The 137,602-nt window shown below is 34.2% G+C and overlaps 1 protein-coding gene and 1 long non-coding RNA gene across 4 annotated transcripts; one reads left to right on the top strand and one right to left on the bottom strand.

The window, feature by feature from the left end:
- Window positions 1-16,001: 16,001 nt before the first annotated feature.
- LOC139703685 (uncharacterized) lies at window positions 16,002-62,886 on the bottom strand. The gene is made up of 4 exons (XR_011705794.1): window positions 62,772-62,886; window positions 62,179-62,256; window positions 16,427-16,489; window positions 16,002-16,085 (listed from the first exon to the last, which is right to left on the bottom strand). It is a non-coding gene; the product is annotated as an uncharacterized lncRNA (long non-coding RNA).
- A 132-nt stretch (window positions 62,887-63,018) lies between these two features.
- On the top strand, window positions 63,019-128,058 carry LOC114103590 (serum response factor-binding protein 1). Of its 3 annotated transcripts, XM_071607153.1 has the most exons (9): window positions 63,019-63,150; window positions 77,016-77,126; window positions 83,444-83,532; window positions 84,278-84,350; window positions 110,724-110,795; window positions 117,146-117,227; window positions 117,931-118,642; window positions 126,785-126,825; window positions 127,316-128,058. In XM_071607153.1, exons 3-9 carry the CDS (start codon window positions 83,453-83,455, stop codon window positions 127,498-127,500), a joined length of 1,245 nt encoding a protein of 414 aa, XP_071463254.1. In that variant the 5' UTR covers window positions 63,019-63,150; window positions 77,016-77,126; window positions 83,444-83,452; the 3' UTR covers window positions 127,501-128,058. The 3 variants fall into 3 exon arrangements, with proteins under 3 accessions (XP_071463254.1, XP_027805135.1, XP_027805137.1); XM_027949334.2 differs by lacking the exon at window positions 77,016-77,126 and having other exon boundaries at window positions 127,316-128,057; XM_027949336.2 differs by lacking the exons at window positions 77,016-77,126; window positions 83,444-83,532 and having other exon boundaries at window positions 127,316-128,057.
- The last annotated feature ends 9,544 nt before the right edge of the window (window positions 128,059-137,602 follow it).

Here is a 137,602-nt window from a genome sequence, read left to right as displayed (position 1 = left end):
GTTTTGTAGCTACTTATTATTTTGAAATTTTGAATGGGAACTTCATAATTACCATGTGAGAAAGTTTCACGGTGGTAACAATATCAATAACAATAAAATATCCACTCGATGTATGTTTTAATGACACAGATTTCAGATTTTGCCATACCTCAGTATTTGCTGTTGTTATATTCTCCAGATTTTCAGTACTGGAAAGAGTCTGCCATCGCACCATATATGCTGGAAGCGGCAGGAGAGAATTCATCTGATTCAGAATATTTCAGCTGTCTCTCCCCTCCGAGCAAAACCCTTCCTACTGATGAGTATGGTAAGACAGATGGAAAGGTGGGGTTGAGCCTCAGGCAGGAGGTACTGCTGAAGTGCTAGTCCAACCCTTGCTCACTTTCCTATTCTTCTGAATATGGGGGAAGGGATTCAGGGCAGAGGCATTAATACTCTGAGGCCTCTTGTGAGAAACAAAGAGTGAATGTGCCTTCAAAATATGACAGAGTTCTTCAGCACAGTCCTGCATGTGAACATTGGGGCACTTGTGGGGGAAATGAAACATGCTGAGGTGTGTGGGAATTTGTTCAGAAACTTTCCCGTTAGACAGCACAACTAAACCTCACAAAATAACCTGCTAGAAACCTTCATACTAGATATGTCCCCATTTCTCCTTCCTTTACTTATTCTATAGTACAGTTTTCCCTCTTTTGTCCATCCATCTTTCCTCTATTACCATTATAGTGGTGCTCTCATGGCCAATCATTCTTACAAATAATCAGTGTTATATTCATTGCTTTCCACATTAATCCAATAAATGCACCACATCCCTTCACCCAGATAACTTGTTTTAATCTTGCAATGCTAGGCCAAGAACTAGAAAAAGTTTGTCCTTAAAAAGTAGCATTTTCATATGTAGATATTATCACCCAAATGTCCATACTTGATGAGTATTTCTGTGTTTTGTAGACCAGCACACACTTACATGTATTTTGTACTCTCATAATAGAAAACAGAAACACATGTGTTATAACACACACATAATTACACTCATACACAAAAAAGTACATATCTCTCTATACACACACACTCACTCATCAACACACACATTCACTCATCAACATCCCTCTTTTGTAGCACTGAATTTATTCATAATAAAACATACATATAATTTCATGAAGCCTACCACCATCTCATTGTCCAGAGATGTACAATGTACACACCTCAAATAAAAGAGAATTTTCATATGCATGTACCCCCGTTTTTAATGCCTAATCACAGGCAATTTATCTCCTTATATCTGAAATTTTCTTCCCAGATATTTATAAAGTATATCAATGTTTTACATGTCTTCTATCCCCTGAGATAACCTTTTTCAATAGTTGGAGCAAATGGAGATTTCCTCTACCTTTCCACATTTCTGGTTTTCAATGTTATTGGCCAAGGCGCCCTGTACATCCTCAGTGCATATGAACAAAGAAGGAGTCATAAAGGTGTAGTATATGAATATTCAAATGAAAATAAGGTTTCTGTGTCATGGATTAGAGAAGGCAAGAGTACAAAAGGCATGAATATAAACAATCAACTTTCATGTGAAGACACCTGAAGAGGTAAACCTCTCACATGTGTTTACTTTTGTAAACATCCCCAAATTGACAGTGCATTCAGCTTGGACAATGTGGTCTAAGAGGAAGGGAGGTTGAAAGCCCAGTAAAACTCACTCATTGGAGGAGAGTTCCAGGGATAAAGCCCGAATAGCTGCCAGCCATGGACATATGAACTCAGATATTGTACATATATATGCATACATACACACACACATATACATAATATATGTTTATGTATACTGATAACATAACAGAAATAGTTAATTAATAAACTTAATGACTACTTACTATATTTGTGATAAGGTTTGGTTTCCAATATTATGTGAATTTTTAAAAAATATCACATTCAAGATTTCCAATCACAGTGACATTTAACACACACACTATTAATAAATACTATTTGTTTCAAAATTTTGAATGGTAAACATATCATAATTAGCATTCATGGTGGTAACAACACCTGAAAAAATATCCACTTATTGTATTTATTTTTGAATAACACAGAACCTGCATTATGCTATGAGTCAGTATTTCTTGTTTTTTTCATCCTCCAGATTTCCAGAAAAGGAAAGGCATTGCTACTGAACCATTTATACTGGAAGCAACCAGAACTCAGGCAGCAGAAGAGAATTCATGTGATTCAAAATATTTCACCTGTCTCTCCACTTCCAGCAAACTCATTCCTCCTGAGGAGTGTGGTAAGACAGATACAAAAATCTCCCCCCTCAGATGGCAAAACTACAGCTCAGCTCACACACTAATGTTACACTTCAAACTATGTATGGCCACACTTCTCCTTCCTTGCATTTTTTCTGCAGTTCAGTTTTCCCTCTTTCCCCATCCCTCTTTCCTTTAGTACCATTAATTATGTAAACCCTTGCTCCTTTCTTCCTACAAACAACCATTCCTAGATTCACTTTTTTCTAGATTAATCCCATAAATGCTTCAAATCCCTCCACACAGATAACTTATGTTAATTTTGTAATGGTAAACCAAGAACTAGAAAATGTGTATTTCATGAAAAAGAAGCATTTTCATACATAGATTTTTCTCACCCAAATGTCTATGGATGATGGTGATTTCTGTTCTTCTTAAACCACCTCCTAAGTATGTATACTATGTATTCTCATAAAGAAGAATGCAAACATGCACACACACACACATACATAATCACACACATTCACAATCATACATCCATACATATAGACACACAAACATACACTCATCACTATCTCCAAACGTATTTACCTGAAATGTAACAAAATATACATACAATTGCATAAACCTTCCACCCTCTCATGTACCATGTACACACCTCAGATGAAAGACATGACAGAATTCTAAAACATTCCAGATACATGCACCCATTTTTTTATGCTTATACACAGGTAATTTTGTCTCATTATATTGAAATTTGCTTTCCAAGAAACTGACAAATTACATCATTCTGTTACATGGCTTCTTTCCCCTAAGATGCATCTAGAACACTATTGAGAGGAAATGGAGAATTCCTCCCCCTTTTCACATGCAAAATTTTCACTGCTTTTGGGCCAAGGAGTTCTGTAAAATCTCAGTGCATATGAAGAATGAAAGAATAGTGAAAGCTTAGCATATGTGTGTTAAAATTGAAGGGGGAGTTTCTGAATTATGGGGAACAGAAGAAGGTGGAAATTCCTCCAAAGTATGCAAAAATAGGAACAATCATCTTTCCTGACAAGATCCCTACAGAGGTAAACCTCTCTCATGTACCTACAAAAGATCTTCTAATGAACAGTGAGTTCAGAATGGTTCACAGCACCCTGGCAGAAATGAAGAAGTCAGACAACTTCTTCCTCTCTATGAGAGTTCTAGGGTGAGAACTCATGAAAGCTACTGACCTGGGATGAACATGCATACTCATATACTTAATACATATTTATAAATATCTATATAGTTAGATATAAAAAATGTCAAGATGAATGGTTCTTTATACAACTTTTCCTTCATAACCATTATTTGTACAATTTTCTTTGGAGAAATTCAGCTAATAATAATACCCAATCTTTAGTGATTGCATATAATATTTTGGCTATGGTTCAGTTTCTGAAAATATGTATACATTTCCTAAAATATCACATTAAAAATATTCTACCACAGTGACACCTACCCCATGTAAAAATTTTATAAATGTTGTTTGCTTTCATTTTGGAATTTTCAATGGGAAAGTCACCTTAATTCATTTGAGAGGAAGTTTCAGTAGTGATAACAAAGACTGAAACAAAATATTCACTGAATATATCTGTTTATGGATGACACAGAACCAAGATTATCCCATATTTCAATATTCGTTGTTGTAATTATTTTCCAGAATTCAAGAAGTGTCAAGAAATTGCTCCTGCACCATGTAGCATCACCAAGATTCAGACAACAGGAGAGAATTCATCTTTCTCAGAATATTTCACCTGTCTCTCGTCTCTCAGCAAACACATTCCTACAGATGAGCTTGGTAAGGCAGATGCAAATGTGGGATCTGAACTCAGACTAGTTCAACTCTTCCTCACTTCACTATCCTTCTGAATATAGGAAAGGGATTAGGGGCAGAGGGAGGCCTCTTCAACATTGAGACCTCTTTAGAGGAGCAAATAAGAAATGTGCCTTCAAAATACGACAAAGTTCCTCAGCACAAAACTGCATGTAAACCCTGGGGCAGCTTTAGGTGAGAGCAAACAGTACAAGACGTGGATGGGAATTTCATCATACCTTCCTTTTCAGATTGCACAATTCACATGATTTATTCCTTTTAACTAAGCATGGCTTCATTTCTTCTTCATTTTGCTTGTTCTCTCATGCAATTTCTTCTTTCTCTATCCATCTTTCACATTCTCCGATAGTATTACATAAGTACTCCTGTATACCCTCAATCTCACATATAATCATTCTGAGATTCACTGGTTTAAACATTAATTGCATAAATACCTCACATCCCCTCAAACAGATAACTTGTTTCATATCTGTAATGCTAGATCAAAATCTGGAAAATTCATGTCCCAAGAAAAAAAAGGCCTTTTATATGCACATTTTCTCTTTGAAATGTACATTGATGACCATGCTTTCAGCCCTTCATAGACCTGCATCTGTTCGTATGTACTATGTATTGCAAATCATAAAACACACAAAAACATGTACATACCCACATACCCTCATCAATATCCCCATTTCACCAGCACCATAACCTTAACCAGCTATATACCAGAACAGACATGATTCCAAAAAACCTACCACCATCTCATTTTCCATATCAGTGTACCAAGAAAATGTCCCAGATAACAAAAATACCACAAAGAGAATTCTGCAAAAATCACATAAACACACAATCCCATTTCACAGACCACACACAGGTCATCTCATTCTATTCAATTTTTTTTTCCTAGAAATCAATAAATATCATCAAAGTGTGCCATGTACTTTACCCTCTGAGATGCTCTAGTAAAGAACTTGGAAGACTTGGAGACTTTATCCCCCTTTCCACATGCCAAATTTCAAATGCATCTGGGTATGCGTACCCTCAGTGCATATGAAGAAGGAGAGTCATGAAAATTTAGTTCATGTATATTTGAAAGAAAAGGAGAATGGCTCCCTATAGGATACAAAAGTAGGAGGAAAGACTGTCCCACCAAAAGACAAGAATGCAAACAATTGCCTCTCTTAAGAAGATCCCAATAGGAATAACCCCTCCTGTATGTCTACAAAAGAACTCCTTATAGTGAGTTCAGCTTTGATACAGTAACCCAAGAGAAAAGGGAGTCATCTGGCAGCTCATCAGAATTTCTGATTCTTGAGACTTCCAGGGCCAGAGGCCTGAACTCTTGGTATTCCTGAACATATATATTTAGATAGATGATAGGTAGGTGATAGATAGATAGATAGAAAAAATGAACTAGGTCATTATAGTTGTTTTTAAAATTCATACTCCATGTCCTATAAATGAACAATTTCTAATGAGAAATTTAGATAATAATAATAATGATAATAACTTCTAGTGAGTATATGTCATATTTTATGTATGGTTTAGTTTTCAAAAATCTGTATAAATTTCCAAAAATATTGGGTTGCAGTTGTAGCTCAGTTGTAGAGCAATTGCCTAGTATGCATGAGGCATTACATATTCAATCCTTAGCACCACATAAAAATAAATAAAGTTATTGTGTCCATCTACAACTAATTTTTTTTTTAATTTCCAAAAATATCACATCCAGGATATCCAATTTCAATGATATCTACCACACATAATGTCAATAACTATTGTTTGTTTTTGTTTTGGAAATTTCAATGGGAAAACCATCTTACTGATTGTGAGAATTAGTTTTATGGACAGTTAACAATGCCTGAAATATCTTGTTCACTGAGCATATCTGTTTCTGAATGAAACAGAGCCTAGATTGTGGCGTGTCTTAATGTTTCTTGTTATTTTGTTTTCCAGGATTGCAGAAGTTTCAAGAAATTGTTCCTAAGTCATATATGCTGGAACCAGTCAGGGATCAGGCAACAGGAGATAATTCATCTTCCTCAGATTATTTCACCTGCATCTCCTTTGACAGCAAACTGATCCCTAATGATAAGCAGGGTAAGACAGATTCCAGGTTATCTGAGATCAGAGAGGGACCCCAGTTGCTTCTCCAACACTGCTCACTTCACTACTTTCGAAATACAAAAGAAGGATTCATTCCAAAGGACCTAACACCAAGCCTTGTGAGGAGGGTTGAATGGGGAATGTGCCTTCAAGAATAGGACTGAATCAGAACCTCAGCACAATGCTGCATGTGAACACTGGGGTAGCAGTGGGTGAGATGGGATAGTGCTGAGATGTGTATGGTAATTTAATCAGAAACTTCCCCCTCAGATGCCACAACTAAAACATACTCATATGTTATAAATATTCATACTAAGCTGGCCCCATCTCCTCTTCCTTTACTTATTTTCGCATACAATACTCTTTTTTTTCTCTACCCATTTTTTTCTATTCTCCATTAACATTGCCTATATACTTCCTTTCACCCTCATTTTTCCATACAACCATTCTCATTTCATTGATTTACATTTTAATTTATTAAATGTTTCATATATTTCCAGACAACCTGTTTTAACTCTGCAATGCTAGACCAATATCTAGGAAAGTTAAGAAAACTCATATGTCTTGAAAATAAAGCACTTTCTTATACCAATTTTCTCACACAAATATCCAATGATAGATATGCTTTCAGCCATTCAAAAACCCATACCTGACCATGTACACTCTGTACTGTCATTTAGCATGCACACGCACGCGCACACACACACACACACACACACACACAATCATCACCACCCCCTTTTGACAACATCAAAAATAATCACCAGATATTTACCAGAATATAATTCAACATGTTGTTACAAAAATCTCATTTTCCACACAGGTGTAACATGTACAAACTTGGGTTGACATATAACACACAAAGAATTCTGAAGCATCACTGATATATGTACCCCCCATTTCGCATGCCTACATACAAGAACATTCTTATAGTAATGTTATTTTCTTTTATTTGGATTTTTTTTCTAGAAACCAGTGAATTACATTCATATGTTTCCTATCCTGAACCACATAGTATGCCTGTAGAACGCAAGTTGGAAGAATCAGAATATGCTTCGCCATTGGCATATAACCAATTACCAATTGACTTGGACAATAATCCCTGTACATCCTCAAAGAAGAGGAAAAGGGAAAGAATAATGAAAGTGTACTATATGCATGTTAGAATGAAGAGGGGGGTGGCTGCCTTAGAGGATACAGAAGACGAAAGGCAGCCTCCATGCAAAAAGACAAAAATGAAAACCATTGCATATCCTGAGACAATCCATACAGAAGACAAGCTCTCTGTCGTATCCAAAAAAGAACTCCTAACTGAGAGTGATCTCAGCTTTGATGATGTAGTCCAAGAGGCATCAGAAGATAATGACAGACCGATATATCTTCCACCTCTGGAGACAAGTTCCAGAGCTAAAACACCAGAATGGCTTGTGGCCCATGACAGTGGCTACAGGTGCATGGCCTGCTGCCGAGTTTTCCCCTCCTTGGAGATTCTACAGGACCATGTGAAGAATGGTATTAAAGAGGGATTTAGCTGTCATTCTTTTCATGTAGCCCTTAACTTGCTTAGAAGTAAGAACAGAAATAGAAAAAAGAAGTAAACGAAGAGGAGGAAAACAAAGTCAAAAAGAGCTGGACAAAAGGCAAAAGTATCCAGTGTGACAACATAACTAGGCACATAAGAGACTTCTTTCACAATAACCATTGATAGCATCATGACCACCAGCACAACTATCACCACCATCAAAAGCCCCAGCACCACCATTATTACTACCATCAACAATACAACAACAATGGCCACCACTATGACTACTACAACCATTGCCACTGTCAATAACATCACCATCAACAGCAGCAGCAACAAGCACCATCATCACTATCTTATCATCACAGCCATCACTACTATCAAGAGTATCACCACTACAATCATAATTAGCACCACCATCAACAGCACCACTACAATTACCACCTTCACCGGCACTACCAGCACCACCATCAACAGTACTATCTGCAGCACCATCACCACCATACCATGACCATCACAACCATTGCCACTGTTAACAGCACCATCAATAGCAGTGCCATCTCTACCATCACCACCAATAGCACTACCATCAACAGTACCATTACCAACATCATAATCATCATTAACAGCACCATCACCTCAGCCATCACTGACATCAACAATGTTATCACCAGCACAATAGTCATCACCACCATTGACAGTACCACCAGTAGCACATTAGCAGCAGCATCACCACTATTATCAGCAACATGGCTAGCACCACCATCACTAGCCCATAACCACCACAACCATCAATACCATAAATAATAGCACCAGTACTGCTAACACCACTGTCAACAGCTCCACCTTCAACAGCACCACCATCTACAGGACTACTATTATCATCATCCCAGCACCATGATCACCACCACCAGGGCCACCAGCACCAATATGGACAGTAGCACTTGTACCACAAGTAGGATTAGAGAAGCCCTTTAGATAATATTCCCCAGAAGAAAAAACAAGTTTGTAGACCACATCAAGCTATAAAGCAAAAATGTCCTCAGGCAAACTAAAGAGCAATGAATACCAGTATATCATCTTTATCACTGGAAGAAATTCATTTGAAATAGAAACTGCTATGGACTGGACTTAGAAGAAGAGGCGAGGTTCCCAGGGGTAAGTAAATATGCCCCAAATTGGAAATTTGGGGTTTTAAGAAATGGTGGGAACAATAGCAGAGAAGTCTCATGAGAAATACCTCCTATGGTGAAGGATTTCTTTCTAAAGAAATTATGCATGGGGCTGGTGTTGTAGCTCAGTTGGTAGAGAGTTTGTTTTCATGTGTGAGACATTAGGTTTGATCCTCAGCACCACATAATTATGCATGAACACTGGGTTAAAGACAAAGGAAGTAGAATGGGTCCCACTAATGACTTCTGAGGAGACATGAGCAAAGGCCTGTCTCCCAGTTCTGAAAAACAGAAGATACTGGGCCCAACATTCTTAGATCAATCTCACCATTTGTTCCTTGGCCTGGCTTCCTTCTGAAAAGCACAGGACAAGGAAAAGAAGTCTTTATCCATGAGAAAGGGTTGATATGCAGGCCTGTCATGGTTGTGATTGAAATTCATGGCCTTATTGTGATTTTCATGCCTGGAAGAAGACTGTACAGGAGTTTCACCCACTCAAAGGGACTGTAATGACTTGAATGTGTTTATTTTTTTTATTTTTCCCCCTAGGAAAACATTTATGTTCTCTGTACCAGAAACTGGAAATGAAGGTGTCTAGTGTCTATGGGGAAGGGTAGCAAAGGTTCTGCTTGGACTCTTCTGACAACTTTGCACATGGATTTCTTTCTAGATGTCCTTCATATTCTGTAATGGAACTTCATGATTCTGACATCTTATTCTTTCTTTTTTCTTCTAGCACCAAGAATCTGGTTCTATATAATCAACAGAGAGGAGATAAACATGGACAAAGCTGAGAAGACTTTGCAAAGCCAGGTGCACGCTGCTATAGCGGAGAGTGTCATTTTTAGTTAGAAGGAAAATCAGACTTGTCTTCAATATTTCTAAAGTCAAAGAATCAAAACAGAAGTTGTCCTGAGATTAGCTGAAGACTTGTCTCTATGATAAGAACTACCTTCCTGACTTAAAGGTGTTCTTTTTTATTTTGCTTATCTCACAGCAAAAAATGGTATGGATTATACAAGGAAGGAGTTTCTCTTCACCAAGCTGTCAGCACTTAAGAACTGAGAAAATACAAGAATAAATAATTTTTTATTAATCTATTTTATAGTACAGTAAAATATATTATAGAAATTTTCTTTAATAATGTGGATTAATATTAAAGTAGAACTATTTGTTATTGAATGTACCCACTGAAGGAAAATCAAGGAACGAGAGATGGGTAAGAGAGAAATATATTATAGAATAAAATATATTATAGAAATTATTTACTAAAATATATTATAGAAATTTTCTTTAATAATGTGGATTAATATTAAAGTAGAACTATTTGTTATTGAATGTACCCACTGAAGGAAAAGCAAGGAATGAGAGATGGATAAGAGAGAAATGAAAGAGATACACAGGAGAGTAGAGATACACAGGAGAGTTTATTTGTCAGAGCTGACAAATAAAGGCCATCTCTCTATAGGAGAGAGAGGCAAAACAGGCTGAGTTCTGGGACTTTTATGAGGGAGGCTCAGGAATCAGAGCTGGGCAAGTCCTTATGCTTTAAGGATTGGGTTGATATGACTGAGTGGAGTGGCTTTCTCAGAAACACTGTTGGGTGGGAAAGTGAAACTTTTTCCTTAAAATGGAGGTTGTCACTTAAGGTGGCCATCAAGATGCTAATCACAAGGACCTTAAACCCACTATATCTATATCTTCCTATTTTCAAAGTCAAACTCAGAAATATAGAATAATATTCTAATAAAACTCCAAGTTTTAACCTCCTCCACATTTATGGGAAGAAGGTTTTTCAGATAACAGCTCAATTGTTTTGGAGTAGTAGTTACCACGGTAACTTTTGTAATAGAACTATAGACCATTGCCTTAGCAATCAAGGATTGATTACTCATTTTGGAGAAAAACAGGGGAAAGGAACAGTAGACTCTAACCTGTTTCCTTTCTTTATTCTTTTAGCTTTGTCATTATTATGCTAAATAAAGGCAGTACTATGTCCCTTTTGAATGTAAGTGTACTAATTGCTCTAAAGTTTCTCACAGTGAGTAAAAACCTTGAACAAATAATAAAGTCCATTTCACACCATCACTCTCACCCAGAAGTCACAGTCATTTCATCTATGGAAGAGATACTGAATACCATTTTAGGAAGCAAGATAAAGTAGCACAAGGGGATAGACCTTGACAGACTCTAGGGGGAAGAAAGACTCTTTTCCAAATGGTGGAATGTAACAATGGAAAAAGGAGGGCCCAGAGGAGTATAAAGGTCAGATATTGGTGTTCCTGATTCCTTCACTCACATTTTGAAGGGAGAAAAATGTGTGATTTAATTAACCAATAATTTTCAGATTCTCATACATATGGGTAGATAAGACTGGGAGTTTGGGATTTAGAATCGGAGGCTGGAGTTTCTCTAGATTTCAGTTACTTCTCTTCTTCATTCAATAGAATATGCAAATGATTTTGCTTGATTTTAGTCAAGCCTGGTGTGTAGGCGATGAGCAGTAATTCATTTATATATTGGGGTTGTAAATTTCTTTGAATTTTCTAAATTTTAAAAAACTTGTGCATATGTCATATCATATTCATAAATGTATATTTTCACATTACCATCCTAGAAGGCTAAGTATTTTTAAGTACTTCTCTAACTGCATTGATTGACTGTTAGGCATCTCTACCAGTGATATCTGAAATAACTTATTTTACCAGTCTCACCAAAAGGGAACATAGTCAAACTTTCAGAATTGTTTCCACTCACAGAGGTGATAATGATACATCTATACTATTAATTCATTAAAACTATTAGATATAGGGCTTGGGATGTGACTCAGCGGTAGAGCGCTCGCCTCGCACGTGCAAGATCCTGGGTTCAATCCTCAGTATCACATAAAAATAAATAAGTGAAATAAAGGTATTGTGTCCAACTACAACTAAAAAATAAATATTTTTTTTAAAAAACTATTAGATTATAGTGTATTTTCATATGTTTCACAGCCATTTGTGTTTGCCTTTTTTTGACTTCTGAGTATCTTTTGCCCAATCTTCTCAGATTTGTACCCAAGTTGTTTCTGTCTATTGACTTTGGTTATGGTTAATTCACTCTGAACAGAACTGTTACAAACTTGCAGAACTGGCTTTTAAGTCATAATTGGAAAGGATTCTTTTCTTCAAATCGACAGACCCTTAGCCATGCTAGCGAAGAGAAGAAGAGAGAGAACTCAAATTACTAGCATACGGGATGAAAAAGGCAATATCACAACAGACACTTCAGAAATACAGAAGATAATCAAAAATTATTTTGAATCCTTATACTCCAATAAATTAGAAGATAGTGAAGGCATCAATAAATTTCTGAAGTCATATGATCTGCCCAGATTGAGTCAGGAGGATATAGACAACCTAAACAGACCAATACCAATCGAGGAAATAGAAGAAACCATCAAAAGACTACCAACTAAGAAAAGCCCAGGACCGGATGGGTATACAGCAGAATTTTACAAAACCTTTAAAGAGGAACTAATACCAATACTTTTCAAGCTACTTCAGGAAATAGAAAAAGCGGGAGAACTTCCAAATTCATTCTACGAGGCCAACATCACCCTGATACCTAAACCAGACAAAGACACTTCAAAGAAAGAAAACTTCAGACCAATATCTCTAATGAACCTAGATGCAAAAATCCTCAATAAAATTCTGGCGAATCAGATACAAAAACATATCAAAAAAAATTGTGCACCATGATCAAGAAGGATTCATCCCTGGGATGCAAGGCTGGTTCAATATACGGAAATCAATAAATGTTATTCACCACATCAATAGACTTAAAAATAAGAACCATATGATCATCTCGATAGATGCGGAAAAAGCATTCGACAAAGTACAGCATCCCTTTATGTTCAAAACTCTAGAAAAACTAGGGATAACAGGAACATACCTCAATATTGTAAAAGCAATCTATGCTAAGCCTCAGGCTAGCATCATTCTGAATGGAGAAAAATTGAAGGCATTCTCTCTAAAATCTGGAAAAAGACAGGGATGCCCTCTCTCACCACTTCTGTTCAACATAGTTCTCGAAACACTGGCCAGAGCAATTAGACAGACGAAAGAAATTAAAGGCATAAATATAGGAAAAGAAGAACTTAAATTGTCACTATTTGCAGATGATATGATTCTATACCTAGCAGACCCAAAAGGCTCTACAAAGAAACTATTAGAGCTAATAAATGAATTCAGCAAAGTGGCAGGATATAAAATCAACACGCATAAATCAAAGGCATTCCTGTATATCAGCGACAAATCCTCTGAAATGGAAATGAGGACAACCACTCCATTCACAATATCTTCAAAAAAAATAAAATACTTGGGAATCAACCTAACAAAAGAGGTGAAAGACTTATACAATGAAAGCTACAGAACCCTAAAGAGAGAAAGAGAAGAAGATCTTAGAAGATGGAAAAATATACCCTGTTCATGGATAGGCAGAACTAACATCATCAAAATGGCGATATTACCAAAAGTTCTCTATAGGTTTAATGCAATGCCAATCAAAATCCCAACGGCATTTCTTGCAGAAATAGAGAAAGCAATCATGATATTCATATGGAAAAATAAAAGACCTAGAATAGCAAAAACAATGCTAAGCAGGAAGTGTGAATCAGGCAGTATAGCGATACCAGACTTCAAACTATACTACAGAGCAATAGTAACAAAAACAGCATGGTACTGGTACCAAAACAGGCGGGTGGACCAATGGTACAGAATAGAGGACACAGAAACCAATCCACAAAACTACAACTATCTTATATTTGATAAAGGGGCCAAAAGCATGCAATGGAGGAAGGATAGCATCTTCACCAAATGGTGCTGGGAAAACTGGAAATCCATATGCAACAAAATGAAACTGAATCCCTTTCTCTCGCCATGCAAAAAAGTTAACTCAAAATGGATCAAGGAGCTTGATATCAAATCAGAGACACGGCGTCTGATAGAAGAAAAAGTTGGCTACGATCTACATACTGTGGGGTCAGGCTCCAAATTCCTCAATAGGACACCCATAGCACAAAAGTTAATAACTAGAATCAACAAATGGGACTTACTCAAACTAAAAAGTTTTTTCTCAGCTAAAGAAACAATAAGAGAGGTAAATAGAGAGCCTACATCCTGGGAACAAATCTTACTCCTCACACTTCAGATAGAGCCCTAATATCCAGAGTATACAAAGAACTCCAAAAATTAGACAATAAGATAACAAACAACCCAATCAACAAATGGGCCAAGGACCTGAACAGACACTTCTCAGAGGAGGACATACAATCAATCAACAAGTACATGAAAAAATGCTCACCATCTCTAGCAGTCAGAGAAATGCAAATCAAAACCACCCTAAGATACCATCTCACTCCAGTAAGATTGGCAGCCATTATGAAGTCAAACAACAACAAGTGCTGGCGAGGATGTGGGGAAAAGGGTACACTTGTACATTGCTGGCAGGACTGCAAATTGGTGCAGCCAATTTGGAAAGCAGTATGGAGATTTCTTGGAAAGCTGGGAATGGAACCACCATTTGACCCAGCTATTCCCCTTCTCGGTCTATTCCCTAAAGACCTAAAAAGAGCATGCTACAGGGACACTGCTACATCGATGTTCATAGCAGCACAATTCACAACAGCAAGACTGTGGAACCAACCTAGATGCCCTTCAATAGACGAATGGATAAAAAAAATGTGGCATTTATACACAATGGAGTATTACTCTGCATTAAAAAATGACAAAATCATAGAATTTGCAGGGAAATGGATGGCATTAGAGCAGATTATGCTAAGTGAAGCTGACCAATCCCTAAAAAACAAATGCCAAATGTCTTCTTTGGTATAAGGAGAGTAACTAAGAACAGAGTAGGGACGAAGAGCATGAGAAGAAGATTAACATTAAACTGGGATGAGAGTTGGGAGGGAAAGGGAGAGAGAAGGGAAGTTGCATGGAAATGGAAGGAGACCCTCAGGGTTATACAAAATTTCATACAAGAGGAAGTGAGGGGAAAGGGGAAAATAATACAAGGGGGAGAAATGAATGACAGTAGATGGGGTAGAGAGAGAAGAGGGGAGGGGAGGGGAGGGGATGGGGGATAGTAGAGGATAGGAAAGGCAGCCGAATACAACAGACACTTGTATAGCAATATGTAAATCAATGGATGTGTAACTGATGTGATTCTGCAATTTGTATATGGGGTAAAAATGGGAGTTCATAACCCACTTGAATCAAAGTGTGAAATATGATATATCAAGAACTATGTAATGTTTTGAACAACCAACAATAAAAAAATTAAAAAAAAACATGATTAAATCTTTTTTTTTTTTTAAAAAAATGGGCCAATAATCTGAAAAGACATTCATAAAAAAGAACACCAGTGGCCAACAGGTAGGTTTTTAAAATCCTCAGAATCACTAATCATCATAGAAATGCAAATCAAAACATCACCAGAGATCACCTCATATCTGTTAGGATGGCTTGTATAAAAATGGCCAGAGATAAGTATTAGAAAGGATGTGGAGAAAAGGAAACCCTTACATGCTGTTAGTAAAAACACAAATTGATGCAAAGATTATGAAAACATTATAGAGATTCTTCCACATATTAAACTTAGACCTACCATATAAAAATTCAGCCACCTCTCTTCTGGGTATATACCCAAAGGGAATGATACCTCCCTTCAGAGATACCTTCATATAACACCTGCATTACAGTATTGGGAGGGGGGGGAGTAATTATAATACTACATATTTCTTTTTATCTGAAATAAAGGTCTTTTTTTTTCAATATTTTAACTAACAAATTAGAAAGGCTCAACATGGCAAATTTCAAGCTGGATACAGTGATGCATACTTGTAATCCCAGCTACCAGAAAGCTAAGGCAGGAGGATCGTTCAATCCCAGACTGAGAAACATAGCAAGACCTAGTCTCAATAATACACAAAAATACAAAATTCAAACATCAATAAGTTTTCACTATTTGAATCCAAGCTGCTGGACCTATGATTTATTCTTGTGCCTGCCCATCATCAACTGCAGTGATAAATAACTCAGATCGTAAGGTTGGAAAATTGGTTTCATTGGTTACTCCTTCTTCTTTCATTTTCACAAGAAATGTTACATGAATTTTGTCTTATTACCTTTCTCTTCTCTCAGTTCCTGGATCTAGAAATACAAAAGAACAAAGGGAATCTCATCATAAGACAAAGAAGGATAACCCACATTTATGTTCATGATAAAAAGATTGCTGTAGCTGAGTATTGAAAAGGGACAAAGGATAGCGGTGCTAATTGACCCTATCGCATCACATCCTGTAAGACACCAGCTGCACTGAATAACTGAGGGATGCTGAAGAAGAAAAGTGTTCTACTCCTAATAATCTTTCAGAATTTAACTTCCTTCACTGCTATTATAGCTTGTGGTTATATTAGTATTTAATGGTTACAATACATGCGTCTCCTGCCACCATTAAACATTTCTTTAGTCATTAATTTGCAGTGACTAACCTTTTATATATTGTGACAAAACATTAAATCTGTCATTGACATGGCATCTTCTCCTTCGTCATCCTAGAGAGATAAAAAATAAACTTTTTAGTTTCAAAATTTTTAAGATAAAATTGCAATATTTGGTATTTTGGAGAATACATTGTGGTTTTGTAAGGTGCTTCACTGATTTTATAGTCTCTAATTAAACACCAGAAAACACCACCCACTGTATAGTGTGTAGAAAGTCTCCATCATTCTTGGTTTCAACTTTGTGTGGTTTATACCAATTGGTGTCAGTTCAAGACTCACACTGGTTATTCTCAAACTATGAGGCAAGGGTGAGTATGTCATTCTGGTTTTTGTTAAGTGATTTTTTTTCTTTATGATGCATGATAGAAAAAGTGTTTCATTTAAAAAAAAAGAGTCAAGGCAGTCAAGCAATAGTTCAGCTCATGTATTAACTAACTAGTTATTTTTTTCTTCAAATGGAATATATTGAGGTGACAATTAAAATTGTTATGATTGTTAGTCTGTTGAGGTTCAATTGATACTGTTCATATATTATTTTAAATTCTATTTTCATTTTACTTGAACTCAGGTCTTTGTGAGGTAAAAATTAAACTATGTAATTTTTATAAGACACCAGCTTTATGGTGAGGATTTTGCATAGCCTTTGGGAGAAAAGACAGTTGCTGACTGTATGTAAAGGATTTGCCAAGCAGTACTGAGGGTACACTTGATGATACTGCTGATGCTGGGGAACATACATATTTGTGACACTAATTCTGACAGATCTGTAATTGTTTCTGGCACTACTTAGCAACCCATGTTTAAAAGCTTAATTGTGTTAATAAAACACAATGTAACCAAGAGTTAATTGTATTTATTTTTAAAAAAAAAACAGTCAATTCAACTCTACTTTACTGCTTGGATACTTGATTACTTCCCTGCTTGAATTCCTTCTCTCTCTCTCTCTCTCTCTCTCTCTCTCTCTCTCTCTCTCTCTCTCTCTCCATTGCTTGCTGAATAGATAAAATTCTTAGTTTAATATTCAATACATACACCAAGACCCCATGCAAACACATTTTTCTTCATCCCATTTCACTCTTAGCAATGATTATTTTCCATTCTGCTTTTTACATTCTGAACTGACAATTCCATAGAGAACCCATTGTATTCTAGCTTTTATAACTTTACCCATGATTTTCTCTTCCTGTAACTTCCACATCTCATATATTATCATGACACTATCATTTATTTCACAACATGTGAGGAAATCCCCAATGGTTTGAAAGTTCGTAGGATTATTATTGTTACTCAAGGCTAATATTTATCCAAAATAATATCCATAAAGCCACTGTGAAGCCTAAGTCACACTATCATCAGGCTATTTTGTTTTTAATCTTACTTTACAAGTGAGTAAACAGGGGCTAAAAGTGATTCCATTGTTTGTCAACTACAGTGGAATTCTGTAGTATTGTCAAGTTAGTATTGCTGGAACTCTCTTTCATTGATTTTTCTTAACTGTGTTAGGGTTGGGAGTGAGCTTTAAGATAAATTTGTGTTAACAGAGACTAGTGTTGACTCCTGTCATACACAGCTAAATCAGATAAAATATGTCTAACATACTTTTTAGACTTTCTGAGACAGAGATCCTTGAGAGAAAGAAAAATGAAGTCATTTTCATATATTTCTCAACTGATCTTCTGAGAAGAGTTGTATGCTTTGCACTTTAAACACCCCATCACTGAGATGCATCCTCTAATCCCTGATAATGCTCTTAAAGTAGGTTACAAAGGTGAAAATCAGGATGATCAAGCTACATAAGACATGCAGGACAGCATATGAGTCAAAAGAGGACAGCACCGAGAGACAACTTTGGAGATGTGCAGTGTTTTACTTGTATCTTCAGTGTAGTAATGATTGGTGCATTTGTATGAGTTGACTGAACGAAACAGAGAATGAAGTGGTAAAATAATCAGTAAATTTCATACAGGGCTCTTATAATCAGAGTGAAAAGTGTCTTCCTATGTGTGGGGCAACACACTCAGAAGAACAGTGGTGGAAAAAACTAGTGCTAGATAAAAGTCCAATATAACACAGCCTGAAAACACTAAAGACTAAAAGACTAAAACTCTTGTAACTTGATTTCATTGTAGACCAAAGCATAGACATAGTAAAAGGAATAAAAATTGTTCAATTCCCAGTAAGGTAATTGCAGCATAGTCTCCTCCACAAAATTTAAATGTTGAAAGCTGATATCCAAGATGTTATTTTTGGGAGGTAGGGCCTTTGGAGATATGTATGGGGTTATTGCCTTTACAAAAGAGGCTCCAGAGAGCTCCCTTGGTCTCCTCCACCATGGAGGATACAGTGAGAAGAGAGTCATCTATGAAATGGGAAGTGGAGCCTCATCAAACACCAGATCTACTGGCATATTTATCTTAGACTTTTCAGCCCTAGAACTGTGATAAATAAATGTTTCTTGCATAGGACTCACGTTTTTTATATTTTGTTGTAGCAGCATGAACAGAACACAACCATGAATTTCAGACTCCATTGTATGCTTAAAAGAACCATGCATGGTGGGTGGGAAAATACCACCATAATAAAGAGAAAAGTTGATTAATAGAAAGTGACCCAGGGATAACACAGATAATGAAATTATTGGAGGACTAATAATAGAGGTAAAATTAGATGGATACCTAAAAGTTCATATAAATTCTATGCTTTATTTTCAAAAAGGCAGAAAAGAGACTGGGCATGTTAGGCATGGAAGATACAAAAGCAACCCAGCTTGAAATTCAAGAGATGAAATTTTTATTTACTAGAAAGAAAAAAAAACTGGCTGGGTTTAACAGCAGATAAAACATTTAAGATGAAAAGATTAAGGAATTTGAAGAGACTGGGGCAGAAAACATCCAAAAGAAAACACAAGAAGAAAAAAAATCTATAAAAAAAAATTTGAGCAGTGTGTCACACCCCACCCTTTATACTGGGTGCACTTTCCCACTGAGTTACATTCCAGCCCCTTTAATTTTGAGACAATGTCTCACTTAATTGCCCAAGGTAACTTTGTAATTGTGATCCTCCTGTAGTCCAGTAGCTGGGATTTATATGTACCCAACACTGCCCTGGCTGAGTAGTGTATTAACTTAAAAATATGAGCACAACTTACTTACTTCACCCTCTCCAAAAGGTGGAACTTAATTGTCTTCCCCTTGAGTGTGGGCTGTACTAAATGAATTGTTCCTAATGACTGCAATACACCATGACTTCTAAGATTAGACCATTAAAAAGTATTATACCTTCCTCCCTGCTGTCACTACTGTATCACTTTCTCTGAGGAAAGTACCTATTTGGTCACAAAGGCACTACTTAAAAAACCCCATGGCAAGTTACGCATGGAACAGAATTAGGACTTACACCAAAAAGCCACATTCACCAGGTACATAAATGAGCCACCTCAGAAGCACAAGATTCATTCAAGTTTTGTAATAACTGAATCTCAGCCAATATGTGGCCTACAACCATATACATCAACAAGAATATTCAGCTAATCTGTTTACAGAAGCCTGAATTCCCATGCAATTTGAATTTAATGATTTTGGATAATGAATATTATTTTTATTATCGTAAAAATCTGAGTATTTTTCTGGGATACAGTTAGTTACTTGAAATAATTTGTCCCTTCAGGTATTATTTTAACATGTGTAAAATAGAACAGTGTCCTACTTCTAGTCCCCAGGGTTGCTTAATTTTCATTGTTGGGGCAAGAAAATTCTGAAGTATTCTTTTGAATAAAGAGATTTTCCAGAGTGCCTACTTGGGACAGACACAGTCTCTGACCACATAACCTCCAGAAATTGTTCCCTTTCATCTTTTCAGTTGGTTTTTACATTGTTGCTGGGCATTCTTTACATATATGTACTATTCTGGGTTCTGCCAAATATGGGAGAGGAAAACACAGGAGATACTGTGTTGTTTTTTTTTTCTGAGTAGCTCTCTCCACTCTGATACCCTGCCCCATTATGTCTACCCACCTTGATTTCCACAGTTTCAGCTCTGAGCATCAAATCTGCCTGAGTTTCCTCCTCCTTTTACTGAAAACTTAGTAAGGTGGGTAATTGTGGTCCATTGTGAAGATCACTCCATTAGTTTTCCATTTCTGTGGGAAGACTCTAATTTCCCAAACATGTTTGTTTCATACATAGTTGAAATTCTTTTAATGGTTCTGTACAGTCCCTTTTACTTTACCTTAGCCTAAAGTGATGTCTCTTAATGCAAGTGAATGCATTGGAAAAAAACAGAAAAAAAAAAAACTCTCAACAAAGAAATCTCCAGGTACAGATTGCATTACTAGAAATTTTTATTAAAACTGTGATGAAAGAAATCATACAAATTTAGCACAAATTCTTACACAAAAAGAAATGTTTTGTTTTTTTTTTAAATCACATTTTGAGACCAACATTACCTCAACACAAAGAGAAACCCCTCAGACTAGCAGACTACCACGAGAGGCCAAGCCCGGCAGCCCAGATACACCCACACTGGCCTGAGCAGGACCCAGGCTCACAGTAGGCCTGGGTCCACCCCTACACCAGCAAGCAACCACCCAAGCCAGCCTCTGTCAGAGGACCACCCCTTCTGACCAACAGACTACCACCAGAGCCCAGCCCCAACCCAGATATCTCCACACCAACCTGTATGGGACCCATGCTCACAGTAGGCCTAGGTCCAACCTTCCTCCAGCAGGTATCTGCTCGAGCCCAGCCTCTAGCACAGAACCACTCCTTTTGACCAGCAGACTACAGTGGGAGGTCAAGCCCAGCAGCCTGTATCTGCCCACACCAGCATGCCAGTGACCCAGACTGACAACTACCATGGGAACCCAGGCACTTCCCAGATCCACCCACACCAATTTGAGCAGGACCCAGGTCCAGGGTAGGTCTGAGTTTGCCCCTAAACACCTGGGAGCCTAAGCCTAAACCACTTCCATCTTGGGGCACTGAAGTCACTGCTATAGCCATCCCCACAAAGTAGTCCCTAACTTTTTAACAATAGACAGAGCCTAGAAGAAGCTGCATCCCAGAGCAGGCATCACACAGAGAGTGTGAGGCCCACCCTTTCAGCCCCATCTCTGTAAGACATTGCTTCAATTTGGGGACACCTCAACTATTATCTCAAGTTACCTCAGCTATTGCTGCCACCACCTTTAGATGCAGTAGCATACATTGAGGGCCACCAGCAGGGTCTGGAAGCCCAACATCAAGGTAAGGTACAGACAATCTGCACAGGTACTACAAAAATATAGGGTAGAAACTTTAATATATCAGATCCACCCTGCAAGAAAGGAAGACACATAGACAACATGAAAAGACAAGGGAGGAAAGTGCCAAAACAGGATACTACAATAACAGAACCCATGGACAGCAAAGTTGATGAAATATCAGAGAAGGAGTTCAGAAGATTCATAATTAAAATGATCTATGAATTAAATAATGACCTAAATGAGCAAATACAGGCAAAAAAAATGATCACTCCAACAAAGATACAAGAGAGCAAATCCAGATAGCAAAAGATTCCTTCAAGAGAGAGACAGAGACACAGAAAAAAAAAGAAAAGAAAAGAAATCCTTGACAAGAAGGCAACAATAAATCAAATAAAAAAACTCAATAGAAAGCATAACAAAAGATTAAGTCACTTAAGAGAAAGAACATCAGATAATAAAGACAAACTGTACAATCTGGAAAATAAAGTTGATCACACAGTGAAGAGAATAAGAAACCATAAACAGAACATCCAAAAATATGGGACAGCACCAAAAGACCAAATCTAAGAGATTTGGGATAGAGGAATATCTATAGATATTGGGATAGAGGAAGGTACACAGTTTTAAGCCAAAGGAATGCACAATTTTTTCAATGAGATAATAGCAGAAAATTTCCAAACATGAAGAACAAGTTGGAAAACCAAATAAAAGAGGTTTACAGAACACCAAATGTACAAAATTGCAACAGATCTACACCAAGGCACATTATAATAAAAATGCCTAACATACAGAATAAGGATAGAATTTTAAAAGCCACAAGAGAGAGAAATTAGATCAAATATAAGGGGAGACCAATTCGTATCTCCCCAGACTTTTCAACTCAGACCCTCAAAGCCAGGAGATCATGGAACAACAGATACCAAGATCCGGAAAAAAAAAAAAAAAAAAGATGCCAAACAATACTCTTATATCCATCAAAATTAAGCTTTAGATTTTCTAAGTAAAAACCTTTCATGACAAACAAATGTTAAAAGAATTTACAACTAGAAATACTACACTACAGAACATCCTCAGCAAAATATTTCATAAAGAGAAAATGAAAAACAGTGATGAAAATCAGCAGAGGGAGGTATTACACTAAAGGCAAATATAATCAGAGGAGAAACCAAGCCATATTAAATACCAAAAAATAAACAAAAATGGCTGGGAATACAAATTATGTCTCAATAGTAATTCTGAATGTTAATGGCTTAAGATATAGACTAGCAGATTGGATAAAAAAAAAAAGACCCAACTAAGTGCTGCCTCCAATAGACTCATCTCATAAGAAAAGACATTCACAGACTGAAGGTGAAAGGTAGGGAAAAAAATTGTACAACTCACATGGACTGCAGAAGCAAGCAGGGGTTTCCATCCTCATATCAATTAAAAATTAAAGTACACTTCAAGCAGAAGTCAATCAAAAAGGATAAAGAAGGACACTACATACTGCTCAAGGGAACCATACACCAACAAGACTTAACTATTATAAATATATATGCCCCAAACAATGGAGTATCTACGTTCAAGTTAGAATCAAATGGATCCCAACACAATAATTTGGGGTGACTTTAACACATCTCTTTCATCACTACATAGATCTTCCAAATGAAAGCTGAACAAAGAAACTATTGAACTCAATAACACAATGAATATCATAGACTTAACTAACCTATATAGAATATTTCATCCTTCAACAAGCGAATACAGTTTTTTTCAGCAGCACATGGATCCTTCTCCAAAATAGATTATATATTATGTGACAAAGCAACTCTGAGCAAATATAAAAGTATATACTACCCTGCATTCTATCAAATCATAATGGAATGAAATTAGAAATTGATGATAAAATAAGAAATAAAAGCTACTCCAACACATGAAGACTAAATAATATCCTACTGAATGAATAAAGTGTTGCAGAAGACATCAAGAAGAAGTTTAAACAATTTTTAAAAGTGAATGAGAACACAGATACAACATATTGAAATCTCAGGAACATTATGAAAGCAGTTCTAAGAGCAAAGTTCATTACATGAAGTTCATTCCTTAAAAGAAGAAAAAGTCAATAAATAAATTATTTAACATTTCATCTCAAAGCTCTAGAAAAGAGAAGAGCAAACCAACACTAAAAGCAGCAGAAGGTGGTTGAAATAATGAAACTGAAACAAAAGAAACAATTGAAAAAATTGACAGAAAAAAGTTGGTTATTTGAAAAAATAAATAAATAAAATTGACAGACCCTTAGCCATGCTAATGAAGAGAAAGAGAGAGAAAACTCAAATTACAAACATATGTGATGAAAAAGGAAATATCTTGACAGACAGTACAGAAATACAGAAGATAATTAGAAATTATTTTGAAAATTTGTACTCCAATAAATTGAAGGCATCTACAAATTTATAGAGTCATATAATTTGCGCAAATTGAGTCACGATGATATACACAATTTAAACAGATCAATTTCAAGTGACAAAAGAGAAGATGCCATCAGAAATCTACCAACCAAAAAAAAGCACAGAACTGGATGAATACACAGCCAAGTTCCACAAGATCTTAAAAAAAAACGAATACCAATACTCTTCAATTTACTTCAATTTATTTTATTTATTTGTTATTATAGGAAATAGAAAAAGAAGGAGCACTTCAAAACTTATTCTGTGAGGCCAATATCACCCTGATTCCAAAACCAGGCAAAGACACATCAAAGAAAGAAAACTTCAGACTAATATCTGTAATGAACATAGATGCAAAAATTTTCAAGAAAATTCTGGCAAATCAAATACAAAAACATATCACAAAAATTGTGCACCACAATCAAGAGGAATTCATCCATGGGTTGCAAGGTTTGTTCAATATACAGAAATCAATAAATATAATTCATCACATCAATAGACTTAAAGATAAGAATCATATGATCATCTCAATAGATGCAGAAAAAGCATTTGGAAAAAAATACAGCACATCTTCATGTTCAAAACATTAGAAAAATTAGGAATAATAGGAACATATCTCAATATCTTAAAGGCTATCTATGCTAAACCCCAGGCCAACATCATTCTAAATGGAGAAAAATTGAAGGCATTCTCTCTAAAAACTGGAACAAACAAGGATGCCTTCTTTCACCACTCCTATTTAACATAGTTCTTGAAACACTGGCCAGAGCAATTAGACAGATGAAAAAAAATAAAGGAATACACATAGGAAAAGAAGAACTCAAATTGGCACTATTTGCTGATGATATGATTCTATACCTCGAAGACCCTAAAATTTCCTCCATAAAACTTCTAGAACTAGTAATTAATTCAGCAAAATAGCAAGATATAAAATCAACACCCATAAATCAAATGCATTTCTGTATATCAGTGACAAGTCCTCACAAAGAGAAATGAGAAAAACTACCCTATTTATAATAGCCTCAAAAAATTAAATACTTGGGAATAAACTTAATTAAAGAGGTGAAAGATATATATAATGAAAATTACAAAACCCCAAAGAAAGAAATAAGAGAAGACCTTAGAAGATGGAAAGATCTACCTTGCTCTTGGATAGGCAGAATTAAGATTGTCAAAATGACCATACTACCATAAGCACTATAACTATTTAATGCAATTCCAATAAAAATCCTAATAGCATTCCTCATAGAAATAGAAAAAGCAATCATGAAATTCATCTGGAAAAATAAGAGACCCAGAATAACTAAAGTAATCCTTAGCAGTAAGAGTGAAGCAGGTGGTATCACTATCCAGACCTTAAACTAAACTACAGAGCAATAGTAACAAAAACAGCATGGCATTGGCACCAAAACAGACTGGTAGACCAAAGGTACAGAATAGAGGACACAGAGACTAACCCACAAAATTACAATTATCTTATATTAGTCAAAGGTGCCAAAAACATGCATTGGAGAAATAATAGCCTCTTCAACAAATGGTGCTGGGAAAACTGTAAATCTATATGCAACAAAATGAAATTAAATCCCTGTCTCTCACCATGCACAAAACTCAACTCAAAATGGATCAAGGACATAGGAATAAAACCAGAGGCCCTGAGTCTAATAGAAGAAAACATAGGCCCTAATCTTCATCATGTGGGATTAGGCCCCAACTTCCTTAATAAGAATACTTACACACAAGAATTAAAATCAACAATCAATAAATGAGATGAACTCAAACTAGAAAGTTTCTTCTCAGGAAAATGAAACAATCTGTGAGGTGAATAGAGAGCCTATTTCATGGGAGAAAATCTTTAGCCCTCACACATCAGATAGAGCACTAATCACTAGGGTATATAAATAACTAAAAAACCTAAGCACCAAAAAAGCAAATAACACAATCAATAAATGGACCAAGGACCCAAACAGACACTTCTCAGAAGATGATATATAGTCAATCAACAAATACATGAAAAAATGTTCATCCTTGCTAGCAATTAGAGAGATGCAAATCAAAAGTACTCTAATTTTTCATCTCACTCCAGTCAGATGACAGCTATTCTGAAGACAAACCACAATAAGTGTTGGGGGGATGAGAGGGAGAATGTTCATTCATAACTGCTGTGGGACTGCAAATTGGTGCAGTCAATATGGAAAGCAGTATGGAGATTTCTTGGAAAATTGGGAATAGAACCACCATTTGACACAGCTGTCCCTCTCCTTGATCTATACCCAAATGACTATAGGGACACAGCCACATCAATATTTATAGCAGCACAATTCACAACTGATAAAATGTGGAATCAAACTAGATGCCCTTCGATAGATGAATGGATAAAAAAAGTGGCATATATACATAATGGAATATTACTCAGCAATAAAAGAATAAAATCTTGGCATTTGCATAGAGATGAAGATTGTAAATGAATGGAGTTAAAGAAGATAACTCTAAGTGAAGTTAGCCAATCCCCAAAAAACAAATGCTGGATATTTTCTCTGATATAAGATTCATGTAATCTTTCTTATTCTGATTCATAGTGTGGTAGGGAGTGGGAACATGGGAAGAATAGATAAACTATAGATAGGGTACAGGAGTGAGAGGGGAAGGGAGGGGGCATGGGGTTAGAAATGATGGTGTAAAGTGATGAACATTATTATCCAAAGTACATTTATGAAGACACAAATTGGTGTGAATATATGCTGTATACAACCAGAGATATGAAAAATTTTGCTCTATATGTGTAATAAGAATTGTAATGCATTCTGATGTCATAGATAAATAAAAAATTAATAAAAAAGAGAAATACCTCAAATAAGAGATAACATACTAATATTCTTATTTCTATAGACAAAGAACTTTAACATAATATTAGTAAATCAATGAAGTAATATAATCTTCATAGCCAAATTGATAGCTTATACCAATTATGTTACCCTAAATTTTAGCATAATAAAGTAATCATTTATTTATCACAATTCATGTGAAAAAGTATGACAATATTCAATAGTTGTACATTATAAAAACTATCAATATAGAGGAACTTTCTATACCCGATAAATGATATTTACCAAAAACCTATAGCAAATATTAATAGTCAAACAGAACCTTTACTCACCCCTGAAATGGGGAAAAAGTCAAGTATATTTTCTCATTGAACAAGAGCCAATGTAAAGTAGCAAGGAAAATAAATGGTATAGAAATTAGAGCCAAGGTAAAACTGTCTTTCTTCACAAGTAATGATTGGCTATGTAAACAATTCCAAAGTAGCCACATAACACTACTAGATTTATTAAGTAAGTTTAAGAAAGATTAGAAAAGAAAAGCTAAAAATATCACTGTAGTTTTGCCTATTAGCAATAAATATTAAAATTAAATGACAAATCATTTATAATTTCTACAAAACCATAAAATTATATATATATATTCAATATATATTCAATATATATTCAATATATATTCAATATATATTCAATATATATATATTTTTTCAATGGACTATTACTTAGTCTTAAATAAGAATGAAATTATGGCATTTGCCAGTAAATGAATGGAGTTGGAGAATATCATGCTAAGCAAAATAAGCCAATCCCCAAAAACCAAAGGCTGAATGTTTTCTCTAATATGTGGGTACTAATTCACACTAAGGAGAGGGGATACTAGAGAAGAATAGTTACCTTAGATTAGGTAGAGGAAGTGAAGGGATGGGAGGGGATGTGGAGATACGAAGGATAGTAGAATAAAACAGACATTATTATTTTACATATATATGTGTGTATATACATATGTATGTATATGTGTGTGTGTGTACACACACACACACACACACACACACACATATTGGGATATCTCACAAGTGCTCAGATATGAGTCTAGTCAGTTATATATGACTGCATGACCAATGTGGTTCTACAACATGTACCACATGTACACATCAGAAAAATGAAAAATTATTTCCCATATGTGTATATCAAAATGCATAAATGCATTCTACTGCCACATATAACTAATTGAAACAATTTTTTTAAAAGTAGAATGAGAATTGTCAACTTGTGCCAGGCATTCTGTAGAACTTAGGTTTACTATCCTTCTATAGGTACTGAGGGATAGTAAGACTCATTTCCTTGATTACATATCAAGATGATTCCCACATCCCTAAGAAAGATAATCCTGGGTTGTAAAACTGTCAGGAGCCCTTTTAAAAGATTTATATCTTAAAGGAGTTATGAAAGGGTTTATAATTAAATATTTTCTAAAGTACATGCCCGAAGAAAAGGGACCTAAAAGGGACCTAAATTCAGGAATATGCTTGTCATAACAAGAGAAGTTAGGTATGAATTTTTCTTGATATTCTTACTATACTAAGTTTGAAAAATATACATTGCTAGATATACTAATCCAAGGAGAACACACTTCTCAGAGGGAACCAGTTTATTATTTTTTTGTTTCCAAAAGTGTATATGGACTGAAAAGCAGATCAAGAAAGGGCACATTTGATGCTGTGTTCCCTGGATATTGCTCTTTGAAATAACAAATCATCATAATCCTAAAATTCGACCACAAACAATAAATTGGCAAATATTAATATTTTTCATTTTTTAAATATTTTAAATTATATAAAATGTGTGCACACTGGAAAGATTTTATATATAATCTGATTATGTGTGTATATTCATGGGTGTATATATGCATGTGTGTGTGTTTCTCCAACTATTTAATCTAGTTTCATTATTTCCCATATCTAATCAGCCAGTAAGTTAAAAAAAATTACATTATATTGCTCTTTGGTATGGCTTTCTCCAGCAAATATCCTTTTGTTATATCTCACAAGTGCTCAGATATGAGTCTAGTCAGTTATTTCCTGACATATTTCTACATAACTTCTACCACTGAGCCTTCCTCTCACTACAGGTGGACTGGGCAACAAACAGGATGTTGCTCAGCATCCACTGGGTGCCATTGTTATTTCTCCCAGACACTGCAGTCTTAACCGGGGCCTTTGATATTAATGTACTAGTGTTTTCAAGGTGGTGTCTCTATTTGTTTCCATAAAGCTATTTTATAAAATTATGAATCATTTGCTACATGTGTTCTTATATGTTACAAAGTTGTGGGATAACATTTTCATATTTATTGATATTTCTAGTTAGGATGCTCAACATTTCCCTCTTCTATCCTTGAGGTTTTATGAGTGTGTCATGCTTATTATTTCTGGCTTTTTCTCCTTTAAGCATGAGTTCTTTTCCAGAGTCTAATTAGGTACTCTTTTACACAGATTTCTGATAGAACTACTCTACATACTTTCTTGACCACTCTCAAAAACACCTGATTTACACTTTACCTTAATCTGGATTCTATAGCATTCAATTTTGGAGGTATTGATTCTTTCGCTCACTTGATTCTTTTCTTTCTCATTCAAATTCCATTAATTGAAGTATGTCAATTTGTACTTCACTGTAATGCTCTTCCTCACCACAGATCCACAACAATAGAGTCAAATGACAATGGATTGAAACCATAAACCAAAATAAATCATTCCTCCTTTAAATTGATTGTCTCTGGTATTTGTCACAGTGAACAAAAGCAAACACATTGGCTCTACCCAACCAATCTTTCCGTAAGCACAACAATGAAAGGGGATAGTAGTATTCTGTTTTTAAGTCTCTTGGGTATAGACCTAGGAGAGGGATAGCTGGGTCAAATGGTGGTTCCATTCCCAGATTTCCAAGGAATCTCCATACTGCTTTCCATATTGGCTGCACCAATTTGCAGTCCCACCAGCAATGTATGAGTGTACTTTTTCCCCATATCTTCGCCAACACTATTGTTTGTCTTCATAATAGCTGCCATTCTGACTGGAGTGGCATATATACACAATGGAATTTTACTCAGCAATAAAAGAAAATAAAATCATGGCATTTGCAGGTATATGGATGGTGTTGGAGAAGACAATGCCAAGTGAAGTTAGCCAATCCCCAAAAAAAGCCACAAATGCCAAATGTTTTCTCTGATATAAGGAGGCTGACTCATAGTATGGTAGGGAGGAGGAGCATGAGAAGAATAAATAAATTCTAGATAGGGCAGAGAGGTGGGAGGGAAAGGGAGGGGGCAGGGAATTAGTAAGGATGGTGGAATGTGATAGACATCATTATCCAAAGTATATGTATGAAGACACTAATTGGTGTCAACATACTTTATATACAACCAGATATATGAAAAAATGTGCTGTATATGTGTAATAAGAATTATAATGCATTCCGTTGTCATTTATTTTTTTAAAAAATCCATTAAAAAAAAGAAACTAGTTACCCACAATCTAACTACTCAGAGAAAATATCATAGTAATTTTGTATATTTTGCTTTGGGTTCTATTTAAACTTGTTTACACATGTAAACATAATTTAAAGTATAAGAGACCTAGGAAGCTTATACTCTTGCTTTGCTCATTAATATTGTACTGTAAATATTTTTTAAAATAATTGCTCTATAACTGTACAGGTTGTAAAAAAGATTTTTCAACATCTATATATGTTAAATATTTAGTTTGCTTTCAGTTGACTATATTATTTATATATATGTTTACTTAAATACTGTTTTAAAAAATTCAATTTTGGGGGAGAATATTTATTGAGACTGTCAGAATATGAGTTTTCAGAAAGTTTTTTAGAAATACTACCAAATTCTTTTGAAAAACACAAAGAGTTAATGCCATCAACAATATACAGATGTGCTCATATAATCATATTGATCAAATTTGAGTAAGACTAGAAGAAAATTACTAACCAAACTTTTACTGTCTCCAGTCTACAAATATGACAGTATTTTAAATTTTGGAAGAATATTTGAAACATAATTATATGTTCATTAATATGGGAATAAAATTCAGGGTTAAATAACCTAAATAATGAAGTATTTAAAGAACTATTAGTATATTTCTGGTAGGGGCAAATATATGTCTCAGCAATAATTAATTAATATGTTACCAATTATATTTAGTATTGTATAAACCAGTTCACTACCTCAAACTGTGTAATCTGAATTTAGTCCCATATTTCATCTTTTACTTGTGTATTAACCAGTACTGTTTCTCAATCATGCAAAGAACTAAATTTTGGCTGCATTTATTGTCTATTTTCTTTTACACTTCTGCATATTTTCTTATTAGTTTCTTCCTTTTACTTCCATTGGTCTTATTCTGATTCTTTTTCTTAAGATACTTAGCTTATTAATATTATCTTCCATTCTAATGTAGATATTTAAGACTATAGATATCCTTCTAAATACCACATTTATAGCAAACTAGCAAAAATATTTATGTAGTAGTTTTAAGTAGTCTTTTTTGTTTAAGTCATAATTAGGAGCAACAAGTTCTGGTATCTATTGCCCATTCAAGTGACTATAAAAAAACAATAACTTACTGCATATTTCAAAAAGTTGGGAAAAAAGCTCTTATTTTTTTATTTTGAGACAGGGTCTCCCTGAATTGCTAAGGAACTCACTAGATTGCTGAGGCTGACCTTGAACATGGCATCTTCCTGTCTCAGCCTTCTGAAACTCTGCAATTAAATATGTGTGCCACTGAACCCAGAGAATTTTAGTAGTCTTTACTACTATAAATATTTCAATTTAGACTGAGGCTAGATGCTACCAAAGGTAGGAAATTTAATGATTATTTTTCTATGTTTTACCAATGTCCAGTCCTTTAGTTTCTCTTAAATACCATAAATTAGGCATTTTCTTATTATTTCATAAGGCCACTTACTCTGAATGTCTAGTCATTTTTCATTATCTTTGTTCTTTTCTTACCTTTTTTAATCCTATATTGATTACTTTCTTTTGTAGCAGCCTTTTAATATATTTAAAACATTTTCAATATGTAATTTAGCATTTTTAGTTATTTTAACCTGGAGGGATTTCCCGAGTAATGAGTCTGCTATTTTCCTGAAAGTTTTTCTTTAGTTATCTTCCATTATATATAAAAATTTTAGTTTAAAACTGCACTTGAATATTTAATATATTGTTTGGTTCAATTAACTAATATATCATCAAAGACTTTGCATTTGTTTGTAATTAGAATTGGTCTAGTTGTGCCAAATAATACAATTATATCTAGTTTTGCTACTAAATTTTACTAGCCTCAAAATATACTGCCTCCTTTTCCTTTCTTGAGCATATTATTTGATTTAGTTAGAAAGAACCATACAAACCTAAAATATGAAGGCAAAGGAAGGATAAGTAGAAATTTCAGTGGGGCAGAGCTTGAGGATCAGCAGTTTAAATAATGCTAGGACACAGAAATGAGCCATTACTTGGAGATTATATATATATATATATATATATATATATATATATATATATAATATGTATATATATTATATATATATTATAATATATATATATATATATTACTTGGAGATTATATATAATATATATATAATATATATATATTATATATATATTCTATTGCAATTCTCAGTATAATGTTCCTGCATCAGAAAATATGATCTCTTCTAATATGCCAACTCTTTAGCAATATTAAATAATCAATAATAGATATACTTGCCAAGAACATTTAATATTGAGCATATGAGGAAAGAATACTGAAATTTCTGCTTGGCTTCATATGTTTGAATTGAAATACAAATTGTTGGAAAACAGACAGTAGGTAGCATTTCCACTTCTTAAGAAAAAAGTATCAAACTAGTTCTTAGAAGAGTTCTGAAACATCCAGGTGGTATTCACAAAGGCTTTATTTAGGATAGTATTCTCTTTTCCTGGTTCTGGCATATCTATCAAATGAGAGTTACTATCATTCAAATAAGTTTATTGGAAGAAACTACTTTATAATTTCTACTATAATAATATTCTAGGCATATTAGTACTCAATCATCCTCTGCCTCTTTTTTCCAGAGACCAGAAAAAAATGTTTCCTTAACTTCAGGTTTTCCTAATGCAAATAAATAAATAAAACTCCTTGGTCATATGGCAATATATAATAACTCACTCATTATTTTTAGATCATAATCAATTAGTTTGGCATAATGTGATTTCACAGAAGTAGTTCTGTTGGCACTGATGAACACAGATACAAAATTATGATTGTGATAATAACATTTCTTCATGATCAAAAATGTCTATAAGGGAAAACAATGAGAGTTTAGTTATCTATATATTAAATTGCTTTAAAATATTTTCTTATTCTCATAGAACAGAAAAGTGATTTTAGAATAACATGGTTAATTATGATGAAGAGCAAAAATGACCAAAGAAAATATAGCTGTCTAAATAGTAGATAGAAAACTCACAGTAACTTAGAAGAGATCCTGAAACTGTCTGGTAACTTTAATTCTGATTTTGTTTCCCAAATAACCTTCTTTAGATAAGTAGAAAATAAAACTTAGGTGGAAGTATATCAAAACATTTTAAAAATTTGCCATCAGGCAATTCCTGAATAAGTAAAGTTGCATTAGGAAAAAGAAGAAAAAAAAAAAATAAAGACTGATTATGTGCCTAAGTACCTCCTCCTGAGTAATAACTATGTTATACACTTAAGAACCAAAGATGAATATTACTAATAGTGACTTGGAATTAATGTAATTGACTCTCAATAAAAGGAAATCCTAAAATCGATCTCTATTTGAGCTAGAAATAAGCATTCTTCCTCTTACTCCCAATCAACAAAGTATTGAGCCCATAAATAAGACACATTGAAAATTTTCACTTACTACATTTAGTCACATAATTTAGTCACTGAACCTTTTCTAAATTAAATCATTGTTTTAACTATTTTTTGTTTATAGATGTAAACATGGACCAAAAGTAATACCAATGTCTATGATTATGTGCCCAAATTAAAACATATGCTTAGAATAATATTTGGCACTTAGTAAACAAATGATGCTATTTCATTACAACTATAATAATTATTATTTTTTACTACTGAATAAAATTATTGTTCTCTATTATTATTATACCTGATCTTTAATTATTTTCCCTTTTTCATCCTTGCTAATTTACAGAAATATTAACAAAATGAGGTTTTTATTTCTGTAGTGATTCTGAAATAATTTATATTGTCTAATTCTCTTTGTATCATATAAGAAGTTCATTTATTAAAGTGAGAAAAATAAAATGTAATAAATATTAAAAAAGCATGTAGTTAATCTGTCACAACTAATTTTTAGTACAAAAACCACTGTCAAGTTATATTACTACAGTTCATCACTGTCCTATATTTGCTGAAAAACTGGAGAGGTTTCCTTGACTAAGATAGCTTTACAGGACATATTTGTAGTTCCTAAGGATAAATATGAAATGTCAAAGACATATTATTACTAGATATTTTAGCACCTAAATGAGACTCTTTCATTCTCCTTTCTACAGCTCTATTGCCTTTCCCTTATGGTCCTCAATTGCTTATTACTTTGGCAACATTACATAATGGTACTGATGTGACTCATACAATCTCTAGATTAGAACTTAAATTCTTTAGCTAGCAATAAAAACCATTAAAAACTGGTTGTAACAAAAATATTTAATCTTTTCTACCACTTCTTTCCTCTAAGGACTCTTTGTTATACACTAAATATAGCACCTCCAATCCTAACCAGGAACTCAATTTATAATTATGAGCAAAAGCAAAAAATTGTGCACTTAGAAAACATGAACTGAGCTAACATACTTGATATCAACTACTTTGGGAATTAAATTAATATATCTATGGATAGTGCCTAACATAGTATTTGAGAAAATGTTGTCTTTTAAAATTATTTTGTTTTTTGAATTTCTTTGAAAATCTCACTTTTGTGTTTTTGTGTCTATTTTTTAATATCTTCCAGCTCTCGAAAATTGCATCTATCTTTTTAGCCAACTCACATGTCATATACTTAAATTCCTAACATCATTATTAAAGAATTTATCTATTTATTTATTTATTTATTTGAGGTTACTGACAACTTGTCAAACTTTCTAAAACAGTAAGGGAGTTAAACAATGTGGGAACTCAAATACTTTTTGAATGAACAATTTAAAATTGGGTGGTGAGTTCAGATGTGGGGTCAGTGGTACTGGCATTCAACTTGTTCTGGGTATAAGTCAAATAGACTATATCAAAAGTAAATCAAGTCTCTAATATCAAAGAGGGCAGGTACACAATAAAAATCACAAACTTTTGATTATTTCTGGGAGTTCTCTGCTTAAACTTTTAACTGTTGAAAGTAAAACCAGTGCTAGAAATTAGTATTAAAAAGCAACAGCACATGATCTTCATAATGTCACTTTGTTTTTTTTCTCCAAAAGCTTTCTATTGTTCTGAAAGGTATCTATTTAAATTGTGAAATATCATTTATACCTAACAAAATTTCCTAGAAGGACCTGAAGGAATTTCAAGCTTCATATCCACATAATTATGGTGGCCAAGAATCCTAGCTTCACCAGAACCATTCCAATTTACAAAATAAATACCCCACATTTGCTACTGGCAAAATACACTGCAGGAACTCAGGATTTCACTATATTTTCTAATAAAATATCCTTACTAGAGAGCAATTGGTAACTTTTAGTATTTTTTTTTCTATTTTCTTACTTATAATAACAATATTATTGCAAAGAAATAAAACAATATATTATAAACTTCTTAGTTATAGTTAAGACCGCTAATTTATCTTATACTATCTATAATCTTATATATAATGCTTAAAATTTAAACACCACTGGCAATCCTAGTATCCTTCCCCATTTTAGAGATAACCACTAGTATTATTTTGATATGAAACCATCTAGAAATTTTTGTATGCAATGTATTTACCTATATACTTATGCAATAGTCTAAAATAAGTATTGGTTTCTAATTGAGGAGAATGTATATATAAATTCTATCACAGAGTTAAACAAATATTTCTACTCCCTTTTTTTCTTCATTCAATACTTCAAAAAATTTGTTTTCCTTAAATATACATGACAGTAGGGTATATTCTGACATATTATATGTACATGGAGTATAACTTATTCTAATTAGGTTCCCATTCTTGCAGTACTACATGATAAGGAGTTTCATAGGTTGTGTATTCATATATGCACACAGAAAAATACTGTCCAATTCATTCTATTGTTTTCCTATTCCACCCCCCTCAGTTCCCTTCCTTCCTCTTTGTCTACTCAAATGAACTTGTATTCTTTCCTCCCCCTCACCCATCATTGTGTGGCAGCATTCATATATCAGAGAGAATATTCAAACTTTGGTTTCTTGGGATTGGCGTTTTTCACTTATCATGATAGTCTCCAATTCCATCCACTTACTGGTAAATACCTTAATTTCATTCTTCTTTATGGCTGAGTAATATTTCATTGTGTATATATACCATACTTTCTCAATTCATTCATCTGTTGAAGGGCATATAGTTGGTTCCATAGCTTAACTATTGTGAATTGAGCTACTATAGACATTGATGTGGCTGTGTCACTGTAATATACTGATTTTAAATCCTTTGGGTATAAACCAAGGAGTGGGATAACTAGGTGAAATGGTGGTTCCATTCCAAGTTTCCCGAGGAATATCCATACTGCTTTCAAGAGTGGTTGCACCAATTTGCAGTAGCACAGGTAATGTATAAGTGTACCTTTTTGTCTACATCCTTGACAACATTTATTGTTGCTTGTACTCTTGAAAATTGCCATTCTGACTGGAGTGAGATGGAATCTCAGTGTAGTTTTAATTTGCATTTCTCTAACAGCTAGTGATGTTGAAATATATTTTTTCATATATTTGTTAACTGACTGTATTTCTTCTGAGAAGTGTCTTTTCAGTTCCTTAGCCATTTATTGATGGGGTTATTTGTGTTTTTTTGGTATTAAGTTTTTTGAGTTCTCTATATATCCTGGAAATTAATGTTCTATCTCAGGCATTGGAGTAAAGATTTTTTTCCCATTCTGTAGGCTCTCTCTTCATGTTCTTGATTGATTCCTTTGCTGTGAAGAATCTTTTTATTTGATACTGCCCCATTTAATGATTCTTTTTTATAAAAATATTTTTAATTGTAGATGGACACAATATCTTTCTTTTATTTATTTATTTTTTTATTTGGTACTGAAAATCAAACCCAGTGCCTCGCATGTGCTAGGAAAGTGCTCTGCCACTGAGCCACAACCCCTGACTCCCCATTTATTGATTGATGATTTTACTGATTGTACTTTAGGAATCTTGAAGAAGAAGTTGGTTCTTAAGTTGACATGATCGAGAGTTGGGCCTATATATTCTTCTAGTAGGCACAAGGGTATCTGGTCTAATGCCTAGGCCCTACATCCACTTTGAGTTCAGTTTTTTGCAGGGAGAAAAATAAGGGTTTAATTTCATTTTGCTACATGTGGATTTCCAGTTTTCCCAGCACCATTTGTTGAAGAGGCTATCTTTTCTCCAATGTACATTTATGGCACATTTGTCTAGTATGAGAAACTGTGCTTATGTGGGTTCGTCTCTGTGTCTTCAATTCTCTACCATTGGTCTTCACATCTGTTTTGGTAGTTTGAACTCTTTTCTTATTTGTATCCCTTTAATTTCTTTCTTTGGTCTAATTGCTCTGGCCAGGGTTTCAAGGACTATATTGAATATAATTGGTGAAGGAAGGTATCCCTGTCTTGTTCCAGTATTTAGAGGAAATGCTTTCAATTTTTCTTCATTAGAATGTTGGCCTTGAGCTTAACTTGTCTAGCTTTGACAATGTTGAAGTATCTTCCTATTATCCCTAGTTTTTCTAGTGTTTGAGCATGAATGGATGCTGAACTTTGTCAAATGCTTTTTCTGCATCTATTGAAATAATCATGTGATTCTTGTCAATTAAGTCTGTTGATGTGATGGAATTATGTTTATTGATTTCTGTATGTTGAACAAACATTGGACCCATGGGATGAACCCCACTTGATCATGGTACACTATCTTTTTAATATGTCTTTGTATGCAATTTGCCAATATTTAATTAAGAATTTTTGCATCTGTTCATTAGGGATATTGGTCTGAAAGTTTTCTTTCTTTGATGCATCTTTACCTATTTTTTGTATCGGTGTAATACAAGCTTCATAGAATGAGTTAGGAAGGGTTCCCTCCTTCTCTCTTTTATGGAATAATCGGGGGAGTAATTGTGCAATTTATTTTTTGAAGGTCTAATAGAACTCAGCTGAGAATATCAATCTGGTCCTCGGCTTTTCTTTGTTAGGCTTTTTATGGCTTCTTCAATTTCAATGCTTGAAATTGATCTGTTCAAATTTTTATGTCCTCCTGATTTGATTTTGGTGGGTCAGATATCTCTAGAAATTTGTTGATGTCTTCATGATTTTCTATTTTGTTGGAGTTTCAAAATAGTTTCTGGTTATTGTCTGTACTTCATTAGTGTCCATGGTGATATTTCCTTTTTCATAACATATTTTAGAAATTTGAAATTTCTCTGTCTTCATAAGCTTGGCTAAGGACTCGTCAATTTTATTTATTTTTAAAGAACCAACTTTTTGTTTAGGTAATTAAAAAAAATTTTTTTTGGTCTCAATTTCATTCATTTCAGTTCCGTTTTAATTTTTTCCTTTCTTCTACTGATTTTGGTGTTCATTTGTTCTTCTTTTTCTAAGGATTTTTTTTTAATTTTTTATTGTTGGTTGTTCAAAACATTACAAATTTCTTGACATATCATATTCCACACTTTGATTCAAGTGGGTTATGAACTCCCACCTTCACCCCATACACAGATTGCAGAATCACATCAATTACACATCCATTGATTTACATATTGCCATACTTGTGTCTGTTGTGCTCCGCTGCCTTTCCCATCCTCCACCCTCCCCCCTCCCCACCTCTCCCCTCCCCTCCCCTCCTCTCTCTCTACCCCCTCCTTTTTCTAAGGATTTAAGGTGTAATTTTAGGTTACTTATGTGGTGACTTTCTATTCTCTTAAAGAATGTGCTCAGTGCAAGCAACTTTCCTCTTAAAACTGCATTCATAGTGTTCCAGAGATTTTGATTTCTTGTGTTAGTATTCTCATTTACCTCTAATTTTTTTTTTTATTTCATCCCTGACTTCTTCAACTATGCATTGGTCAATTAACAGTGTATTATTCAGTCTCCAGGTGTTCTGCTCCTAGTTTTATTTTATCATTGATTTCTGCTGAGGGCCACAACCAAGTCAAGATGGCACCTGGCAGTTTGTCAGGAGGAGTGGTTTGTGAGGCAACGCCACCGAGCCATTAAGATGCTGAGGATTCCTTATTGGCTGACTACTGTATCTAGATGATGCTAATTGAGACAAGCTGTGTGTAATCAGTAAGGTATATATACCTCTGCTGTACCGCAATAAAGCCGCTCCTGCTACCTTGGGTGCCTGCTACCTTGAGTTCCCGCTCAGTTTCCCAGCAATAAAGCAGTTCCCGCTTCAACCTTCAAGTTGCTTGTCACCTCCCGGTTATTTGCCCAGCTGAACTGAGGCAGATTTCTAACTTCATTCCACTATGATTCAATAGAATGAAAGAAATTATCTTTATTTTTTTTTGTATTTGCTAAGAGTTGTGTTGTGGCCTAGCATGTTGTATTTAGAAAACAGTCCATGTACTGCTGAAAAGAAACTGTATTCAGTAATTGATGAATGAAATATTTACATGTGTCTGTTAAATTTAAATATCAATTGTAGTTTCTAGTTCTATAGTTTCTTAGTTTTTGCTTAGAGGTTCTATCCAGTGCTGACAGAGGTGTGTTAATGTCAACCAGTATTATTGTGTGGTGGTCTGATTCTTAAAATTGATGAGCGTTTGTTTGACATATGTAGATGCTCATTCTTTGGGGCATACATGTTTACAATTGTTATATCTTGTTGATGCATAATTCCCTTAAGCAGTATGTAATTGCCTTCTCTATCCTTTTTGATTAACTTTGGCTTGAAGTCCACTTTATCTGGTATGAGGCTATAATCCCATGTTTACGAGATCCATGTGAATAATATGTTTTTTCCCATGCTTTCAACTTCAGTCTGTGAATGTCTTTGCTTATGAGGTAAATCTCATGGAGATGGCATATTGTTGGGCCTTGTTTTTAATCCTATCTGCCAGCCTATGTCTTTTGATTGATGAGTTTAGGCCATTTACATTCAATGTTATTGAAATATGATTTTTATTTCCTGTCATTTTTATTTATTTTTTTTAAATTTGAGTTACTTTCTCTTTTACTGTTTTTCACTTTTATTTTTCATTTCTTCTTCATGAAATATCTTATTGAGTATGCTTTGTAGTATAGGCTTTCTAGTTGTGAAATCTTTTAACTTTTATCATGGAAGGCTTTTATTTTCTCATCAATTCGGAAGCCTAAATTTGCTGGGTATAGTATTCTTTGTTGGTATCAATTTTCATTCAGAGCTTTGTATATATTATTTTAAAACCTTCTATCTTTGAGTGAGTTGAGAGATCATCTGTGATGCAGATTGGTTTCCTTCTAAATGTAACCTGTCATTTGTTTTCTGGCCTCCTCATAATATTAATAGTCTTGGTGTGGGTCTGTTATAATTTTGTATATTTTGAGTCTTATATGCCTCTAGTATTTGATTTTCCAAGGTTCAGATTTTATTTCTTTGACAATATTGTGCATTCCTTTTGTTTGTATCTTTGAGCCTTCATCCATTCTGATTAGTCTGATGTTTGGCCTTCATGTTTTCCCATATTTCTCAGAAATTCTATTCATGGTTTCTTACCATCTTTTCTCCATGGAAAACTTTATTTTCAAGATCATTTTGTCTTCATTACCTGAAACTCTGGTATAGTCTGCTGTTGATACTTTCCAGTGAATTTTTGATTTGGTTTATTGATTCTTTTTTTTCAAGTGTTTTTTTTTTCTTCAGAATCTCCCTTTATTAAAGTGATCGTGCATTTCCTGTATTTTCCCTAAAGTCACTGCTTACATCATCTTTTACATTGCAGATCAATTTAACTATGAATGTTCTAAACTATTTCTCTGAAATTTCTTCTATTCTGGAGATGATGGATTCTGTTATTGAATTATTTTTGTTTGTTGGTGGTGATTTCTTCCCTCACTTTTTCATGGTGTTTGTGAGTCTTCCCACTTTTCAGTATGTTTTTGAGGCAGCAGAATTTCTACCCTGTGGACTTATAGTGTCCCTGAAACTTTCCACTAAATCACAGTTTGGAGGGAGACAGACAATAATAACAACCAATGCAAACAATTTACAGCATTACATCAATAATTTCTGCTTTGGCATCTGTTAATTGGCACATTAAACAGAAATGATATTATCAATTATTGCCCATGGTAAAAAAAAAGTAAGTTTACATAAATGTTTACAGTTTTCAGTGGTGAGCAAGTATAGAAAAAAAGTGATGGAAAATGTGATGATTATCAGGAAAGAGAACAGAAAGTAGAAGTAAAAAATAAAGGAAGACTAAATGAGATTACAATGAAGATAGGCTTTTAGAATAGGAAAAGAAAGAGAATCAAGAGAAACAGATAAGTGAGGGAAAAAAGTGTGTAAATTAGAAATTTACAAATTGGTAAAAAAAAAAAATAAAAATGTACAAGAACAAACATGATATAGTCTAATCAAACATCTTAGTCCTCAAAATATTGATATAAAAAAAACTGCCTTCAAAAAATGCTAGGAATGCAAAAAAAGAAACAGGTATGAATATGTATAAGTGTTCTTGAACCATTCAGGTCACAATTGGACAGAAAGAAAAAAACAAAAACAAAAACAAAAGGTGGATCTTAATGAAAAGTTAAAGAATTTAACTTAAATTTTCCGTTGGAGTTCAAAAGATTCTCAGCTTTGTTTCTCAGGTGTGTTAGGTGGGATTGCTGGAGTGTGAAAGGGAAATCCTATAGGTGGGACTCCTGGGGGCAGTATTTAGACTTAGGTAGCCTCCATTTTCTTCCATGTAGTTGTTCAATTTAAAATTTTAAATCAATGCACCTTCTGGCTTGTTGGACCACACTGGGAGACTGTACCCCAGGAAAAGTCCCTGGATTTCAGTTGTCTGGTAGAGGAGCCAATCCTTGTTCCCTTCAGTCACTTGTGAACTTTGTGTGTTTTGTATTCCTGGGTTAAGACATCAAATTCAACCAATGCCTACACCTCTCTTTCAAATTCCTGGCTGGGCCTGTCTCTCCCAGCTGATCTTTCAAGCAGCTGGTCTAGAGGGGGAGGAGGGAAGCTGGGTGTGTTTCCCCAACCAGTATTCCTTATTTAAACTCCTTTCCATGTTTGATTGTTCTCCTAGTCAGTTAGGCACAACTCTGCATTGCAATGTGGGTTGCCAGACCTTTATTTCGAGTTGGGCACAGTTGTCAGTATTCAATTCCCCCAGCAGCTAGTCCCTCATGCTAGAGCTGTAAAATGGTTCCTTCCTCTGACTTCCCTGGCAGCCAGGAGACAAGAGGCTTCTTTCTCTATTAAGAATATTGTGCATGACACCTTTCAACTTAGGCGGGCAGTGTCAGATCTCTGATCTCTCCATATGCAGACAGCCCTCACACCTCCTAAAAATACAGGTTCCTTTGATTGCTGTGTCTCTGCACTATTTTAGAACAGAGGAGATTGCATCTGCTTGTGCCACTACCTGCAGTAGCAGTACTGGGGTTTCTTCTTTATTTTGTTATAGCCAATCATCTAAGTCCCCACTCTGGTTTGAATGTCCAGAATTAATTCTCAGAAATTTCCCCCTTTTCATCTTGCTGAGAAACTCATGTCTGAATTCTCAGTTTCATGCCATGGAACAATCAGGAAAGCAACCTTTTCTAATCTACCATTTTAACAATCTTTTCCTTATCTCTCCCTTTCATTCATTTTATTTTATTTTATTTTTTTTTTTTTGGTAGGGCAGGGAATACAACCCAAAGCCTTACACATGTTAAGACAGACACTAAGCACTTTTCCATTGAGCCACACCCTAAAATCTCTATTTACCATTTTTTAAATAATTATTGAGGTAAAGGAAAGTGATTAATTATATCTTCCTATCCTGATGAACTCTCCCATACATATTAACAGTTCATTAATCTATACATTTTCCTTCTTACATAATTTTGAACAATTACATAAGCACAGAAATTTGCCATTTCGTCTAGATGTAATAAAGTGTTTAGATAAATTTGAATCACCTCTGTATCTATATTGCCTAATGTTATATATTAATCTTTAATGTACATACATAGACTACTGAAGAAGTTATTTGCGTTTTCTGCTTTCTTCTCAATCATTATCAAAGATTCTTTTAATTATTTTCAAGGAAATAATAATAGAATTTATAATGAAATCTTCTGTGATCTTTATTTGTATTTTAAATATTTTTTATTTTTGTTAAATAAAGTTTAGTTATAATTCCTCCTAATTTGGGTAGAAGTCTATTTCCTTGCATTCATTTTTAGTCTACTGAGTTAAAGTCTATTTCATTTTTCCTTCAATACTTCTTGTTTATATTTGTCATAAACATTTTGAGCATTCTGCTTTAGCCACAACTACATGTTTTGATAAATGAGGCAAGTACAATTATTCAAATCATGAACAATTTGTATTTATAAAAAATTCCTTTTGAACACATAAGACTTAGTGATGCATTTTTCTAGTTGTATGATTTTTTTGACGATTGACATATAATAACATTGTGATCAGAAAATGTGTTTTACTCCAGGTTAACAATTTTTTATATTTATTAAGATTTACTCCAAGGTCTAAAAAAGAATTTTGAGAAATACTTTTGTGTTATTTTATGTATTCTATATTTGGGGAATAGTAAATTCATACAATTCTATTAAAATCTAGTATTTGAGGCTATGATATTAATCTAATCCATCCTTAGGGATGACTATTAAAATTCCCTGCTATCAGTGCAAATTTTTTATTTAGGCAATTATAAGCATTATGTAGTTTGGGTTCCTTTTATAAAAAAAGATGAGCATAAGAGAAACAATTTTTTTAACTTGTCCTTTTTTAGGCAAAATTATTTACAGTTTTTCACAATTTGAAAACAAATCAGATAGAATAGATTACCTACACATATCTGAATATGTGTGTGTGCATACCCTTATAAAGTGTATCTAGAAACAAAAGTCGTTCTTGACATAAACGTGCTGAAACAAAAGGTATAACATTGCACATTTTAATACATATCACTAAATTTCTCCAAAAATTATTAGAATACTAGAGTATTACACCTCTACTATGAATCCTGGATGTCTGCCCATATTGTCAACAACAACCAATAAGACAATAAACATATAAATGTTGGTTTTAAGTATTATCAGAAGACTCCAATGGAAACAGTCTGTCTCTCCTTAGAACAACAAAAATAGCAGGACAAAAAGGAGTAAAAATGCTGACAGGAGATGTCCATGACAATAAAAAATAAGGATGCTTCTAAATATCGACTAAATTTTTACCTAAATTTTTACATCAATTCACCAGTTTAAGCTTTGCTATTTTACCTCAATGAACAAACTATACACTTCAAGATTAAAATAAGAATTCTAGTGATGTTCCATTTTCTTTCATTTTAATAGAAAGGAGTGACTCAGTAGCAACGAAATTATAGTAAACTTACAAAACCAAACTGATGACCACCACTTACCTGGGTTCTTCGAACTCTCATTTAATTAACATACTCTTTAATGATGACAGTTATACAAGCTTACTGAGAAAGCTTAAGAAATATAATGATGAAACTGAAAAAGTATTAAAGGAAACCATCTGGACATTTAGTCTCTCAATCCATACACTAATTATATTCACTTTATGTTTTTAAAATGCATGTATAAACAATTTGGAGAGGCAATATTGCAATACCAGGTGTACTTCACAAGCTGATTATGAAACAGATGGTTAATGATCACATTTCTGTCTTAAAAGGTGTTATCATATAAGTTTCCTATTTGTGACACATACTTCTTGTTTAGAATGGTGTCATTCCATTAAAGCATCTCCTTTCTTTGTATCTGTTCAGAAAGTATACTGCATATCAGCAGAAGGGATAAGACATCCAATTATATCATTGGAAGAATGGATATTTCACAGTCCTAATTTTCTTATTAACATGATGGTACCCATACCACTTATACTATAGGCAACCATGGGAAAATCAACACACATGTCTAAAAGCTATGTTGGGTCACATCAGTTTATTAAATATCTGATCCATTTAACCTAACAGGATTTGATATGTACATTTTATTCCTTATTGGTATCTCTCTACAATATACAATACAGTTTGTTTATCTAAGTTCAAGGGTACAACATCATCTAAAAGTAATTTTGTATTAAGAGACTATAACCAAGATTATTCTCAGCATGCTAAAGTAATAATAATATAGAACATAATAACAATATTATATATTTAATCATAATAGAAAATAAATGTGACTACCAAAATAGTCTTTGCTCTTCTAAAGAAGCAATTAAGCATTATGCTTTCTGCTGATGTAGGAAATTCCAATTTTTTAAAACTTCTTTAGAATATAGTAAAATATAAGAAAAGATCTCAGGAAAAGACTGCCTTGTCTATAAACTCAATCTAAGTATAAAGATACCCTGACACTATTCTCTCTATGATTTGTGGAAGTAACTTAATTTTGGATTTGAGTGATCTAGTGGGAATGATTCTATAATCTGAATTAACTAGATTAATGCTATTATGAGAAGATCCCCACATTCATTCAATTAGCATTTATTTATTCTCTACTACAAGCTCCTAGGCTAGCCACTGGGTATACAAATACAAGTGGAACATTGTATACACCTTCATGAGGACCATACTCCAGTGGTAAGTTAGGCATACAAAATAGTTATATACGTATACATGTGTGTAGGGATGTGTGTGTATACTTAGAGAGAATACATATTATAATATTCATATAATTGTACATATAAATAAAAGCTTATAATGACATGAAATACAATTATATGTTTTTATATATCAGAGTGAATTTCTATTATTATGATCAAGTATTAACACATGTACTTTATTTTGTTCATTCAGAGATATAAAAGGAAAAGCTTACTGATGTCTGAATCTACTTTGAAATGCACTCAAGATAAGATGGATTGATGATAAAGAGACAAATGGACAATAGATAGAAATGTAGGTGGTTTGATAGTGGACAGATAATGTAGTAAAGCAGATATAATGAAAATATTGATAGAATCCATATGCTAGATATACATATGCTTATCTCTAAAAATTATAAAAATGTTTATGTATGTTGGAAAACATTTTAAAACAAAATTATGAATAAGAAAAAATATGAAGATCAGTTGGCTGTGGGAGAGTGAAAATATATAGTATATGGAGGAAAACTAAGGACTTGAGAAAACAAGCCAGGGAACTGTAAGGTTTCTTTACTTAAATCCATATGAATATTAAAATAATGAAATTTTATACTTATTGTAGTAGAGATAGTAACAATAAGTGACATTTATATTCAAGAGTTGAGAGTCTGACCATGGTTCAATTAAAAAGAATCAATAATAAGAAGTGGGAGCTGGGGAAATAGCACAGTTAATAGAGTGCTTGCCTAACATGCACAAAGCCCTGGGTTCAATACCCAGCACCATCATAAAAAAAAAAAAAAAAAAAAAAAACAGAATAAGAAGTGACAGAAACTGGTGTCAGAATCTTCAATGCCAGATACTTTTAGAAGGAGAGAGGGAGAATATTGACAGAACAAGGAAACAAAAATGACATTTATTTCAATTCCAGTCTCAGGAGCATAAGGACCAGGGGAGAAAAAATAATGACTTTCTGAGAAAGCAATATGAACAATAGCGTGATAAGGGTACTTCCATTTGGTTAGAGCACAAAGATAATGGAAATGCTTTTATTAAAATGTTTGAAGATATAAATTAAGTACAAATCACAAATTCCCGTGAGTGTACTTGAAGAGTTTAGGGAACAAAACTGGGCATAAAGGTGTAAAATGGAGTCAGATACAGTTATATACAAGCTATATATGTATAAGAGTCCTGGACTTCCTGTGAAAAAATAAAATAAATAGACATAAAAGTTCTGATGAGAATAGTCCCAGGGGTCTCATAGACCATATGGGGTGATAAAGGTCTGAATGATGAAAGGAAAGAGGAGAATCTTGACAGAAGCAGGTCAAAGAGTAAATATTTATCAGACAGGGAAAGGGCTTTCCAACTAGTAGGTTCTCAACATTAAGGAATAAAATGCAAGAATGGGGGAAAGATGAAGAAAGGATGATTGATGAGTACTAAGTAACAGGAGCAAGAAGCCCTGGTATACTGTTCCACAGTAAGGAAACTATACATAACAAAATGTACTGTACATTTTAGAAAGCTAGAAGCAAGGATTTTGAAAGGTTTCATGATAAAGAAATGACCAATGCCTAAGGAGATAAATATGTTTAAGCTGATTTAAACATTATCCAATGTATACATGTATGTCATATATCATGGTATCACATTAATCTGTACAACTTTTTTTTAGTTGTAGATGGACACAATATCCTTATTTTTTATTTATTTATTTTTATGTGGCGCTGAGGATTGAACCCATTGCCTCACACATGTGAGGCAAGCACTCCACCACTGAGCTACAACCCCAGCCCTAATATGTACAACTTTTATCTTCTATATATCAATTAAAAAATAAATTCAAATAAGATAAAAATGGAAGGCTGGGAATAGATGATGCTATATGGGGAAGGAAGGTGTTACAATAAAGGGGTTTAAAATTTATCTTGTAAGCAGTGGGAAACTGTTGACGAATTCTTTAAGGAATGTAATATGATCACATATGATACAACAATTACTCTTGATAATAGCATTTATCTTGAATTTCCTGGTTCCATTTTATAAGCAGAAAGGCCAGCGAACAAGATCATCCCAAGGGCAAGTGAAAGATGATGAACAGCTCAGACAGAAACATGGCAGGAGGGATAGAGTGGCCTGAAGAGATATGAGATATGTTTAGGAAATATGACTAAGTCTTAAGTAATTGGTGTGAAAGCTGAGATAAAAGGGAAAAATTCACATCACTATCAGGTTTGTGGAATAATCTTGAAGTCAATCACTACAGAAGTAATAGGAATTGAGAGGGCTTAGAATAGGGGAGATAATGCAAATTGCCTTTATGACACGAGGAGGAATATCTGTGTAAACTTGTCTAGTAAAACTCTAGATTATATTATTGGGGTATGAAATACATTTTAGCAGTTTTACATATTGAACAAAAATCTGATCATTCCTTGCATATCTACATTACATTAAAGTAATGAAAAAGAGAAGGAGAGAAGCATGGAAATCAAGAAAAATTTATACCAGGAATATATTATACTACTTTCTTACTTAAAAAAAAGTAACACAATATCAGCTGAAATGTAAAAGTAGCTAGGAAAGTGTAGTTTTGATTATTATTTCAATATTTTTTCACTTAATAATACTTTTAAGAGCTATAACACTATAATTATAAACTGGTTACTATTGTAAAAGCCTAGTAATTCATGGTATCCACAAAACTGGAAACATAGCTTTTAGCATAACAACAGAGTGGAGTCCAACAAAGCTTGAAGTTGTGGGAACAAGTGCATGGGGTACTGCATAGGTGGCATACATTAAGGGCACCTGAGTGACAAACTACTCTCCTTGTGCTAGATGCATGAGTGGCAAACCACTCACCCCGTAGGCATAGCCCTGGGCATAGAACTACGTGTTGCAGTCATAGCACTTGCTCCATGGCTGCTCCTTGATTGGTTGCTGCAAGGACAGTTGGCAAGAAATTGTTTTGGTGGCTGCCTATAATCTGCTTAATTACTACTGCCTGAGTATGCATGCGTGCGTGTGTGTGTGTGTGTGTGTGTGTGTATAAAATAACTACGCAATAAAATCAGACCTACTTCCAGCTTGGTCTCTGGAGGTCTTGATTCGTGACTCCACAGCCACACTGTCCTTTACTCTGTTCCGTGGACCTCCTCACTGGACAAGAGAGAGCCCATGCAGAAGTGATTCTAATATTTTTACATACATAAACCTAGTAACTCTCACAGTTCCTTTATTCTACCAGCAGGGGTAACCTTATTTCTTTGGATTTGGTACTAGTAGCTATACCATTAAGAAAATATCAATATAAAGCAAAAGAAAAATGGACTCAAACCCTAGTAAATATAGTAAATATACATGATCATAGGAAATATTTTCCTTTTTCAAAGTTACAAATTATTTCATAATTGCATTTTTATATTTGGTATTATATTCTAATACCTTGAGGTAATAATTTCTCTGATTAGTGGACCTATGTAGAGATAATTTTTCACTAAGAATATGGAACCACAACATTTATATTAACTCCTAAATTCAAAAAGAGTAATAATGAGGTTTTCTCATGTTAAATATGATAATATGGATATTAGAAGTTCACACTCTAAAAACTGAAAAATAATGTTCCACTTATTTCAAAGGGAAAGATAGGTTTCTTCAAATTAGGGAAGATATCTTGCAAAAAATCTCTATTATAAATAATGTAAAATTAAAATGTAAAAATATAGCTTTGAGTTTCTTTTGTCTGACCCCAAATTATTATAGATATTAATTCATCATCTCAACTAGTTCATGGTCAATTTTTCCTATTACTACTTAGATACAGAAATGTAGAATGGGTGGACATGAAAACAATTTAATGTTACACTGTAAAATATAATCAAAACATATTTTAAGCCGGGTGCAGTGGAACATACCTTTAATCCCAGTGGCTCTGGAGGCTGAGGGAGGAGGATTATGAGTTCAGAGCCAGCCTCAGCAAAAAGTGCCACACAACTCAGTAAGACCCTTTATTTAAATAAAATACAAAATAGGGTTGGAAATGTGACTCAGAGATTGAGTGCTGAGTTTAATCGCCAGTACAAAAAAATTTTTCATGATTTCTATTTAGTTTTGTTTCACCTGTTCAACATTGCTATTTTCACTGAAATGAAGCTTATTCATTCAATTGCTCCCTTGCATCCAATTTTCAGGGCTTTTATTTTATTTTGTTGCAATTTATTTATTAGTCTTTTTATGGTAATGCCAGAATGTATGCTAAAATATGTATAATTATTTTTTAACTATAGACAAGATATTAATAATCAAGGCAATTCTAAGATGGAATTTTAGCAGCTTCATTCACTTACAGTTCACTTGAAGCCTGTATTAATGGGGCTGCATTAATGTTGAAAATAAAGAAGGAACTTGGTGTCATGAGAAATATATACTGTTATCAAGCAATTATTATCCTTCCAGCTAGGATTTCTTACAAGAAAATTATGATTGCTTAATTTATGCATTATTAAATTGTCTCCTATATCAACCAAATAATAAATATTGTATCAACTCCATTTAAAACTGATTTCCATTCTGCTAAAAATATATAGAGCATTTTGCTGGAGAGGATGTGAAAAAAAGAAACACTTCTACACCATTGGTGGAGATATAAATTAGTACAACCACTACAGGAATCAATATGGAGGCTCCTCAAAAGACTAGGAATAGAACCACCATATTACCCAGCTATACTATTCTTTGGTACTTATCTTGAAGAATTAAAGTCAGGATACTATTCATGCATGCCCATGTTATAACAGCATAATTAACAGTAGCCAAACTATGAAACCACCTTAAGTATCAATAGATTAAAGAATAAAGAAAATGTGGTATACATACAGAATTTAATTTTATTCTGTCACAAATAAGAATGAAATTATGTCATTTGCAGGAACATGGATGGAACTTGAGAACATTATGTTAAGTGAAAGAAATCAAATTCAGAAGGTCAAGTGTTATATGTTTTCTCTCATGTGGAATCTGGGGAAGAAAAAGGAAAAGAAAGGTGGTAGAGGAATCTCATGAAAATAAGTAGAGTACAGAATGGGGCAATGGGGAGGGAGAAGAAGAAAGAATGGGGAAATACTGTAGAATTATATTGGCCAAATTATATTCTTATATTGTGTGCATATAAGAGTATACAACATAAACATACATTGGTGAAAAGATAGCCTCTGGAAACCCATATGTAGCAAAATGAAATTAGACTCTATCTCTTACCCTGCACAAAACTGAGTTCAAAGTGGACCAAGGACCTAGACATTAAAACACAGACCCTGTACCTACTAGAAGAAAAAGCAGGCCCAAATCTCCATCATGTTGGCTTAGGAGATGAATTCCTCAACAAGACTCCTAAAGCACCAGAAGTAAAATCAAGAATCAATAAATGAGATGGTATCAAAAAAAAAAAAAAAAAAAGCTTATTCACACCAAAAGAAACAACCAAGAACATAAAGAGAGAGCCTACAGAATGGGATAAAATCTTTGCCACCTGCACCTCAGATAGAGAATTAATCTCCAGGATATTTATATAACAGTTATTTATATAACGCAAAACACTTAACACCAAAAATATAAATAACCCAATCAATGAATGGGAAAAGGAATTGAACACATACTTCACAGAAGGAAAAATATAATTGATCAACAAATATATAGAAAAATGTTCAACATCACTAGCAATTAGAGAAATGCAAATTTAAAACTATACTGAGATTTCATCTCACTCCAGTCAGAATAATAGTTATCAAGAATATAAGTAATAAATGTTGGCAAGGATGTGGGACAAAAGGTACACATACATTTCTGATAGAACTGCAAAGTGGTATAATCACTCTGAAAAGCAGTATAGAGATTCCTCAGAAAACTTGGAATTGGTTCACCATTTGATCCAGTTATCTTACTCCTCAGCATATACCCAAAGGACTTAAAATCAGCATACTTACAATGATGCAGCCATATCAATGTTTATAACAGCTCAATTCATAATAGCTAACTATGGAACCAACCCATATGCCCTTTAACAGATGAATGGATAAAGAAAATGTGGTGTATGCCATAAAGAAGAATGAAATTAAGGCATTTGCTGGCAAATGGATGGAATTAGAGACTATCAGGCTAAGTGAAATAAGCCAATCCCCCAAAAAAACCAGAGGTCAAATATTCTGATATGTGGATGCTGACTCACAATAGGTTGGGGGAAGGGAGAAATGGAAGTTCACCGGATTGGACATGGGGTATGGGGTTGGGAAATGGGAATGAGAAAGACAATAGAATTAATGGGACATAACATTCCTATGCTCATATATGAATACAGGACCAGTGTAACTCCATGTCATGTACAACCACAAGAATGAAAAGTTATACTACATGTATGTATGTCAAAATACATTCTACTGTCATGTATAACTAAAAATAAAAAAATTAAAAAGAATATGTACCAGTATGTACAACTATAATGAACCAATTAAAAATGGAAAAATAGAGAACATTTTATTTATATATTTTTTCAGAGATTTTTGATACTTTTATTTTTGATGAGTCAGCAAGACATTCTCATGGTTCAAATTATAAAAGATAAACAAGCATATATAATAAAATAAAATCACTATTACTCAGGCATCCAGTTCCCTACCCCCAGAGGCTACCCCACTTCAAATACTTTTATTTGTTCTTTTTAGTTATACATGACAGTATATTTTGACGTATCATACATATATGTAGTATAATTTTTTATTCTTGTGGTTGTACATACATGGAGTTACACTGGTCATGTATTCAAATATGAACATGGGAATGTTATGTCTGGTTCATTCCACTTTCTTTCCCTATCACATCCCCTCTCCTTCCCCTTACTCCCTCTTGTCCAATCTGGTGAGCCTTCACTCCCCCCTTTCCCCCTGGTCTATTTTGAGTGAGTATCCACATATCAGAGAGAACATAGGGCTTCTGTTTTGGGGGGTATTGGCTTATTTTACTTAGCATGATGGTCTCGGTTCCATCCATTTACCAGCAAATGCCATATTTATAGAGAGCATTTTAAAGTATATAATCAAACATAAATAACCAACCACCTCTACAAAGTTTGAAATTAATTAGGGCAGCTCAGGAATAATTTAAGGAGGAACACTGCAGAATTTTAGAATTTCTTCTTTGCAAAACTTCCCTTTGTTCTAGGCTTTTGTAAATGATTCAATGGCACTTATTAAATAGTTGGATTCTCCAACATTTTAAACCAATTATTTTAGGCCCTTTGACTTTACCATTGAACTGCCCCCCTCTGTGAAGGAACACCTGTGGAGAAAGCCTGTGAGGAGGCTCACAAAAGAACAGACACAGACACAGACACAAGGTATAAGTAGGCAGACAGAGGTGGAGTGTAGAGGAATGAAGTGAAGAAGTGAAGGAGAAGTGGTGTCTGCTCCTCCTTCCTGCTGAGTTTATTAACTCAAAAAAGGTTATATATTACCCATCACACCTGACTACACTCTAACCAGTATTCCTTTAACCTTGAGTGCTAGCTAACTGAGATAAGGTACAGGTTAATACAAACACAGAGCTTCTCACACCCAAGGACGTTACTATGGAAACCAGGTAGTACACAGCATAGTTATCTTAATAGCCTCAGAGGGAAACTGCTGGGCATTGCAATCAGGGTGCCAGTTACCCCTGGGAGTTTGCTCATGAGGGGAACACTTCCCTGTCTATTTCCACAGTAAGAATACCTACACCCTTCAAACTAGGTCCTATGAAGCCTTAGACATTCTTCCCTTTGCCTCCAGTTTCCAGCTCTGCAATCCCTTCTTGAATTTAGAATAAATTTGGAAGCCTGGCTCTTTCTATACTGGTTCACTCAGGAAATCAATATAGCTGATCTAATTGAAGCCTAACCATAGGATCTCTCAACAATTTGGCATCACTCTGATTGATTTGTGATTCCCCACATCAGATAAAATCATTGCTAAAATCATTTAGGAACAAATAAAGTTTCAACATATTTATTATTTTCACTTTTTTACTCATAGATAGAAATGAAAATATCAAATAATATATATTTCAGAGGTATACTCATTCATCAGCTGAAACTGTATCTTGGATAGGAATTAAGAACTTAGGAAAAATCAATGAAAGCATTCTATGAGAATCAATTTGCTCTATAAATTCATAGTAAAGAATATTATATTTTAGCACTATTTGTAAATTATATGATACATCTTCTATACCAACAAAATGTACTACGAAAAAAACACAAATTTTTTCGTATAGAACAGATTATTATTATAGACATGAGCATAAGTCAGGGATTTTGAACCTTAGTGCCTACTGACAGTGGAGCTGGATAATTCTCTGTAGAATCAATAATGTCAATGTAATAGAGACTAGGTATGAAAAAAGTATAGTATGTGGCACCCTACTATCAGGCAAGCTTTCTAGATTAGACAATGAGACACATGGAAAGACAGAAGAGAAAAAGGGTCACTAGATCAACCAACACTTTTATGTTATTCATTCCTGGCAAATGACCAAGATGATAATTTTGTACCTAGAACAGTCTAAAATCCAGTTCTGTAACTAAATAGTCACTGGTGACTTTGACAAGCAGAGTTTCAGTGGAGTTAGGGAAAGTTATCTCAGTATAGCACTGAATAGCTGAAAAATGACAAAGTAGATAATGCATGACTAGAAATTGAACAAAATAGCAGAGATTCTTTTTCTAACTCTACTCCTGACTAGAGAAACAACACTGAATTCCCACAAGGAATAGTTCAGACCTGCTAACTCCTAGGCTATCCTTCCTGCCTCTCTTTCTTGGTTTAGATGGACAGCTGGCCCAACGGATTTGTTATAAAATCCTTGTTCCTTGATGGTCAGGTTCAAATTTAATTTTTTTTTCTGAACAGGCTTTTACACTATCAGCTCAGTCTCTCCCAAATTTCCACCTTTGGTGATTAAATAAAATGCAGCAAAAAATTCATCAAAGATTACTTAGTCATTTACAAATCCATAAATTCCAAGGTACTTTGAGATACATGTCTGCCATTTTAATAAGATTCATGAATTTTGTTTTTATCAAAAAGATTGAATTCATTTTTTTTCAAAAATTTCAATAAATAAGGGAACTGCTATTTTTAGTAGGAATATATGAGAAATATATTTAAGAAAAAAATTAAAAATTAGTTTCTATGCCTAACAATGTTTTGGGAAACATTTAAGTATTTATGAAAAGTCCTTTAGAATCTTTAAGATTATTTTAAATCATTATTCTATGTATGATACACTTTTACTACCTGTTTTTTATTTAATTAATTTATCCTGCTAGTAATTTTATCCTTATTCCAAAGCTTGCTATTGAGGGGCTACTCTTCCTTCAAGACTGAACTCAAATCCAGCCTCCTCTATGAAGCCTTCTAGTCAAATTGTTCTCTCATTCCTCTATAATACTTCATTAGTACTTTATACTACTATAGCATTTTAGTGCAGTCTGTCTCGGTGTTAGAATTACTCAATAATGTCTTTATCATTTTTTTTATATCCTATTGAGCCCAGCATAGTTTTGTAAAACAAATGCTAAAAAATATTTACTGAAATGAATCAAAGAAAATCACTATATTAAAAATAAATCTGAACCGAGTTTAAATGTTTTCTGAACTTTGTTTAAATTATAAGCTTTGTTGAAATAATCATGAGCCTATCTTGGTTATCTGGCAAATAAATCACATGTATGAAAAGATTTATAAAGTACACTGGTTCACTAATTATTGAATAATCAATAAATAATTAGGCAAATGGTAAAGAATGGAATGGTGATTACAAATTATTGACATATCATTACAAACTATTGACATATCAAAGCACTGTTATAGAACTGCCACCAATAATTTTATGTCAAGAGACTTGAACCACCTCTCTTATTATTTCCATGACCTTAGGCATGTTTGTTATTCATAAGACATAAATTCCTCATATATAGCATGCCTATAAATATCAAACACAAAAATTAAAATACTAACAAGTTAAACTACTGAGAGGTAAATATTCATCAAAAGATATTTGCTGTGTTTTCATTTAATTATTACAAAATATTAATTATCATTCTCACAAATAAATCTTGGCATAGAGAAACTACATAATTTTCTTAAGGGGCGTATAGCTATTATAAGTTAGAATTGGAGGGCTGGGGTTGTGGCTCAGCAGTAGAGTGCTCTCCTAGCCTTGGATACAATCCTTACCACCGCACAAAAATAAATAAAATAAAGGTACTGTGTCCAACTATAACTATAAAAAATATATTTAAAAAGAAGAGTTATAATTGGAATTTGGTATCAATTTAATTCCAAAGTCAAAGATCTTGGCCAAAACTCTGAAATGCTAAGTGTTACTTTCATCACTTCAAACTTTATAAAACATGAATATATGACACTAACTAGCTATTTCTTTTCTCTCTTTTTTGATACAGGGTACTGAACCCAGGAGTACCTATCTACTAAGCCACATGCCCAGCGTTTCTTACATTTTATTTAGAGACCCCGTCTCCCTGGGTTGCTTAGGGCCTAAGTTGCTAAGGCTGTCTTTCAACTCCCAATTGTCCTGCCTCAGCTCTGGAGCCACTGCCATTACAGTGTGTGTCACTACACCCAGCTTAGTTATTTCAATATTAAGATTTACAAACCCTAAAATAGAATGTATTAAAGTTTCCTAGATGATATAAAGTAATATACCTAATCAGAGCACTCTATTAAAATTAATATGAAGTGTAGGCAAAAAAGGTTAGAGGATTGATTTAGTATTTATTAGCTTAATCACTTGCTAATTGCCTGTTTCTAATATATTAGCTAGTTGCATTCTCAAATATAAATATAAAAAAATCGAATTAGAAATAAGTCCTATAGTGTTTCACTTAAAAATTGTACTATTGTTTTGTTACTTAAAATTTGGAACCTTAAGCATTAAAGAAGTATAAGACCTGGAAGAGCCATCTATTTTCCTTCCTTTTATTCAGAAAATGCTCTATCACATGCCATCTTTTGGGTTGCTTTCTTCACTTTACAATTTCTGACAAATGTGCAATTCACAAAACAACACTGCCACCCTGGGGATAGAGGATTGAAAGTGCACAGCAAGGATGAAAAATTCATTCCACTGGACTGATTTATGGATGAGAGAGATACTTTTATCATATTGTAACCTGTTGTAAATTAAATTACTAGTAACTGTTCAAGTACTGAAAGCTGTAAAGAATATGCTTAAGAAAAATGACAGAATTATCAATAGTAACTTCTCTTTTACCCAAAAATTCAAGTAAAAGAGAAAGGTGTAGAGTTCCAACCACTTTCTTGGTAAAAGTCCATAATTTCTAGCAGCTTCAATAGAATTAGAATATTTATGGGAAAATGCCTTAAAGGGAAAAAACTTCATTGAAGCAATCAAAATTGAAAATGTAAATGAGAAGATTTAGTAACCATTTACTCAGAGAAAACATCTAGGAAAATAAAACTTCCTGACTAAACTATTCATTATAACAAATATCAAATATAATTTCAAATGGTCTCATTTTGAATTTATTTACAGCCACATCAAGAACAAACATGCAAACATTGTTTTTAACATTGTTTTGGAAGTTCTAGCAAAATAATAATACAAATAAAGTGTCATAAACACTGAGAAATAGAGGTTATCTTCTGGGTTATACTTCTTTCTGCACATTTTAAAAAGAATCCCTTCCTCTCAAAGAAAAATACTAGAAAAAAATAACAAGTATGCCAAAAAATCATAGTTGTCTGTACTGGTAATAATAAGTTAAAATAGAACATATTTCACTCATGGTTACAACAAAAATCACAATAATATGTTTTAAATTCTGATGAAAAAAGTAGTATTACACAGCACAAAACTCAAAGTAGACAAGAAACATGGTAGAAGCACTTTACACATATGCCACAGTCACTGATTTACCCTCAAAATAACAAAGATTCTATACAAGCAAGTAAATGTGCTGTCTGTGTGTACACATATTCTTTTTTGTTTATTCTAATTTGTTATATATGACAGCAGAATGCAATTCAAATCATGTTACACACATAGATCACAATTTTTCATGTCTTTGGTTGTACAAAAGTAGAGTCATAACATTTGTTTGAAAGAAGAATATGTCATATCACATATTCTTCTTCCAAACACACATAATAGCGTACTCCAGTATAGTTCCACTTGACTTATTCATTAAAAAATACATAAATTCATCCATTCCAGTAAACAAAGAGTCAATATTCTTTTTAATAGGTCCTTAACCTGATCATTCTGCATAGATGGATAAATTTCCTCTATTTTTTTATTTCATTTAGATAACAGTTTTACATATACATCATTGACTTGTAGCAGTATTACTATAGTTTTGTGCTAAAAGTAGAACTTTTGATTTAATAGTAGGAATATTTAAGTTTTAATGAGGTTGCTGCACAAAACTAATGTTTGACATATGTATACACTTACCAAAAACAAAATCATGGACATGTTAATCCACTCTAAAAGTTTCTTCAGGATCCTTTGTCATTTCTCCCTTCTACATGTCCAACCATTCTCTAATACTTCCTCAAACAATCATTGATCTTTTTTTCCTACTTCACAGTAGTTTGCATTTCCTAGACTTAGTATAATTGAGTTTTACATAAATGGAATAGTATATATTCTTTTTGTCTGGATTCTCTCACTTAGCATAACTATTTTAAAATTTACCCATGTTGAAGTATATATCATTCTTTTTTATTGTTGAGTGGTGTTGTATTTTGTGTGTGTGTGTGCATGCTTGCATATGTGTCATAGTATATCCCTGTTGAATGGAATTTTAGATTGTTTTTATATTTTAACTGCTCCAAATAAAGTTGCTCTGAGGATTAATACACAATTCTTTGAAAGGATACCTAATTCCATTTTTCTATTGATTCAAGAAAAAAATCTTACATCGTATGGCTGGTGGATGCATAAATTCTTAAAAACTTGCCAGACTATTTCTAACATGGCTGTACCACTTTACACCACCACTAGTGACAGAAGAGGGTTCTAGGTCCTTCATATCCTAGCTAGCGCTTGGTATGATAAGACTTAATTTTATACTCTACTAGGTGTATAATGGTATGACACTATGTTTTTAATTTGCACTTCCCTGATGACTAATGGTTTTGAATATTTTCATTTGCTATCCACATACCTTTTGTTTTTAATTAGTTAATTTATTTATTTATTGGTACTGGAGATTAAATCAAGGGACTCAACAACTGAGCCAAATTTCCAGCCCTTTATTTTTTTACTTTTTATTTGCTAAGTTGCTATGGGTCTCACTAAGTTGTTAAGACTGATCTCAAACTTGTGATCTTCCTGCCTCAGCCTCCCAAGTTTCTAAGAATACAGGCATGTGCCACCACACTCAGCTCTCCAAATATCTTTTAAAGTGTAGTATCTGCTAATATTGTTTTGCTTTTTTATTGTATTATTTGTTTCCTTATTGATTCTAGAGCTTCTTAATGTATTCTAGATAAAAATCCCTTATAAAATATGCGATTTGTAAAAATTCTCTCTCCATGTATTGTTTCTCTTTTTTACTTTCTTAATACTGTCTAATGGGAGATAGAAGTTTTCTTACTGATTAGGTGCTATTTATCAATATATTTTTATATGGATTCTGCTTTTGATTTTATATATCCAAGAAACCTTCGCATAACCAAAAGTCAAAGTTTTTGTCCAACATTATCTTCTAGAACTTTAGCTTTCAAACCTACATGTATGAACCATCTTGTATTGCTTTTTCATGTGGCATGATGTACAAGTCAAAGTAGTTTTTTGTTTTTCACATAGATATTCAATTGTTCAGTCATAATTTGTTGAAAAGACAATCTTTTCCCCATTGAATTCCCTTCACAATTTTGACAAATCACTTGTCCAAAAATGAATCTATTTTTCAATTCTATTATGATTGATAAACAACCATGTTTAGTTGTGATCCATTAATGGATGACTACTATTTATGGAAATAAAAAATGACAGAAATGGCAGCAATAAGGCATTAAAATGAGAAGAAGATTATTTTCTTTGAGGTAATATGGAAGGATTCTCAAAAAATGTAAGTATATTAGACTGAATTGTGCCTCCACTCAAATTCATATGTTGAAGCCCCAATGTGACATGATTTGGAGATAAAGTCTTTAATGATGTAATTATTTTAAATGAGCTCATAGTTGTGGCATCCTAATCCAACAGAATTGTTGTCTTTATAAGAACAGGCAGACATATTAGAGATTTCTCTCTCTACATGTGCACAGAGGGAAAAGCCTTGTGAGGATATAACCATAAAGAGAAGGCAGCCATCTGTAAGTCAAGAAGAGATCCTTCACCAGAAATTAACTGTTAGTTATTAGGGAAATGTAAATTAAAACTACAGTATCATATCATTATATGCCTATAAGAGTTGCTACTTAATCTTGGATTTCTAGACTCCAGAACTGTAAAAAACTAAATTTCTGTTGTATAAACTACCCAATTTGTGGTGCTTTGTTATACCAGCCCAAATAGACTAATACAGAGGAATTTGAGAAGCTCTTAAAGAACCAGAAGTGGAAAAATGTAAGTTTCTAGTGAATGTGTTTGTGGATCCTTAGTTCCACTAATTGGACCACTGTTCTAAAGAATAAAAGGTCTCAAACAAGTTTTTTTTAATGATAAGAACTTTGTCATTTCATAAGCCTTATATAATTAATTGAGCCCAGTCATCCTTTCAGGAATAAAAGAGTGAAAAGGTTTGATGTGTTGTTTTCAAGAAAAATTTGTAGTCTCATTAAGTAATTATTATTATTACTAGAGGAAATGTGCATAGCTTTAAGAGAGCAGGTTAGTAAAATCACCTTTATAAACAAACCAAACAATTTTTATATTGTTGCATTAAAGTAAGATGTATTGATTTTGAAGTAGTATATATATGAAACAAATAATTTTACATGGATATTGTGAAAATGGAAAAAGAAACGTCTCTGCAAAAATGGAGGATTTAAGGCTGCTGAGTACTTAATTCTAATATTTAAAAATGACAGTTCACAGGAAATTTCAAATTAAGGTAGACAATTATAAATACTATAAAAATTGATGGTGAGAAAAATTAACTTTTTAGAGGAGGCTATGAAAAGAACTCTTAAACGGATAGAAGGAATTTAGCCTGGTCTCCAAAGTGGTTTTTACAAAAGTAGGTTGTGAGGAGCATAATATGCAAATGAGAGAGCATGGGCTAAGCAATGGAGAAAAAAAGTACTGAGCCTCAGTAAGCTCTGGTGGCCAGAGAAATAAGGTAGGTGTTGAGATGATCATGAGAATTAGATACAAAGCCTTTAAGATCTACAGATGAATTTTATATTAAAATATACCTTCTGAAGCATTACAGGATCATAATACATTGCTATCCCAAAATAGAAGACATAATTTCCTTAAAGCTCTACATTTCTCTTCATTACTTTTTTCCACGTATTTAAAATTGATGTTTCTACTACCCACACGATGCTGAAAATGCTCCTACACACCAGAAATTCAGCTTTAATAAAGAAAGACAATCAAAATTCAGTGTATGATATAGTAAAACTGCTTTCATGCAAACAGGAATTCAGCAGTTAAACATTTGTGCCCAGGTCCACATAAAAAATGAGAATATAAAATCCAAATACAAGTCTAAGCTATTCAAGAGGAATTAGGAGAAGTGACTCTGGACAATACTATGTCACATGGACAAATGCTTAGATGTGGGCCATGGTTAAGCATGCTTTGGTCATCATTTTGAAATTAATAATTACATCTATGAATTTCAGTTTAGTAAGTGAAATCCAGTGGGGAAAAAAGGAACATATACCAAGGGCTCTCACTCTTTGTGTTATGTACTGTCCTGTCCAGTCCCAACCTTCCTGCTCCCAGGTCCCCACATAGCCACAGTTGCCACCTTGCTTGAGCACAGTGTCCAAGTCTTGGAGCAGGGATCTCGGGCATCTTTAAGGGTCTGCACTGATACCTCACTAGTCTTGCACTTGAGGGAGGGTCATTTTAAATCGTAAATAAACAGCATGATAAGTTCAGATAGTGTGGGAGAACAATTTTTGAGCTTTTTGAATGAAGGTTCTGTATTTTCATTTTACGTTGGACCCCACACACTATGTTGTGGTACCTTAAGTCTTGTAGCAGTAAACCGTTCCAGCAGATGACTGAACAACACACTTGTCTTCTCTAAGGTCCGTTTCCATACCTGTGAAATAAGAACACCAATTCCTATCTCATTGGGTTTCTGTGACGATTTTGATGCTAAGTCATGTAAAGTGATTTGACTCATTTTAACTGTCAATATTAAATTGTTAATTAATAACTATCTAATTCATAATTAATAACTAATTATCTATTATCTAATTCAGACTTAAAATCTCAATTATGTTTTCTTTGCCTGGAGATCAACACCTCAAAACGGACATTCTCACAGGCTGTAGAAAATCTGTATTCTGGTTTTGCTTCAAATGTCCAATTTACTTCAGTTTGCTTTTACGTAAACCTCTGAGAATGTTCATAACATATCTACGCCTCAGAAATATGGGAATGAAAAGCTGTGCGATTCTCATAATACGTGTTTGTTCAACGCGCATAAATCTTCACATACGCTGAATAAAAAAATCGGAGCAAAAACTCGGTCACACAACTACTTGACCTTGTAACTAAAGCTTTCACACACATACACACACACTAGGAAACAAAAAAGAAGGCACTAACGACCTTTGATTAAGTACTAGGAGGCATAATCAAAGCAAGGTCATGAAAAACAAGCGCTTTGGGGAACCTCAGGAGTGGAACTCCCTCAGGCTACCCACCCGCTCCCCGTTTCCATAGAAACACGCAATTCCGCCGCGTCACACTCCGAGCCGGAAGTTGCTCTCCCTCAGTTCTGCTCCTCCCCCGCCCTGCGTCGCGTCGCTTTTCTCCAGTCGTCAGCTTCCGGAGACGCGGAACAGTGTAGGGCGGAAGAACCTGAGGTTGAGGGGCGTAGCAACGCAGCCGCGGTGTGACCGGCGGAGTTCACGTGCAGATAGCCAAGGATTCTCCGTCTGGACCTACTACTATGGCGCCGCCCGGGTCTCTGAACCTCAACAACGAGGTGAGCGCCGAGGGCTGAGAACCAGTGGGGCCAATATTGGTGCTCTCAAAACCAGCTATTCTGCGTCTTTTCGACGGGCGAGTAATCGGGACGTGGTGGGGTGAAGGATGCGGCCTCTTGATGGACCCACGCGGGTTTCCAGGAACTCGGTGTATGGCCGCCAGTAACTCCCCTTCCCGATTTCTAGAAGTGTCAGCACAATGCGTGATCCTTAATAAACTCTCCGTACTCATGACCTGCTTTTTATTTACGGTCGAAAATGAAAGGGAAAGATTAAGAACTGTAGCTTTTCTTAAAAATTTACTGATATTTAATGAGACCGTGGACGGTTAGTACATTATTTCTTCGTCATTTTTCTGTCGATTCCATTTACAGACAAACCTTAAGGACGAGTTATTTATACTTGGCTATCCTCCATTTCCCTTCTCTTGTTCGTTCTTTAATCTGATCCTGCATTTGTTCTCATACCCCCTCCACCATAATGCATTAATGTCACCTGGTTACCAAGTCTGCCGCTTAAAGTAAGCTCAAAAAGCAAGGATCAAATGAGGACCTCACAGCTATATACAGCAAAAGTAGTCTTTATCCCCTTATTCTGTGGATATGTATCTGTTAAGGACAATTCACTGTTCAGATTACAGAGTTGTGTAAAATATACCTTAGATTTTCCCTTAACCCGCATCAGGCAGAAATGCGTAAGAAATACCCACTTATGATACAGTTTATAATTAGTGTCCCCAAAAAATGAGTAGAGCAGAAAAGTTCCAAAGAAAAAGGTCATATAGTGATATCTGTGCTTGATATTTGAGGCTCTTATACAGGAATTGCAGTCACTGAAGGTAGAAAGCATTTCAGGCAGAGGGACTAGTACAAGCTGGGAAGGGATGGTACTAGGAAACCCTACTCCGATAGAAAAGGCTTCACTGAGGAACTTGTGGGATGAAGTAGAAGATAAAACTAAAATTATGTTTTTGCTTTATTGCCAGATTGAGTCTGGATTTCAGTAGGCAGAGTATAGAATATACTGAAGGGGAGGGTAAATGAAACTAGTGATTTGTGATAGAAAACAGTTGGTAGGCTATTTTCTGTAGGTTACCATTGAGATATAAAAATCCGAAATCATTAAGATGGCCTTGGGAATTCACAGGAAATACTAGTTAGCTTCATGTCAGGTTTTGACTGTGATAGTGGTAATGACAGGGAATCCTAGTCGCAAAAGGCTATTTTTCATTTAGCTAACTTCCAGGCCTCCTGAAAATAGTTAAAATTTTATCATTAAACTTAGTTTAGATTGAGGTGTGTATTCCTTTTGCAATCAGAATGATTTCTATTCTGGAAACACCTGTTTCTTTTTTATATATATTCTCTGCAACATGTATGTTTTATGACTGCATGCTGGATGACTAAATGAATTTATCAAATCAGGAAGTATATGTGCCCCACACTAAAATTTAATGTGTTCCAATATGAAGAAGATAAAAAGGACAGAAAAAAAGTGGAGATGATGTTATTTAAAATTAACATCATCTTAAAAAAGCAAATGCAGTCATGCATTGCTTAATGATAGGAACAGTTCTATGAAATGTCATTAGGTGATTTTGTCCTTTTGTGAACATAGAGTCACAAACTAAGACAGCTATAATATCATTATCAGTAAATAATATAATTTTATGAAACTACCATCATATACATAGCCCATTAAAATTTAGTTATGCCATATGACTATATAGATTTATTACATAAAAACTGGAAAACATACCAAAGAAAAGAGCAAAACTAGTTAGAAAAAAATACAACAGATATGGCAGATAAAAAACTAATGCTATTTCTCTAAAACAGCTTATGGAAATTAAGAGAAACTGTTGTAGAAAATGGGCAATTTCTCCAGAAAGAAATTATGTTTGAATCACAGCCTCTGGGACAGGAGTCCCCTGTGATTCTCCTTTGCTAGCAAATCAATAAACCACCTTTTTCTCAGAACTGTTTCCTCCTTATTGGATTGGCAATGGAAACAAGAACTGAGCTTTTAGTAACAAATTTGGCACCCCAGGTGGGACCTAAGAGCATTCCCTGTTCCAGCTTTTTTGGGCAGCTAGGGTTCCAAGGAACCCTACTCCCATGCTAAGGATGCAAGTTGACAGGCAAACTTGTTGAGAGCCAACTGTAGAGAGTTAGAAGATGGGAGTTTGCCTTGGGTTCGACCAAAAGAGCTATTCCTGTGATTAAAGGGAGGGACTGAGGCACTAACCCAGCAGCTTCTGAAGCAAAAAAGAGCTTCAGGGAACTCCCACCTTCTCTCCCTGAATGGTACAGGTTGTTCAATCCTGGTTCATTTTGAGAAAATGTAAACTGAACTCAGTAAAGTTGTGACATCCTTAGCCATCTGGTAAATCCCTCACCATGCATGCAGAGACCCTTGATTTCACACCTCTGCTTCCTCTTTGTGGGAACATCTGTGATGCCACTTCATGTAGGAATCATGGTTAAGCAGGAATCAAGAACCTAGGGATATTTTCTCCCTTCTGATGTCTCCTAGGTTCTTATCTGTTTGTTGGCCTTGGGTTTGGGAATTCCCTTTGGTTGTCTGTGTTTTGGTGGTGTTTTTTTTTTTGTTGTTGTTGTTGTTTGTTTGTTTTGGTATGTTACTGGCCCTTTTAAGACATGCCCAATACTTCATTGATTCTATAGGTAGTCTCTTGGGAAAAATCTTGGCTGGTCAATTTAAAATTTTGAAGAGCCTGTCTAGTTGTTTGTCTCTCTGTTTTTGTCTTTGGTTTTTTTTTTTGTTTGTTTTGTATCTGCTGCTGGCCCTTTGAGACATGGGCCGTGCTGGGTTGATCTTACCAGTAGTCTCTAGAGAGAAAAGAGATCTTGGCTGAATGGGCCACTTACAGGTATAAGCCTATCTAAGAGAAACATGTTTTACTGTAATACAATCTAAATTTTGAATGTTTTTTCTGGATTATTATATAATTTTGCAGTTGAAGCTGGTCTGTCAGGGGTAAAGTATATGGAAGAGATTCTGTATGTACAGTCATTTATGCAGTTGCATGATAAGGGGTCTGAACAATCAGGAACTAAGTTGAAGATGCCAGATGGTGTGTGAGGATAGCAGGATACCAGAAGAAAAGGTTAAAGCGACATTGCCAGCACTGTTTTGTTCAGCTGGCCCCAGGCAGATCTGCGACTGCAGATCATCTAATTGTTTGTTCAAGGACACTAACCCTAAGATGGGGTGAAAAAATATCCCCCAAAACCTATCTGGGCTGTAGAAAAATGGGCAAAGAGAACTTGGCCTCTGCCCTGCTATTCATCCCCTTTTGCCCATGGAGGATAGAGGCTGCTGGTCACAAAGGATGTGGCAGTAGGTTCCAGTACTGTTAATTTATGACTTGGGGCAGGAATAGTCTCCTTTTTTAAGATCTGACAGGACACCCCATTTGGACAGGGGATATCCATCAATGGGGCAAAGCAATTCTTGCTATAACAGTATCCCATCAAAGCAAAAAACAAAAAGAAGAAGAAACAAAATATACTTGGAAAAAAAGCTCAAATTCACTAATTCTAATCTTTTCATTTTTTTTCCATCACCACTGTTGTCCTTATCCAGATTATGTCTACAACCAGAATTACTGTACTATTTCCACAGCTAGTTAACTTGACTCTTATCAGACTTCAGTCTGATCTCGTACTGCAGTTTGAGTGCTGTCTTTAGAACACATCACATCCACTCCCTTGCTTAAAACTCAGTAGGTTGCTTTTGATAAAGGCTAACCCAAATGAGGGCAATCTCTTCACTTTCTCTTATATACCTCTTCCTTGAAGTATCTGTACTTTAACTGCACAGACTTTTCTGTGCTACTCTTATACCCCTCTACAGGTTCTCTGCACATGCTGATCATCTTATCTGAAACTGTTTTTCTTCTCCTTAGTCTTATTTCATTTATTTCTTTTGCAGGGAAATTGTTCTTGGTTTTCATTTACCCCTTTTATAATTTCTCATACCATCATTTCTTTGCAGTGTGTGCAATACTTTGTGTGTGTGTGTCTATATGAAAGATTTTATATCCCTTCCACCTGGCTTTAAATTCTTAGTCATCATCATATCCTCAGTACCTATTTTGTTGAATTAGTCTTAATATCTCTTGGGAATTTGATGATGTATTTCCAAGGATCTGTAACTACCTGAAACTATATGTAAATTTGTTGTTTCTATGGGAAAAAGAATCCAAAGGTTTTATCAAATGTTGAAAGGCTTATAAATCTCTTATCTTGGATATACTAGTAATCATAGCTGTGATTTGTTTTTTAGGAATCCTTGTTTCATAATTTTTAATCTATTTTTTTCTTTTAAAAAGTTATGTGACAGACTAATTTTATAATACATTAAATTTCCCAAGTGTCTTTTATGTAAATTAAAGCCTACCTGCAAAGGCACTAATTATATTTTAACTTCTAGTGTCAACTACTCTTAATAATTCTATTGTTATAAAAAATTTCAAGGACAAAATTGAATTTATAATTCACTCCAGATTCTTAAAATACATATATTCTGGAAAAGTAAAAATTTACTTTTACCTTTTTATATCACTTTGTAGCATCACTTTGTACTGTATAATATAATTATTTATTGAATGTTTTGTCTTCCTCAGTACTTTATATGGATTTCAAAAAGAGAATATTTGGGGATGTGGTTGTAGCTCAGTGGTAAAGCATTTGCCTAGCATGTGTGAGGCACTGGGTTCGATTTTCAGCACCACATATAAATAAATAAAATAAAGGTCCATGGATAACTAAAAAATATATTTAAAAAAAAGAATATTTAACTGTTTTGTTATACCAACTTCCCTAACATCTAGTATAGGACTAATCTACAGGTAATATATGTTGGAAAAATTAAAATACGTCAGCACAATTAATATCGACTTAATGTTCAAATGAGGGGAAAATACTCTAAATGTTGACTTTTTTTCCCCCCTTAAGAACTAGAGAAGGAAGGATGCACAATCAAAAACAACAGTGCTATAGCATTTAATAAGTAAAGAATTTGCAAGCTAGATGGGATTAATTCTATTCATCTGTTTCTTTGGCCCATCTCAGAATTAGGCAGTGAAATGATTTGGTGTAGTATTTTAATTTCATAGGAGTATCACTGGCCTTTGTAGAAAACTGTCATTATTTTATTCTTTGATAGAAAATTACCAATATACTCACTAGAAAATTCCTTGCCATTTCTTATAGTAATTTTACTTTTATTAATGATTTTATTTGCTGTGATTTAAATTGCCTGAGGTCAACTGTACACCAGAAAATATTAAATGTAAAATTCGTGAAATAAATACTTTCTAAATTTTAAAAAGTTGCAAACTGTTATGAGTAGAGTGATGAAATTTTGTGCTGAATTGCCTAGGCTACATACTACCCCATGTGGCCCTTTTGGTCATTAGATTGTTACAGTTTCACACTGGGTGTTTTCAAATAACCCTTGTTTTACTAAATAGTAGCCATAAAGTTCAACATTTTTACATGTTGTTATAATTGTTCTACTTTATTATTAGTTATTTTCATATTCTCTTACTGGGTCTGATTTATAAATCAAAATGAATACAGACTTATCATAGGTAGCTACATGTAGAAGAAATATTGTCCACAGTTTCACAAATCCTCTGCAGGTCTTGGAACATATACCCCTTTAATGTGAGTGGAGGCATATGAACTTAGAAACTAAAATGACAAAAAAGAAAATGATGTTTGTGAAAGATAAGAATTTAAAGAACCCTTTTTATGTTTTTCTAAAGTTACAAAACTCGTATGTTGTAATTGGATACATAGCACTTTTAAAAAATTTATTCTGAAATAGTAAATGAGAGTCTATCCATAAGAAGAGAATCAGATTGTGCTTGATTGTTAAATAATTCTGGTAAATTTGGCTAGGTGGCAGTACATGCTCAATAATGGTTAAGTTACAATTACTAAGTTTAGTTTTATATATATATATATATGGTTACTTATCAGAAATAAAAAGTATAATTCAACAATGTTATCAGTCCAAATGGCCAGATTAAAATCCTCTTCCTAAAACTATAATAAATTGTGTTAAATATGAAATACTTTAAACATGAAAAATATTAAAATAAATGCCCTTATAATCCAATTGCTGAATTTAGTAGTTATTAGTATTAAGCTGTCTTAATGTTTAATTCCACTCACCTTTTATACTTGAGAAATAATTATTATTCTTTTGGTGTATGTTTTAATCTATACATTTTATAATTTTGTAACAGTTATCTGTACTTAGTATACAGTACGGTGTACTTTCAAACTTTATGTGATAATTGTCCTACATAAATGTGGTATCATGTACATCATTCTGTAAGTTTCTTTTTTCACAAAACACATTATTTTTAAAGTTTATACATGACAATACATGCAGATTTCTAGCATTAACTTAAAATACTATTTTGCTGTATGCTTTTATGTAATATTTTATCTCTTAGGGCAACATTTTTAAGAATATTACAGTGAAAAATCCTGCTAACCTTTTCCTATAGTTGGATGTATGTCTTCTAGATAGATTAATAGAAGTAGGATTTTTGCTAAGTATTGCCAAATTTTCCATTAGGTGGAAAATATAGTTTGCATTTCTACCAGCAATGCATGACAGTGACTATTTCCTCACAGCCTCATAAACAATATGCGTTGCCATTAAAAAAAAAAAAAAAATTGCCAGTCTGATACATGAGTAATGGGTAACCAGAAGTTTTAATGCATTCTAATACACATAGCTATAATCAGATTTTCCTAACTAACATGAGTTTTTGTTACAGGTTAACCAAATACATAATGTAGTTAGTACATCACCAGTAGTAGCTTACCTGTTGATTGGCTAGCAAATGGCAAGCCGAGAGACAGTGCAAAGGACTTAAATTTGCATATGGACCAATCTGCTGACAACTTCATATGTTAGAAACTCAGTATCATTGTCACTCCAAAATTAACACTCATTCTCTCAAAAGCATATTTACAGTAAACTTAAGCTTATGAGACTCTGTAAATGAGAAAGCTAATTTATTTTTAAAAAATATCTAATGAAAATAGTAATACATTGTAAAACATTATTTTCCTGACTACAGAACATCATCAGCTGGATGTGCTTGTTGAAGTGTAGAACTACACTACAGAAGGGGGTTTTGGTGCATGATTAAGCCATGATGCAACTATTCTACTAACTGAGTTACTACATGACATATTGGATTTTTTTAAGCCTCATAACTAGAGAATTCTTTGGAATTTCCTTGAGTTCGGCATTGCCATGTTTTGACTCTTCATAGTTCCTTTTCTTGCATTTCAATTCACTTTTTATTTTTGCTTTTAGTATCAGGGATTGAACTCATAGGTTCAGAGCTACATCCCCAGACTTTTATTTTATTTTATGTATTTTTTAATGATACAGAATCTCCCTAAATTGCTGAGGCAGACCTCAAACTTTGGATCTTAAGCCTAATGCGTCAGCTTCCCAAATCACTGGGATCACAGGCAAGCACCACCATGCCCAACTTTGAATTGACTTTTTAAATTAAAAAGTCAATTAATTAAGTAAAAATTAATTAAGTTTTTAATTCTAATTTGTTATATATGACAGAGGAATGCATTACAATTCATATTACAGTTCATATTAGAGCATAATTTTTCATATCTCTGGTTGTTTTTACAAAGTATATTCACACCATTTGTGTCTTCATACATGTACTTTGGATAATGATGTCCATCTCATCCCACCATCATTTCTAACCCCATGCCCCCTGCATTCCCCCAAACTTCTTAGCCCTATCTAGAGTTTGTTTATTCCTCTCATGCTCCTCCTCCCTACCCCACTATGAATCAGCCTTCTAATATCAGAGAAAACATTTGGCATTTGGGTTTTTGGAATTGGCTAAGGTCTCTTACTATTATCTTATCCAACTCCATCCATTTACCTGCAAATGCCATGATTATATTCTCTTTTTTTGCTCAGTAATATTCCATTGTGTACATATACCACATTTTTTTAATCCATTAATCTACTTAAGGGCATCTAGGTTGGTTCCATTATTTAGCTATTGTGAATTGTTCTGCTATAAACATTGATGTCATGATTGTGTCCCTGTAGTATGCTGTTTTTAAGTCTTTGGGGTATAGAATAAGGAGAGGGATAGCTGGATCAAACCGTGGTTCCATTTCCGGTTTTCCAACGAATCTCCATATTGCTTTCCATATTGGCTGCACCAATTTACAGTCCCACCAGCAATGTATGAGTGTGCCTTTTCCCCCACATCCTCGCCAACACTTATTGTTTATATTCTTAATAGCTGCCATTCTGAATGGAGTGAAATGAAATCTTAGAGTAGTTTTGATTTGCATTTCTCTAATTGCTAGAGATGATGAACATTTTTTTGCTATATTTGTTAATTGACTGTATATTATCTTCTGAGAAGTGTCTGCTCAGGTCCCTGGCCTATTTATTGATTGGATTATTTGGGTTTTTGGTGTTTAGCTTTTTAATTTTTTTTTATCTCTAGAGGTTGGTGCTCTATCTGATGTGTGAGGGGTAAAAATTTGCTCCCAAGTTGTATGCGCTGTGTTCACCTCACTGATTGTTTCATTTTCTGAGAGGAAACTTTTGAGTTTGAATCCATCCCATTTATTGATTCTTGATTTTAATTCTTGCAGCAGAGGAGTCTTTTTAAGGAACTTGGGGCCTAATCCCACATGATGGAGATTGGGGCCTACTTTTTCTTCTATTACACGCAGATTTTCTGGTTTAATTCCTAGGTCCTTGATCCACTTTGAGTTGAATTTTGTGCATGGTGAGAGATAGGGGTTTAATTTCATTGTGTTGCATATGGATTTACAGTTTTCCCAGCGCCATTTGTTGAAGATGCTGTCTTTTTTCCAATGTATATTTTTGGTTCCTTTATCTAGTATAAGATGATTGTAATTATGTGGGTTAATCTCTGTGTCCTCTTTTCTGTACCATTGGTCTACCAGTTTGTTTTGATGCCAATACTACGCTTTTTTTGATATTGCTGTGTAGTATAGTTTAAGGTCTGCTATACTGAGATGCCATCTGCTTCACTCTCCTTGCTAAGGATTGCTTTAGCTGTTCTCGGTCTCTTATTTTTCCAGATGAATTTTATGATTGCTTTTTCTATTTCTATGAGGAATGTCATTGGGATTTTGAGTGGACTTTCATTAAATTTGTATAGTGCATTAAATTTGTATAGTGCTGTAGTATGGTCATTTTGACAATATTAATTCTCCCTATGTAAGAGCAAGGTAAATCTTTCCATCTTCTAAGGTCTTCTTTAATTTCTTTAGGGCTCTGAAAACATTGTATAGGTCTTTCACCTCTTTCATTAAATTGATTCCCAAGTATTTTATTTTATTTATTTATTTATTTATTTATTTTTTGGAGGCTATTGTAGGGTAGTTTTCCTCATTTCCCTGTCAGAGGATTTGTCACTGATATACAGAAATGCCTTTGATTTATGGTGTTGATTTTATATCCTGCTAATTTGCTGAATTCATTTACTAGTTATAGAAGTTTTCTGGTGGCACTTTTTGGGTCTTCTAGGTATAGAATCATATCATCTACAAATAGTGCCAATTTGAGTTCTTTCCTATCTGTGTCCCTTTAATTTCTTTTGTCTAATTGCTCTCGGCAATGTTTCAAGAACTATGTTAAATAGAAGTGGTAAAAGAGGGCATTCCTGTCTTGTTCCAGTTTTTAGAAGGAGTGCCTTCAATTTTTCTCCATTTAAAATGGGAATGTTGGCCTGGGGCTTAGCACAGATAGCCTTTATTTACTATGTTGAAATATGTTTCTGTTATCCCTAATCTTTCTAGTGTTTTGAATATGAAGGGGTACTTTATTTGGTTGAATGCTTTTTAATGATCATATGATTCTTATCTTTGAGTTTATTGATGTGATGAATTACATTTATTGATTTCCATGTGTTGAACCAACCTTGCATCCCTGGGATGAATACTACTTGATAATGGTACACTATCTTTTTGATAATGTTTTATATTTGATTTGCCAGAATTTTACTGAGAATGTTCTTTAGAGATATGGATCTTCTTCCAGCATCTTTTAGCTTTCAGGGTCTGAAGTTTTCATTCTTTGAAGTATCTTTGCCAGGTTTTGGAATCATGGTGATATTGGCCTCATGGTATGGATTTGGAAGTGCTCCCTCTTTTTTCTATTTCCTGAAATTAAATTGAAGAGTATTGGTGTTAGTTCTTCTTTAAAGGTCTTGTAGAACTTGGCTGTGTATCCATCCAGTCCTGGGCTTTTCTTGGTTGGCAGGCTTCGGATGGTGGTTTCTATATCATCACTTGATATTGGTCTGTTTAAATTGTGTATATCATACTGATTCAGTTTGGGAAATCATATGACTTAAGAAATTTGTCAGTGCCTTCAATATTTTCTATTTTATTGGAGTACAAGTTTTCAGAATTATTTCTGATTATCTTCTGTATTTCTGAAGTGTCTGTCATGATATTACCTTTTTCATCACATGTTAGTAATTTGAGTTTTATCTCTCCTTATCTTCGTTAGCGTAGGTAAGGATCTGTCAAGTTTATTTATTGTTTTCAAAGAACCAACTTTTTGTCCTTTTTTTCATTTGTTTCAATTTCATTGATTTTTAGCTCCAATTTTAATTATTTTCTGCCTTTTGATGTTGATTTTTTTTTTTCTTTTTCTAGGACTTTGAGATGTAATGTTAAGTAACTTTTTCTTCTTTTAAGGAATGAACTCCATGCAATGAACTCTCCTGTTAGTACTACCTTCATAGTGTCCCAGAGATTTCAATATGTTGTATCTGTGTTCTCATTCACCTCTAAAAATTTTTAAATCTCCTCCTGGATGTCTTTTGCAACTCATTGTTCATTTAGTAGCATATTATTTAGTCTGCAGGTGTTGAGTAGCTTTTATTTTTTTATTTATCGTTGATTTCTAATTTTATTCCATTATGATCTGTTAAAATGCAGGGTAGTATCTCTACATTTTTATATTTGCTAAGAGTTCTTTGTGGCATATGGTCTATTTTAGAGAAGAATCCATGTGCTGCTGAGAAGAAAACATATTTTCTTGTTGAAGGATGAAATATTCTATCTATGTCATTGAAGTCTAAGTTATTGATTGTATTGTTTAGTCCTGTAGTTTCTTTGTTCAGCTTTTGTTTGGAAGATCCATCCAGTGGTGAGAGAGGTGTGTTAAAGTCACCCAAGAATATTGTGTTGTGGTCAATTTGACTGTTGAACTTGTAGAATTTGTTTGATGAACATAGATGCTCCATTATTTGGGGCATAAATATTTATAATTGTTATGTCTTGTTGGTGTATGGTTCCCTTGAGCAGTATGAAATATCCTTCTTTATCCCTTTTGATTAACTTTAGCTTGAAGTCTACTTTATTTCATATGAGGATGAAAACCCCTGTTTGCTTCCACACAGCATGTGAGTGTTATGATTTTTCCCAGCCTTTCACCTTCAGTCAGTGGATGTGTTTTCCTATCACATGAGTCTCCTGGAGGCAGCATATTGTTGGTTCTTTTTTTTTTAATCTAGTGTGCTATGTCTTTTGATTGGTGAGTTTAAGCCATTGACATTCAAGGTTATTATTGAGACATGATTTGTATTCCCCACTGTTTTTGTTTACTCTTGTTATTTAACTTGACTTGGTTTCTCCTTTGATTATTATTATTATTTTTTAAGTATAATACCTTCCTCTGCTGATTTTCATTGTTGTTTTTCGTTTCCTCTTCATGGGATATTTTGCCAAGGGTATTTTGTAGTGCTGGTTTTCTAGCTGTAAATTCTTTTAATTTTTGTTTATCATGGAAGGTTTTTATTTCATCATCAAATCTAAAGCTTAATTTTGCTGGATGAAGATTGTTGGTTGGCATCCATTTTCTTTCAGAGCTTGATAGATGTTGCTCCAGGATCTTCTGGCTTTCAGGGTCTGGGTTAAAAGATCTGCAGTTACCCTAATTGGTTTCCCCCTGTATGTAATCTGATTCTTTTTTCTTGTGGCTTTTAATATTCTCTCTTTATTCTTTATTGGGCATTTTCATTATAATGTGCCTCAGTGTGAATCTGTTGGGATTTTGTACATTTGGTGTCCTGTAAAGGTGCTTGAATTTGGTTTTCCAATTCATTCTTTATGTTTGGAAAGTTTTCTGATATTTTTTCTTTGAATAGACTGTTCATTCTTTTGGTTTGGAACTCTATGCCTTTCCTCTAGCCCAGTAACTCTTAAATGTGGTCTTTTTATGCTATCCCATATTTCTTGAATGTTCTGCTCATGGTTTTTTTACCGTTTTCACTGTGTGGTCTACATTCTTTTCAAGATTATATATTTTGTCTTCATTATATCCTGTCTTCTGGGTGGTCTACTCTATTGGTGATGCCTTCAATTGTTTCTTTCATTTCAAGGATTTTTATTTTTTGTTTGTTTGTTTAAGAACCTCTATCTCCCTACTGAAGTAATCTTTTGCTTCTTGTATTTGTTTATGATGCTCTTTGTTGAAATGATTTTTTGCTACCTGTATTTGCTCTCTTATATCATCCTTTAATTCACAGAACATTTTAATCATGTACATCCTGAACTCCTCTATCATCTCTTCTGCTGTGATAACCATGGATTCTAATAATGTGGTATCTTGATTTGTTTGGGGCACTTTCTTCACTTGTCTTTTCATGTTGCTCATATGTCTTTCCTTCTAGTGCTGTGGATCCAAGGCATCATTTTTACCCTATAGGCTTATAGTGCTCCTGTAGGGTTCCAATACCTCTCTTTTGTGGGGAAGGACAATGTTAACAGATCCAATATAAACAATTACCACCTATAAACAATTAATTGCTATTTAGACATTTACAATTTGGTCACAGTGTACAGAAATGTTGAATTTGATTATTATCTATAATATAATCAGTAGGTTTGTAAAAGGGTTTACAGTTTCTGAAGGTGGACAATAACTGGGGGTGAGGTGTAGGATGATATGCTGAGGAGGCAGGATGTGAGATATAGAGTTAGTATATCTTAGGAAGTGTGAAAGAGAAATCTAATGAAGAGAGTTAGTAGCAGGAGAATAGACAGGATGTAATTTTGGGTAGACAAGTATGTTGGAAGACAGTAGAGTAAATAAAACAAACACATATATGTAATAAGAAATAAAAGATGTTAAAATAGTAAAAATTAGAGGGAAAATGAAAGAAGAGGAAAAAAAAAAACAGCATATACAACACAACTATAATATGCTATTCAGATGTCCCAGTCCTCAAATCCTAATTCATGCAAAGTACTTGGTTTCACCTATGTTGGAGATGTGATGGCGGGAAAATAGAGGGGAGAAGAAAAAGAGAAGGAAAAAAAATCTCAAAGGAAGAAACCAGGATTGTTACTGTTTGCATTGGAAATCAGTATCTGTCCTGCTTCCCTTCTCATCCAATAGGTGTGTTGTCTGTTGTTATCTGGTATCTCCACCCTCAAGGATGGTAAAGGTAACCAGGGTGGGAAGGTTAGTCCTGGTGCAGGGCACCTGGAAGTAAGGTGTAGCACCTGCGAGTCCCTGTAGGGAGACTGCACCTCAAGTGTCACTTTTTGGGTCCGCTCATATGACTTGAGTGCCCAGTCTTATCTCCCTATCTTGCCTGAATATTTCCCAGTTCCTGATATCTCTGTTACCTCCAAACTGTTGCACTCTCTCCCTCTCCCTTACTAGTTCCCAATTAAGGGACCTCTCTCACCTGGGCTCTCGTGGGCGGCACCCTGGTAGCACTATGCACCTGTCCCACCGAGAGCTGTTTTGTTTTGGGCAGTCACTGTGCTGGGTCTCTAGGAAGAGGAGGATTTGGAAACCTGGCCAGCTGGAGTTCCAATCTGGGAGCTGCCCCTACCAGAGATGGCGAGGAAGGTGACCAAAGATAGAGGTGAGCCATTTCCAGCGCCAGGGTATCAGTTTGGGTGTGGGGAGTCAGCTGATGGCATTGTCCAATGTGTTCAGAGATGAGCTTTGTTGTGTGCAGTGTTACTGCTTTGGGCTGTCTTCAGAGCTTGTAGGATGTCCCCAGGTGCAGGCAGACTACTACCGTACTATAGGGGAATATGGCAGGAGCTGCCGAATTACAAGATGGAGGCAACCAGAGGAGCCCCACGTTTGTAGATGGGGGTTCACAGGGGAGTGGCAGCGTTCCTGTGGGTGGGTAGGGACTGTGTGTCCTGTGAGGGAGTGGAGCAGCCTCTGGGAGTTCTGTGCAGGTGCTGATGCAGTGATCCTGCTAAGGCCCTTGCCAGCCCTACGTGGGCTAATAGTCGGGAGCTGGGCTTCGGAGCCTGGGTCGTGCTCTAATGCCGAGGCCTGGAGCCCTGCATGGGGGCACAGCACTGGTGATTTCTGCGCCAGAGCAGCTGTGTAGGGGTCCTCTATCTCAGAGCAGCAGTATTCCCACTAGTTGAGATCCAGGTCATGGAGCGACTGCCTCCCTCTGGCCCGCCATCTTGGATTAATTGACTTTTTATTCTGCTCATGTGGTCATTTCCCAGCAGGCATATTAAAGTTTCCACTTTGTTTATGATCATATTTTTGTACTGTTTAACCAAAAATTGATCCAGGCTACCCTAATTTTAGGTTTTACCAGATTAGCTCTGAGGGCATCTATATGCGTAAGTTCCAAGTGCTATATCACCATTAGCAATGTACATTCTGTAATGTAAGTTTTAAGTAATTTTCTTCTGAGCTGATAGATTATCTAAAGTGCATGCTCTTGTTGTTGGACATTCCTCAGTGCAATTTATCAGTCTTGGTGATAGCCTACAGATTTTTTTCTTCTTTGTCTCTCTCTAAACACTTACCTTTCATTTTTCTTTGATTTTGTTTTTTTTCTTTACAGCATATTTCATTTCCATCACTATGTCTCTATTTTCTCCTTGCTCATTTTATTCCTTTTTCCTTTCCAAACAACACCGTAATTTTTTCATCATTCTAACAGATACCTCTGCTTGCTTTTGGCCAGAGAATTTGCCAAGTGTGCTGCTCTTAAGCAGTGTACTGGCCTTCTGGCACGGTTGGGTATTCTAGGCGTGCCTGCTGACTTCTGGGTTCTGTCAACCAACTTCATAGTTCCTAGGTGATAAATAAGTTGGCAAGCTTTAAAAGCCTAACTCAAAAGGCCGTTACTCATCAGTTTTGCTAAAGTAAAGCTGCATTTGGAGTGGGCACTTGTAAAAGAAATAAAACTTTGATTCCGTTTTTATATAAAGTAAATATACTTATTTCTTATACACTAAACTTTGCAAATTTCTCTACAAGAATACAAGTACTGAGAAAGTGAGGTTAGGAAACTTTTTTTTTTTTTTTTGTGATGTATTGGCATGAAACTACATATATTAAGCATTCTCATTGCTTTTAGAATTTCCTTATCTAGAAATGACAAACATAGTACTTCTTAAATTGGAATTTTAAAATTGGAGACTAGCTTTCCCATGACTGGAATGTAACCAAGGATCAACTCTGCAACTGCAGTTTTCAGAGTTTGGTTAACAGTAGTTAGTAAACGACATATCATCATCTTAACCACCTCCAAAATTCAGCAGTTAGAAACATTTTTTACTATGTTTTAACACATAACTATCACTTATTAATTTATTTTATAGATGACATTTTTTAAAAAGAATATTAAAAACTCTTGTAGTTCACCTTAGGAAATGCAGCATTTCTTTGATTCATTTAAACCTTGTCTAAAATGCTTTTCATTTATGTAAAATGTGATTTTTTTTAACTAAATAGATCTAACGTTGAAAAAACATTTCCCGCATATATTTAAGGGAAAGCAAGTCTGATTAACAGTGTGTTCTTTTAATATATTATGTATTTGAAACAGTAAATGACAGATGAGTATTTTATTTAACAAATATTATTGAACATACATTATATGCCATACGCTATTTTAAGTATTAAGATGCATTGTTGAATTAAACCAGATACTTGACTTTCATGGAATATATAATCTGAGAGGTGAAGACACATTCAACATAATAAGATTAAAAGAAAAATATTAAGGGTCATGGTAAGTTCTAGGGGTCTGGGTATTCCTAAGTTCTGTTATGGGGAATTTTTTACCCTCTCAGGGGAGCCAGAAAAGTGCCCTCAAAAATGACATGTTAGGACAGATCATGATAAACAGATGTTAAACTAATCTAGAAAGAGATCTTTCCTCCTCTTGAGGAAAGGGTAGATGTAAAAGCTTTGTGGTAATGTGAGCATGATGTGGACAAGGAACTAAAAGAATACCCTTATGTCCATGCTAAGATCAATTGGAAACTACTGAAGAGAGTTTCAAGTGTGACATATCTATGTTAATTAATTTTATTCTGACTACATTATGTATAAGTGACCGGAGAAGGGCAAGAATTGGTGTACAGTAACTCAGATAAGATTGCCAAGAGGCCAAATATGGAAAAAAACCAAAAAGGTGGTACAATTTGGAAGATCATTAGGAGATAAAATAAATAGGACTTAATTGTAGATTCTTTGTGCAGAGTTTGGGAAGGATACCTATAATGAACCTTAGGTTTATCATTAAAAGGGTTTCCTGGCTGGGCTCCATGGTACATGCCTATAATCCCAGCAGCTTGAAAGGCTAAGGCAGGAGGATCATGAGTTCAAAGCCATCCTCAGTAAAAGGGAGTAACTCAGTGAGACCCTGTCTCTAAATAAAATACAAAATAGGGCTAGGGATATGGCTCAGTGGTTGAGCGCCCCTGAGTTCAATCCCTGGTACCAAAAAAAAAAAAAAAAAGCAGGGGAGATTTCTATCTCTGAAATAATGAAAGACCATGAACGGATCCAGTTAAGGATAAAGACATGGGCTTCATTGTGAATTTCAGCTGATTTGGGAATGCTCAAAAAAGAAGTGTCAAGCAAGCCAGTTGCACATTTGGGTTTGGAGCTAAATGGGGAGATTATATCTGAAGGTAAAAATTTTGGCATCACCTTTGTAGCAAATTAAACCAATATTCAGATGTAGAATCACATGTTAATGGCATGAAAAAAAAAAAGGAATTGGTCTAGAACTGTCCCTTGAAGTTATTAACATTTCATAGTTGGGTAGAACTGGTTAAGTCTTCAAAGAAGACCAAGGTGGTATGGCTAGACAGGAAGGAGGAAAACCAGAAGAGATTTCTGTCATGGAAACCAAGAGGAGAATATTCCAAAGAAGGAGGAAGTGGCCAAGAATATCAAATACTTTTGAGATTTCAAGAGAAATGGAGTCTAAAAAATCCCTGTTGGATTTTAGGATTTTTGCAAGTGTCCTAAACGGACTGAGGAGAATAAATATCATACTGAACTTGTGTGGCTTTCAGAAATGGAATTGGTGAGTTTGGACATTTCCTAGAAGCTTAACTCTACTAGCAATTAGAGAAAGGGTGGTCCTGGTGAACTAGGCACTGAGAAGTCTTTGTCTTATTAAAGGGGCAGTCCTTCAGTAGTTCTTTTTTGATGAAAATGATGCAGTCAACTTTAAAAAACAAAAACAAAAAAACATTAGAATACAAATCCACTGAGAGGAGAAGAATGGCAGTGCTAGAGTAGATCAATAATCCCTAGAATAAAGGTTCTAGGAGGACAGAAGAGGATAGTCTCCAGAAGTAGTTAAAAGTTTAACCTCACATATGTTTTGGGCTTATATTGTAACTTGACTAATAAAGGAGAGTGGTAATATAAGTAAGTGCTTATTCATAGTAATAGAAAGATGATGATTTCCAAATGATGTTTATTTTCTCTGAACTTGAAAGAGGAGAGCAAAGAGACCAGAGGTTTTAGGAGAGAGGTTTAAAACAGAAAATATTTAAAATAGTTTTATAGTGAACTGACCAGAAAAAAAAAATTCAATGAGATAAGTAGGAAAGATAAAGGTCAATTTGAGGTTAGTTATGATAAATTTGTGGTAGATAGAATGGTGCATGTGAGGTCATGAAGAACTCAGAATGTTGTTTTCATTCAAGATTTATTTGCCAGGGAAACAAAAGTTTAAGGTATTGGCAAATGTATGTAGATCATTTACCTAGATTGGATAATAAAGCAGAAAAATTAAAAAGGATTAATCATTGAAAAGAAAGTTTAAGGGTTTGTGAACCAGTGGTCCTAATAAATTCAAGATGGTTCTGGTAGGTGGAGTTGAACAAGCGAAGTAATAGCAAAAGTTCTGATCACATTGTGACCTGAATTAGTGATTCTAGAAGTGGCCATGGAAGTAGGTGGCTGAGGTGGAATAGATTAGGTCATGAGAAAAGGAAAGGTCAAAAAATGAGGATGTGATACTGATAGGAAAAATATCTGGTATGTTACCTGGAATAATGGCAAAACAGTATGGAAAGAAGTTGTGAGTTGGTTACAGTTATCTTCAAAGATAAGGAATGGGGCCAAAGGTGGGGTGATATTAATTGGAAGACTAAGAGAAGGTGTCATAGCTAGATTCAAGTGCCTTGAAAAAACAGGGTGATGTTGATCTTGTTATTTTTGTAAGAAGAATTTGAAGAGTTGAATATTTTAGACAGTCTTGCAAGGGGTAGAAAACAATATTTAAATATTATATTGCAAGGTTTCTGCCTAATGGGAACTTATAGTCTAGAAAAAAGACATCTGTCTGAGCAAATATTGACAGTACAGTGAGATGGATGATTTAATAACAGAACCTATAAAGTATACAAGGACTGTAGGGATGGGGACGTTATCGCTTAACTAAAGAAGTTATTAAAGGAATCACAGCAAAGACTATACTGGAATTGAATTTTATGTAGTTCTAAAATTAAAGAAGGGAAGACCATTTCAGGAGAAATTATAAGATGTGTGGATGTGTGACTCACTCTCTCTCTCTCTCTCTCTTTTTTTTTTTTTTTTTTTTGTATTAGGGGATTGAACCAGGGGCGCTTAACTGAACTGCATCCCCCTTTTCTTTTTTATTTTGAGACAGGGTCTTGCTAAGGATCTCACTAAGATGTTGAGGCTGCCTTTGAACTCCCAGTTTTCTTGCTGCTCAGCCTCCTGAGCTGCTGGGATTACAGGCATATGCCACCCCCCCTGGATAGATGTGACTCTTAAACTCAGTAATAACATGCTACTATACTGAATATTGTACTATTATAAAACGTTCCTCATGACTAGAATATTTCATGTCTTTGAACTATCATTCTGTTATCATTCTCTATTGGGATGACTTAAAGTATGTATCTCTATGTGTATGTATGTGCCTACTCAAAACATACCTTTGTGTTTAGGGGATTTCTTTTAGAATTATGCTTGAAATAATGTATTACTAAAGAATAAGAACAAAAGATACCTTCTAAATATTAAAATAAAATTATTTTCATGTTTGCTTTTGCTAATTCAAAGTTATTAAATCAGTTTCCTACCATTAATTTTTTTTATGTATTACATATTTAAAATTTATTTTTATTGGATCATTATAATTATACCCAGTAGTGGGATTCATTATGCCATATTTGTACATACACATAATTTGATCAGCCTTGTCCCCTGATAGTTTCCCTTTCCTTCTCCTATTTCCTCTCCCTGATCTGCTTAGTCTACTAATCTCCCTTCTATTTTTATTCTTATTATCATGATTTTAATTAGTGCATTATAATTATATCTATATAAATGGAATTCATGGCAATATTTTTATACATGGACAGTTCATAATTTAGTAGATTTCATTTCTCAGTATTATCCCGTGTAATTCTCCTCCCTCCTTCTTAATACCTTTACTCTTTTGGTCTTCCTTCTGCTTTTATGAGATCCCTTTTTTTTTGTTGTTCTTTCTTTTTATGAGAGAAAATACTCAACCCTTCACTTTCTAAGTCTGGCTTATTTCACATAGTGATTTTCTCTAGTTTTGCTTTAAACCACAAGAATATAAAGATCATTAATATGACAGTCTCTGATCTCAGAGAACTCATGATCTATTATGTTCCAAGCCCTAGAAGATATAAGTGTGATATTAAAATTGTAATTTCTGAGAATATTCTGCCTTCTTAAAAATTCATACTTTGTGTTCTCTTAAGCCCTCACACACATTTTTAGACTATTTATTCCTTCACTATTTATGGAAGAAATGTGAATTAATCAAACTTTGAATATAGTTAGATAAAAATTTGGTTAAAGTGGTGAAGTTTATAGTATTAAGATTTAAAGTATGTTTGTTCCAGATTAAGGGTCTTTTTAATTTTTTTACTTTATTTCTCAAAGGTTGTGAAGATGAGAAAAGAAGTGAAGAGAATCCGAGTTTTGGTTATCCGAAAACTTGTCAGGAGTGTTGGCAGACTGAAATCAAAAAAGTTAGTCATTTGAAATGATGATCTTATGCCTAATAAAATGTCAAAATTTGTTTTTATTTGATGTTTACAAACTTGAGGGTGAAACCTAGAGAAATAATTCAATATCTTACTCATTTATCACTGTTTTATTTGTAGAGATATGACTGAGATAGAATGTGTTGTGTCAGCATGTCCTTCTGTGGTTTGGACCATATTTGCTTAAGACATAGGATGAATTCTTCTGATTTTTTTTTAATTCTCCTTTTAGACATCAGAATGGAATTCTTTAGAGTTATTATGTGTTTTATGTTATTAGAAGTCATTTTAAGAAGTTGAAAAAGTTTTAAAAATCTAGAAATACTGTAAAGTAGTTATGAAGATTGTATATCACTTTTTTCTTGAATGTTAAGTAATTTGGAATCTTTTGTTCCTCTTGGAAGTATTTATTATCTTACCTGTTATACCATGTAATTTTTTTAAAAAAGAGACTATTTTGTATTTTCTATATCACTAATGTTACAAAGTATTTTATGGGCAAACATTAATGTAACACAAGGACAATGCTTCTTTTGCCTGTTTTAAATACTTTAGTTTATTTATAATATTCGGGTATATGTTGGGAGAAAGAAGAGGTAGTAGAATAGAAGATAGAGTGTTTGTCATTTAGAGATTTAATATGCTTTTCTTAAAGAAATTAAAATACTTTCCATTATGGTACATCATGAAAATTTATACTTCCTCTGGTTACAAGTTATATTTTTTGCAGGGGTACTGAAGATGCACTATTAAAAAACCAAAGACGGGCACAGCGATTACTCGAAGAAATCCATGCCATGAAGGTAAGGACTTGTGGGTATAGGTGTGTTTCTGTGTCTCCTATCAACCTACATTTTCTATATGTGTAATATTAATTTATTTTAATATTCCTCAGGGCTTATTTATATGGGTCTGTTTGTGAAGCATATAGAACATTTAGAAAATTATATGTTTAATCTTGTGTTTTCCATGTTTTTTTTTTTCTGAATTTTTAAAGTGCTAGATTAATATAAGTCAAAACTACCAGACTAAACTAATGTATGCTTAATAATGTCTCATGAGTGAGGGCTTAATTTTTAGTGTCACTTAAAGCACATAATCTAAATTGAGTTCTAGAATTAAAATGTTCATGGTCTGGGCTGGGGATGTGGCTCAAGTGGTAGCGCGCCCGCCTGGCATGCACGAGGCACTGGGTTCGATCCTCAACACCACATAAAAATAAAATAAAGATCTTGTGTCTACCTAAAAAAAAAAAAACTAAAAAATAAATATTAAAAAAAATTATAAAAAAATGTTCATGGTCTTTGGGAATGTGGATGGTGATATTGGTGGCTGACATCATGCCTTGCCTTTTGCCAACTCAATAAATTTTTTATGTGGTACTGTTAGCATTTAATTCAGTTCTGTAGTAACTTAAAATAAAATTACTGTTAGTCCAACATGATTCATTTTTTTTTTTTTCAGCCAGACTCTTCACCAGCATAATTTTTAGGTCTTCTTCATGCTCTTAATTTATAGAAACTTTCATTTCCCAAATGACATACCATTAAATGTCTGGGAGACTGTTTTATTGCAGAACTTAAAAAACAACATTTGGTACTAGCAATTATCTTAATTACAGGGTAATTTTGTATGTATGTTACTGTTATAATTTGGTATGACTTCCAAGTTTGAGTTAGATAAAAGCAAGAGAATTTTCTAACAGTATTTTAATTGAGCTAGATCATCAAAGCTTCTCACCCTTTCTTCCTTTTAAAAGGATGGTAAAGTGTTACGTAGGATAAAGTTATCCAGTTAATCTGAATTAAAACAGGTTTTGGAAGTACTTTTCAGTGTGAATGTGGTTATTTCTATTATTTACCCCTTATTCCCTATAGGAAATTCATGTAATTCATTTTATATATATTTTTTTCTTTCTCAAAGTAATAATCCCCTTTTATGTAGTCATTTGGGGGCAGGGGGATATTGTATTTGACTTCTAATTATTTGTTTTCACTTTGTGAATCATTCAGCCTTTTTTTTTTTTTTTTTTTTTTGGTACATCTTTTTTTTTTCCATAATACTCCTAAAACAAAAAAATATTTGGAGATTTTAACTTTGAGGATAGTGCTAAGATAGGATGTGATAAAGTAGCTCTGTCTTCCACTTTCTCTTAAACAAGGTGCTACTAAATTATATTGCCTACCTAAGTTTTTCCCTGTAGTATCTTTCATTTTGTAGTCCTAAATTACTCAGTTTTTAATCTACTATATGATTTTATTTTGTGGTGGAAAACAAACAATAAATATTATTAAGTTTATATGCAGAGTGTGAAGAGTTTGAGAACAAAAAGATTTCTCATTAATCATTAGAATACTTCCCTTTTATAACTCTCAATAATTAATTTGATTTAGTTCATTAGAAAGGAAAGTTGTCCTACTTGATCTTTATGTAAAGCTTGTTTTTTGTTATTCTTAAGTTTCATCAGCAGAGGAAAACACACCCATTGTTAAAAGTTCATTTATTTACAAGGCTTTTATGTCACTATCATAGGTTGTTTTTCTATTTTGCCCTCAGATGTAAGACCACTCTGAACTTGTTGACCCTGTAGAAAGCTAAATTCATAGCCAGTATGTTCTTTAAAGACATAAAATGTGTAGTATGTATACTCCATTAGCTTGTGGCAGGGGGTTGGGTGGTCTGGGTTGGCTAATCTAACTTTAGCTTATTTTGTAATGCTCTCTAAACACTGAATTAAATTTAAATATGAAAAGCAGAATAAAAGTAGCACCAGAAAGACTATAGGTTTGCTTTTCTTGTCAAATTTCATTATGAATGGTACATTTAGAAAATTGGTCTTTTCTAAAAGAAGCAAATACATTTAGAATTTTTCTTAATTGAAAGGCACTTCTTAATTTTCTAAGGAAGTATTTTTCTATGTGAATATCACAGAAATAGTCACAAAACATTAAATTCACAGTCTCTATTAAATTTGCCGGAAAACCTCTACTTACTCATTTTTCCAGAGAAATTTTTTTCTTGGCTCATACACGACTAGATTTTTATAGTCTTATTCATGACATACTGTCCTATACTTGCTTTCTATGATAACAGGGTATTTTGTTACAAGATGACATCCTCATGAAGAAAACCCAATATATTTTTAGAAATGGGAGTTTGTTTTTTCTAGCCAAGAAAAAAAATGAATGACCTGATCTTTATGATGCTATAAAATCATAGGTTCTAATTTTATAGACTATCATGTATGAATCCCAAGTCTTTGATGCCTAATATTATGCATACTTTTAACTTTATTACCAACATAAAAACTGACATCTGAAACAGTTTCTTTTTCTCTGGGAGCTAAAGTTAGCTTATCAACACTTACAAATCCCTAAGTTATTTAGTTGAAAAAGTAGATGATGAAATTAAGCCATAAAATGACATTTCAAACAGTGTAAGAAGTCACTTATTCAATAATAAAGGCAATAAGTAGCATTTACGAAGCTTTTATTATGTGTCTAACATGACATTGTGTTTTACATTCTCTGTCTCACGAGTTAGATATCATTATTATACTATTCTTACAGAAAAAGAATCCGAAGCTTAGAAAAAGTAACTCTCCCAGGGTCAAATGGGAGTTAACCACCTTACTGCATCAGTAAGATGGGAATTTCCTGAAAAATATCTACACTCACTCTCCTAAAGATTGGATGAGATAATTTAATGACATGATATGATACCTTCTTTAAAAAAAAAAAAAAAAAGGCCCAAAGATGTGACTTATGTTTCAGATCCTTTAATTCTTCATAACTAAGATTACACAGTTACCTTTATCTGTTTTTTTTTTTTTTTAAGATTCTGAGTCTGTTCCTTCTCCCTATGTTGAGAATTCTTGTACATTGAGAACTTGTGTATTCTTCTGTGAGACTGTTCTGCCTGCTGCCTAACGTCTCTATTTTAAAACTATTTTTCCCTTTGTTTTAATCTTATGCGCTCAGCTTGATTATTAAAACCACCTTTTATACTTCCATTAGCTTTTCAGATCAATCTACTTCATGCTTCTTTTTTGAGGGGGTGTAGTTAGTGGATCACAAATAAGAAAAATACCATAGGTTTTGATTGGTAGAAGTTTTATGTAAAATCATATATTATTTAGATTTTTCTGATATTTCAAGTTATGCATTTTTAAAAATCAGTGATCTTTTTCTTTTTGCTTTCTGTAATTTCACATACTCTGTTTTTGGTGTTTTTTCCCCCACACTGCTTAAAATGAAATTCTTCATAGGGTAAAAGATACATTTTTTTTTAAGTATTTTGTTAATTATATGTATCAATTACCATTTAGTTCACTTACACTACTAAAGTAATCATATTAAAAGTATCATTAATCTTGACTATATTTTGACAGTTTTGTCTTTTATTTGTTAGCCATTTCAAAGAATCCTGTTATTAAATCAGACTTGTTAGTAAAGTTGAATTCTAAATAAGATTTCTAAGAGTTTCAAGGATATAAACAATCAAAAGTTACAAGTGAAGCAAAGAGTGATTGGAGTTATGCATAGCTTGCTACCTGCTTCATGCTAAGTTTGGATTTCTCATCAGTCTGTCTACTTTCATTAACTTTCTAGTACCTTATTGCAGAGCTTTGTTTTTGTAAGCCCAGGTTTTATGGTTGTTTTCAGGATTGGGGGTAGGGGGCAATTAACCATATTATCTGTTAGTCTCTTGTTCTGACATAACAATTTAAAATTTTATATTTAGGAAGATGAAGTTGTTTAAGTAAAAGAAACTTAAGAAAGTGTAGCCAGAGAAGGACAAAGAACCCAAAAGGGTATGGTATTTAGAAAAACAGTGAAGAAACTTTCAGGAAGGGAGTGTTGAATTAGGTGTATTTTCAAAATTAATACTATCATTTTATTCAAAATATTTACTTATTATTAGATTGTGGTGATAAGTTTGTTAGGTAGAAGTTTCTGTATGGTCTGAGTTGCTTTACAGAACTGTGCTTACATAACTAAAGTGCTTTTTATTCTTGCTCATATGTTCTAAGTAGGTCAGGCATGCTTTTCTTCCTTTTAGCCCCCAAATCCTGTTTCTTATCTGTAAAACAATTTAATTAAACCTTAAGTTGTTTCCTGAGTCATGTTTTCTTCCTTCAGGTCTGTAACCTGAAAACTACACACAGTGGTCCAAATATGGAAGAGGTGTAGTATTTTTTTTTTTTTTTTTTTTTTTTGCTTTTCATTTACTTTCTGTACTCTTCAAGCATACCCACATCAGGGCCCTTTCTAGCCACAGGATCTATAACAGTTAGTAGTATGACCCCTAAGTTTCTTTCATAATTATGCCCTTTTTACTTAGATCATTTCCCTCTAATTCTTTATGGAAACTAGTAATAAATAATTTCTTGAAACCTGCTGGTCACTTTAAAGGTCCCAAAAAATACATTCAGCTCAGGATAGTGTTTTCACTGAGAGGTAACAAATAATGTACTTCTCCATGAGGTTAGGTAGTATAGGTTCCAGTAAGAATGTCTCCATCTGCGTGATTATTTAATCTTTTCATTTAGTTCTCCTTATCCCGTCACATTTTCTCTAACTTCCTTTTTCTCCCTTTGTTTGCTTTTGTCTTGATACAGTTACTGATAATCTTTTTTGAGGGACACTTGCTAAGTAGATAACTTAGATTATGGATAATTTGTAAGAATGTACACCATGAAATTTAATGACTGTTGTATTCATGTGAATCAGAATACCTATTATTGAAACAAACGTTGGTGCGTGGACAGGCAGTCTTATTCACCATTTCTGGGCTTTAAAAGGGATGTACCCTTTTTCAGACAGAACAACATATGTTAAAATTATTGACTGAACATTTCCACTTTTACAAATATATACTACAAAATGCTTCTTAATTCAGGTTCTTACTCTTAACTTCCTGCCCCATCTCACCTCTTCAAATCATGTTCTGTACTAAAATCAGTGACTCTACTTAAAATGCAAATCTAAATGGGGTTTTCCCCCACCTTGCATACAAGACCCTTTGTAATCTCTGCTTTAGCTATCTCTCTGCTGCTTTTCTGTCTTCTACCTACTCTATACTTTTTATACCAGCTATGTGGAATCTCAATCATAGGAATCTCTTTCATGTCTCCTTGACTGTTATCAGATTTTTTAAACATAATATTTCTCTCCCACCAGAAACAATACTTACTCATCCTTCAATACCTAGTTCCTAAGAAACTTTCTCCAGCACCTCCACTCTCTCTCCAAAAGAACTATTAACCACCCACTCTACATAACCCTTCATATTTCTGCTATGTGGTCTGCTTTCATGCCATTCCTACAACTTATAACTTATTAAGATGATGAATTATTTTACTCAAGTTTATTGTCCCAATACCTGGTAATGTGTCTGATACATGGTGGATGCTACATGTCTAGCTGACTGAGTGACTTTTAATGCAAAATTTTTTTAACTGTGTCGGTATGTTTATAATGGTGAGGTTATTTTCCATCTCTAGACTTAAGTAGAATATTGTTGAAATGTTACTAATGGTACATAAGAAAGGTTTTGTTTTCATATTTTTAATGTTAAGTACCAGAAACAGCACACTAAAAATTCTCTAAATTTTACAGTCACCTAAGCCAGTGCCCTAAGGCCAAATAATTTCTAATTTAATTTTTTACAAGGCAGAACTTTTCCTTGCTTCTTAAAGTAGAGCAAGATGCTCTGGTTTAATAGCCCTCTGTACTCTACTTGTGACCTTTGAAAGGATAAACAGGAAATCTTAGTGGTGTTTTAAAAGATCAGTGTATACTGTTCTCACACTCATGCAACAACATTCAAAAACAGATCATCACATTGAAATCCCAGTTTGCTGTCTAGCATGTGGTTTCTACAGGTTTAAGTGTTTTGAATAGGTCATATTCCTTAAACCCTTGTGTTGCATTTTTAACATATTAAAAGAGTCATGATTTTCGTTGTAGGTCAAGTTTATATAAAGATAAATCTGTGGTGGCCTTAAAATACTCTTCTGTATTAATAAGAGAAGATGTGGCAAAGATAAACGCTATCCATCCTGTTTTGAACCTCATTATTCCTGCTTGAAAACAAAGGACAAGTTTCAGGCATTTATTTGCAGAACTGATGAGAATGCTGGTACCATTTGCTGAGTGATAACACATCTTGTTTTTGAACAAAGAACTGAATCTTGAATTGCTTCATTTTGATAAACCCTAATTCAAAAACTACTGAATATGTAAGCATGATTTAAGAGTAGGGAAAAAAGAGAAAGGAGTGTCACATGAGTTTTATTTTTTAATGTTTTTAATTTTTTTGTAATTCTGGAAATTTGAACTTGCAACCTTGGCAGGATATTTCCTAATAACTGTGAAAGTATCCAAGGCAGTTCTTAACTATTCAAAATTTTTGGACAACCAATACTACTATCATAATTCCAGTATGAAATAATGTGGTGCTTGAAAAAAGAGGTAAATATTACAACATATTTTGTTGGAAACACAATGGGAGACAAAGGGCTCTAAAGGAAAAAAAAGCAGGAATAAGATCAAGTCTTACAAAATGTTCTGGGTTTTATTTTTGTTTGCCAGCTGTTTGTCACCTCAACTCTGGGTTAATTGTAGACAAATTATTTTCAAACATTTACACTCATTAACTTGAACACATCTTACATTTTTTTTTTTAGTTGTTCATAGAACTTTATTTTTATTTATTTATATGCAGTGCTGAGAATCAAACCCAACGTCTCACACATGCTAGGCAAGTGCTCAGCCACTGAACTACAACCCCAGCCCACATTGTTACATTTTTATAGAAATGGAAAAAAATCATGTATTTTTGTTTTTTCTATACGTGAGAAATAATATCAGTATTTTATCTTCTCAAAAATTAATATTTGTGATAACAAGAGAAACTCAGTGTTTCATTTTTTCTTGAATATGAAGTTTTTGTTTTTCTATTTCTTTGATTGGTACTAATTATAAAATAAAAATAACTCAAAAGAAAATGATTGCTTTCAGGATTAATGCTTCTTAGCAACTTCCAATAAAATTGCATGTCTTTTTTATTCTCCCCTTTTCCTCTGTAAAATCTAGCCAGACTCTACATGGTATATCCATTTTATATATGGGTAGAGTAGGAAGAGAAATCCTCACTTCAAATTTCCTGATTTCTGTTGATACTGAGTATATTAAAATAGAAATTGGAAGTGTGGGTCAAATTTAATAATAGTTGTTCTGCTCATTATAATCTAAGATAGCATCAAGTTTATTAATGATTATATGTATTTTCTGTTTAGTCATGGAATTTGAAAATAGAAAAATAAAAAGTACAAATGAAAGATTAGGAATTTATAGAACATTTATTATAAATTCCATATCATATACACAGGTTCAGTACATTTTAATTTAAAGCCTACTGTATTGTTGAGTGCATTTCTATTTATTTTTTCAGGGGCTGGGGCTGGGGCTGGGACTTAGCGGTAGAGCGCTGACCTAGCATGTGCGAGGCGCTGGGTTCGAGCCTCAGCACCACATAAAAATCAATAAATAAAATAAAGGTGTTATGTCCAACTACAACTTTAAAAAAATGCTTCTAAACTATTTATTCTTTCAAAGAACATACTGTTGTATTTAAAACAAGCATTCAAGTCTTTTTTTACTATGTTGGAACCTAGAGAAGGGATCAGTTGATTTTATTTCTTACACCTTTGGGTGGACTGCACAGAGCTGGAGGGCATCAAGTTAGAACTGGAAGAAACATGAAGTTCCTAGGAATGTGCTTTCTGATTAAACAGAATACTTCATAAACAAATCATACAGATCTGTAAGTACATGGCCTGATTTGGAAGGTCATTTGGTGTCTTGTATTTCCATTATAGTATGTAGCACATTGTAAGTTTTTAAAACATCAAATCTTTAAAACATCTTATCTTTTGTTTCAATGCTTAGTGTACTAGTTGTAGCCTAAAGCAAGTGCTGAGCATGTATGTCTTCAGTTTGTTAATGGCATAGCTAGAATATGGAATGAAAGAAGTAAAAAGCTGAAGTATTAGCTAAAAATAGTAGGTGGAGTTACATTTTAAAAGCCATTTAGAGAATATGGACACAAAAAAGAATTTTAAGTAATCATCTGGTGTTATCTGCTGAAAACAGAGTAGAAGGACTGGTTAAAAGGAAAAGAGATTGGGGGTGAAATAAGTAGAAGAAGCCATAGCCTATAGATCCACCTTCTGACTTTGTTTTTCATATGCTGAGCAGACATTTATTAAACCTTTCTTTTTGTATAGCTGTGCGTCATGTGATTCATTATACCTACTCTGCAAAAGCTCACTGAATCACAGAAGGGATTTCTGGTTTGCATAATTTTAGACCAGCATAAGTTATGATAGGTGCTATGAAATTTTTAAAAGAGCAAGAGAATGTTTCCAATAATAATCAAGGAAACCTTCATAGAAGTTTTGACAGTTTAACTACAAATCAGATACTAATATTCCTAGTCAAGAGAACTTCCTTGATTTTTGATTCCAGCTTGTTAGCAAGGATAAGATACTGTTTTATATAAGGCTTCATATATCAGACTTCTCTATTATTCATTATACTAGGAAGCTTAGTCTTATCTAGAGCACCATCTATAAATAACATAATAGGCGCTCTAATTATTAATTATTGAGCCTCTTTCCTATGCCAGCTCTTTACTAGAGCTGTATATATTATCTCTTAATTTTCATGGTAGTTTAAGGTTCCTATTGGCCCCATTGTATTGAGAGGGAAATGGGATTTAGAAAAATTTTATATATAATTTTACATAATAGTATTAAGTAACAGTATAATTTCCATATAAATATTAATTAATACTTTTAATTAAAATTAATTAACATTACTTTATTAATATTTCTATATTAATAACAGACTGAGCTCTTGTGGATTTTATAAAAACCGTCTCTTGTTCTTTCACTTAAATACTACTTCTTTTAATACATCTTTATATCCTTTTTAGTATATTCCTGCATCTTAGCCTGGAATTCAAAATTATAAAGAAACACTATTAGACTGGGGTTATGGCTTAGTGGCAGACACTTACCTAGTATTTGTGAGCCATTGGGTTTGATTCTCAGCACCGCATATAAATAAATAAAATATAGGTCCATTGATAACTAAAAAAAATATTTAAAAAGAAAAAGAAACACTACCTCAGTAACCTAATGTAATTTCTCTTTAGCCCTTTGATGGGGTTTCTAGATGATTTAATGAGGAGGGAGAAACGTGCTATAAGCTTATGTAATTATTAAACTTAAGATGTTGAGTTTTCTTTTTTCTTTAAAATCTTTGGGGTTGGACAAGGAAAACTAAGCTTGCAAATATGTAGTTAAAATTTTTTAGGAGAAATGTGGCTGCTATAAGTTTGTATCAAGCTATAATTTTATCCTCCCTGCAGTTGATACAATGCATGATACCAAATAATATATATTTTCTTTTGACCCCTATTATTTTTATTCTTAACATGTTATCCTGAGAAGACATGTGAAAATAAAGGGGTTTCAGGTATTTTATTTACTCTTTATAAATTTGCCACAGAATTAATTATACCTCTTTAAAATAATTAGATTCCACTTCAAAAATAATAACTTATTCTCCCCAATACCAGCCATTTTGTTAGAAGGGTTTCTCCAGAACGAAAGTTGAGGGATAGGGGGACTCTATATATTATGGTTTATTCTTTGGAATACACAGGTGTTCTCTGTGTGGTCTTCAGACTAATATAATGGCTAGATCTGATTTTCTCTACCTATCTCTTTGAAAATGACTATAGAAATAAGTAATTTTCTGTGCCAAGAATGGTTTCGATTTTTTTATTTGACATAAGAAAGTGTTATCGTGTTTGAACATTTACATTAAACAAATTATTTCCCCATGTTTTCTAAAAGGTATTTCTACTGTTGAGAAACCTTTTGTAGCCAAAGGTTTTGAAGCTTAACTTGACAGAATTATTTGCTATGTATATACTTGATTAATTGCCATTTTTAAATGAAAAGCAAATCTTTGTGCTATTGAATTATGCTAGTATTCCTTTAGGTTTGCCCACCAAAATAGTAATTTCCATAAATTGATGAAAATAAATTATACTTAAATTATTAAGTGTAGTTTTTAAAATATAAAGACTCAACTTCTGACATGAAATTCAACTTGGAAGTAAAGTGAGACAGTACTATTTGTAGACATTTAGTAATTCTTTAACTGGCTGCCAGCAAAAACCTGACATCAGTAAAATTTCCTAGTAGTAAACTTACTTTGTTTTATTATATCACTCTCCTGTTCAAGAACTTAAATTAAGTCCCTTTTGTTTGCCAACCTGGGTCTAGTTGTTCATGAATATTAATGGCTCTTTCATCAGTTGACTGCTTTCATTATGACTAACTTTATTTCTTAACCTCATTTCTGCCCACCTATGATAGTCAACACACTTTGTGCCTCCTTGTTTTTAAGTTTCTTTAGCTTTATGTGATAAAAAGGCAACATTTACCATCCCCTCACACATATTCTTCAAAACTAGAATGAATCATGATAATAATTTTCACCAATCTCTAAGTAGTAATTCTGTTGTAATATGGGGGATATAGGAATGAGAATTCATGTGTAGGGGTATATATCATAATGGGAATTTCATGCAATTTAAGAAAACTCATCTAATAAATTGGAAATCGTTTAATTGTTTCCTCCATTGAGAACTAAACAGAAATTAGAATACTAAACACGGGTTACCCTAGTTACTTTATATGTAGCACTGAGTCTGTTATTAACGATATGTGTGTGTGTGTGTGTGTGTGTGTTTTGATTTGTTAGAAACCTGGAATTGAACCCAGTGGTGCTTACCCACTGAGCCATATCCCCAGCTCTTTTTTATTTTTCAAACAAGGTCTTACTAAGTTGCTGAGGCCCTTGCTAAATTGCTGAGGCCAGCTTTGAATTTGCCAGTATTCCTGTGATCCTTCTGCCTCAGCCTCCTGAGCTGCTGGAATTACAGGCATGTGCCAGCTTTGGTTTGATTTCTCTGCTGTGGTGATTAAACAAAATATGTAATATCAGTATTCCTAAAATTAGCACTCTTTGAATACATTTTTTAAGAATTTGAATTTCTGTACTCTTTTAATAGATTTAAATGCATTGGTAAAAATATTAAGATGGCCATTGTCCTCAATGCCATTATAAAAAGTTATTCCAAAACTATTCAATAACATAGAGAGATCCAGAGCAGAGATCTTTTGGAGATCCACTGTATTATTATTCATCCTTACTGTCCAGATTTCATGGTGACTTTAGACCAGAAACTGAAATTATTATTTTAGTTAGTCTTATAGTCTTAAAAGAAACACACATTTTTACCTGGTATAATTTAATCTTGTACTTTGCCAGAAATGATCACACACTTTTAGTCATCTCAGAGCCAACCTCATGACTAGAACACCTTGTTTTGGCTCAAGAAAAATGTCTTAGGTTTTGTATGCCAAAGTATATGGGTCCTGAAAGTCAAATAAAGAAAGTATATCAAAGAAAAAGTAGAAAGTCACTTTGAGAAGTCTACAATAGGCCAGGTCAAGAGGTCAAGAGTCAGATGCTGCTGTTGTGTTAGGTAACAGGAATATTGAGACCTGTTCCTTAGATTTAGTAATGTGGAGATCATTGGTCAATTAAGAGAATGAGACTGGAGGGGTAATTTGGGGTAAAGTCAGTAGGGTGGGCTTAAGAGCAAATAAAGAGCATTTGAAGGTTGCAGGTATTCACAAGTGTAGTAACTACCAAATTCCCTGATGTTCATGACTGTCCCAGCATATTTATTATTAATGTTTCATTTCATTCTCAGATGGGTCCTATTTGAACAGCCAATTATGTGGTCAACATGGTTATGACACCATTACACCAACTTATATAACTATTTTGCAATCTCATTTTGGAACCCATTAGACCTTCCTTTTCTGGTAAAATAAATTGTGCAGGGCTTATGTTTTTCTTGCTTCTTATCTGTAATGAGCCATTTTTCTTAGAAGCCCTGCTTCCTTTTGTGGCAGCAGGAGGGGTGGTTGGAGTTACCAGGGATTGAACTTGGGGGCACTGAACCACTGAGCCACATCCCCAGCCCTATTTTGTTTTTTATTTGGAGACAGGATCTCACTGAGTTGCTTAGCACCTCACTTTTGCTGAGGCTGTCTTTGAATTTGTGATCCTCCTGCCTCAGTCTTCTGAGCCACTGGGATATGTGTGTGCCACCACACCCAGCACTTTCTGGTACATAGAAACCAAGACTGGAAATCAAGATCAAAGAGAAAGGGGGTATAGAAAAGCTGGTGGTCTGTTAATAGAAGGCATTCTGAAGACAATTAAAAAAGAGAAAGTTCACCCAAGATGTTGAGATGTGAGAATAGAAAAATGTATTCAAATGATTCTGTATAAAGTTGTGAATGCATGGAGTACAAGTTTCCTAGAACAAGTATAACATTAAAAAAAAAAAAAATACATTTGGCCAGTAATGAAAGATTTTGAATGTCAATCTGAAGGTCTTTGACTTATTTAAATTTCCTGGTTCTGGAGACAGAAAACCAGTTAAATTTTTATAATCCATACAATTCATAATATAGTTCTGAATGTAGGAGTAGGATAAATTTAAAGGAAGAAACAAATTGAACAAAACAGAAAAGAAATGGGGAGTATTACAGAATCATAATAAAGAGGCTTATAGTATCAGATGATTCTGAGTTCTCTAATCTGAGCTGCAGACAGTGGTGTGTTACTTTTCTTTTCATCATTGACCAAAACACCTGACAAGAACAACTTAGAGAAGGAAAAAGTTATTTTAGCTTATGGTTTCTGTGGTTCATTCCATAGTCAATATGGGCCCATGATGAGGTAGAACTTCATAACAAAAGAATGTGGAAGAGGAGCAGGATTCTATTCAATGCAGCCAGGAGGCAAAGAAGGCAAGGGAAAGGGGCCACTGGGAGATAAGCCCTTCCTGGACATGACCCCATTGACTTACTTTCTGTAGCAATGCCCCATCATTGTGCAGTTTCCATCCCTGTAGTCCATTCAGCTAAGGTGAACTGATTAAGTTAGTTTCATGATCTAGTCATTTCATCTCTGAATATTCATTCTTTTGGGGGGTACCTTATATCCAAACCATTACAGGTGGAGATGCCATTGTCCACAGGAGAGCATACCCAGAAATGGGTAAGAAGAAAACAGATACTTATATGGAAAAATCCCTTGGTGGTATGATAGTAGAGTATAACTTCAAGTTTCATCTAGTAGAGCTGATTTAACAAAGAGTAGAACAATATTTAGTAAATAAGGTTTTTTGTTGTCAATGAAGAATAACCTTAATGAAATGCCTGTCTTTTGAAAAGATAAAGATTGGGATGTCAATATCTGTCTCACATGTCATTTCAGAAAAATTATTTAACTCATTTCCAAATATACCAAAAACGAACAATACGTACTTTTTCTTAGCATCTTTTTTCTTGTGGTGGGAGTTAACCTCTCATAATCTAAACATCCCATTTAGCTGTAAACACAAAAATCTCTTATGTTTTATTAAGTTAAAAGCCAGACCCTGAAGATCTCCTTGAAATTAAAAATGTCAACATTATTACTATCTCCATATTACTTTTTGTAATGTCCAATATGTCCCACAGTATGGTACAAAATAGTTTTAATTGGAAACATATACTTCCCCACCGAACCAGAAAAATCACCATACTGTTATATATTTTTGAGTCAGTATTTTAGAATGTTCAAACAAATGTCTGTGGACAGAAGAAAGACATAGATATAAACAAATAACAAAAAAATGGACTACTTAATTTTAATTAAATTGATTGTTTTATACATTAATAAAACAGTAGCATCTAGCACATAGTAGAATTGGGAACTGAAATTCTGATGGATCTTGCTATTAGTAGATGACAATCTTTAGTGTGGGAAACTTGAATAACATTAGATTAATTAGGAAGGAATTAAATTACTTGAATAATATTAGATTAATAGAAGGAATTAAAGCAATTTCTCATTATCACTGGCAACAGGATATGGCAAAAACCAAAATTCTTGTCCTACCCCTGCTGTGATGCTCTAAATGAATCTCTTCAACTTTCTGTGGTCATGATTTTCTTTTCTATAAAATGTGTGGGTTGTGAGTTTGGTAATTCACTAGTAGTATTCAGAGGACTCAGCAAAGACTCTTATACTCACAGTTTATTACTGTACAAAGGATACAAATTAAAATCAGCAAAAGGGGAAAGTATGTGAGCAAAGTCCATGAAAAACCAGAGGTTTCTCCCAGTGGACTCAGTGTGGACATAATCCCATCAGTGATGTGACAATGTGTGCAATGTGTTGCCATCATGCCCAAGATTTTTACTGGGAACCAGTCCCATAAGCATGAATTAATTTCCTATACAATTGATCTCAGCCAGTCATACTCTAGCCTCCCAAAACAAAGACATATTCACCCCTAAAATGCATTGTTAATTAAACTCCTTCAGTCAGATAGGCTTCCTGTAACCCATGGACTCAGAGATCAGCTGTCAGGAGCTGGCTAAAGGCCAATCCTGAAGAGAGAATTTGCACAGAATTTGAACAACCCAGGCCTGCTTGCAATTATGTGATTGCTAAAGCCTGTTACAGTTTTGTGAACAGAATATTAACTCTAAGCATATTAACTTCAAAGAAAAAATATAGTTGTTTATTTTAACTTTTAGATTAGGTAATCCTAATTTAAAAGCTTAACTAATAGAAACAAATTAGACGGATGCTAGAAGCCTCTAACTAACTACCACGTCTTTCAGAGTCTATTTTTTAAATAATTAGGGCTTTTTTAGTTTTATCCACAAAACTTGAGATTTTACCTGCTTTCCAATACTTTTGTAGGAAACTCTTCATTTATAACGAAGGGAATTGATACATTGTCAGGTAAAGTACTACAGCCTCAGTCAGAGGAAATTGTTCATCATCCCAGGCATTCTTTTAAAATTGAAAATTTCCTCAAATCTTAGAAAATCAATTCCCATGATATTCCCTACAGTTTATATCAATAATATGGTAGAGCCTGGTAAATTTTCCTGTAATGACCAACCTTCATAAACAATTTGAAGAGCATTTGTTTTCTTCTTATGTGAATGAAATAAAATTTCTAGCCCAAATTATAACCTATTGAAACTTATCTTCAATACTAGAATAATAAAGATAGTTGTTTAAAAACTTGTCACTTTAAAACTATCCTTAGGAAACTAACTTAGCAGCAACTCTTGACTCCTCCACAGCCTGGAGTCAAAGCAGTGAAAGAACTGCTGACCAGAGAGGAGGATTACAGAGTAAATGCCCTAACACTCCATATTGGACAGCTTGAGACTTTGAGGACCTGGGAATTTGGTTATTGGAGCACAAAATAAAAAAATAATTTCTTGACCCTGAACCTTGACAAGGTTGGGGGGTAACAGAGAGAAAGAGGGAGAGGCAAAGCCCACAAGCTTACTTCCTTAACATCAGTTAGAAAGAAAAAAAAAAATTAGAACAGGATAGCAGCAACAAAGACAGTGAAGAAGATTGCATGGTTCAGCCCAAATTGTTGCCAGAAATTGTGCCAGGCAGGGAATCCATTTGAGACCACACCTTGCTAGCCTTATCTAGAAGAAATTAAATCTGTCCTGCTTCTATCCATCTACAGATTAGAAACAAAGCCATATGGAATGCCTCTGAAAGGGGATATTCCCGTAGCCCTTATAGAGGGATCTGCTAGCTGAAGTTAAAGAAACCCCCTTGCCAAGCCAGAGTCAATGGGAGTGGAATGGAGCTGATATGAGAACAAGTAATTTCTAGGGAGTGCTGTTGGCTGCCTGAGCAGGCAAAAATAGGCTGACAACCTGCCATACACCCACCCACCCGCCAAATATAAAATTGCCGGTATCTGCAACCGCCAGGGTGGAGACTTCAGTGCCAAAATAGTGACCAAACCACCCATAGATGGCTTGTACACACAGTCCTTACAGTTGCAGATAGCTGCCAACCATTTAGACATCGGCTCTTGCCAACTAGGCCCAGTAGAAGGAACTTTGTAATCTGTGTTTCACAGCAGCCAGCAACAGACATGAACCCTGTGCCCCTACATCCAACAGAAAATGAGCAGCAGATACTGTGGCCATTGAGCACGCAGACTTGGGCCTTTGGGCTGGCTAGCAACTGCAGTGGTTTGCTCGGGAGCCTTAGTGACTGCAACAGACACCAGCCACCCTTCCACATACCCAGATTTAAGCCCACCAGCCTATGCACTACAAATCAACGCAAGCAGCAATGCACCTCTCACTGACCACCCAGTGTCCCTTCAGCCTCACCACATTTCTGTCTTTGACTACCACACCCCTCACACTCTGAAATATACACAGGGGAGCCCACACTGAATTTGACAACCCTGGGTTCATAGAGCTTTTCTTCAGAAAGGCACACAAGACTGTTAGCCTGTCACAAGGAGAAACCTGTAAGTTATAGGCAATTAGGCCTATAACTACTATGACCTACCAGAAATCTAATAGGTGCCTAGAGACAGCAAAGAATGGATGGGCTGCCTTAAAATATATCAGAAGAGTGCTGATGTACAGCTGAGGAGCAATGGGCATCCTCTAAAGGTTCTTAATCCTGATGAAATCCAAACTGGGAAAACCCAGTAAAAAATTTCCCCACTTCAAATTGCCCGTCATGGAATATCATAAATAACCTTAATGTCAGTTTTGATCTCACAGATACTATCTTTCAGATCAAATCAGTGTATTTTTATTTGCTATAGTAATCCTCAACTGATTGAATATTTCTTACAATTTTTTAAAGCATTTATTTAAATCATTCCTTTCCTAGACCAGGTTTATACTAGCTCTTCTTGTTTCTCATTTCCATTTGCATTCCTTACTCCTTCTTATTTCAGGTTTGCATAATTTTTTTCTTCTCTCTCTCTCTCTCTCTCTCTCTCTCTCTCTATTCCTTTGGTCTATTCCTTCTTTTTTCATCCTCAACTTATATGTAGTTAAGTAGTAATTTTACTACCTTAATACATAATTTCTCAGTCTGTACAAGAACATTACTTCCATTTTATACTTGGGTTAAAGAAATTGTGGAGAACATTATAAGGTTTTCAAAGGCTTATTAATATTGGGCCTTGTTATAATGTGAGTATAGTTCATGGGGATTAATATAATCTCTCAAAGTGGTGCAGCAGGTACAAGATGAGTTTTGACATGTAGCTATTTGCCCAGCCTGGGGTACTTTAAAAGAGAAAGTAACTCACTAAAAAGTCCCTTGTAAAAGGAGAGATGATCCTCCCGGCAGATGGATATAAATACAAACATTATGGAAAAGCAAGGAACAAAATACCCCAAAGAGCTCAGACCACTTCAACAGCTGACTCTATTGACACCTTAGCAGAGGAAATGCTGGGTAAAGACTTTATAAAGTTGAGAGTTGAAATGATCAGTGAACTAAAAGTGGATCTTAAAAACAAACCAGAGAAAAATACAGGAAGTGAAAGAATGCTTTGAGAAAGTGATAGAGATTCTGAAAAACAACCAAAGAGAAATACAGGAAATGAAAGACTCAATAAATCAAAATAAAAACTCAATTGAAAGCATCACCAATAGATTAGACCACATAAAAGACAGAATTTCAAGCTTGAAACAGATATATAATCTTGTAAACAAAGTCAACAATAAAAAAATAATGATAAGAGACCTTAACCAAAATATTCAAGAAGTCTGGGACAACATGAAGAAATTATGAATCATTGGCTTAGAAGAAGTTAGCAAGGTACAAATAAAAGGAATGCACGGTCTTTGCAGTGAAATACCAGAAAATTATCTAAACCTTGGAAATCAAATGAAAATCTAAATACAGAATGCACTACCAAAAATACTTAAAATTTCATGTACAATACATGAAAAGCAAACATTAGAGCCAGTGAATGTTTGAAACTCACTAAAAAAGTAGTGAGCAAGGGAGAATCAAGTCTGAATTAAACATTAGAAATAAGTCAAAATGGCAGGAAATAAAAATAACTTCTATAATAACACTGAATGCAAATGATCCCAACTATTCATTTAAAAGACAGACTCAGAGAGTAGACTGAAAAACAAACGTTGTTCATAAGATACTTACAAGCCCCAAGACATTCACAGGCTGAAGGTAAAAGAATGAAAAAAAAAAATACACCATGCATATGGAAAACAAAAACAAGGAGTAGCTACTCTCATATATGACAAAGTAGACTTTAAACCAAAATTAATTATAAGAGATAAAGAAGGTCATTTTATACTTGTGAAGGGAACTATCTAACAAGAAGATACAGGGATTGCAAATATTTATCCCCCAAATGGCTGTATACCTACTTAAATAAAACAAACCCTGCTTAGTATAAAAACTGAGACCCCAATACAATAATACTGGCTCATTTGAGCACACCTCTCTCACCAACAGATGGGTGATCCAGGCATAAACCTAATAGACTTTCAAACTTAAAAAATACTATAGATCTAAATAGAAATGGACCTAATAGAAATCTACAATATGTTTTGTCAATCAGTCATCAAATTCATATTCTTCAGAGCTGCATATGAAACCTTCTCCAAAACAGGCCATTACTTAGAACAAAAGTCAAATCTTAGCAAATACAAAGAAATCATTATAATCCCTTGCATCTTCTCAGTTCATAATAGAATAAAATTTGAAATTAATAAGATAAAAAATCAAACCATTTTAATACAAGCGATTGAAAAATACACTTTTGAATGAGGAATGGTTCATAGAAGGAATCAGGAAAGAATTTTTAAAATTGCCAGAAACAAATGAGAGAGACAACATATCAAAATCTATAGGACACTATGAAGATAGTTCTGAGAGTAAAGTTTATAGCATTTAATGCTTAACAAAAATAAATAAATAAAAGATCCAAATAACTAAAGTCACATCTCAAGGCCCTAGAAAAGCAAGAACAGACTAACTTCAAAACCAGTAGAAACCAGGATATAATAAGATCAGAGCTGAAATTAATGAGCTAGAGAATTAATACAAATGATTATTGATAATAAATCTTTAGCCAAACTAATCAAAAGAAAGGACCTAAAATCAGTAACGTTAGAGGGAGATAATCACCACAGACATTTCAGAAATCCAGATGAGCATTAGGGACTCTTTTGAAAACATTCCAAAAATATGGAAAATCTAAAAGATACTGACAAAGTAATAAGAACATGACTTACCTAGATTGAACCAAGAGGATCTGAAAAACCTGAACAGATCAATATCAGTTTTATGAAAGCAGTAATAAAAAGCCTTCCAACAAAGAAAAGCCCAAAACCAGATGAGTTCTCATCTGAGTTCTACCAAACCTTAAAAGAACTAATGTCAGTCCCCCTGTAATTTTTCTATGAAATTGAAAAGGAGGGGACACTCTTAAATTTATTCTGTGAACCATTATCACCCTGATATCAAAACCAGATACATCAAGAAAGGAAAACTATTGACCAATATCCCTGAAAAACATAGACACAAAACATCCTTAACAAAATATTAGCAGCCCGCACTAAAAAACACAACAAGATTGCACACCATGATCAAGTTGGTTTTATCCCAGGGATGCAAGGATGTTTCATTAATAAATGTATTTTACTGCATGCATAGATTTAAGGACAAAAAGTCACATAATCTCAATAGGTGCAGAAAAGTCTTGGATAAAATCCTGTGCTCTTCATGTTAAAAATACTGAAAAAACTAGGGATAGAAGGAACTTCCCTCAATATCATGAAGACAACGTACAGCAACCCCAAGCCAACATTGTACTGAACAGAAAGAAACAAAGCATTTCCTCTAAAATTAGAAATGATACAAGAAAGACCACTGTTACCACTCATATTCAGTATAAATCTCGAAACTCTAGAAAAATAAAAAGAAATTAAAGAGATGCAAATAGGAAAAGAAGGACTCAAACTATTTCTCTTTGCCAATGACATGATCCTATACTTGGAAGACTCACATACATACATTTCACTAGAAAATTCTTGAGTTGATAAATTTAGGAAAGTAGCAAGCTACAAGGTTAACATATAACAATAAATAGCTTTCCTATACTCCAGTAAAGAATCTGTTGAAGGAAATAGGAAAACTATTCCATTCATATTAATCTCATAAAAAATAAAATGCTTGGGAATAAATCTAAACAAGGAGGTAAAATAACTGCAACAAAAATTATAGAACCCTGAAGAAAGAAATTGAAAAAAAACCTTAGAAGATAGGAAGACCTACCATGCTCTTGAATAGGCAGAATTAATATTGTCAAAATTGCCATATTATTAAAAGCAATCCACATAGTCGGTGTAATACCCATCAAAATACCAAAAGCATTCTTCATGAAACTAGAAAAAACAGTTCTAAGCTTCATATGAAAAAAAATAAAAGACCCAGAATAGCCAAGGCAGTATTGAACAAAAAAATAATGATTATGATAGCAGAACAGTACCTGGTCTCCAATTATACTACAGAGCTGTAGTAACAAAAACAGCATGGTATTGGCATCAAGACAGACATGAAGACCTATGGAATAAAATAGAAGAAACAGACAAATCCATACAGATACAGTCATTTGACACTTTACAGTGGTACTTAAATTCACAAAAAGATAGCCTTTATAACAAATGGTGCTGAGAAAACTGAATATCCATGTGTAGAAGAATGAAACTAGATTTCTACCTCACCCTGCCCAAAAGTCAACTCAGAATCAATCAGAGATGTAGGAATTAGACCAGAAACACTTTAACTGAAATAGGGTCAACATTCCAACATATAAGCTCAGTCAATGTCTTCCTTAATAAGACCCCTAAAGCTCAAGAACTAAAATTATCAATAAGTGGGATGGCCTTAAATTAACAAGTTTTTGCACAGCAGAGGAAATAAGGCTATGAAGAGAGAGCCTACAGAATGGGAGAAAATCCTTGTGAGCTACTCTTCTGTCAGATTAATATCCAGAATACATAAAAAAAAACTCAAAAAAATATTTTTAAATATCAGGAAATGGACCAGTGAATTAAGCAAACATTTCTCAAAGGAAGAAATACATATGGCCAAAAATTACTTTTTTTAAAAAAATGGTCAATATCCTTAGCAAGCAGAGAAATGAAGAAAACTACACTGAAATTTCATCTCATTCTAGTTAGAATGATAGTCGTGAAGAAGACAAATATAAGTATTGGTGAAGACGTGGGGGAAAGATATACTTAGGCATTGTTTATGGGACTCTCAATTAGTACAACCACTGTGTAAAGAAGTATGGAGAATCCTCAGAAGACTAGGAATAGAGCTGGATTCTGTGGAGCATGCTTGTAATCCCAGCATTTTGGGAGGCTGAGGCAGTATGATCAAAATTCAAGGCCAGCTTCAGCAACTAAGTGAGGCCCTAAACAACTTAGCAAGACCCTGTCTCAAAGTAAAAATTAAAAATGGCTGGCAATGTGGCTCTGTGGTTAAGCAACCCTAGGTTCAATCCCTGTTTTTTTGTTTTGTTTTGCTTTTGTTTTTAAAGACTAGGAATGGAGTCAGCGTATGACACAGCTGTCCCACTCCTTGGTATTTATCCAAAAGAAGTAAAGTCTGCACAGGATACGGACACATCAGTGTTGATAGTGTTGATAGCAGCACAATTCAACAGTAGTCAAGATATAGAAACCAGTCTAGGTGCCCATCATTAGACTGTATTAAACAAAATATGGAGTTTTACTCAGTCACAAAGAAGAATGAATTTATACAATTTACTGATTAATGGATAGAACTGCAGTACATCTTGCTAAATGAAATGAACAAGACTCAGAAAGTCAAGGGTGAAATATTTTTCTCAGATTTGGAAGCTAGAGAGAACTAAGGAATGAAAAAAGAATATCTTGTGAAGATAAGGGAGAAAAATGGAATAGAGCAGGGGATGGAAGGAAAGAGGAAGGTTGGGAAAGGGGACGGACTGAGGAATGAAATATAAGTCCTGGCAATTTAGCATGAACTTCCCAAGTAGACTCCACAGCAGACTTGGGATGATTCAGAAAGACTGTGGATGAAGTTTTCTTTCATGTTTTGAAGGGAATACGAACATATACCGTGCTATGTTCCCTTTTGTGATATTACACCAAAAGGAGCCTTATTCTGAAAGACGATCTTAATAAAGTATAGGAATGGAGGAACAGTCTCATTATATTTATTGTAGTTTTTATATTGTTTATAAAACCATTTGGTTTATTTATTCTTCAGTGTCTACTTAGATTGGCCCTAACAGAAATTTCAGTTATGGAACAGTAGTCCTGCCCATACATGTTCACTAAACTCAGTTTTTGTTTTTGTTTTTTTTTAGTTGTTGATAGACCTTTTTTTCTTTTTTATTTTCATTCATTTATCAGTGGGGCTCTCACTCAAACCCATGCCTCACACATGCCAAGCACGCGCTCCACCACTGAGCCACAACCCTGTCCCTAAACTTAGCTTCTTAATTTTATATGAAACATGTGTTAGGAGATACCATTCCCTTTTATTTGCAAATCTTGTTGTTTTTTAAAGCAATAAGTCATGCAAAATATTAAAATATGAGTGGTAGGGTAAGGACAGTTGAAGCCATCCAAGGACATCTAGTTTTATTAGAGTTTTAAGGTAAATGTTTACTTTTTGTTGTGATTTGTAGTAGATGTGCATATCCAAAAAGTATAGGATAAATTACTTATTTTATCACATAAAGATTGGTAGAATAATGCATAGTAGTTTACTAGTGCCGCAGAAACAAATTACAACAAATTTCATGGCTTAAAACAACACAGGTTTATTATCATATAGTTCTGCAGGTCAGAAGTCTTAAAATCAAGGTGACTTTGGAATGTATTTCTTCTGTAGGCTGTATGGGAGAATCTGTTTCCTGCCTTTTCAGACTCTAAAGATCATAGGCATTTCTTGACTCATGTCTCCTTCACCCATTTTTCAAGACCAGCAACTCAACATTTTCAGATATCTCTTTTTTTCCTTCCCTCTCCTCTCAAGATTTCTGCTTTTGGTTTCGTATCTTCTCTCTGACCTTTCTATTTCCCTCTTTTAAAGAAACTTTGACTATATTGGGTTTACCTAGATAATCCAGGATAATAATCTGATTATCTCTTAATTTGGTTATATCAGCAAAGTCCCTTTCTCCATTTAAGGTAATTTCCTCACAGATTCTGGAATGTGGATGCAGGCATCCTGGGGAGCAGTTCAGCCCAATACGTTGTTATTTATGTTCTAAAAGTAGAGTTTTTGTAATTAGTTCATGTTGGCTTGTGAAAGCATCAAAATTAATGTCTACAGAGGATAATTTCCCCTTCCTCAATCTAAGAAGATATTTTCCACTTAACATTCTATCTTAGAAATAATATATTCCTAAAGTGATGCTTTAGTTTTGATTGCATGGAGTTAATTTGTTGCATTTAATGTCTACCATGTATCCCGGGGCTTAGGTGTTTGCAAAAAGAAAAAAGGATTGAGATTTTAAAATACACTGATACTCTGGGTCCTGCTATTGCTGTGAATACTAAACTGCCTTTTTGTCTCTAACCCACAAATCGTGTGTCTTCTACCAGCATCCATGATACTACCAGGATAACATGTTAGATTGCAAATTTGGTAAAGTTTCAGACCCTTCACAGGTCTTGTGACATGTGTAATACCAATTATTAGTCCAATGAATTCAAAATTATTTTGTTTTATTGGACATATTTATGGAGTACTTTGTCAATGTGACATGCATATAATGTTAATTATAAAATCAGATTAGTTAGCATTTCCTTCTTAAATTTGTATGATTTCCATATGTTGGGCCCCTTTGAGCTCTACTCATTATTTTAAAATATATAATAAATTATTAAACAACTTCTTCTGTCTGATGTGCTATGGAACACTAGAGCTAATTCCTCCTGTCTTTAAATGTATTTTGGTACCTGTTATCCAACCTCATTCTATTCTCCCTTCTTACTGTTCTTCTCAGTCTCTAGTAACCACTGTTCTACTCTCGACTTCTTTGAGATAAATTTTTTTGACTTACACATGAGTGGGTGAGTATATGCAGCATTTGACTTTTTGTAGTTGGCCTATTTCACTTAATGTCTTCTAGTTTCATCCTTATTGCCACAAATGATAAGATTTTATTTTTTATTGCTGCAATATATTTCGTAAAGAAAATGCCATATTTTCTATCTGTTCTTCTGTAGATGAACACCTTAGTTGATTCCAGGGTTTGGCCATTGTGCATAGTGTTGAAATAATCGTAGGTGAATAGGCATCTCTTCAGTATATCGGTTGCTTTTCCTTTGGAGATATACCCAGTAATGGGATTACTGGATTATTTGATCATATGATAGTTCCGTTTGTAGTTTTTTGAGGAATCTCCAAACTGTTTTACTCATTAGCTGTACTAATTTGTCTTCACTGAGGTTGTATAAGAGTTCCCCTGTCTCCACATCTTCAACACCATTTATTATATTTTTCCTTCTTAATGATAAACCTTATTCTATAAAAGTCAACTTTTTCATTGCTGTGACCAAAATACCTGTTCAGAACAATTTTAGAGGAGAGAATAGTTACTTGGTGCTTGTACTTTCAGAGGTCTCAGTCCATAGATGGCTGATTTGCCTGATCTGCTTGAGGTGAGGCAGAGCATCATGAGTGAAAATGTGTGGAGAAGAAAGCAGCTCAGGACATAATGACCAGGAAGCAGAGAGAGTTTTGCTCAGGAGGAATAAAATATAAACCCCACAGGCATGCTCCCATTGACCTACTTCTTCTAGTCACATGCTAATTGCCCACAATAACTGCCCAGTTAATCCATTTCAGTGAATTAATGTACTCATTATGTTAAGGCTCTCATAACTCTTCATCTTTAAACTTTCTTGGACTGTCTCACACTTTCGCTCTTGGGGGACACCTCCTATCTAAATCATAACAGACCTAACTAGGGAGACAGTAATATCTCATTATGGTTTTGATTTGCAAATCCTAAACTTTGTTAACTCTTCTATTTAAAAATGTCTATTCAGATCACTTGTCCATTTTTAAATTAGTTTTTTGTTTTTTTAACTGAAAGTTTTATGAATATTCCATATGCATTTGAAGATTTAATTTGTGTTATTAGAGTATATTCTAAATAAATTCATAAGTCAGATCTACCTTATAATGCAGATCTACCTTATTAATTACGGTCATGTGTACTTAACTATGAGGACTTGTTTCAAGAAGTGGGTCATTAGGAAATTTTGTCATCATGAGAGCATCTTAGAATGTACTTAATGCAAACAAACAAAGATAGTTGGGACACTGCTAAGTAATAAAATCTTTTGGGATCACTATTATGTGTGCAGTCCATCATTGATGGAAACATTATTATGTAACATAACTGTCAAGTTATTGATTTTTTTTTATATTATGACCTTTCTTGAACTACAAGTGATGTATTGAAGTCTCTTGTTAGTAGTATTTCTATTTCTTGATTTCCTGTAGTTTTTCCTTTATATAAATAGTTGCTATGTTTATCTGATACTAGATAATATAGTCATGTCTTGTGTTCTTTTCTTGTTTTCTTCTTTGTCTAAATTTTTTGGAACAACTTCTCAATAATTGCTTCCTAATTGTTCCTAATTGCATGATATATTTTGTATTTTCTAAACCCTTCTTTTATGGTTTAGATATGAGGTGTCCCTCAGAAGCTCATGTATGAGACAAAGAAAGAAACTGATTGGGTTAATGAGAGCCTTAACCTAATCAGCTCATTAATTCACTTGCATGATTGAAATGGGTGGTAACTCTTGGTAGGTAGGATATAGCTGGAAGAAGTAGGTCACTGAGGGAATACGTAACATTTTCTGAATTTAAAATACTACTCTTACTTGCTTTGCATATTGTTCTTAAGAAAATTAACTCTTAAAATTGTTTTCTTGTGACTTCCTTAGTAGCAAGATAATTTTTACTGTGGTAAGAGTTATTCTTTTCTAAAAATTAAGATTTTAATTAATGTCAACTTTCTTAAGACATGGGAAGAAATTTAAATCATAACAAATATAAGCTCCTAACTGAAATTTTTGTTTTTTTATTCTTCAACAGGAATTAAAACCTGATATGGTAACTAAATCTGCTCTTGGCGATGATATTGACTTTGAAAAAATCTGCAAGAAGGTATATCTATAGTGGATGGCATTTGTTTATGAAAAGCTCTTTATTTTATGCTTACTTTTGCATGTCATGTATTCATTGAATAGAAGATCTATCAACTATTAGTATATGGTGACTTTCTCACTGAGTTTCAGTATCACCACTGAAAGGATTTTTAAGGGAATTTAACTGTTTCACTTTGCTGTAATGTCCCACTTGCAAAGTCCTTAATACAGCATTTCATGTTTTGTAGAATAATTACTCTGTTAACCTATTAGTTACAAGTAGGAATCTATTTTTTTAAATTTATAAATCATTTTCGTGAATATCTCATGTAATTTCTGCACCTACCTTGTAAAACTTTTATTTTGCCCTCTTTTTACAAATGAGGACAGTGGAGCTCAAAAATGAGTTAAATGAGCTGATTAAGGTTAAATTCCTCTATTACGTGGCACAGTTAGTGCTTTTATCCATTTGGATTTGTCACTGCTGTTTGGATTTGTCACTCTTGCTTCTTCCTTACTATTTCCCCTTTTTTTTCTACCAACTTTGCTAATACCTATACTAGACAGTTCACCTTGAGAACAGATTTTGTATTAATTGAATTTTTTTCTCTCTGCTTTTCATTTTTTAATTTGATTTTTGCTCTAACCTACACTTCTTTCTATCTCCTATTGATTTTACATTATAAATTAATCAGTTATACTATATTATTTGTATAAACACTATGTACAATAAGTAATGCCAAGAATTAAATATTTAGCTTAAAACTAAGTAAAATCTAGATGTATTTGGATGGTTTAAACTTTCCTTACAGTTCATCAGTATTTTAAGCCAATTCATTTATTGCCTTAGTTTTAAATACAACCATATGTTTAATTAAAAGAGAACACTATCTCCTAAGACAAGATCCATAGTAATAATCTTTTCCATTTCGATACTTTGTACTCTTGATTTTCTTCATTTCTTCCTGTCATATTATTGTCTCCCTATGGTTATTAAAAGAGCCTTTTTTTTTTTAGCTCTTTTCTTATTAGAGGAAGGCTTATCTTGGCCTCTGCTTATCTAGAATTCTTCATAAGTACATGAGTTCAACATCATTTTCAAGTTTTTTCATTGTTGTTTTACTTTCTTTTAAGGTAATTTTTCTTCCTTAGTTGTCTATAGGACATATACATTCTGTGATGTGAAATCTTTAAATTTAGAGATTAGTCCACTCCAGGAAATAGGATCCAAGGAAGATGAATTAGGACTTAATATATTTTCACCATTAATTTGTTGTTTATATCTTTAAATAAAACCTGGAATTGAAATAGACCTGCCTTATTATTAAAAGCACTCTTACTAGCATTTTACCTCTACCAGTTAATCCGCAGTCACTTGTTGTGTGCAACATTTCCAAGGATTAATTTTACACATAGGAGATATTTTTAGACTGTTGTTTACATTCAGAGGTACATTTTCAAAGTTGAATACCAAATACATTTTGTGCTCACAATAAATACCCATGTGCCAAAATAAAATTTTCCCATTAAAAAATGAAGTGTTTTCCACTTTTTATGTAATTTATTTGAAATGGAAGAAACTGTGGAGGTGTGTAAAAACCACAATTTCCTGAGAATTTTCCATAGCAAACATTGTGTCCATTTTAAATAAGGAAAACTGTGGTTTCCTTCATCCTCCAAATATTATGAAGATTTTTTTCATGCAGGTGTAAAAACTTTTTGTTCTTAGAGTCTACTCAGTAGCCTGCTAAGCTTCAAATTTTTTTTCTTTAAATTTAATATGTATCACTCTTATTTATTTTCCTTTTATTTATTTCCACAACATTTCTCTCTCTCAAATGAAATTTATCATATTCTGCCTTGGGTAAGACATTTGGGTATTTATCTTAGCTTTTTAAATTAGAGCAACATTGTGAGCCTCAAAAGATGGATTTTGTGTCTTCACATGTAGGATGATGCCTTCACATAATAATGGCTCAGTAAAATTAAAGAAGGAGGTAGTGAGAAAGGAAAGAAGATGGATTGCCCTACTCATTCTTTTGAGTTCCTGGTGGCAATCAAGATGCAGGCAGACATTATCTCAATACAGCAGACACAAAACTCTGCCAAAAGAAGAAATATGTATCTACTTGCTTCACTAGTTTTTTTTTTTTAAATATTTATATTTCATTTCTTTCCAGAAAGATTTGAAAGATTCTTGACACACAATTTAGTGTTAAAAAGCATTTGGATTGAGTCACAAATGAAAGTTATCTTCAGTCTTTTTAGAAAAAAAAAAAAAATTGTTAGGAATATTAGACTGAATTCAGAAGCCTGAGATTTTGAGTTCTGGATTGTTAGTCAATTGATGAATAAAATGTTTGACCTTTAGCTCTTGTTAGAATTTGAGCTTCAAAAATTCAATGAAGGGCTTTCTAAAAACAAATTTTTAAAAATAAAATTAAAGGGGCTGGGATTGTGGCTCAGCCTAGAGCGCTAGCCTAGCACATGTGAGGCCCTGGGTTTGATCCTCAGCACCACAAAAAAGTAAATAAATAAAATAAAGATATTGTGTGTAACTACAACTAAAAAATAAATATTAAAAAAAAACAATAAAATTTAAGAAACATATAAAATTGTACCTTTTTTACTTAGAAATAATTTAAGGTTATCTAAATAATTGATATAATTTATGAAATTGACATTTCTAAGACATAAAAACATTTTTAAAAGTGTATAATATTTTATTGGTCTTTTAATAACAGAAAATTTAATCATTCCTATCTATAAAAACTAATGTTTAAGTCAAGAAATTTTTCCAATTGCACTGTTTTTCCTACTCCCCAAAAAACAAATATGAATAAATAAAAATAGCTAGTAGTTAAATATATATACAGAGGAGAGATAGATAGATTGATTGATCCTCTACAATGAATTCTGATGTTTCTGAATGCCTTGATTAAATAATTTTCAATTCAATGAAAACTTCAATTATCATTATTTTAATTTATTATATAATTTTTAATTGTTTTAATTTGTTATAATAATATATAATTATATATAATAATTATAAATTTATATAATAAATAATTATAAATTAATACCCAAACATAATTTGACCTTTTCCTTCTAGGCTGACAACTTAAAAGAACTCCAGAAGCCATTTACTTTCAACCCATTGTTCTTAAGCAGTATTATATTCCTGCCTATGCAACAGTGAAATTTTAGCCAATGTTAAGGACATGGGTACTACTGCATATTGTAAAGTGGATTGTCCATTTATAGACCAGAGACACAAAATGTCTTTTCAGGTATAGAGTTTTTACAAGAAGTCTTACGCTAACACCTTTTCCTTTTCCTGAATAAGCCACATTTTCCTCAATTATTAGCTAATGAGCTAAAATACATACAGCATCAGAATGTTTTATGTCCTCATTTAAAGTACTTATTAATACAATAATTAATACTTTGCAGTTATCATGAACTATTCTTTTTCTTTTAAAACAAAAATTACACGTGACTGTACAACATAGGTTGTGGTATTCAGAGTTCTTCATAGCTGCTCAATTTCATATGCAAACATAAGTTGCAGACCTAAAGTTCTTAGTTCGCTGAACTCAGTACTGCTGCAATTGACTGTGCAGTTCTAATTTGATGACTACAGCATGAGTAGCAGTTCTGGAATTACACAACACAATGCCTCTTTTCAAATCATTCTACCTTTTTATTAATTTGGTATTCTCCCCCAAATAAGCCCCCACACAAAGTTGCAGCCTGAAAACACAAATTATGTTTGAGTATTAACTTTAATGCTATTATTATTATTATAATTCTATAATAGAGGGAAACATTTAAAAGAAATTAGAAGAAAACCCTCCTTCATTTACATAATTATATAATTGTAAATATTACTGTAGAGACTTTTAAAAAAAGAATTTACTGAAATCATATTACTAAATCACAGTTACCATCTGGGACAATTTTCTGGGGCAGAGAAATAAAATGTGTTGAATAAATTTTAAAATAATACCCCTAGTTTACACTAGACAATCAATTCTATAGCTTTTATAACCACCATGAAAAGATATAGCTATCTCTAGAAAGGAAAATACCTAGCTCAGCAAAGATGTTAGCACTTTGTTAAAGCAGGGATTTGAGAGTGGCAATAGTTTTTGAACAATCGGTTATGAATACATTTTAATTAAGATTTCTTTAGGATTCTTAGAATTTCTTATATAAAATGTATGAGATTAATTTACATAATGATAACAGGTGCTTTCTAACTTATTTGTTTTTTAAAGACACTGATATTCAAATATTACAGATTATCTTTGAAGTGAACTTAGCTTCAAGGGGGAAATACATTGAAATAAGCAGTCAAATATAACAGCTTCTCCTGGAGTGTCCTCTTTTCCCTTATAATGTGAAGGGTAATTTCCTGGGAAATGTATAACATTTATCAGCACTAATTGTTTTTTTGTTGTTGTTGTTCTTGTTTTTATGGTTAAATCTTCTGGGATTAATCCCGAGATTAAATTTACTTCTTCTACTCGGAATATCACTTCTTCTGTTTCTATAATGCAAAAATCTCAAAGAATGCCACCATTCTGGATGCACATTTAGTTCTCTAACATGTTGATTGGCTTTGGCAACAAAGGTCTATTATAGCAGAGCTTTTATTTTAAACCTTAGGGTTTACTGAAAAGCTAAAAAGTTTTTTCCTTTTTTCCTTGATACACAAGATTCAACTTTCTTGGATTTAGAGCACCTGTCACTAAAGCTGGTTTTTTATACTATAGTCTCATTTTAATTTTCTTTGCAAATATTTTTACCAAATAAGGTCACATTTTGAGTTTCCAGGTGGACATGAATTTTGTGGGGACACTTCAGCTTCAGTCAAGGAGACAATTAGCAGGTTGTCGTAGCACAGGATTGACACCAGATAAAATTTAAATAACTTATTTTTGATTTAACATTATTCAGCTAAGTACTCCAAAGAGAACATAACTTTAAACTGCCATTATCCTGCTTTTGTTTAGGTGTTCATATGTTTATATCACTGGGGGAGAAAAGCCAATATATTTGGCTAAAACAATGAAGGATAACTTTAGGACAAAGACATTTGAAGCTTGTAGCTCTAGTTTCACATAATGATGAAATTTAATCACTGGCTTTATTGTTTATTTAGTACCTGCTCTTGTAGACACTGTTAAGTCACCAGATCTACACCATATTTCGTAGGTATGAATGTATTTGCAATGGCATACAGTGTTAAGTGCTGTGAAGTAAATAGTGATGGAAAATATTTTGCTAGTTGAGATGGCTTTGGAACGTGAACCTGAATACAATGAAATGAACAGCCATTTATGTATTTGTGAGTAGAACATTCCAGGTAAAGAGGAGTTTGCAATGAAATGGCTTAAGCATTATCTGTGAGAGCAAAATCCAAAGGAGACCAATTCACTATGGGCTTATTAACTTGGATCACATGAGAGATACTGGTGATTCTGTCAAAGGCAGAAAGAGTAAAAATGTTGAGAGGTGATTGGTTCTGGATATATTTTGCAGATAGAGTCACAAGATTTGCTAAAGGATTTATTGTGAGATGTGAGGGAAGAAGAAATATGGTGAAAGAATCCTTAGTTTTAGGGCTGAGCACCAGAAAAATAGAAAGTTCAATAAGATGGCAAAAACGATAGGAGAAGGGGTTTATTTGGAAAAGAAAATCAAAGAGTTCTGTCTTGATATATCAAGTAAATGTATCAAGTAGGTAGTTAAATATATGAATCTGAGCTCAAGTTAGAGTTGGAGGTAGAAATTTGGAAGTTGTTGGTTCACATAAGATATTTAAAGCAATTAACCAATAGTATGAATTTTCTAAATTAATAAGACAACAGTATATATATGATCTTTTTAAATTCAGTCATCATCAGATTTTTTTCAAGGTTGACTTTAAATTAGGCAGTGTTTTAAATTCTAAGAATACAGTGGTGATACTGACTTTCAAAATATGAATATATAATATTGGTAATTCCTAGGTGTCTATTTCACATTTGATGAGGAGTACAATTCTGAAAACATTGTTTCCAAAATTTATTCAATTTTCAGATATTGCGTTATCTACATTTCCAGATATTTATCTGGAGTAGTCCATGTTCCAAAAATAATAACTATAATAAGTAAATAGTACTTTCTATTGATTACATTATCATTTTAATTGTTCCAAAGTAATAATATTTTTTGTCAGCATGATGTGTACCTTTAGCATAGATAACTTATCTATTAAGATTATTAACTAAATTGTTTCCTAATTTTAAAAGATTTGATTTTATTCACATTGAGTGGTGCCAGTGATTTTATTCCCATATATGTATTTTTTTCAATTTGCAGCCAGATTCTACAGCATCTGAAAGAGCAGTTGCCAGATTAGCAGTACACCCTCTTCTGAAGAAAAAAATAGATGTGCTTAAAGGTATGAATGAAATGATTTAACTCTTGAGTATTTTATAATATAAGCATAAGTTTCTTTCAAATATTTAAAAATGTGGAAGGTACCTGCAAATATAAAAAGTATCTGATTCTGAAGAAAAACTGAATCTATTTTTTTTTAATTTTAATATAATATACATATTATGTATATGTGTATTATATTCAGTGCATTTAAATATAACATACATGATCAAGTTGAATATATTTGGTGTTCTAAATGCTGATTAAACTCATGATATTTTTGATTTAGCCATTTCACATAATATTTATATGCATTATAAAATATAGAGAATTAAATACTTTTGCCACAGGTTAGATGAGATGTATTTTTGTTTGAAAGCACAGTTGAAAGTATTTAATGCGTTATGAACACAGAAATTAAAGTCGCCATTTTCCTTTATTTATATTCAGTGACATTTTTACTGTTCTTTGTAACTCCAACATATGAAGAAAGGGTGATTCTTCTTTTATTTGGCAGTTTAGAAATGGATGCATCCGAGCCTGTCATGAGTTAGATTTTTAAGAAATCAAAAGATTTTTTGTTAATTATCTCATTTTAAATATTTCATTATAAATTCAAGTTTTCCTCTTAAATGTTTCCAAATAATTTAAGAATTTCTGTCCTAAAACAGTGATGTTTTATATGTTTCAATGCTGAAATAAGTCATGTACTGTTTTTCTTGCAGCTGCTGTCCAAGCCTTTAAAGATGCAAGACAAAATGCTACCAAAGTTGACTCATCAAAGAATACTTCAGAAGAAAATCATTATAAAGACACTTTGTGTTCAAATGATGATGCAAGGAAATTACAGCCTGAAGAAACTATCACCAGTGAGCAGAAAGTGAAAGAAGCCAAAATACAGGCAAAGAAACCAACAAATAATTCAAAGGAAAAAATAGCCAAGGTAGAACATGGATCCAAAGCAGTAAACATTACAGAATCTCTGTCAAAGCCTTTGGGAGAGGATTCTGTAGTTCTTTGTCAACCTGAGCACACACCTGCTGAAACAAAAATGAAAACATTAAGTCAAACAAAAATAATGAAGGGGTCTGATAGCTCAGTTGATGGTAACAGTGATAGCGAAGAAGAATTACATGAAGAGGAAAAGGTGTATTTTGATGACAGCACAGAAGAAAGGTTCTACAAACAGTCTTCCATGTCCGAGGATAGTGATAGCGGTGATGACTTTTTCATTGGGAAAGCCAGGCGGACAGGAAGGAAAGAAAGTAGTTGCCATTCTTCAGCTAAGGAACAAAAACCCCTCCAATTTTTACCCAAGGAAGAGACTCATGAAACCCATTTGAATGTAAGAAATGACAAAAACAAGCCAAGTACAGAAGCCAGGAAGTTAGAATCAGTGTTTTTCCATTCTTTGTCTGGATCTAAAACCTCTAGAAGGTAAGGTTATTTTTTATTCTGAAATAATTATTAGTACTTATTTTTTTAATTTAGAACTTTATAGTTGTACATTGTAGTTGGGTTCATCCTGACAAACTCACACATGCATGGAAATTGATATCAGTTTATGGCACACGCATGCACACGCGCATGTGTACACACACACACACACACCCAGCCACCGCCCTTTTCTGTCCTGTCCCTCCTTCCCTCTCCAATTTTCCTTCCTCTACTTGACTTCCTTTCACTCATCCATTAGTGTATTTGATTGGTTCTTTGTATTAGCCTATCCTTCCTTCCTCCTTCTCTTTGTTTTGCTCTAACTTCCATATGTGAGAGAAAACATTCAGTTGAGTTTCTGAGTTTGGCATATTTCACTTGGCATGATATTTTCTGTTTCTATCCATTTACCAGCAAATACTGTAATTTCATTCTTTTTTTTAATATTTATTTTTTAGTTATAGGTGGACACAGATTAGTGCACCAATAAATTATTTTTATGTGGTGCTAAGGATTGAGCCCAGTGCCTCATGCATGCTAGGCAAGCACTCTACCTCTGAGCCACAACCCCAGCCCCTGTAATTTCATTCTTTTTGATGGCTAAGTATAACTCCATAGTGTGTGTGTGTTTGTGTACACATATATCCCAATTTCTTAATTCATTCATCTATTAATGGGCATTTGGTTTGATTCCATAATTTAGCTATTGTGCATCTGTAAACATTGAGGTGACTGTATAGCTGTAGTATGCTGACTTTAGATCTTTTAGGAATATACCAAGTGCGATAGTTGGGTCTTATGGTAATTCTGTTCCTAGTTTTTCGAGGAATCTCTATACTGCTTTCCAGAGTGGTTATGCTAATCTGCACCAACTATGTACAAATGTTTCTTTTTCCCGCAACCTCACTAGCACTTATTATTATTCATTCTTGATCATTGACATTCTGAACTGGAATAAGATGAAATTTTATTAGTTTTGATTTGCATTCTCCTGATTGCTGTAGATGTTGAACATTTTTTCATTTATTTTGTTGGCCTTTTGTGTTTCTTCTTTTGAGAAGTTTCTGTTCAATTCTTTGTCCATTTATTGGTTGAGTTATTTGGTTTTTTTGGCATTAACTTTTCTGAGTTCTGTATATTCTGGTTATTAGTCCCCTATGGGAGTGGTAGCTGGCCAAGATTTTTCCCCCATTCTGTAGGCTTTTTTTTCACTCTCATGCTCTTTTAATCATTTCCTTTGCTGTACAAATATGTTTTAATTTGAAGGCATCCCGCTTAGTGATTCTTGGTTTTATTTCTTGCACTTTGGAGGTCTTAAGGAAGTTAGTACCAGCACCTACATGATGAAGTGTTGATCATTCTTATGTTTTCTTCTAGCAGTTGTGAAGTTTCTGGTGGAACTCCTAAGTTTTTCATCCATTTCAGTTTGAGTTTTGTTGGGAGGGAGGGTCTGTTTTCATTTTTATACATAAATCTATCCTGTTTTCCCAGCACCATTTTTTAAAAGATGGCTAAAAGTATGTGTATTTGTCTCTTTGTCTTCTGTTCTATTCCATTGTTCTTCATGTCTATTTTGATGCCAATACAATGCTGATTTTTGTTACAACAGCTATGTAGTATAATTTCACATCAGGTACTGTGATGCCTCCTGCTTCGCTTTTCTTGCTTATTATTGCTTAGGCTACTCTGATTCTCTTACTCTTCCAATTAAGAATTTGTTTGTTCTAACCCCATGAAGAATATTATGGGGATTGCAGTGAATCTGTGTATTGCTCTTGGTAGTATCTTTGACCATACAAAGGCCTTTTTCTGCCTCTATTGAGATGATCATGTGATTTTTATCCATAATTTGTTTAAGTGATGAATTACATTTATTAATTTGCATATATTGAACCAACCTTGCATCCCTGGAATGAAAACAACTTGATCATGATGTATTATCTTTTTGATGTGTTTTTGAATGCAGTTTTCTAATATTTTATTAAGTATTTTGCATCTATGTTCATCATTGATCTGTAATTTTGTTTCCTGTTGCATCTTGTATAATTTTGGTATCAGGGTTATAATAGCTTCATTAAATGTATTTGGGTGTGTTCTCTCCCATTTTCATAGAATAATTTGGGAAAGACTGGTGTTAGGTCTTCTGTAAAGGTTTGGTAGAACTCAGCTGAGAATCCATCAGGTCCTGGGCTTTGCTTTTTTGGAAGGCTTTTAATTTCTCTTTGAATTTTATTATTTAATATTGGTCTGTTTAGATTTTCTATATCTTCTGATTCAATTTGGGCAGGTCATATGTGTCTCGAAATTGGTCAGTGCTTTTCAGATTTTCCAGTTTATTGTAGTATAAATTTTCAAAATAGGTTTTGATAATCCTTTGGATTTCAGAAGGGTCTGTGGTGATAAACAGTCTGTTTTCATCTCTGATTTTGTTGATTTGCTTCTTCTCACTCTTTCTTTTGGTTAGTTTGGCTAAGAGTTTCTCAATCTTATTTATATTTTTAAGGAACCAACTCATTTGATTTTTGACTCTGGTCTTAATTATTTCCTGCCTTTTCCTGGTTTGGAAATTACTTTGTTCTTACTTTTCTAAGGACTTGAAGTGGACCATAAACTTACTTATTTGGGATCTAATTTTTTTAATGTAAGCACTCAGTGCCATCAGTTTTCCTCCTAGAGCTGCTTTCATTACTGTCCCAGAGATTTTGATACATTGTATCTATGTACTTATTCATTTCTGAGAATTTTTGATTTCTAGTCTCCTTTCTTCTTTGATCTAGTCTTCATTTAAATGAGTGTTGTTTGATCTCCATGTGTCCAAGTAGTTTCTATTATTTTTCTTGCTGTTGATCTCTTGCTTCATTCCATTATGATCTGATAGGATATGTGGGATTAATGTTGTTGTTTTGCTAAGATTTGCTTTGTGGTCTAGGATGTGACCTATTTTGAAAAAAGTTTCATGTACAGCTGAGAAGGTGAATTCAGCTGTTTTGGGGTAGAATATTATGTAGCTATTCATTAGGTCCATTTGATTTATATTGTTTAGGTTGGAGATATCTGTATTGATTTTTATGTTTTAATGACCTGTCTGTTGGTGATGGGTGTGTTGGAATCACCCAGTATTGTATTGGGGTCTTTGTAGATTTAATGTCATGTAACTGGGTATGTTGACATTTGGGACATAAATGTGTACTATTATCTTCTTGTTGGATTATTCCCTTGATTAGGACTAGGATATAGTAGCCTTCTTGTCTCTTCTAATTAATATTTGCCTGAAACCTACTTTGTCACCTAAGAGACTAGCTATTCCTGCTTATTTTCTTCGTCCTTATGTATGGAATATATGTTGCCATCCTAGTACCTTCAGCCTGTGGATGTCTTTGCCTATAAGATGAACCTCTTATAGACAGCATATTGTTATTGTTAGATCTTGTTTTCTGATCCATTCTCCTACCTGTGTCTTTTATTTGGAGAGTTGAAATCACTAACATTCAGCATTAGTGTAGATTTGTGTTTGTGATTTTCTTCCATTTTGTTTTTTTGTTTGTTTGCTTGTTTTTGCTATATTTTATCCTGTTTTAATTCTCATTTAGTGGATTATTTGTCTATTGAACTTTCTGTGTTTTGGAGCTTTGGAAATTGATTTTCAGGTCCTTTTTTGCAGTTTGTCTAAGTATTCTTTGTAGTGTTGGATTGGTACTCATGAATTCTTTTAGTTTATTCTTGTCATGGAAAGTTTTTATTTCCCCCTTTTAATTTGAAACTGAGCTTTGCTTGGTATAGTAACATTGCTGGCAGTTGTTTCCTTTTAGGGTTTGGAATATCTCATTCCATGCCCTCCTTGATTTTAGCATCTGAGCTATGAAATTGAAAGTGAGCCTTATTGGTTTGCCTCTAAATGTGGCCTGGTGTTTCTCTCTTGCAGCTTTTAATATTCTTTCCTTATTTTCTGTATTAGGCATTTTGATTATGATATGTCTTGGTAAGCTTCTTATTTGGGGTCCTGTAAGCCTCCTTTATGTGGATGTTTATCTCATTTCTGATATGGGAAAAGTTTTCTGTAACTATCTCATTGAAAATGTTCTTTGTGCCTTCAGTTTGTATTTCCATATTCTTTTCTATCCCAGTGAGTCTCAGGTTTGGTCTTTTAAAGTTGTCCCAAAGTTCTTGTGTATTCTAGTCATGTTCTATAACTTTTTTCCCTTTATTTTACTCAAGACCATATACCCTGTCTTGAAGTTCTGTCTTCAGAAGGGCTGAGGTTCTGTTTTCTTATCTGTTAGTGATGCCTTCAATTGAATTTTTACTTTCTAGAAGTTCTGCTTGGTTTCTTTTTACTGTTTCTGTTTCTTTTTTAAAATGGTCTTTCATATTTGTAATTGTTCTCCTAATTCCTTCCTTAGATCTTCTTTTATTCGTTGAACATTTCAATAATCAGTTTTTTATAATCTACCTGTAGGCTTTGTCTGCCTCATTATCAGTGGGATCCTTTGTTGGGGCATTATGAAATTTCGGGGAAGATTTGTTTCCCTGTTTTCTTAGGTTTTCAGAAGTCTTGGACTGGTGCATTGATTGAGGCAATTTCTTTACCTCTTCCTTTGGGCGTGTCCTTCAGTGTGTAATTATTTTATTTGTTCTGAGACTTATCTGTGTTTTTGATGTATGCATAGATGCCAAATGCTGGGACCTGAGTTTCCTCTCTGATTGTTCCTCCTTGGGTCTTTGTTGTTGGTTTGAGGCTTTTTGTCTCCTCACTTGAATTGGGGTAATGTGAGGGAATGTTTAGTTCAACTGCAGTCTTTATACCTTTGAACTTTAAATGTCCCATTAGGTTCCCAACACCTCACAGAGTGGGGCAAAATAAACAGTAGTACCAATCATTGCAAACAACAAACAATACATTGTTAAATTTGCCACCATTAAAGAATAATGGTAACAACCATGAACTAGAACTGGCTTTACAGCAAATAGTAGGTATATACTATATCATTCACAGCAGTAATGATTATATGACCATTAATGATAGGTACAGGAATTAAATAGACCAATTAGTTCTGAAAGATGGCAGAAATATAGTTATTTAGGGGAAAAGGAAATGTGTCAGGAAGTTAATAAAGACTACGTTTTCAAAAGTGAACAGAGAATTCAGAAGAGATGTAGGAACTGACGTTTATACGGAAGGAGGGGAAAAATAGAAGCAGCAGTGTATTGGGAAAGAGAGAACAAAAGAATTTGGCAGTTAACAGGAGAAGAAAGAAATAAACAAATGCAAATAATACAAAACCAAATAAAAATATACAATCCAATAAACCCAAACCCTCAAAATATAATGCTAGTAAAAATAATTACATTTAAAAATGAGAGAAAAAGAAATAAGTGTATGTTTATATATTCCTTATGCAGTCAACACAGCCAGAATTCCACACACATATATGCTCACACATACACAGAAAGAATTTAAAAAATAATATAAAAATTTTTATTTGTTTTAAAATGAAGGAACCTTCTTAACTGAGGTAGTCAAAATAGTTGACCAGACTGGGTGGTCACTGCATACATCCACCAATCTTTCTAATTCTTCTTGAGTTATGTACTGATAGAGCAAGGGTTAGGGGATTTTAATCCCTTCCTGTTTTTGCATTGCTCTTTGAGCTGCTGCTAGTTGGAATGGACAAAGATTGACGCTGTTTGATACAAGACTCAGCTTCCCTTCTCGCCAGTTTGAGGTGGGATGGATTAGGAAGTATTAACACTTAGAGTTTTATCCATTTGGACCAGTTCACAGTGGTGCACTCCCAGGGTTCTGCTTCTGCAGCATTCTGTGAGAAGAGTTCCAGCAGGTGGGGCTGAGGTCTAATCAGGCCTCAGGAGCTTTGTTGGGTGGTCCCTGCTTTAGAGAGACTGAATCAGCCTACTCCTAGGGCTAGACAGTAGCTGATCTCTTCTTTGGGTCCGGTTCTCAGAAGCCTCCCAAGAAATCCACTCGTGGGGCAGAGGGCCAATGCTTCACTCACTGCTGCCCAGGAGCATGGTCTTCCTGGGCTTAGACCCTGAGTGTATTCATCACCACCCACAGGACCCTCCACCCCACCCCATCACCCCACTCAAATGCATCAGCCTGCTTCAGCAACACAAAGGAAAAGCAAGTTGGACTCCCTTTTGCCCTTCCATATGGAACCCCACGAGATATAGTAGTCTACTCTGTCCTGTTTCATGTTCTATTACACCCAGCCTAGGCCCCTCCATAGGCACCTGCCAGGATATTCTGGCTGCAGTTTTTTGTTTTTTTCCTGATCCCCCTGGTCCAGTAGTCACGGCAGCCCCACACTCACCCCAGATGGCTTCTGCCTCATCTCTCTGTGGCCAGTTAAGATACATAATGTGCTTTTCGAGTATCAGTGTGCAGTGCAGCCTCTGGATCAGTTAAGACTAGGCAACATTTTTTATCTCGGGTTTCTCTGTACCAAGACTTTGATCCCCCTCCTGCTAGTCTTGGGAAATTGCACTGCAGCTGCTGGTTATCTTTGATGAACTCTTTTTTCTTTATTTATTGTACCCAAATTTCTAAGTCCCTTAAGTGGCTTTGAGTGTACAATATTAAAATTTAGTGAGATCCCACTTTCAGCAACCTTGCTGAGAAGCTGTACATCTACTGCCATGACATAACATGGGATACATCTTCCTTTAGTTCACCATCTTCTGGATTCTAATCCTTACTTTAAAAAATAATAATAAACATCAAATAAAGTGAGGGAAGAGACCATCTCCCATGAATAATTTTAGTTTGTTCACTCCATCCTGTTTTTAGACTTGATTCGCTTTTATAATAGGGTAACAAACAGATACACTCATGGCAATGCCACATTTGTCCAGCTTCATCGTTAAAATTAAATGAGATATTATAGCCAAATAATATGCCTACCTAACTTGTTATTCCTTCAGTTATCAAAATTTTGAAACTTGAAGTTAGTCTTTCATGAAAAACTTTTGAAAATATTGCACATCTCTCTCTCTATTTAAATAGAACTTTCTGAAAAGAATATGGTATGGTGGGGGATTTGTTGTTTGTGGTTTTTTTTGGTGAGGGTTGTTTGTTGCTGTTTTGTTTTGGTTTTTTTGGAACTGGAGATTTAACCCAGGTGTACTTTACCACTGAGCCACATCCTTAACCCTTTTCATTTTTTATTTAGAGACAGGGTCTCAATAAGTTCCTAAGGACATTGCCAAGTTGCTGAGGCTGTGCTCAAACTTGGAATCTTCTTGTTTCAGCCTCTTAAGTCACTGGGATTACAGGCATGTGCCACCTCACCTGGCTTGGTGGATTTTCTTGAAGGCCCAGGACTGCCGTTGTAAACTCATTTTACTGTGTAGTGCTGTTGGGAAACACTTGCCCTACCAGTTGCCCCCAGCTGCTTTTTGTTCGATGATGTCATCTTCATCCCTGCTGTTGACCACTGCTTTTCACAACTGTTCTGTTAAAAATCAATAAGTTCATTTATCTTTTTAGCCTAATAGAGTATATCTTCACATTTTAGAGTAAAGTTCAGTTAGCTTCAGTAATAGCTACTTTGTTCAGTAACTGTTATCTTCAGTATATTTATAGTTTAGAGATTATTCTTTAATAAAGATTAGGAAAATGTGATATAAAAATTTTAAAAAGAAGTAAGAATATTGAACAGACACTCAACTACTTTTGGACCCTTGAAAATAATTAAAATATTTACTTACACCCCAGTCCTGCCTCAAAAATGTATATTTTTTTCTTGTTTGAAAATAACATATCACTATCTCTTCCCAAAAAATGTAAATCTTAATTTTTGTTATATTTGTTTTCCCTGTAATAAGACTTGGGATTCTTTAAATAGCCCCAAGAGTAGAGGCAAGATAACCAGACTAGAATATTTTTCAGTTATGAACTGAAGGGCCTATAAGGATAGAGAGCATAAAAATCCCTTATGTATCTGTATTTATGTTAGAATCTTGCAAACCTTTGATGTACCTAAAACCTGGGTTCTTTTATTGATTGTTGTGGGATGATTGAGTATGATAGTCCCATGCATAAGTTTTATCATCCATTTTATTATGTTGTCTTCATGAGGATTTAAATAAATCTTTATAAATCATAATGATGTGTTTCTTTTTTAGGGATTATAGAGAACAAGCTCCAAAGAGCAAAACCACCCCAGGTATGTATCAATGTCTACTTGACTTCCAAAATGCAAATGAGCAGTGCTTTACCAAAGTTGAAGAATGAAAAATTATAATTGCTTACTGGCCTCAATGAATTTATGCACCCACATAAATGGAAACTGAACATCTTATAATTATATAATTTTTAATTTTATTGGTTTTTTGTTGTTGTTGTTATGTTATGTTGTTGTTATGTTGCCTTCCATGTTAGCAAGACTGTGTTTCTATTTAAATAAGACAGTACAGCATATATTGGGAGACACTCAATAAACAGCTATCTACAAAGATTAAAAACCATGTTCCAGAATTAATTGTTCATATGAAAATTTTTAACTTCAAATTGGACTTCAGTTAATTTTGAAATATTGTCTTTAAATAAAGCAAAATTTATCCTTTAAAAATTGGTTTGATAAAGGAAAAAATCTGTTTCTTCTGTATGCTATTTAAAAATATTTTTTTTTTATTATTTTTGCTTTCTTTTCCAAGATTTTCTGGAAAACAAACCTCAGACTGAGAATCTATTTAAAAAGAATGTACCAAAAGGACCTACAAATACAAAGCAGCAGTTACACCTGCCTCTTCATCCTTCTTGGGAAGCAAGCAGGAGGCGTAAAGAACAACAGTCTAAAATTGCTGTGTTTCAGGGGAAAAAAATTACATTTGATGATTGATCGGTACTTCTTTTTGGACTTTCCATCTAAAAGTTATTTTCCTGTCTTTCCCACCCCCTGGGGGGCGGAATTTTTTTTTTAATTTAATAATGTAACTTATTTTACATTATATCTGAGTAAGTCTTATTGAAGGGGTCATAGAATGCTAAGTGAGAGTTCAAGTTATGTTTACATATCTTTCAGAAATCAAGTACACACTTAAATTAATTTTTAATAATACTCCTTGGATTATTTCTTCTGTAAAAGAATTTGGGAATTATAGTAATGTTAGGATTTCTCATTTGTTCATATCATGAAGTATGTTTCCCTGGTGCAGCTTTTTTTTGTTTGTTTTTTTGTCATGAAAATAAATGTCAAGGTATATTTAAAATAGTAATGAAAAAATTTGAGAACCTCTTAGTTATTTAAAGTAGATTACCTTTGTTAGAAGTTATTCTTTTGAGCAAAACAAAAGTAGTTACTTTATTATGGGTGTACAAAAAATAAATTATATAAATAAACATTAATTTTTTATTATATTTATTACTAATGACTTGTCATGTACTTTACTGTTCTAAAATAGTTTTTCAGAATTAATTTGGGGTTTTTAAGTTATATTTTAGTTACTAAGGCAAATTGTTTAAATGTAGCAACAAAACCAAAGGTCATTTTTATATTCATATAAATATTTCTATTAAATCAAGAATGTATACTGTTTACTTATTTACTCTTATAAAAGCTTTTTTTCTTCTTTTTTGGTACCAGAGATTGAAGTCAGGGGCACTCAACCACTGAGCCACATCCCCAGTCCTATTTTGTATTTTATTTAGAGACAGCGTCTCACAGGGTTGCTTAGTGCCTCATCATTGCTGAGGCTGGCTTTGAACTCAGTCCTCCTGTCTCAGCCTCCCGAGCCCTCCTGTCTCAGCCTCCCGAGCCGCTGGAATTATAAGCATGCTCCGTCCACCTGGTGTAGATTATAATTTATAAGAATAAATTCTAGAAGGAAGAGCATTTCTTCTTATGGCTGAGCAGAGTTAAGAGTGGCTAATTTGTACATTGCAGTACTGTTATTTTAAAAGAAAATAGTTTAAAATATTCCTTCAAATGTTTCACTTTTTGCTACTCTGGAAGAAATGGAAGGTTATTATTTAACTAAACAATGCTTCAATGTTTTGGTTTGTTCTTTTGGTACTGGGGATATAATCCAAGGGCACTTTACCACTGAGCCACATCCTTAGCCCTTTTTATTTTTTATTTAGAGGCAGGGTCTCACTAAGTTAAATTGCTAAGGGTCTTGCCAAGTTGCTGAGGTTGTGCTCAAACTTATAATCCTCTTGTTTCAGCCTCCCAAGTCACTGGGATTACAGGCATGTGCCACCTCACCTGGCTTGGTAGATTTTCTTGAAGCCTAAATTCCATGTTTCCTGCATGTTAATGCTGTTAATGACAGGGAAGATCATCTGGTTAGCCTGAATTATTTGCCTCAAGAGTAATGTCTTCCAATTTTAAAAGCTTAAGAATTTAGGTAACTAGAACAATGGAATTTAAGACATCATGTAAGAATTCTTTTTTTTTTTTTACTTTATTGAGTGCAAAAATTATTTCACTTCTTTTAAATTTTTATTTTAATTTTAGAATGACAAAAAAATAAGTAAAAGAAAAATGTCTTTGTGCCTGCCTACTATAGTTTTTATAAACTGTGAAGTTGAGAGCACTATCTTCCAGACTGCCAAGTCTGCCCAAAACTTCTTACCCCCATTGGAAGGAGCTAAGAATTAGGGTCCAACTGAAAAGTTGGAGGGAAGAGTTTTCCATTTGTTGGCTGCTAGATTTTGTTACATGGAAAATACTGTGGATCTTTCTTCTGGAATGTGGTGAAGTTACTTAAAATCACATTTGTCCTTTTTGAGTAGGCCTAGAACAGACATTAGGGGACATCTGGCAGCATCTGAAAATAGTTTGTGTTATCACCAGAGGGTAGGGATGCAAGAGAAGGTACTGCATCTAATAGATACAGGCCAGGTGTGCTGCTAAACTTTCTACAGTACATAAAAGGTAGAACTTTCCAGCTCAAAATTTTAGCAGTGCTGAGGTTGAGAAGCCCTAATCTGGGGCACATTTGACCCCACTTATTTTGGGACATTACCTTTCAATAATTCTACCCTGGTAGTTTGTATATTAAGAAATCTTTCTGTTGTGCTTAATAAGTACACAGAAAACTATTCCTAGCTTTTTATAAGCTGCTGGGATTGTTCTCACTTCCTTCTAATGTCTTTGTTTATTTGTTTGTTTTCCTCTGACTTTGGTGGATTCTTCACATTCATTGCACAAATCAGTTTTCTACCACTTACTTGAGGGGACCCTTCTAGAGATATCAGGAGCACATCCTCTCTTTCTTTGCATCTTCTTCCTCTACAATATACTTTGCCTTCATAAATTTCAATTACATTGTTCTACCTGAACCCTGAACTCTTTTCAATTCTGTGAAGCCATCAAGTTCTTTGGGGTTTCTTTCTTTTTTCTCTGTAGTTTGGAAACTCTTCAAACAGTGAGCTGATATACTTGTGGCACTGGATTCATTTGTTTTCCTTCTCTCAGAACTGCTATCTTATGCTGCCTATTGTCCATTGTCTAAAACACATTATTTCATATATTTTATAGTTTTCTAGTTTAATATAGAAAGGCTAAGGGGAAGTTGTCACCTTCCTGGCTAAGTGTTTGTTGGGCTTCCTTTTTGAAATTTTATCTTTAATTTGGTGTTATTCCATAGTTAATAAGAAATAGAAGTCCTTCATTATTTATTTTGATACTCATATTGTACTTAATTTGGCTAACGGGAGTTTTGTCAACTAATACCTCTGTCCTTTTGACATATAAGTCCTTTCTCTAACAGCGAGAAAGCCAGTTCTCATTTTCTGCAATATATTTACATGTTTACTCAACCCTAAAATACACTGTAGTCCATCTCAGAATTGCTTGCTAGCAGACTCCTCTATAAAAGAGAAATCAACTGGCCAAAGTTCAGTATTTGTTTAGAGTTTTTCCTTTAACCTGAAGACATATTGGTGTTTTGTTTTGTTTTGGTTTTTGGTCCTGAGAAATTGAACCCAGGGCCTCGTACATGCTAGGCAGTCATTATAATACTACTAGCTACATCCCCCAGCCAGTTTTATTTATTTTTGAGACAAAATCTTACTAAATTACCCAGACTTACTTCAAATTTGCAATCTGTCCTCCTTAACCTCCCCAGTAGCTGGGATTACAGGCATGTACTGCCACATCTAGCTTGATCTTAAAACTCTTTGACAGTTACCTGGAGTATTAACAGCCAGAATAGCAGAATAAGAACATCCAAAAATTCTTCTCTCTTTAAAAGCAATAAGAAAACTGTCCAAACTATTAGATCAGAACTCAGAAATTAATCCAAGGCTTGCATCAATTCAAGGAGTATTTATTCAGGAAAATGACTGAATCTTTCTATAAAAACAATGATTGTAACCATATCTTACCTTGTCACATTTCTATTTCCTACTTTCTTCCATTATGGCCTTGAAAACTAAAAGCCCAGAATCAGTTTTTTTTTTTTTTTTTTTTTTTTTTAAAAAGGCAGATACCAGAGGGGAAGAAACAGTTGGAATTTCTCCAAAGACACATTCCTTAAGAATTATCATTATTTTGACCTGCTTGTCCTGGAAGACTACCACTTGCAAGGCTGTCTTATTTGAAGTAGTCAAAGCTTGCTCAGATTGATAACCCTTTTCCTTAAGACAGCTTTTCAGAAACAATTAGAGGCAATTGTGCAACATCAACTTCGTCTCAGTGGATAATAATTGAGGTAAAACCTAAGTTAACCAAAAAGCTTAAAAGGAAATCTGGGGGTGCTGAGGCTGGGGCTTGGCGGTGGTGCATTTGCCTGGCATGTGTGAGGCACAGGGTTTGATTCTCAGCACTGCATATAAATAAATAAAAAATAGAGGTCTATCAACAACTAAATATATACACATATATATGTAAATATATATTTATATGAGTATAAAAATCTGGGGAAATTAATTTAATATCTATTGGTACTTTGACAATTCAGACATAGTCCTTGGAATCAGAGAGATGACTGCAGATTCATAGGACTGTGCACAGACTCAGGAAAGAGCTGAGAAGATGCTGAACTCATGAAAGAGCTCAGCAGATGCTGTCTGACTTTAAGGTGCTTCACAAGCAACATGTGAAGGCTAAGGGGAAGTTGTCATCTTCCTGGCTAAGTGTTTGTTGGGCTTCCTTTTTGAAATTTTATCTTTAATTTGGTATTTAGGAAGATTTCTATTTCTGTTCTCATGGTTGTGGCTTGTACCTTTTTTAATGCCCTTAGTCCCCTCTTTTCAAAATTTGGCATCTGAATTATCTACTTTTAATGCCATTTTTTATTAGTCACCTAAATATTAGTTAATGTATTTTCTCAGATTTCCTTTTAACACCTCCATTTTCCAATTTTTAGTTGCATTATTTTTACTTCATCATAATAATTTAACATGACAGAACATTATCACATTATCTACCCTGTCACCACCTTGGTTTTAATATTAGATTTGTGATTGAGAGTGTTGAATTCTAAATTTCTGAAAAGTATCCCTGGTCTTGTTTTGATGAAGTTAGTTTTCTAACATTTCTCAGAAAAGAACTCATGTTAAGAATTTTTTGAGCTCTTGGTGCTTAAAACATTATCTGTAGTTTTGAAACATATAGAATTGTGGCTGGATCTTAGGATCATAGCTTCTCACCGATTCTGCCCCTTTTCTTTGTGGCAGCTAAACCTCCCTTGAGTCTTTTTTTCAGAAGTTTCTTACTCCTCTTCCAGTTATAAAACCTAACTAATACTCTGGGCACAGTGAATCTTCACCTGCTTCCTGGGTGATGGTGTTTGATTTCCTTCCTGTGACATAAGGTTATTTTCAGTGGGTAGATTCCCAGAGGAATTTGTATATTTTGCAAAACATCCCCCTTCTCTCTTAGGCCTACACCATCAAGGGAAGTTTTATTGGATCAGTTAAACTTTTTGTCCCAGCAGGTCAAATTCTAGGGGTTTTTTGTATTATACACTACCAATCAACCAGCTATTGGTTATTTGGAAGTCATTAGCACCATTCTGCCCAAACTTTTTGCTGCCTATTTTACAGTGCATATTTCATTCTGATTCTACAATATCTTCTAATTCATGGGTGGTTATACAACTTTCGGCCTCTTCTTGGTTTTCAATTTTCTCAGATTAACTGTAATTATCCCAGCTTACATTTTGTATCACCTCTTGGCATCATGCATACTGTATGGCTAAGATATGAAGTGTCACCAGAAAGATCATGATTAGATTATGAGAGCTATAGCCTATGCAGTGGATTAATCTATTTGATGGACTAACGATATGAAAGGACAGCTATACTGGGTGGTAACTGTGAGCAAGTAGGGTGTAACTGGAGAAAGTGGTCATTGGAGGTATGCCTGTGGGGTTTACATTTTGTCCCCAGCACCTTGCTCTCAGCCTTCCTGACTGCCTTGAACTGAGCAGTTTTTCTCCACCACCCACTTCCACCATGATGGTCTGCCTCACCTTGGGCCCAAAGAAATGGGGACAGCCAACCATGTACTGAATCTCTGAAATCATTAGCCCAAAGTAAACTTTTCCTTCTCTAAGTAGATCTTATTTAGGTATTTTGGTTACTCATATACCCCAAACATCAAGTCTCATTGAACAAATAAAGCAAAGTGCAGGACCAGGAGTGGAGTTTGTTATATGTTGGACTCATATTTGGCTGAATTTATGTGATATGATCAATTTGAAATTAATGCTTTCAATTCGCCTTCACTGCATGTACCAGAACAATTTCTTAATAATCTGATGTTTTGATTTTTGGTTTTAGTATGTTTTAGTAGAAATAGCCAGATTTCCTCAGTAGAACACATCTAAGAGACAAACTATCCAATATACTTTGCCTTAACTCTGTCTTCTTTCTCCTGAGTGTCCACTATAGGCTTATCTCCATTAGCTTAGGAGTGAATATGAAACTTCCCTTATTATTAAGGACTTTATAGTCTCAAGTTAGCTCATACTCAACTGTAGCAATTCACCAAAAAGTTTAGCCGTAGGGCTATCCTATCTTCCTTCTGTGTTCTTTAACATGTGAGCCAGTTATTATCTTGTCACTTACTGGAGGTATCTGTACTTCATTAGATTTCTGTTTTTTTTACCACCTCATCTCTCTGGATTAAAGACAAATTATGATTTTGTAATTTATCCAGTTAGAATTTTTAGAGTAGGAGTAATAATCTTTCCAGCTTCCTATGTTGCTTGACCTGCTTTCATCTTTATACTATCCTTTATGCTCTAAAAGTGTTTTACATAATCAAATTCATAATTCACTTCAGTGTTCTCATCTGTGCTTTCTGTCTTCTTAAGAGAGTATCTTTATTGGAAAAGGCACTCTGCCATAGCCTTGAACATCCTCTGTTCTTCCTGAATCTGCCAAGAATGCAAAGCCCTGTTTGCTCTTCATCTGGGTTATTTCTCAGGGTTGTGTTTGTACTGACCAACCTTGAGGGGTGAGTAACACCTCCCTAGGACAAAAATCAGTCAAACTTGGTATTTCTACACTGCAATCTACTTTATGTGCAGGTATCCAACTGTGGTCCTTTGTGGTTTCCTCTGGAGAAAGGACACTGGAGAATGTGGGCATATAGGGTTAACCCATCAGGCTTACTCAGTGTTCACATTCCCAAGATTTGCCTACCTTTCAGACTCGCCCTTGTTGTTCTGCCTGATAAAAATGTTTTTGTATGTATAAGTTGGCCTTGGTTCATCTGATACTAATTTCATGAGATGGTTTATCTGACAACATAATTTATGATAAGTCCCTGTCTGTGCAGTGGAAACTGGACACTGAGTAGCTAAGGTCAGTTATGTATGTCATTCATGTCTATGTGATTGGCCCCAATTTAAAAAAAAAAAAAAAAGAACATCAAGGTTCAGGTGAGCATTCTACTTGGCAATACTTCTCATAGGTTGTGACATTATTGCTGAAAGAATGAAGCATATCCTGAGCAAAGCCTGTCTGACTCTTGGCCCCTCCTAGGTGACAACCACTGAGCCTATAGACCACAGTATGCCAAATTGATTGGATAGTTAATGCTAATAATGTGATTTCTATTGAATATTTCTTTGCTCTGGGAGGTTGAAGTCTGAGTAACTGAAGTCCATCAGGTTGACAATTCATATCCAAGTAATTGACCCCCTGGGCATTAAGGTTCAGCTGAGTTTCCCAGATAAGCAACATTTCATGCATACTGTTACATCATAACTGGGAATGTGTGTATATGACTCCACTGGGAGAGGACACATGGAAACTTGCACCTGCTATTCATTCCATGCACCTTTTCCATATGGTGATTTTAATCTATATCCGTTCACTGTAGAAACCATTCTGTGAGTACAACAGCATTTTCTGAGTCCTATGAGTGTTTCTAGTGAATCATTAAGCCTTAGAGTGGTCTCACCCACTGCCATCCCCATCCAATAAGGAACTAGCACAAGCATCACACTCTGGATATTGTCTTTGCCATACGTAGTAATATCCCTCGTCTCTGATCCAGGACCTCATGTCTCCTGCCAGCATCTATGAAAACTCTTATGCCCTGTAAAATTAATGACACGCCCAAATAATCCTACTATATTTTCCTCCAGTGCTGTGTTTTCCTCTAGGTTTATGTTTACATTTAAGTCTTTAATTCATGTGGAATTTATTCCTTGTGCATCCTGGCAGAGATAGGCAAACCAATTAATTCTCAACTAATCTGTTTCCCATTCTCTCTTGAAATTAGGTTTGGGTCCTGGGACTCAAGAATTGCATAGGTCTCAAGTAGAATGTGGGAGAAATCTAAGTAAACCACTTCCATGTCTAGCCCATAACATCTTTTCTTTTCCTCAACTGAGTGCCAACTCCCAGCAAGACAGTAGATGCCACTCCCCACTTTTAAAATGGAGGAACAACTCTCGGCCTGAAGATCTGTGAGATGCTTTTCTCCATTTCATCAAAGGAACATCTGTTGTATTAAGACACTGAAATTTTTAGATTTTTAGGAAGCAGCACAAGTAGAATCATTTTGATGCAGAAATTGTCACTGGAAGAATGATGCTGCTTGGGGTGGGGGAAGACCTCATATGTAATTTAGGGGTCCAAATGAAAGTTAGTTAATATACAGGGCTAGAAACTGGAGATTCATGTCATACAGGGACAAAACAACAAAGGGGTCGTTTGTAATTACTTGGAAAGTGGACCACATAACTGCTGACCCAATAGCTCTAGGGGAAAAGATTAAAAATTGGGATATTGGTTGTATTGTTTGCATTTATCAATTTTTTTTTTTTAAAAAAAAAAAGGAGGTGAACTATGGCAATCATTTGCTGGTCTACAAGTAAAACAAAAAGCAAAAGGATGGAAAACCTATCGCCTATAGTCCCAAATGATAAGAAATTGTGCATAAAGTTTCCTGAAGTCTTCCAGCTTCAGCTCTTCCTCCTTTTCTGCCTCTTTCTCTCCCTCCCTCAGTCTGTTTCCCTCTTCAATAAATCACTTTCCCCTTCTCCAAAAAAGGACTCCTACAGCCAGTATAGATAGGAGTAAGGATGTATATTTCCTCATAAATATAACAGCCTTAAGGTGTGGAGGAAAAAGAGGAAAGAAATAAGGCAAGCTTGAGAATGATATTTAGGAAAGAACCTTGGGAGCTGCTACAAGTGTATGTAATTGACAGGATGCCTCTCAAACAACAACAATCTGCTTATTTGTAACACCAAGGAAACTGCAGGACTGAACTTCAGAAGCCTTTGAATTTTCCATCATATACCAGCACAATTCACAATAGCTAAATTGGATCCAACCTAGATGCCCTTCAGTAGTTGAATGGATTAAAAAAATGTGGCATATATACACAGGGATTATTACTCAGCAATAAAAAAGAATCAGAACATGGCATTTGCAGGTAAATGGATGGAATTAGAGAAGATAATGCTAAGTGAAGTTAGCCAATCCCAAACAAACCAAATGCTGAATGTTTTCTCTGATATAAGGAGACTGATTCATAGTGGAGTAGGGAGGGGGAGCATGGGAGGAATAAATGAACTCTAGATAGAGCAGAGGGGTTGGAGGGGAAGGGAAGGGGGCATGGAGTTAGAAATGATGGTGGAATGTGATGATCATTATTATCCAAAGTACCTGTATAAAGACATGAATTGGTGTGAATATACTATGTATACAACCAGAGATAGGAAAATTTGTGCTCTATATGTGTAACAAGAATTGTAATGCATTCCGCCCTCACATAGAAATAAAAAAATATATATGTGGGGCTCCTAAACCTCCTCAATAATGAAGTCGGTAATGAAAATTATAAAGGCCTATCAAAGGACATTACTCTCCACATCATTCATTTCAGATGTGGCTTAGGGTGATAATGGGAACCCAAGAGGATGGATCCAACACTACAAAGAACAATGAACAAGTAACTTTTCCAGTAGCAAAACTGAAATAAAAGGAATGCTCTCATTCCTAGATCATAGAACTTCAAACTGTCTGCCAGACTGATCTCATAACTACTACAGACACGTCTTCTCTGTCCACCATGTTCACTCTACCAGATGGCACTTATTTAAAAAAAAAAAATCTCACCCTAGTATGTTGGGCCTAGTACTCTGTTGTTCTCTAGTTGCATTAAAAAAAAAAAAAATGGAGGCGGGGGATGTAGTTCAGTGGCACAGTACTTGCCTAGTACGTGTGAAACATTGGGTTTGATCCTCAGCACCACATAAAAATAAACAAAATAAGGTATGCTATGCATCTACAACTACAAATGTTTTTTCTTTAAATGGGTCTGAGCTGGGCTCAGTGGTGCACACCTGTAATCCCAGGTGCTCTGGAGGCTGAGGCGGAAGGATCATGAGTTTAAAGCCAGCCTCAGTAAAAGCGAGGCACTAAGCAACTCAGTGAGACCCCATCTCTAAATAAAATACAAAATAGGGTTAGGGATGTGGCTCAGTGGTTGAGTGCCCTGAGTTTAATCCCCGGTACCAAAAAAAAAA

Source organism: Marmota flaviventris, assembly GCF_047511675.1.
Source record: "Marmota flaviventris isolate mMarFla1 chromosome 5 unlocalized genomic scaffold, mMarFla1.hap1 SUPER_5_unloc_3, whole genome shotgun sequence".
Classification (NCBI taxonomy): domain Eukaryota; kingdom Metazoa; phylum Chordata; class Mammalia; order Rodentia; family Sciuridae; genus Marmota; species Marmota flaviventris.
This window is presented reverse-complemented; position numbering and strand designations above follow the sequence as displayed.

What these genes read in the sequence shown, in the direction of transcription:
- LOC114103590 (XM_027949334.2), top strand. Translation starts at nt 63,115, where the DNA reads ATGGCGCCGCCCGGGTCTCTGAACCTCAACAACGAG. An exon ending in CTCTGAACCTCAACAACGAG is followed by an intron (nt 63,151 to 83,443) that starts GTGAGCGCCGAG and finishes TATTTCTCAAAG; the next exon opens with GTTGTGAAGATGAGAAAAGA. An exon ending in AAGAAATCCATGCCATGAAG is followed by an intron (nt 84,351 to 110,723) that starts GTAAGGACTTGT and finishes ATTCTTCAACAG; the next exon opens with GAATTAAAACCTGATATGGT.